We start from the raw sequence: 144179 nt of genomic DNA, 5'->3' as shown, positions 1-144179 counted from the left end.
TGCATACTCTCTCTATGTATGTTTCTGAAACTCTAATTCCATATATTTAAATACTGTTCCATATTTTATCAAATATCTATGAATATGCTTTATCATTTAGGTTATTATGTGTGGATATAAATCTTCACTATAGCTTTTATTATCTTCTCTGTATAGATTTTTCCTAGGTCTCCAAGTATCTCTGTATTATTTCAATTATGTCTTTATAATTGTAGAAGTCCTCTGTAGATGCTTAAACAAATCTCTGTATCATATCTACAGACATTCATTTTAGTGTCTCTATTATCTCCACTAATAACGTAAAAATGATGTATGTGCATTTAAAATGTAAGTTTCTCCAATATATATATATTCTGTAAAATCTGTAGAAATACATCTATAAATCTTTTATCTGTACATAACACATGTATGTACATGTATGAGTAATACTGTATATGATCTATGTATGCATAATTATGTCAATATAAATGTCCATAATATCTGTAGCTTGGAATATTCACTTTACGTATCTTCACCAAACTCTATAATCTTCCTACATTTTTCTACTTCTTTATATCAATTTAGCGCTATAGTTCCATATATTATCTGCAGATATCTCAACATAAAAGTCTCACTTATTCAAAAAGCACTAATACATGTCTTTATTCTCTCTATTTCTGTGTCTCTCTTCCGCTCAGATCATCAACATGTCATTTATATTTAACAGCAAATATGGCTGCCATGAAACACCAAAACACACTAAAGAGGACTCACCAGCAACCAACCACTGCAGGAGGAGGAGGAGGAGGAAGAGTTTACAACCGGACAGATGGACCCTCGTCCAAAAACTGCTGGGTCATTTAGAGAGAGCAAGAGGGAGAGAGAGGGAGGATGACACTGTTATACTGAGAGAAAAGAGAGAGAGAGAGAGAGTCAGTGGGACAGATGCGAGGCAAAGCGGAGCAGTGTTTGTCACTAACGCTATAGATTAGCATGTGGTCTCCAGCACAAAGCTGCAGATCAATACTGCTGCCCTGTACACAGCAGATGGCCTGGAACAGAGAGAGAGAGAGAGAGAGAGAGAGAGAGAGAGAGAGAGAGAGAGAGGACAGGACTGAGGGGAGGAAGCAGGAGGAGGAAACGTCCCTGCAGCTCTGCAGCTTTATTCACATTTTACAACCTGCCACTCGCTTTCAACCACAGCGAATATGACTCACCAGGAAACACAGCAGAGGAACTTGCTCTCTATCACCAACTTCTGCCTTGTTTTCAAGTTTACAAGTTTATATTACAATTGTACTGTAGAATCCAGCATCATTTGTGCCTGTTAAAATGAGTCAATGCTTTGAAGTACATTTAAACATTGAACATCAGCGTGCCAATAATGTGATATTTGTTAAAAATGTTTTTCAGCATCATCCATTTAAAGTCACTGTCTGGGTTTCCTTTATTTAGGTTTTCATTCATTCATTTTGACACACAGCCACAAAACAATACAAACAAGATAATTAACTATATAAGATGCATTAAAAAAAATTAATAACTGTGAGACAAGAATCGATGCAGAAGTTTTAACATTTCTTATTATGTTTTAATAATTCTACTTCAGTAGATATTTAGTAGCAGACTTTAACACTGACACTTTGATGTGCTTCATTATTTATGGTTAAACCTTTTTTGACTTATTTTAACAAGATCTAAAAGGAAATTGGCAACAACACAAAATAAAAAATATTGCAGTTTAAAGCAAATGTAATTCATTCATGTAACAAATGCGCAGTGCTCCTGAGAGATGTATTATAATGCAGATTTAAAATGTATCTGAGACATGCAACTTAAAAATAAACCTAGAACCTGTAACCTGAGAAATGTAAATGTTGTATTTAAATTGTGTCACTACAGCAGGACTCGACACAGAGGGAAGATTAACAGGCTAATCATTATCTCAGCACACAGTCCGTTAATCTGTTACTGTGATGCCACTCAGCTCTGCAAACAACTCAGTGACTTTACTTCCATGTTTGATATATAGTGTGTTCTCTCTCTCCACGTAAATACATTTTATAAATACATCATGTTAAAGAAATCCCAAGCAAGAACATGAGAAGCCAATAACACCAGTCTGAGTCTGTGAAGAAGGAATTCAGTCTAATTACATTCTGCTCACATTGCGCAGTCTGACATGATATTTTCTTATTGTCGACAAATCCCATGTGCAGACCTGAACCTCTAATGAATGCGTCCTGCTAACAAGCATTGTGTGTGTATCAAAGCCTGATATATATCTCCTTTCTCCGTGCCATAGAGCTCCATTGTTGTCCAGAGCTCTTAAAAACACATCAGTGAGCCACACTGTTGCACTGGCTGACATGTTCCTTCATTACCATGAACACACACTGTAGTTTATTTGGACTCAATCACCGTCCTGCTGCACAAAAATTCACTACAGCACCAAATGTGGATTAATCCACTGCTGAAAATAGTCCCCAGCTCATGTGCCCAGCTGTTTTGGGAAATTACTGAGCCTTTTATAAAACAAAATTATGTATTTGTGAGGTGTTTTTAAAGATTTACATATTCAGTGGAGCCAAAGGGATTAGGCCTGCTAACACATTGTTGGTTTTGGTCTTCTCATGGGATCTGTGGACAATAAGAAAAAGGGTAACCTTTATCCTTACTCCAACAAAGCATAAATATTTTACTGATAATTGTGTTTTTTCCAAGATTTGGTAACAATGTAATAAAATAAAACAGAAAGATTCATATTTTCACTAGAAATTCCTGCCTCTCTCTCTCCCACTGCACGTGTGTGTGTGTGTGTGTGTGTGTGTGTGTGTGTGTGTGTGTGTGTGTGTGTGTGTGTGTATTGATTTATTTACACCCTGTCAGTCTCTCAGCCTCTCAGTATTTGCAGCCGTTGGACAGTCAACCTGTTATGACACTGAGGACAGCTACGGTGACTTCATGGGAAGAAATGTTGGGAAACTTTCCGGCCTTGATGGCAGGCTTGTGGCTTGGACTCATGGGAGCTGTGGTTGTTGGATGCTAATAAAAAATGGCCAGGGTTTTATTCTTGCTTAAATGACAAAATGATGAATTTCTTGAAAACAAGGAGCTTGTTTCAGCTTTCTGAAATTATGAAATTAACCTTCTGTGAGGGGGCGGAGCTTTCGTCACTGCCTGGCAGTGATGTCAGCGTTTCATTTACACTGCCATATTGACTCAAACTCTATCACTTCCTCCTCCGCCTCTTCTTCCTCGTCCTCCTCCTCCCCTACAGCTGCTCCTTTACAGTCTCCCTTCCCTGCCTCCTGAACCTCCCCCTCCGCCCTCACTTCCACACCTCTTTATAACTTCAACCCTCTTTTCCTCCACCTTCCAACTCCTCTTTCTTCATCTCCTCCTTCCCCTCCTGTTCTTCACGTTTTTTTTTTAAAAAGGGAGAAGAAGATGAGGAAGATGCCTCTTCCTCATCTTCTTCTCCCTTTTGCTCCTCTCTCACCTTCCGCCTCCTCTCTCTGTAATGTGGAATGTCAGGTGCAACAGAAAATGACAGCAGCCTCACAAATCGGCTTCCCTCAGCAAGACAGCTAAAAGTTTTAAGAAGAAACAGACAGACAGACAGACAGACAGACAGACAGACAGACAGACAGACAGACAGACAGACAGACAGACAGACAGACAGGTCATCTCTAAGCAGACCCCCTGCTTGTCTCTCTGACAGCTGATCAAAAGGAGAAAATGGGTCAGGCTTCTGTTCTTCTGTCCTTAATTACACAACAGTTTTTAAACAAAGCAACATCTGCCCAACTACCCATCATGCTCCTCCTCCGCCTCTCTTCCTTTTCCATCTCCTCCACCTTCTTTTCTCTTTTTTACAACCCTTCATCCTCCTCTTCACCTCGGCTCAGTGATTGTGGACATTTCCTTGAAAGAGCTTTAACATTTGGTATTAGTTAGAGGATAATACAGACAGCACTCAATGGTCTACTTCCAATTAATCAATTCTAAATAACTGCTGGCCTGGTAGCTGAACATTTACAAATGTTGCATATTTGTAGAGGCAAAATTAAATTAAATATATGTGAAGAATAACACTTAATAATATGTAATTAATGGTCTTAAACTGATTTTTCTCATATTACATAATTGTTTCCTGAAAACATCCTTGGAAATCATTATGAAATTACAGACCTATTAAATAAAGCATTGCTGTGACTGGCTTTTAATTCAACTTTAGTATTATTGCTACTGCGGGGCAGCTTTTCCATCAATATCTTGCAATGTTTCCCACAAGGTCTGGAGGAAACTATTGTTTTTTTGAACACTCTATAATCTTAAAACAGTGAAATATTCTGACTGTAAATTCTGAGGATGTTTTGAAGAAAGGAAGTCTTTTTACAGAGTCACAAAATGAGACTGGAGCGTTCTGAGAAGATTTTGCTGCCCACAGAGCAGGTCACAGATGACAGATACAGAGATTCTGTCTTTCCTTCTAAAGTCTGTCAAAATATGCTCACACAGTGATGTTTAAATGCTGAAAAAAAAAAAAATGTTTTAGTAGTTGTGAGGCTGTCCTTGTTGACAGCTTGTTCTTCAGTCAAACAGCTGACCAATCAGAACTTTGCAGGCGGGATCAACAATGAGGATGTCATCTAGCCTACCTACTTAACAGAAAATGGCCAAAAAAAATGACCCCACATGTGGATGAGACTGACGCATCTGTACAGGTTCCATTAAGTCCAGCTCAGGGGTCTGGGGGTAAGCACCTGCCAGACAATAGTTTGGCCATAAAAGCCCAAATTTGTTGACCTCTGTCCCATTCTAATGTCAATATTACATTGTATACACTGATCTTAAATACTGCATATTTCAACGAGTTTTCCTACCCAATTATAAATATGTAGTGAATTACTGTGAAGGAGAATTAGGCCCATACAGACAATAAATAGCTATTGATCTGTAAAACTACTCCTATTCCTGACTAATCAGAGCCTTTTTAATTAAGATTAAATGTATGCTGTAGAAAAATATATATTCTTCATCATATACAATATGTCACTGCAAAACAGAATTTGGGCCATGCAACATTAGTTTGTATAAGTGGTCAATAACAAAAAAATCCCAAAGCATTTTAGGATATTTTAAACTGTAAAACTCATTCATTCAGTCAGCCCATAAACGTCTGTGAGGCATATATGGAAACAATCGCTCTCTGTGCCCAATGCACCCCCAGCTCTGTTTATCAGGCTGAAAAAAAAAAAAAAACAGCCACTGGCCACAAAAAAGACAACCAGAGAAATAACCAAAAACATAATAATACAAATTCGACATGGGCCACCTACTATATTCTGCCTATTACAAAGAATATATTTTGATTGACTAACACATCTGAGGAACATCTATTTGCAGTGTTGTATGGAGGGAGAAGACGGTCTTTAAAATTACAATCAACCCTGATGTCATTGTTATGTTTGTTTGTATCATAATTACAATTGGTCAGAATTTAATACAATCAGGGTGAGAGACGGAGATGGAGAGAAAGAGAGAGAGAGAGACAGAGAGAGAGAGGCAGACAGAGTTATTTAGCAATCATTTGTCCTTGGAAGTGTAATGAATTGTAAAGTGAACGGGCTACAGGCCATAATGCTCTTTCAGTGCAGCTCCCACGCTCATCACTCCACCGTGAGACTGTCGATAACATCCCAACACACACCAATACATCATTTACACTGCAGCAGCCTGCTTTGAACACTTTGAACACAGCTGCAAACATCTGTCCAACACCACACACCAAACCAAACTGTTCTTGCTCATCATATGCTGCTCATCTCATGTGATGTTATATCATGTTATGTTACACACTTTGTGCTGTGTTATGTCATATAGTGACATGCCATATTATGAGTCATGACATCACATAATGCCACTTCACACTTTGTCATAGGGTTGGGTGGTATGTTCAAATTTTCCCAACAGCCACCATCAGCCCAACAACAATGGACTCAGCCAGTATATAGCTGATGTATTTGTCCAGTTATGTATGTTTATCACGTTATGTCATGTCCTGTCATACATGTCATGTCATGCCATGTTATGTTATGTCTTGTCAAATCCAATTATTCTTATGGCTTAAGAATGTATGTTATGTTATGTTAATGTTTGCCAACATTGTGTGAGTTTGCATGACCTTGCAAGGTGGCGCCTACTCAGGAGCGATATCCATTTTGCATGGTTATCGCTCCTGAGTAGGCTGGTTGCGTTTGTTTATTGTTAAGTGAGTTTGGTAGCAGTCTGTGCTGGTGATTTCCAGTCTTCAATGAGATTTTTCTAATTCTAATCTGTGTTTATATACTGGGGGGAAATCAAATTGTCAGGACTTTCAAGATGAACCAGTGTTGCCTACATGTGATATTTTGTGGGGCAGTCAAAGCTTAAAGACAGACAGAAACCTTTGAGGAGGTGCTCGCTGTGTAAGGGAAAAAGAAAAAGGAACATTTCCTCAAAGTTGGGGGAGGTTTTTTTGTCTCTCATGTCAATTCCGGCTTTGTCGTGTGTTTATCGTGTGTTATTTTCCCGTCACTTGACTTTATCTCAACAATCAGAGGCAGTAGGTGATGAGATGAGAGCTGAGATGAGATCAAATTTTAATGATCCCTGTGGGCAAATTGCTTCTTTGCAGCAGCAGCAGTGGAGACAAACCATCATCAGTTTGTTACAAAGATTCACTGATTAAATCATGTTTTTGTTTGTTTCTCTGTTTGTTTTGTTTTTACTGTTTCACATAGATTTAAGCAAATCTGATCACAGTCACGGCTGGATGTACATCACAGCCTTTCTGTATAAAGACTGAATTCATTTCACATTCATTTCCCTGTGGCCCCCAAGGAAGACTAGACTTTTTCATCATGCCTTTGTGCTCAGCCAGACCAGCACACATAGCACTGAAAAAACCCTTTTGATATTTTTTTTATGTGAATACTAGTAATTATTGTGAATTCATGTGAATCATGGTCTGTTTAGTTACTGTTCTGGGGCTTTTGATCAAATCACATGATCTTCATCTGCTGGTGGAGTTCGCTCAGTTGACATGGAACTGTAGAGGTTAAATTTTTTTTTTTTTTTTCCCCTAGAGCACTTTAAGGACTTCTCCTTCATGTCTCCACCACAGTGACAAGGATCATGTGATATAATCGAAATCTCTAGTACAGATACAAAAAAAAAACCCACCTTTACAAAATAATGATTATTATAAATGGACCTTGTGTTATAATTGTAGTAATGTCATTACATTAAATGACTTTAGCCATTTTAGTTTGCATGTCTGAGACTATTAGAATATTGAATAGGGAAAAAATAAATAACCAAAAACAGAGCAGAATATGACACCTTGGTATCACACTTAAATCCTACAGATAAGTCACCGTAGTAATGTTTTCATTTCTTAAGAATACTACATTATAATGATTTTTCGCTCAAACCGTGAGATCAGCTTCAGTCTCCGCACAGCTGCTTCCACCAAAGACAGCGATTGGCCAGCCGGTCGGTGCTCCACGCCCTTTATATCCCTAGAGGCTATCTGATTGGTCCATTGCAACGTCAGTCAGACGTGTGACGGCCCTCCATCGGACAGGCCTCCCCGCCCTCCTCCTCCCGCAGCAGGTTGGGTTGAGCGGTCGGCTAGGGGACCGTGGACAGCTCCCGTCTGAGGAGCAGAGTAACGCAGGAGGAGGAGAGGGCTGGATATGGGGGAGCCACCGCACAGGCCCGTACGGTCGAGATAAAAACACGTTTTTTAATGTGCACATACCGGGGAAAATACACAAAGACACCGAGCTGGAGAGGCCTCAGGAGGACGGGGAAACAACCGAGGAAGTGAAGGAAAAGGGGGAATACGGCTACTGACCCATCCCGGCGCATCAGGGGTGAAGCAGCGAGAGAGAGGAGGAGAAGAAGGAGACATAATTCCGCTCGACCTGATGGACTGAGAGGACAGATGAATGAAGACTGCCTACACTAACGCCTATAGATGCCTGGCCAAGGACCTGGACGCTTACGCCATGAACACGGACATGACAATGGACAGCATTGGCAGCCTGCATGGCGGGGTGGCGGCAAGCTCCGTGGTCCCTGATGCGGAGCTGATGAGCGGCCAGAGCCCGCATCACGGCCGCGGGAGCTCATCGGGGGGACACGGGGCGGCGGCGGCAGCGGCGGCGGCGGCGGCGGCGTCCACCCTGCGGATACACCAGGACCTGGCCGCCGCCGCCGCGTCATCCCGCTCCGCCATGGTCACCGGCATGGCCACGATACTGGACGGCAGCGGGGAGTACCGGCCGGAGCTGTCCCTGCCGCTGCACCACGCCATGAGCGTGCCCTGCGACACGTCCTCTCCCGGGATGGGGATGAGCGGCACCTACACCACCTTAACCCCGCTGCAGCCGCTGCCCCCCATCTCCACCGTGTCGGACAAGTTTCACCACCACCACCATCACCACCACCACCACCAGCGGCTGTCCGGGAACGTGAGTGGGAGCTTCACCCTAATGCGGGACGAGCGGGGGCTGCCGGGTATGAACAACCTGTACAGCCCCTACCACAAGGACCACATGTCCGGGATGGGTCAGAGTCTGTCCCCGGTGCTGGGCAACGGCCTGGGCTCCATACACAACACCCAGCAGGGTCTCCACAATTACGGCACCAATACGCACGGAGGCCACGACAAGATGCTGAACTTCGACGCACACCACACCGCTTCCATGCTAGCCAGAGGGGACCAACACCAGCACCGAGGCCTCGGTGGCCCGGCGGCCGGGATGATGCCGCACCTGAACGGTATGCACCACCCGGGGCACCCGGCCGCATCCTCGGCGGGCCACCACCACCACTCCCACCCCCACCTTCAGTCTCCATCCCACGGGCCCGTGTTGGCTTCCACCAGGGAAAGACCGCCCTCCTCCTCGGGGACGCAGGGGGTGAACAGCTCGGGGCAGCTGGAGGAAATCAACACCAAGGAGGTTGCGCAGAGGATCACGGCGGAGCTGAAGAGGTACAGCATCCCCCAGGCCATCTTCGCCCAGAGGGTGCTGTGCCGCTCCCAGGGGACCCTGTCCGACCTCCTGAGGAACCCCAAACCCTGGAGTAAACTAAAGTCAGGCCGGGAGACCTTCAGGAGGATGTGGAAGTGGCTGCAGGAGCCCGAGTTTCAGAGGATGTCGGCCCTCAGACTGGCAGGTAAGAGCAGAAAAACAACAAACTGCGGTGCCACGCTGGTGTTTTGCTTTGCTTTGTGCGTCGGAACAAGAAGAGGAATTCTTCCCCTTATTTCCCTTCTGTCGCTGGTGCTGCTTCCACTTCTCCTTTCCCGGCTGTGTTTTGGTGTTGCCTCGGCTCTCCTCTCCAGCACAGCGCGCCAGTGTAGATGAATGAAATTTACTTGGAATCACTGGTGTTATGATTACCATTATTGATCAATAACAAACAGGGATCGATACGAAATGACAAGGTCACGGGATTTCCCTCCAGCAGCCCTCTGTCTCTGCGCTGTGCAGTAACCCACATTTCATTTTCCCGTCCCTGCATGTTTAACACCGCACTTTTAATTAATGTCAGTTATTCTGCCCTGGATCTCACAATTTAAGGCTTAAAGATATGATAAAATACGAAGGGGGAAATTGGGAAATAAAGGCAAAAATTAAAAAGAGCAGAATTCTTTATATTTGGAAGTTTTGCATAAAACGCATGGAAATTTTCATCCATGTAATATATTAAAGCTGGCTTGTTTAGGCTTCATTAGTTGAAAGAGGTAAAATGTTTTTCTCTGTGTAATTCAGTGGCATCAAGCTTTTATTTTGGTGACAGGGATTATTTGATTCAGCTGGCGTTGCCATTAGCCTGTTATAGGATTATGGTATTCTTCTGACAGAGGTGTGAGTAAGCATTCAAAGCAGACACAGAGCGCTGGAAGAGGATTTGTGTTTGAGGAGCTTCAAGTGATCAGAGGCTGTGACATAAACATGCAGGTTTGGAGCATCAGTGGGTCTGGTGCCCCCTCTAGTGAGGAACCTGATTTCTGTCCCAACAACAAGCCCCTATTGTCTGCAGGGAACCGCAGCAGGGACCGAGCAAAGCAGACGGGATCTGGTGGATTTTCAGATCAGGTTGAAAGTGGATTCTATTCAGGTTTCTCCGGAGTGTCGCAACATGAGCAGAGGTTCATGTTGCTGTGGGGTTTAGTTTGTCTGTGGTGAGTTCATAGTAAGATTTGATCATATTTAGTGTGTTTAACAGAGGTATTTTTAGGGCACTTCTGAATTCTGTATGTTTAATATTACATTGAGGAACTATACTTACTAGTTGTTTGAATTTCACATGGCAGTGAAAAGTGTGCTAAGTATTTCTTGGCAATTTTAAATGTAAATGTGTCACAGCAGCATAAAGTTGAGTGGAAATCAGTCTGAAGATAACATGTTCAGTTCAGTTTCGCAATTTCATGTCAGTTTTGTTAATCCAGTTATGCCTTCATCTCGTGTTTTTCAGCTATAAGCGCATAAAAAATTCAAAGAAACCAAATATGTGCAGTAAAACAGATGTTATATAGATAGAGATAGAGGCCAAATTAAACTAACGAAGGAGGAGGGGAGCATGCATGCAAGTGTCCAATAGAGAGGAGTGCATGGCTTGTAAAACTTAAAGAAAGGGACAGATGCATGGAATAAGCTCACTGCGCAGGACTCATTTGGGCTTTGGAACCTGCTCGTGTACATAGTCTATTTTCTATGAAAATCATGCATCTGTCAAACTTTTTTTTGTGAGCCAAGGAAAACAGTTTTCAGCTCTGTGACAAAGAGAATGTGTTGCGTTTTTTAGAAGTGGGGGCAGTTTCTCAACACATTAAGAAACACTTCAACCTTTAGTTTATCTTAAAAGAATCACCAATACATGCACCAGGCGAGCTCACTGGACTCAGTCTGTCTCACAAAGTTCCAAAACTTCTCAATCCATGCGTTGTATGTTGAACGCGGGATGTTCTATACATTTTACTGGTTCATGCGCTTCAGAAAAAGACTTCCAGTATTTAACCTTTTGAATTTTGAGTGCCAGTGTACAAAAATCTCAGTACTCTGGCCACACATCACACATGAGAGCAGCTTAAAAATAAAAGTAAAACTGCAGCAGGCTTCATTTTTTTTAGAGTGCCACAACATTGTGTATTTTCAGAATGAACTTTATGTGACTGGTCAGTAGCTCTGGAGATGCATATAGATATGGAACTAAAGTCAACTAAACAAAGGACACAAACATCCAGCTGTGACATACAGATGAAAGGTCTGAAAAAACGATAAATCTATATATGATATGTATAAACAACTAGACCAAAACACACTGTTGTTCATGCAGATTCAGTTATAGCTGAGCGAGTGTGTGGCAGTGCGAGCTGTGCTGGAATACAACTAAATATAATTTAAATCTAATCTGTCAAACAGTAAGTTAGTTGTTATAAAGTATGCGGTTGTCATACTTTTATTATATTTGTTGCTGTGCAGGAATAAAACAATGAATCTCCATATTTGGTGATTTTGAAGTTTTCTGTTAAACTGAAGGATTTAATGCTCCTTTATGGATTGACAAAATTCTCCTTCTTCTTTGGCTGAGAGGGAAAAAAAATCCAGTTATTAATTGATAAATCCTCACAGTCATGAAGCTTAAAATAAGTCTGTTTTTCAGGTCTTCCTATTTCATGAAAAGTACAGGTCAGATATACGTGGCTTTTGTTAGACAGTGTTTTACTGTGAATATAGATAATGTAGTATTAAGATTCACTGTGTGCCATACCCTTCCTAAAGTATATCTAAATGGAGACTAACTATGCCTTTTTTCAAATTACTATAATAACTGTATAATAATCATAGAAATGACCTAATGCATGTTGTCATTCTATTGCACAAAGCTATTAATCATTTTGCTGTAATAAGATATAAAATAGATAAAAATAGAAACTTCCCCAGAATGAAATTTAGCTTTACAACAGCACAAGAAACTGAGAGAAATACATTAAAAAATATATACAAATACTAGTTTTTGTGGTTATGTGAAGTTTTATTTCTACCAATGAGGATAAATTAGGTGTTCCAACAAGAATTGAATACAAAATTTATTCCTGTCAAATAACTAATAATTCTGTAATTATACACGTAATGAACTGCTGGCATCTTTGTTTGTATTCTGTTCAACCAATAAGATCTCATGTGTCACCTTCTCTGCTTCTCTGCAGTATGTTTCATTCCTACATTATTGTTAAAACCTTTTTTTTATTTTAACAGGATCATCACAATAACTTTTAATAAACCTGTCTATAGTCGTACATAATAGCTTTATGTTCTGTGTGTGTTTGCAGCGTTATCATATTGAGTTTATGGAGATCGTATTCTGAAGTCATAGATGGGCCATGGTTTCATCTGACACACCACGAGCAGTTTCTAATATTTAGCAGCTGTATCATGTTACAATCTTTGGTCATAATATCTGTTCAGTATCGTTTCACTTTTGTTCTGAGGTTTATTGTGGTTGTTATTCAAATGCGGCACAAGCAGTATTATTTATGCTTTAAATGTAAAATGGTTTCAAGTCTTTGCTGAAAAGACTCTTATGAAGAGTGAAAATAGGTGGTGTTTTCTTTTCCTTTTTTCAATCAATGGCTATCCAAACATCCCAGCATGGACAGCTGATTCCCAAACATTGATTTGCTAGTTGTATTTAATTAACCTCGATTCAGTCGTTGCTCAGACCCACATATTTTAAATTTGCGCTCATGCTAACATGGATGAGATTATCTCTGCAGGATTTGACTGTTATTTCATTACTGGTATTTGACGATGTAGGTTAATAGAAAATGACATGAGTGACGGTGGATGGAGAGTGGAGCTGAAGGAGAGCAGGGTTTATGTGATCTGTGCTTTGTGCTGTAAAACGTTAGTGTAGAGGTTCGTGCTGAACAGCCTCTGTCTGATGGAGCTGCACTCATCTGCTTTCCCTCTGATAATGAAAATCCCCCGCTGGCTGCTGTATGTCTGATACTGTCCAACACTTAACAAACCTTCACTACAGGAAGGGTTGGTGTGTAGCTTGTTAGCTAACAGGAAACAACAAATAAACATGGTTTTGGTGATCTTGGAGGGCTTGCAGTTACCCCCTGTTTCCTGTCTTTGTGCTAAGCTAAACGTTTCTGCATCATGTAAATCAGGCCATTTTGGAGTCACAATGCCTCCATGTTAAAGATAATTTTAAACAGGAACGGAAATCTCGGTTATTTTCTTTCTTCCAGTTTGACTCTGGATCTGTAATTGCTGTCCTGCAGTTTCTCAGAGAATGGGTCAATATTGTGCAAGTTTTTACATGAGAAACATGGACACACATGCTCATTTCATGCTCGCTGCTCTGTCTTCTCTCCACCGTGACTTTAAAATGACTGTGGAAACGGAGGGAGCATCAATTCCTAGATTAGCAAAGCTACAAACAACCAATAGAGCTGAGGTCAAAGGTCAGAGCTGCAACACTGAGACAATAGATGGAGCAAATATTCCCCAGACCCTGAGAAGAGCAGAGAGGAGAGAGGAGCAGCATGCAGGGGAAGGCAGAAAGGAGAGAGCTGAGAGACGAGATGATCCATGGTCACGTCCCATTCTGGAGTTTTTCTCTTTTTCTTTATAGGATAGTAAATTGAATATTTTGGGTTTTTGGACTGTTGGTCAGCAAAACAAGGCATTTGAAGAGATCTGATCAAATTGAGCTTTAGGAAACCTTATGGCCTGCTTTTTTCTTTTTCTTTTTTTTTTTTTACATTTTATTTCCCAAGTGATTAAGCATTAACGGAAATAATAAGTAGTTGCAGTCGTACTTATACCTCATTCCTCACTGTTCTCATTTATTTTTGCAGTGTTCTAAGTCAGAGTGTGCAAATAAGATTTATTTTAGATTTTTTTATATTTACAACACTTTTCCAAACAAAAATTAGATGCATAGCTGGAGAATATGCTCCCTTTGTTAGGAGTTGTCAACCATCTGAACACATGAAGAACTGCAGGAGGCCTATTCAAGGCATGAAGACGCAGAAGCATGGATGCATTTCCCAGCACTTTAAATGATATATTTAATTTTTGCTTTTGCCTGTAATATTTGAATAATTTACCAGGGACGTTTCCTGGAAAGAAGCATGTGAGTTGGTTCTAATTATAGAAAAGTGCAGACAGTTTTCAACGGGTAAACTTCCAATAGTTTAATTCCAATTTATAGCTGACTTGACCCAGACAATATTGCAGTCAGTGCACAGCAGGTAAAAATGCAGAAATGTGAATTTTGTCTGTAGGCAAGCGTACAATTCTTTGAATTAATACCAATGTTCTTTCTAGTCTTTTTTAGCAGTTTTTGAGCAATGTTTTATCCTCAGTTTGCATTAAAGTGGAATGATTAAACGAAGAATTAAAAGGGGGCCAACAACAGAACCTTGAGGCACTTCTTAGTTCGCAGGGCAGCAAAAGACATGTCATCACAAATGGTCCACGTATGAACATGTTCTTGTTTATTTACTGCCAGGGTTAAGTAAGTCGGCCATGTGGATGACCAGGAAGAGTAAAGTCTGGCGTGTGGGCTCCACAGATCCAGTGCAAGTCCTCCTCACAGATGAATATGCCTATTGTCAAACAATGGACAGTAAGGAGATATTCAGCTGCTTTGGTGAGAGTTTTGTGTACAGTAGTAGAGGCTGGAGGTCTGGTTTTGTGCTGTTGATGAATAAGTGTTCTTGTCCAGTGTTTCTGTCCTCGTTCTTTTTATAGAAATAGATGCCGACATGCAAAATAGTTGATAGTTAAAGTGATTCTTTTAAATCAGGTTTTTTTGCTGTTGAATTCAAGTTTGAAATTTGCTTTATTGGCATGAATACACTACATTGCCAAATATTTGACGCCCCTCTCTGTGTGTTTTTGCATGTTTGGTGTGGGTTTGGCCTCTTTAGTCTGGTTCCAGATCTCTGAATCATCGCCTGCATCTCCATTTTTCAGTGACGCTGTTCATGTGTTTGTCAAAGGCTCCTTCCCCAATTGGAGAAACAATAAACCATCAGATCTTTTTTAGGCTGCATTATAGCATCCCTATAAATGATAGCTAGCTGCATTCAGGAAGCGTAAAAACAAAAAAGTACCACAAAAAATGGTAACAAGCGTGGATGAGATGGATGCAGCAACAACATTTTTCAGTCGCTGTAGTGAACAAGTGAAGTAGACCCAGAAACCACTATCACAGCTTCTGTGCTGACTTATAATGTTGATAATGGGGCAACTTCATCAGTCACTACTGACTGCTTAGGGCAGAACAAGACAACCCTGCAGCCAGGCTCCAAACCTTTGTGCAAAGTCTTCCCTGAGGAGTGGAGGCTGTTACAGCAGCAGATGAATGGTCACGCTTTTGGAATGGCACACTCAGCCATCACATATGGGTGTGACGTTAGGCCTGACAGCATTGTGGAACATTCACTTTCAAAATGTCTATTTTATTACATTAGAAAAGAACATTTTGAGCCCAAATTGCCTCGTGGTTAGGGACAGAGGCGTCTGATTTGCTGTCCACATGCTTTCAGCCATGTAGTCTAAGTAGGGTTTACAATACAAGTGTATGAATTTAGATTTTTTAAGAAAAAGACAATAAATTGTCTGCACATTACTAAGCAAGGTGTTATGATAAAGGAAAAACAAATGTTTGAAAATGTCTAAATGCCTCGTTTTTTTTCTCCGTGCTTCCCTCTCCTCGCCTTCTACCTCATTTTTAATCTTTTCTTTCTCTCGCCATCTCTCTCCTCCCTCGGACCTGCCCGACTCTTTCGGGGGGAGGTATTATGTGATCGTCGGGGGAATTGAACACAGGAGCAGAGGCAGCAGCGGCCCGATGAATTATTGATGGGAATCTCGGCGTGACCCGCCTCGGTCTGCTCACTTCACTTCTTCTTCACCTCGCAGCCGGGTTAACCAGGCAAAATGAAGGGAGGGAGAGAGAGAGAGAGGGAGAGAGGGAGGAGGAGGAGGAGGGGGAGCAGTCCATTGTTTGGTTGGAGGACGCTGCCTGCCCTGGACTCCAAGTGAATTATGGATGAAAAGACAACGATGCTCAAATCAGTGTTAGAACTGAATAGCTCATATAAAAGGTGGAAACAGGCGCTGTGGTGAACACAGATACACAAAAGCAGGTAAAAACATAAAGGCAGGTCAGGGGTGAAATGACCTGGACTCTATAATAGTTTGCATGGTTAATTTAGTATAATACATATTTCCACAGCACTGATTCCATCAGTAAACCAACTGAGTCATGTCGTACTGACTGCACGGCTGCTCTCACTGTCTCTTTTTAACACACTAACGCAAATCGCTTCTATTTTGCTGGGGGGGGGGTTTGGTTGTGTTTTAATGGCTGTCAATAAAACTCAACACTTCTTACAGATGTTTTACATTAAAAGCCTACCAGAGAGGGATTATGCACTTTGAGCTGCTCGACAGCCTCTGTGGTAATGAAGGCAACATGGCTGTATGGCACAGAGGAATTAGATATTACAGGGTTTGGACATGCAGAACACACTCGTCAGAAGAATCCATTCAACGTCAGTTGTGGTCTTTTCGTAAGGGTTGTTGACTGTAAGAAAAAAACGGACTACCTCTGGACTTGTCCTGTAATGTCTTTGATGTCACAGATCAAAATGAGGAGGGTCCACCTCGAGAGGAATTGTGCTGAAAACCTGAATGACTGGAACCTAAATATTTTCCATTTTATGCATCCTGCTGCAAGCAGACACAGTACATAATTTATGAGCCGGAATCTGCTTTATGACACAGATTACCAGCAGTTACTGTGCGTATGTGTGTGAGTGCGCGCGTGTGTGTTTGGGCTTACAGTTTCAGACTGTGGGAATACAGTTTGTGTCCGTTTTCAGGGTTTCTCTCCTGACCTCTTGCATATCCACAGGCTGCTATCGATCTGTAATAATGGATTTCAGGCTGCTGAGAAGAGACTTTTGATGTTTGTTAGTGTTCCAGTGTGAACAGATTTGACATAAATGCTTATCTCTGACCTATATGGACAGCAGCATGGAGGCTGCAAACTGAGACAAGACAAAGTCTGTTTCCAGGTGTCAGGGAGTAATACTGCATATGTGAAAAAACATTATATGATGCCTTTTGTGTCTCCAGGCGAGCTGTGTGAAGTTGGATAAATTGACTCAAGTGATGTCACTTGAGTCAGCGTCGATCAGGACTGAAGACATCTAGCTTGAAAATGAAAAAAGTTCTGGGGGTGTGGAGTTAGAAAGAAGTGAGCTTATCAGACTTCTGCAGCCTGCTCATCATCTCTTCTTCAGGAAAGACCGCTACTCACAGAACACACCTGAAGACTCTGACTGTACTGATGTGTTTTGGAGTTTTGCTGACAAATGTCTTACTGTGTTGGTTAGGTGTGAAAACTGCTTTGTTAGCCCATTAACTACAACATAAAGAACTCAACCTCCACGTAATATTAACACATGGTGTGTATCTGCATCAGGAAAAACACACTGATATGGGTGTAAACATTTATTTTCATTTGCAATGAGAATATGATTTGATCATCCAGGTCATATCTTACCCATACCTCTCATGACCTAAAACGCTGTTGGTGGTCCCTCAGCTGCACCTTCTGAATTTGCACATTGATATCTGATCACAATCCAGACATAATGAAGATAACAAGACCACTTATGAATACTAGCTGTAAATACAAAGGCCTGAGATCAGATGTCATTATCTAGTTAATGGATGCAGATACAGATTGCAGGTGAATACCAGGAAGAGACTAGAGTTTCAAGATTTTGACCCCTAGAAACCCATCTGCATGTTTTTGCCTCTATGACAATCATGTAGAGACTCTTACTGCATCATATTCATTCAACAAAGCACCAACATCTTTATCAAATCTGTGAACTCCAAACATCAGCCTTGTGTGTTCGAGCTATCTGCAACCTTCACTGTAGCCCCCAATTGGAAAATCAGAGGAATAGCATAGTGATTTTTTGTTAAGACTGTCCACACCAATTATGGTGACCCAGCAGTGTTGGATTGGTTGAAGTGTTGCTGGGGCCAACTGAGCGGTTGGGGTTCAGAGGAGAAAATGGTCCTGTCGCCGCTTCATTACTGCGGTCAAATCAAACGTGACACCAGGACTCTGAGCTCATCGAGGTGGAGCGCTCAAAGAATACACACTGCACAATCAGTCGGAGCTGCACAATACTACACACACACAGGTAGGAGGCAGCGGGGAGGACAGCAACACAGCTCTGAATCATACTTAAAGGACCAAATTAGTTTTTTTTCACATAATTTGGCAAATGTATTAGGAAAGCAGTGCATTAGTGGTAATGTCTCATGACAGTGGTATAATTGAAAACTCATCTTTCTCAAATTAAAGACTGCATTTCCCATCAGTCCTGTTGTTTTGTATACCCCCTCCTCGAAGATAACAAACATGCCAGAAGTCATTTTTCTCCCTTCGCCCCCAGCTCTCAGCAGATGCTCTGAACGCTCAGGCTGCTCTTCTGTCATGTGAAGCATGACGTTATAATCACGATGTGAAAATAGTCCCCAACACGTGGTATTATTTACATGTGTTTGAGTAACGTTTGCTAAAAGGAAATGATGGAGCCTTTTAAAGACTCCACTCATTTAATCTCTAAATTCAGTTTACTTGTCATAGTTAATGTGTTGCATTATGGGAAAGTGTTTTTTAAAAACTAAAATTTTGACCATTCTGACTCTCCGCCTTATGAAAGTGACTAAATCACTGCAGTACATCTTTACCTTTAGTGTGTGTGGTAGCCTGCACTTAAAGAGCTCTGAAATCTGCAGCCCTGTGAGGGTGCTAAGCCAGGAGCTAACGTGGCTGATATACAAAATTCAACAGACGTGACCTGTCACAGAATCTTAGCTGCATCGTGATTGGCTTGCTAATGGTTGGCTCTGAATGGTTGAAAAGTAGCTAGTTGTAGGTGTTCTTGCTTTGGTCATTTCACTTCTTTTTTTAAAAAAGTGTGTGAATTAATGTGATGAATTCACATAAAGGCACATGTGGTTTTCTGACATTTCACATATTCAGGATAGTGTCTGAAACGTAATGTTTTCAGGAATCCATTTAATGACAATGCATGTAAACAACAGCATATGTTCAGCCTTGTTCAGCAATCCAGTGTGTGTTTGTGGTGTCAGAGCCTCGGGTCCAATCAATAGCAGGGAGTCATAGCAGGTTAGGTCAGGCCCGACCTCGGACGGAGGGGGAGAAGAAAGTCTGGATTTGAGGCCCTGTTTGGGTCATGCTGGGTTACGAAGGGATGTGTGGCGCAGAGACCGATGATTTGTAAGCAACATGTTTCAAACATCACGCGGGATTGATTCATTGACGCTCATATGAGGCTCATAGAGCAGCTATAAATACACTTAGCCAGCTGAACAGCAATCAGCAACCCCCAATGCTATTAATTGTTCTCTGTCGCTGTTGGACTGTTCTCTCAGGTTTTTATCTCTTCTTTCTTTTGAATTCTCTTTCTCTTGCTCTCTCGTTGTCCCTCCCTCCCTCCCTCCCTCAGGTTCATTAGTATTGGTGTCACAGCACTGCTGAAATAACTCTGTCCGGAGGCGTAATGAACGACGACAGGCGGGACGAACCCGTCAGGCAGCAGGCAGGGTTTATAGTGAAAGACAAACAGTATTAAAGAAGCAAAGCAAAATAAACACAAGGTCTGCTTTGACCTTGTGTCCGACCAAAGCCTGCATTCACCCCTGAGGATGAAAAACAAACAAACATGTCAATAGATGCATTTAAATTCTAGTGTTGTCACTATTAATTATTATTACAATAACTGTAATTATTATGATGATTAGTATTATTACTGATATATATAAACCTATATATGACCTATATATAATAATAAAAAATATTTTGATATCAAATTATAATTTACAATAAATATTGATTCATATTTATTTGAAGATGAAAAAAAATAAATCAGTTAATAAATATCTTTATTATTATTATTGCTGTTAAATTTACTTGTTTATCTTTTTTCACAAATTACATAGATTTTTATATTTATATCTCGTCTGTGATCTCCTTATTTAATGCTTCAGCTGACAGTTTTCTGCATGTAAATGTGCTGATGTGTATCAATAACCGATCAATACTCTGATGGTCTGAGACCGAACACAAACAAGGAAGTGGACACACACTCTGTTTGTTGTCCTGTTGTCCTTCCTGCTCACGTCCCCGCTCATGTTGTTGTTTTCTGTTATTTTGGTTGTCTGGGAGTCGGTGTGCTTTTCTGAAACGTGCGTGTGTGCGTATGTGTGTGTGTGCGTGTGTGTGTGTGTGTGTGTGTGTGTGTGTGTGTGTGTGTGTGTGTGTGTGTGTAAAGCAGAAGTTTTGAGCTTGGCCCTGCGTGCGGATGGATGATGTGGATCGATGGCTGTAATCCCGAGCAGATTAAAAGAGCATTAATACTGGCAACGATAACGTAAACGGTGCGGACCCAGATCTCCATTGATCTGCAGGAACTTGATCCAGACCAGTTCCTGGAAGAGACGGGGAGCTGGAGGGGAAGGGAGGGAGACAGAGAGGGGGGGAGAAAGAGAGCTGACATACAGAAGAGAGCGAGAGAGAGAGACAAGCTTTTTCTGAAGGGCTCATAATAATAATAATAATAATAATAATAATAATAATAATAATAATAATAATAATAACATTGAGAGTTTAATGTGCAATTTTATATTATGCAAATTAATAATGTAGCAATTTAAAGATAATAGTGTGGTCTTGAAAGGATGCAAACTATAAAACCCATAATTCCCCAGAAAAGAACCTTGATATCGGGCAAATCTGCAAAATTCCTGATTCCTATATATCTGCACATGATGGCTGGAAATGATTAAGGTTAAATTGTGATTCGGGGGGGTTTTTTGTTTTGTTTTGTTTTTTTGAAAAAAAGCATACATTAAAATACGTGAAAATGTTATCCACTTTGTGCTTTGTGTGTATGTGTTCAGTTGTAGAACACTGAGCTCTGAAGGCAAACGCACCAATCAGCTTATTGACACGCAGGAGGTTTTAAAAGTGTTCTCATCGGCTTCTCTGCAACCTGGTGACCTACGGTTACTTGTTTCTTTACTTCTTAAGGTGATATGTGGGTGTCTTCATCTCACCTGCTCTGTTTCTTTTGTTGACCTTTTGTCTTATCATTTGTGCTGATTAAGTCCAAACCAAACCAAACGAAGGAAGCACATGTTGAGGGTCAGATTGTTCAGACTTCCCTCTTCCTCACCTCCTGCAGATTTGGTGGTAAAAGCATTAAAAGCAGCCATTTGGTGTGTAATCAGACTGATAGGTTTGAAGGGAATCCTCCTCTATTTGATTGTGCCACATAACTGGATTCATTAAGCTGAATCTGTCTGTTATTGGATTATGTTTCATATTGGATGGATGGGATCCAATTGTAGATATTACAGCCTTTAATGTAGACAGGTTCAGCAGGACAGAGCAGGCACAAAGATGCTGGAGCAAAAATTCAAGATAAAAGAAGGACAGAAAATGAAGAAGGAAAGAAAGAAAGAATTACAGGGAAAACAACAGAAAAGTAAAAGAAAAAGATTAACACAATTTCTGGTGACAATAAAAAAAGCAAAATAATACAACTGTGTAGGAAGAGAGGGTAAGAAAAAGAAAAACACTGTATGGCCAAAAGTGTGTGGACACCGTCCACTTAATTTTGTGTGTGGCTCTCCTCAGTGTTTCTTCTCTGAGCTGCTCTTCATCTCTCAGAGCAGGAAACCCGATCAAGTCATATCGTTTGCCGCTGATCGTTAGGAGACAAACACAGCGGTGAGCGGTTTGCCAGGATGTCCGTTTATAGCTGCCCAACCTCCTTTTGATCAATCACCGATTACAATATAATCTATTGATCAGAAGAGATTATCTTTCTGCCTGTGCTTGTTCTCTGTTGGGCCTGTGTGCTGTGATACTGAGCGGCGATGGCTTCAGGCTGCCAAAAAACATCACTGATAAGAAAGGTACTGAGAGACCAGTTAACTCATCATCCATTAGTCTGTGAGTGTGTGTGTGAGTGTGTGCATGTGTGTGTGTGTGTGTGTGTGTGTGAGAGAGTGTGTGTGTGGTACATGTCCAAACAAAGCTCCCCTCTGACTTATCCGCACTGTCAACATTTAGCAGGTCAAAGGTTAGTCAATGTTTTCCATGTTCTCTCAGAGACATTCACTTTTGACATCAAACTTTTATTTCACTTTTTCTTATGTTGAACCATTTTGAGCTGTTTTTCGCTTGGCCTTTCCTTCCTTGTTAAAGCTTAGCACTGACACCAATGATGTCTTAATGACTTTTTTTTTAACACAGAGGACTATTGTACAGCAACTAAATTTAGTCCATGGCTCCTCGCTCGAAACGCAGGTTAAATTCCTAAGTTCCTCAAAAGATTCTTGGTCCTCTGGGACAATACAAACACCAAAAAACTGTAGTTGGTGCTTTTACGTTATTACAAATGGACAATATTCCTCCTGTTTATGATAACTTATGAGTAACTCTTACATCTTTGTAAATGTATGCACCACTGTAACATGAGCCAAAGTCTGAAAAACACTTGTGTCTGTTTTTAATAGGCTCAATATGTGTGGGCTTTGGCACTGTTGTTCCCATAATACTTTGGGTAACACAAACACAAAGTATAATGTTGCCATGGAGTTAGAGGCTGCTTCCAAAATGACTCCCTATTTGCTACATTGTACTCTATATTGACCATCCTCCATTTCATCGAAACCTGCAGAAACTGATATTTAGTCAGCTTGATGATAGTGGAAACAAGCTTTGAAGACAACACTGACATATCGTGACTTTATAAGTGATACGTAAGTGGTATATAATCTAGTTTGTGTCCACCTGATGAATGTTAGTCCAGTATTCACTCTCTTTGAGCTCTGGTTTTTGGTCTCATCCAACTCTTGAGGGAAGTATTTGGCTGTTTAGCTGCTAATTGCTCTACTGCATTAGCTTCTTGCTAACTGTGTCTGTCTGCTATTTGGTGCTGAGCAGGAAGTGCACAGTGGATTTTTAGAGGTGGTAGTTGCTGGCTGAAAGCAGCTGCCTGTCATCTCTGAGAGTGAACTAAAACAGCAAATTTGTGTGTGATAAAATTTCACTGGGTTCGTCAATATGTAAGCAGTCACATAATCTATTATTAATATAAGAAATACTGATTAAAGCAGCTTCAAGTGTCCAAATTCTAGATGTAAAATATAGGCACTATATGATGCTCTCAAAATTTCCACACAGTGACTTGAAAAAATGCCTTGTACTTTTGGCTAAAAATCCCACCATGCAATGCTGCAGTGTTGAATCTGTGCTTATATGTAATCACGTGTTCATTTTTGTTTAGGGATAAATCTGGGGGCTCACATGATGATTAAAGGGATACGACAGAAAACAGTATTTCTGTCGCAGAAAATCATCTTTATTTCTTTTTGAATTTCTGATATTTACCTCCAAAACCTGTAAGATGAAAGGGGAGGCAGGAAAAATCACTCTTTTGATTGGACTGGTCACAACTCGTGTCCACAGTAAAATTGAATTTTAGAGGTCACAAGCCAAAAAGGTCAGGCAGCACAGCTCCAAGACATTCTCCCAGACCAGCTCCTACATCAATTCAACATAAATAAATTTGAGTGAAAGATCAAATGTGTTCATAAAGGATCTATTATCTACTCAAACAAGAGCAAAAACATGATAAGTGAAGGCCAGCTTCACAACCCACACCATGCAATTTGTAATGTAACATGTAATTTTATTAACAACTGTCAGTAATGTTGTCATTGTTGTGTAAATATCTATTTGTTTAGCAGCCAAAATGAAGAAAAACAGAGCAAATGAAAGAAAATGGAAAATGAGGGAGAGAGAGAGAGAGAGGGAGAGGGAGAGGTGGATGACATCAAATTCCTCTGAGGCCATTTCCTCATCAGCTCAATGACATCACTGAGCCACCAGGAGCTGTGATTGGTCAACCTCTTTCTCCTGGTAAACAACTGAAGATACATTACTCTCTCTCTCTCTCTCTCTCTCTCTCTCTCTCTCTCTCTCTCTCTCTCTCTCTCTCTCTCTCCCTCTCTCTCTCTCTGTGTGTGTGTGTGTGTGTGTGTGTGTGTGTGTGTCTAAGTGGGCAGTGAGACCTTTGTCCGGTGATGTCACCACAGACTGTGTGGACATACAGATTATACACTGATAAAACATCTCTCTGCACACACGCACACACACACACACACACACACACACACACACACACACACACACACACACACACACACACACACACACACACACACACACACACACACACTCTCTCTGACTCAGTGATTACACACTGAATACTCACCTTCCCTCTACCTCTTTGTTCCTCAGTACAATCAGTCATTAAAACAGACCTATCCTCTTGTCTGTATATGTGATGAAGTGCAGGATATACACAGGCTTTCATTTCATTTTTTAAAAGAGGCTCAGCAATTTCCTAATAATTTTCCTATATTGCTATCCTAAAAATACCAGACATCAACAAGTTGCAACATTGCAGCTAAATTAATTAGTTCATTAGAAAATAATAATCATTATGAGGGTAACCTTTGGTGTTTCCTTATTTCTCAGCTGACAGCCACACAGTGCCATCCTGAGAGAGAAAAAGAGACAGAGTGTCTTTAGTCTGTTGTTCCATTTCCGGTTATCTTCTCAAAACGGAAGGAGGAAAGCATTGTGGTGCATTAAGCACAACCACACACACACACACACACACACACACACACACACACACACACACACACTTATACACACTTATAGTGGACTGCTGATTGCTGCAAGGCCGTGTGTTTGTGTATATACATATGTGAGTGTGAGCATAAGTGCTAAGATATGATGCATCAAGTGTGTGTGTCCTAGGCTGCCATGCTGGCATATTGGGAAGCGTGCGGACTGTAATACTGTATTTCCTCACATAAGAAGTAGTCAAATAAAAGCTTAGTCTCAAATAATGGCTGGCAGCACGCTCAACATAAACAAATAAAGGCCGGGTCTCTAAAAGAGGCCTGGGGAGAAAACAATGCTGGATAAACTGTAATAAATGTAACAGTTAAATTATGCTATTTCTACATCTTGTCGTTTTGGATCACTCAGTGATCCAAAGTATTATTGTTTTATTTGACTCACTGCAGGTGTACGTGTGTTAATGCCTCAGCCCAAATATATTTTTAAACAAGCACCACAAGATGGCATTAGCCACATTTTAATCAGAACCTTGCAAGTCATGTCTCTTCCATATTCCTGCAAATGTTTCACAATAAAAACCTACACTGAAATGCTAAAGTGTATTTAATTTGAATCAGTTACAGAAAGTGTTGAATTTGTATGATAAATTATTAATGCAGCAACTTTAACAGGACAGGAACAGATCAAAATGAGGATTCATACTAAAATATTATCAATTATACCTATCAAATAGAGGGAATTAGAAATAAAGGCCTGTCTCTAATATAAGCCTTCAAGCCCCATTACCTTCTGCAACTGAGGCCCCAGTCATCATTTGAGGAAATTCAGTATGCTGCAATGTTCAGATTTTTTACAAACAGGTTTTATTGTTTGGCCCATCATTCTCATGAAATGAATACTTGTGGGTTATCAGCATCAATGTAAACACATGGAGCATTGTAACTCGAGCCACTGGAAAAGTCTTAAACATCTCTAATTTAACCCAAATTGCAGCTGTTTTGGACAGACCTTGAAAGTGCTGTTTTGGTCCCACCTACTGCTCCTACTGCGATTTGCAAGAATCCACAGCGCCCGACATAAAACAACTAATCAGAGCCATAAGAGTGTCTGAGGGAGTGTCTGACATCTGTCAATCACTACTCACACACGCTGCGAACCGCTCCCTCCCTCTGCTCATGCTGCTGGCTGCCGCTCAGTCAAACAGCTCTGTGAGTGAGCTCTGTGCGTCAGGAGGCTAGTGAAAGCTATGGTGGAGCAACAGCCAATCACAAAGGAGAAACTGCCCATACCACCACTGCCAACAACAGCATATTGGGCTAAGACAACAAATAACCATGAAGCTAATATGGTGATTGTTACAGTAAAACTCTGCAGCGCGTACAGTATGTTAGTGACTGTGATGTAGCGGCTGGGCAGAGTTAGCTTGTTTCCGATGCTAAGGCTAACGTTGCCGGTTGTCACGCAGATGCCGCAGGGGCTTGGAGGCAGGGCATGAGTGCAGCAGAGAGGGAGGGGGACGACGTGGAGCTGACGGGTTCAAATTTTCAGGCTAAGTCTGCTCTCTTCTCCATATTACCTACTGCAGCTTTAAGGTTAGGATAAGAGACTAGGGAATGCATTATGTCAGTGAGTGTTCCTGTGAGGATAGAAGTACAGAAATCTGTGTGTGTGTGTGTGTGTGTGTGTGTGTGTGTGTGTGTGTGTGCGTGCGTGCGTGCGTGCGTGTGTGTGTGTGTGTACTGTTGTTTACCGTTTGGTGATACCCACTCATTCTTGAATTTCTTTTGTGCTAAATGCATTCTTCTGTATTGGCATTACATCCTTGTAGCTTGTTTATTCATCCATAGTTGTTTTGACTAACGGACCTAATGTTAAATGGTGCCTGTGACCGTTTTTGGTGGAAGCTCCATCATCAAGGAACACTTACGAATATATGTCACTAAGTAGAGTCTGTGACGTTGAAACTTGTAACAGACCTGGAAACTAAACTTGAAACATGAAGTTAAGATGAAGTCAAGATAGATATTTACAAGGAGAGCATTGTGTAGGCTGATGTGACTTGTAGACATACTCATACACAAGCCAAGAAAGCTAACAAAAACTCACTGACTTGACAGTTGTGGCATCTTTGGAAAATGGAAGTCCTCTACAGAGTGCAGAGATGGGCACGTCTTTTGCTGGCCATTGTGGTCCCCACCCAGACTGTCTTTTATTAATTGGCTAGTATTGCTTTCAATCACATTATTTGTCCTGCAGAGCATTCTTACAATGGCTTATTTAAAGAGAGTGCACCCACCCAATGTACCCGTCAAGAATCAGGCCTCACTGCTTAATCATTATCCAGTTTCAAAAGGAAGTCATTACACCTTTAAAGAATGCTGCAGTGGCACCATTGTACATGCATTATGAAATGAATCGCTTAATTTTTACTGCAAAATTAAGTGGTACCTTTGTTATTATGTAAAGTTTTTTCTCCTTTGTTAATTAAAGACTTTCAAGTGAAATTTTTAAGGGGTTTTGCTTTTGCCTTTTCAAATTAGTGGTGTTTGATGTATGTTTTAGTTGCTTTGCACTAACTGACCATAAACAAACATGCTGCGAAAACCATTTGAGCAGTTGTCAACACTTCTACAGCAGTGTAAAAAGTACTGTTCAAAGCCTGAAGCAGCAGGTAGAATGAAATGACAGTTAATAGTTGTGATTATTTGGGGGGAAAAAGTCACCTGTGACATCACAGTCATATACATTACACACATTTACAATGTAACGATGCACAGCTAATTAATGATTTCATCAAAACATTGCTCAGCCCTGTTGGCTCATGACTGAGTGTCGAAGCGTCCAAATGTGGCGCCACACACAAGCAGTGAAGTGTATGTTGAAGGGCGACTTTAGTACTTACCCTGCACTTATATGCCCTCTGTGTAATGGATACCAAGGCTTAAGTGGTAATGGTGCAATAAAAAAAAAAAAAGATACAGAGAGGGAAGGCAGAGGAGAGACATGGAGAAAGGAGAAAGAGGGAGGGAAGGGAGAGACAGAAAGCCAGTAGGAGGGGCAGGAAGATGAAGGAGAGGAAGGAGACACAGAGGCAAGGAGACAGGAAGGAAGAAAAGAGAAGAGGGAGAAGAAAGAGTTAGGGATGAGGAGAGAAAAGGAAAGACAATGGAGAAGAGAGTCGAAGAGATAATAGAGACAAAGGAGAGAGAATGAAAGGCAAAACAAGGGAGATGCAAAAGACAGATGACAGCTGAGCACAAAGAAGAAAAAAGTGAAGGAGGAAATAACGATTAAAGACAAACAAAAAAGCAACACAGCAATAAAATACTAAATTACTCACACAGAATGTCTGAGACACAGAGAGAGACATACAAGGCGGTGGACAAAGAGAGAGATCGAGCTCTTCAGTTGATAGCAGCCCTTTGTGCTATAAATTCTGTTTTCTTACAGAATGAAACCTGTCTGTCTGTCTCAGTCTGTAGGCTCCTTATATTCAGCTATGTATATTGATCCCCAAACACTCCGCTCTCTGTCTTCTCTTAATATCTCGCTGTGTTTCTCTGTCTTGCCTTCTCAGTCTCTATCCCTTCATCTCAATCTCCCCCTTCTACCTCTGTCTGTGTCTAGTCATCACAGCCACAGACAGAGATGTATGAGCCAGTAAAAATGCTAAAAGAGGAAACCTCCCTGAATGCATAATTAGCTTTCAGCAACTAGTGGATATTGATAAATTGGTGGATAGTTTGGTACAGTATAGAAGCTGGTGAGGAGGAAACACTTATTTTTAGGTAAGATAGCTCTCACTGTTACTGTGTGTTCATGGCTGTTTGCTGAATATTAGAATGCTTTTCAGACTCTACGATCACTGCTTTGATGATCAGGTTGACGTGTGTAATAGTCCATAATTCATAATTTATCTTTTATGCTAATTTTGTGTATAAACTGGGTTAGCACTATCGTTGATGCTAAATGCCCTTTCTCCCCGGAATTCCATGTGTCAATCCCTCTAGATTCAGGCCAACATTGCACATTTTATTGGTTGTTTGTTGTTATTGTTTTTGCTCCATTTCTCTTAGATATTGCATTGTGTTAAATAGCGTCCATCAGCAACAGGACACAAGCATGGCGCTGTGGAGATTGAGGCCATCATGGTAAAGCTGCCAGGCTGTGATCTATCTTTGTGGCGAGGATCAAAACAGTCTCTAATGACTCTGCTGAGCTCCTCTCTCTCTTCTCGCTCTCTCTGTCTGTAAAGTGAAACCAAAGCTTGTCGGCTCTCTCACTTCCTCTCTATACACGTTTTATTTTCAATAAACTTTATTTCTTTAACCAACCCATGACTACATTGCAATGTGACATGTTTCATATAAAAGTCAAGGTTTAAAAAATTTAATATTTGGGGTAAAAAGCAGGGTTGTGTGAAATATGTGACTTTATATTAGATATGTATCTAACATATGTAGGTGAACCAGCAGTTTCTATCTCTTAGACTCCTTGAGCCACAATAAAATTAATAATTTTACCTCAATTTAGCTGTAAGAAGTTCTGTCGACCATAGATTAATATCACAAATTAATGCACTCAAGTTGTTCACAGGAGTCATCTGGACGCATAGAGGCGAACAGCTCAGTGTCGTCTGCGTAGGAATGGACATTGATGTTGGAAGGAATGTGGCCTGAGATAAAGCCCTGAGGGACTCCACGTTTGGACATTCTCATTCTCCTCATGTTTTCTTTGCTTCTGTCGTTCCCACGTCCTGCCATATTGCCTTTTTCTCGTCTTGTTTCCCTCCCTTCTCTCATTCCTCCATCACCCTCCTCCTTTCTTCCTCCATCTCTCACTTTGCTTTCCCAATTTTCTTCTTTCTCACCTCCACTCTCCTCCTCACCCTTCCTCTTTCTCTTTTTCCTTTTCTCCTCTATCCATCTTTTCTTCTCCATTGCTTTTCCCCCTCTGTAAGCTCTCTACTCTGTTTGTTCTCTCTGTTTCTCTGTATTCAACTGAAATGGCTTCTTCAATAAAACATCACCTTGATGTTTCTATTGACGTTTTGCAGTCCTTGACTCTTAAAACCTCTGTATAATACATTGTTTGCTGTGAGTGTTACCAGCTCTTGAGGCTCAGCACTTGACTCAACGTCATTCAAGTGAATGGAGAGGAGGCTTAAAGGTAAAATAATGCCTCTCAGCTGCATATTGGAAGTCTTGACCTTAGGTCAGCTGTTGGTCTTACCAGCCAAATGTGTCTGTAAAATGTATGTCTTGTGTTTCTCAATAGATGTGAAAAGATCTGTTTCTGACTTTCAAAAGATCATTTCGTCACTAATTTAGCCTGGTTCCAGATGTAGGAACTGGCACCTGCATATCAGATTTGGTCAGCAATTTTAAAATGTCTGATGTTTCTCGTGAATGTCCATACATTGCATTCAGGCTATGTGGAATGTCTTCACATTCCCGTCAACTTTGAAGCTGTACTTGGCCCTTACTTTCAGCTCAAATGCAGTTTAGTTGGATAACTGTGGCAGATTTAGCATTCAAAATTATTTAGAAATTTTGGAACAAAGGGCCATTGATTTCAGATAGAGTTAAAGCAGCTTTTCATGTCTAGTGAAACTTAGTGACTTTATCAGCCATGCTAGCATTAAGATTAGCTCTATGAGTTGGTTGAAAACTCCATCTCAGGCTGACTTTTTTTAGCATTTTCAGCTTGCTTCAAACCTTAAATATGGACCCTGTACAGCTAGTTAGTCCTATAATGTTATAAGAATGATAAAGAAATGTGTGAAATCAGTCTGTTATTTTCCCAGACCAGGTAATAAGACTTGGTCCTAAATGATACAGAAGTACATCATTCATGTTAATTAAACCACAATTTAATGGATCTAGTGTTATATTGTCAATGAACAGTATTTTTAGCCTACACATGACCGACTCTGCAAGATAAATAATGTAATGAACAAATATTTCCCATCTCCACCATTCATTCACCCCATATGATATGAACGTGACATATCATACGGGCAAACAAGCAAGCCAATCAGGTACTGTCAACAGTTTTCTGTGATCACTAGAGGTGTTTAGTATCTGAACGACAAACAATTCTTTGACACCAAATCTTCAAGACGAACTGATTATACTAAATCAGTATTTGTGATCAGTATATAATATTAGTAGCTTTTGCATTGCACCCACCCTAACTGCAAGTTGTAATGCAGTGACTGAAAGCACCATTTTCATTTAATTCAGTATTTTATTGCTATCTATGTTTATGTTGCCACATCGTAAAAAGCTTCTGGATAATCATGTTTACGATACTGATGAGGGTGGTTTTGATAATGAAAGTGATTGTGACTGACTGAATGATGGTGATGAAGATCATATGATTATGATGGCGATAAGCACAGCAGCGATAATGATAATGGAGATGATGAGATGACTGATGTACAGAGTATGTTGGTGGATAATTGTGGTAATAAGAATGATTGTGATGAGAATAATTAGCCTTGATGTTAGGATTCTGACGAGGATACTTGGAATGATAATAAAGATGATGATGATGATGAGGAGGAGGAGGAGGAGGAGGAGGAGGAGGAGGAGGAGGAGTAGGAGGAGGAGGAGAGTGACTAACAGTAAAGAGGACTACTGTGATGTGATGAGGATCATTTTGAAGCTGATGATAACAGATTGATAAGAATGATTACACTGTTGATGACTTTGTTTCCAGTGGATTGGAATTAGGAGCATGAAGATGATGATATTAATGAAGATGTTAAAGCAAAAGTTGAATATTTTCAGAACTATGCCTCTTTCCTTTCCTTCTGAGAGTGAGAGGATTGTTATCAATGCCATATTTGTGTGTTAAGTAAAGATGTGGAATAAGTGGAAGTCAAGGGGAAAGCAAGCTTCAAACATGCACCTTTAAAGTTCACAGATTAACTCAATGTTGCAATGTTGTTTGTTTTATCTCCACAAACGTCAAAACGACAGTTTTTTTTTTGTTGGAAGGGGAAGTTATTTGTTGGAAATATTTCTTGACAAAGAACAGTTTAATCCATCCGTTTATTCGATTATTCTGTGCAACACCTCCAGCTACAGCAGAGATAGAAGCGGTCAGCACAGCTTTTGTTGTCTGCACAGCCATGATGGTATCAAACCTCGGCAACCTCACTGTGATGGCAGGACTTCCGAAAGCTGATTTTATTTGCTAAGCTAGGCTAACTGCATCCTGACTCCAGCTTAATACACAAACATGAGCTTGACATTGAACGCCTTATCACACTCTCAGAAAGCATATAAGCATATGTCTTGAAATGTTGCACTATATCTTTATTAAGATGATGATTCTAATGTGATGACCACAGTATCAATCACTGTGGTAAAGATGATTATGATGGTGATGATTTTGTTTATGGTGGTTTTCTCACTGATGATGCTGCCTGGGTATCTTTTGAATTTGTTTTTGATACTAGTGCTGACGCAGTATATAGTTTTATTCTGCATACACAAGGCACAAAACAAGAACTTTGACTTCTATAATAAAACACAGAACTGGCAATATCTGATCAGAGCGTACATGAAAACAATTATCTGTACTGTACCAAAAGAGTATTGCAGATTGACACACAGCCCTAATTAAGAAAGTGATTGTTGTGACCATAATAACTAAAATCCTGATAAATGATGATGCTTACTGTATGTGGTCCTACAGATGATGATGGAATGATGGCTGTGCTTTCAGTGGAATAATTGTGCTGATTGTAGTTTGAATTTCTATGAATATGTAGAAAGATGATTGAGAGGAACACGTGACAGCTGACTCACAGGGAAAGAAAGAATAGAAAGAAATGCTCTGGATTTTCTGCTGATCTCTTTGCAGTTAGAGACGTTTTTAGCAACACACTGATGTCTGTGAGAGACACTGAGAGAGCTGATGAAAGTCAGAGGAACCCTGCTTTATTGATCCTATTGATTCTCCCCTTACCTTTAAAGAAAAGCCACCCCTCCCCCACTCTTCCTCTCACCCCTCCTCAAACCGGTAAACCCCTTTTGAATAATATAATTGCGTATTTCATCCTCACTGTAACCTCGACCAGAGGAAAAAAAGCCTGATTGAATCACTCAAGCGTGCTGTTTCTCCATTGACGGCAGACTGTGTGTGTGTGTGTGTGTGTGTGTGTGTGTGTGTGTGTGTGTGTGTGTGTGTGGGTGGGTGATTTTGATTGCTCCTTTTTTTACACGTAAATGTCTGCACTTTTTTTGTCTGGAGTGAACTGCTGCTGAGCTGCTTTTCACTGAGCTACAGTAAGCAGAAAACAGGAGAGAAGGAAAGGTGTACATCTGAAATGTACTTCAAATATTTGCAATAGCATTACTTTGTTTTCTTATTTACTTGTTGACATTTGTATAAAATTTGGTTGTTTGTGGAAGAGATTCTCAGTCTAAATGTCCCCCACTTGTGAAGCAAAGGAAGTGAAAAAGCATCAGACGAGTGCTGCCTCTCTGCGTCTTATTTCTCATTATGAACATCCAGCAAAATACTTTACATAAGCATGTGAACAAATTCAAGACTTGATGTCTTGTCATTCTCTGCTTGTCCACTGTTGGACATTATTAAACAGGCAGCATTCATGTCTGAATCTAAAGTCACTGCTGAACATTTACATAATGGAGACCTTTATCTAAATGACAAAAAGTCATGACATAGATGAATGTCATGTCTTAAAGGGGCATGTAGTGCCGATACAATACCTAGGTGTTAGTAGAGATGTTAAAATGGTGCTTTTTAAACAATAGAAACATGTTTGTGCTATGATTAGTGTTAAAATTTTTCAATCCTCTTCTATCAGAAATAACTTTGCTGAGCTGCTCTTTAAAATTTAGCAAATGGCATCAACATGTAGTGGTGCTGTGCAGGAAAGCAGGAGATGCGTGTGAAAATAAGAAAACAAAGAGCTGTGTACTCTTTTCTGTCAGATGGAAGTAGCTTCAGTTACTCAGAGCTGGCAGATCTTCATGATGATCAAGTAGTAGTAAGTATTTATTCCTGTAGCCTTCATCATGGAAGTGCAGGTGACTAAACTCTGAAAACCAGAGACACTTCACTGTTTTGAAATATTCTGGATGCTTTTTGGAGCAGCGTTTGTGTGTAGTAATACAACTAAAAGATATACTACCATAAACACAATAAACATGTCAACACAACAGCTGCAGTGTACTTGGTCTGATATGACTGTGTGGAGATTGATCTAGATTCACAGCTTGAATTATTATTCCAGTCCGGTCCTTCTTGGTGCTCCACTCACAGTTCAGTACTGAGGTTCAATACACAGCTAGATCCAAGTTACTATTATTATTATTATCGATGTTATTAAATAATTTCAATCTTTTTAATATGATGTATGCAGGAAAAATAAACAAGCCAGAGTTTGCTGATACTGTCGTACTGACCTTTATTTCAATGAAACTCAGCTCGGATCCTTTTTTATCAGTTGCTTCACCCTATCATTGTTAATGATTAATAAAAATTGTGAGTTATGTGATGGGAACCCATAGGTTGACAGAACATTTGCAAGGTGACTCAAATGGAAACGCTTCAGCCAACAGTACAGATGTTTCATCACAAAAACCATCCAGTAAATAGTCAGGTCCAATGTCCAAGATGGCTTCTAGTTTAGAGTGAATAAACAAAACAAAACTGCCACACAGTTTTGATTGTTTTGATTATGTTGACGTTCAGATATATACTACATAATGTGTCCCTTATGCCACATCTATATGAATATTAATAATACACACAATTAAAAATTAAAACCAGACACAATAATAATGATGATAAATATGATAATCAACCAAAATTTGAGCTAAAAGAGAGCTAAAAAAAATAATAAAAAACAAAACAAAACAATAAAGTGCTGATATGAAACAAGTCAAGGTGCCTTGTGCAAAACAGGCTGATTCTGATGCAATTCTTCTTCTTCTTCTTCTTCTTCTTCTTATTATTATTATTATTATTATTATTATTATTATTATTATTATTATTATTTGTTGGTGTGTTTCATTTACACATTCTTGCCATGTAATATGTGATGGTTCTCTTTTGCTCTCTGTGTCACACACACACACACACACACACACACACACACACACACACACACACACACACACACACACACACACACACACACACACACACACACAGATTTTACACACAGTGTGTTTGCATTCTTCATATTCAGAGATCAATAGTGCCACCTGTCAGTGACAGACTGTATTACAACCACAGCAGTTTGACTCCTTATGGTGTGGAGGATTAACATTATTTCTTCATAACATTTATTCATATTACCCAGAGAACAGCAGAATAACCCTCACCTATATAATAAACAACAGGAACATTGGGACTCATTCTCTTTACTCTCATGGTGTATTTGGTAAATCCATCTTTACAGTTTCATGCTGTACACAGGTGGCTGCCATGAAGACCACAGATCTTTATCGTAGATTCCAGACTTTCCAAAGACACCAAGTATGTCAGGCTGAATTTGGATTGAAATGTGTGTGAAATGATACACAGCACAGGTAGAATATTTCAATTTGATGGAGTGATGCAGCCACAACAAGCCATGGAGTCTCCGGTTTGAATGTTTCACTCAGTGTAAACATCACATGTTTTTATCATGAAGGCTGTAAAATTACTCAACCATCCACCATGACACAGACAGAGAGCAGCAGAGAAACGAAAGCTGTCATCTTTCATCCGCGACTGTCGTCAGGTCGCTAAATGCTGTGATAAGAAACTGAGAGGAGACGGGAGGAGAGGCGTGTGTGTGTGTGTGTGTGTGTGTGTGTGTGTGTGTGTGTGTGTGTGTGTGTGTGTGTGTGTTTACAGCGACGACAGTTTCCCCTTACATAATAGTTTTGTGACTGAATTGAGTCTTTAACCTGATTCGTACTGATCAGCAGGGCTGTGACTCATACGTAATTCAGGGAGGTAATAAAATCAAACACACAAACACCTCCTGACTACTACTGACTGAGACAAAACAGCAGACATATTAGAGGCCCTGTTGTTCCTGTCACTGTTGTTGCTGTTGCATTAGCGATTGTTTTCCTTCGAGTTTGTGATCACAAAAAAGTCTAAAAGTCTCACTGTGAGTTTTACATTTTGGACAGATACTTACAGATCGGATTCTCATGTCATGTTTGAATGGTAGTTAATATATAGAAGCCCTGTTGGCTGCTGATCAGAGAGAGGAGGGCATCACTTCCTACTTGAGAAAGTGAGGCTGCCCTTACCTCAGAGTTTACCTCTCTTCACTGGCACAAAGAGCTCACCAAGAAAGGAAAAAGAAAAGTGAGAATTATTAGTTCAGACAGCAGCAGGACCTTGTATTTCATAAATAATGACAGGATGGAAAAGATGCATGTGGTACTGTCATATTATGGGGGATAGTTGTTGTGTGATTGCTGTGTGTCATTCACATTTTAATGAGGAACTGCTAAGATACACAAAAAACCTCTGTTTCACTCTTCTGGGGGCTTTTTTTGCCTTAATTGGACAGCTGACGGAAGTGAGATGGCTGCAAACAAGGAAGGAGACATGGAAGATAGACAGACAGAAAGACAGACAGACAGCAGGTGAACAGATATCAGGTGTACACAGCAACATGAACTTCTGTCAACAAGATCTTCTGTTTGTGTTTCATTGAAGACATGCTGCCCAGTCCCCCTCCTCTGTTGTTCAAACAGTGCAAACAACACTAACTCTTTTATTTCCTGTCTCTTCTACCCTACCTCCTCTCCTCCGCTTTCCACTCTCGCTGTCTTCTTTCCTCCTCTCTCCGCCTCCTCGCAGCGTGCAAACGGAAGGAGCAGGACACAGCAAAGGAGCGCAACAGCACGCCAAAGAAGTCACGGCTGGTCTTCACCGACCTGCAGCGCCGTACCCTGCTGGCCATCTTCAAGGAGAACAAACGACCATCCAAGGAGATGCAGCTCACCATCTCACAGCAGCTGGGCCTCGAACTCACCACGGTCAGCAACTTCTTCATGAACGCCCGCCGCCGGAGCCTGGACAAATGGACAGACGACGGAGCCAGCCCCAGCGGCCAATCTTCAGCGTCCAGCACTTGTACCAAAGCGTGATGATAGATAGAGGAGGGGGAGGGGAGGGATGCGACAGGGAGGGGTCTTTGGGTGGGGCGGGGTGATGGAGATGCGGGGAGGGATGGAGGGGTGGAGGGTGCGGGTTGAGGTTTCGTCCGGTCGAAGCGAGGAGGAAAACCAAACTTTTTACATTTTTTTGTTTGTTTGTCTGTTTTACTTTTGTCGAGGGTGACAAACTGAGAGAGGGGCTGCTCACTGTGACGACTTGTTTGTAGCCTAACCGCCTTTTGAAAATTCTTCATCAATCCATAAAGAAGCTGAAGGGTAAACTCACCTGATAAAAACAAAGAAACCTCAGTGGGGAAAAAACTTTTGAGTGATAGACTTTCACCGCTCATGTCTCCTTTAGGACAATAAGCTGACACACTAGCCCAAATACCAAAGACTAGAAGACGATGTATGTTTTCTATTATGCAATATAAGCTAGGAACCAACCAAACAAACAAGAAACCAATGAAAGCTTTATGACTTCAGAATGTGCTAGGAGCTCTGGGATGAGATAGAAAAGAATCTCTGGAAATTTTGTGGTATTTCGACCATCAAATGTCCAAAGATTGCAACGACGCATCTGTTAGGGGCAGAGTTGAAGTTGGGTTTTGGAGATTGCACGGTCAAATTTAGGACGCTGTCATAGCTGAATTACATCTTAAAACAACAGGAGGTCAGTTTTTGCAGCTCCTGGTGAAGTTTGACTGTACGTTAAGTTTTTTTTAATTTTTAAACCAAACCAAAGATGAATGGGAAGAAACCCAATGCTGATTCAGCATCACAGTTCTTTCTTGACCTTGGAAATAGTAGTTTGACAAAATCAAAGTCTTCAAAGCACACGGCCCACTCATTGGCTTGGACAGAATGTGCTCAGCATGCTCACAAGAAAAGCTAATGGACTGTATGTTGAGATCATTTCGTCAAACATACTATGATTCCTCCGTCTAAATGAGTAGGTTGAGCATTCACTGTGCTCACTGTTCAAGGAACTGATCAGTTTATATATCTGTTAAATAATGGATGTGATGGGCTGTGCTGTCTCCCATTTTAACCATCAGGTTCACACCAGAAAAACCAAAGTCTGTTTTCCAGAGTTGAAGAGCTGGCTTCCAGAGTGTTCCATATCCCTTTCAAACAGGGAATACCTCTCTGAAGTTGATCTCTACATATATATATGATCCAGGTGATAGAGGGATTTTTATTTTCTTAAATAATGACAAAACTAATCAACTCTCTTTTACAAAATGATGAGATTTCATCAGTTTTTGGACAAAACTCTTCAATTTTACCTAAAAAAAGAGCAACATGTAATGATTAGACTCTTTAAAGGGGGCAGCGGGGATTCTTAAAGCTGAAATGGCTAAATATGCAAGCACAAACACACACACACACACACACACACACACACACACACACACAGACATTCACCAAGGCACATGCAGCCTTCCTCATAATTTGAGCCAACATGTACGGTTTCAAGTATCCTCAGCATACTTGGTGTTCAGTGGTGTTCGTTTATTTTCTATGAATATGTACAATGTATGTGAGCACAATCTTGAAGCACATTTTCTTTGCAATAGAACCGGGGCTCTCCGCCAAGCCGAGTGGTCTTCACATCTTAGAAAACTCAGGATACCATTTTTTCTAAACAGTGGCTGAAATCCATTCGGCGTCTGTCGTTACACACTTTAATGTAAACACACATGTAGACACTCTGTTACAGACCCCCCCCCCCCCCCCCCCCACACACACACACACACACACACACACAACTTTAAAGAGTCATTTCCCAAACGTTCCCCAGAATTCCCACCAAACCATTGTTAGCTAAACCCAAGATAACAGTTTACCCTGGCTTCACCCACCCATCATTTGTGTTACCATGGTAACTCATCCATCAGGGCAGCGGTTTCCACCTAGCATCTTAGCATTAGCACAATTTTCTTTTAATTTAGGACAAAGATGCTGTTGACACTGCTAAAACTGGTGATGTTTGATGATGAGAGCTGTAACTGAAATGCTTAACAGTTTGAGTCAAATCTGTCCAAAGGGTCCAAAAGGTGGTGAAGTGAAGGTGGATTTGAGATTTGAAGCCATCGTGTTTAATGCACGAACTCAAACAAGCATCTTCCCTCCAGGTACAGCTGTCCATCAGAGACAAAACATCAAATCCAGCCTGGATTTACACAAACACTAAATGCTTCCCTGGTTAGATGTAAAATTCCAAAAACTGAAAATGTTCCTGTTTACATAGAAATTTGTGTCAATGCAGAACAACTGCAACATTCAGTCAGCAATACCTAACAAAGCATGAAAAAATGAAGTTAAGCATAGTCCATGTTTAATCAAGAGCTCCTGAGCTTTCAATAAATCAGCAGAAGCCACAAAACACAAACTAGTTTCTTCAACCATTTCTGCCAAGGTTTTGTGAAATTAGCACGAAAGCAGAGCACAAGAGGTAGTTTAAAACTAAAGGCTCCTACATGCTTCAAACATGTCATCTCGACTACATCTGAAGGCAAAAACGTTTATACTTGTTCCAAATGGTCACTTTCACCCCATCATAGAGAGGGACGAGCTCTGACGAATCATAAAAAATGGGGGAAATGGTGCACACATTTTTGGACAATCTATCCTTGAAGGCATTCACACCTCAGCACACCTGACCAATCAGTGGGCAATGGGCCTGATTGCCCAATTGTCTGTTTCAGAGAGCGACCAAAACAGTCAGACTCAGCTCTCCTCTATTCCAGTGGAGGAGAGAGTTTCATTTGAAGTGACAGCCCTTTAGGAAATTTATTTAAGGGCAGTTTTTAGCTAATATGAACAAAACCTAAATCCTTCTTTCCCTAAAACATAATCTGTGAAGATTATCAACATCTTCCATGTTTGTGCATACTTCACAAATTTTGGATTGTATCGGTTTATCATTGCTGAGGAGGTTCTTCACTGAAACATGCTCAGAGCCTTGTGAACCAGATTTTGAAGTAAATCCAGCTGGAGAACTAAGATGTTGTGGAAACGTATCGCTGCCATCACAGATACCCTTAAAAACCACATCAAGTAACAGACAAAACAGCAGAACCAGTGAACCGTCGGAACCTGCGGAGGACGAACTGTCCAGGCGGATCAGGGCCTTTGTAATAGTTAAAGAGGACAATCTATGACGATGCCTGGCAGGTCCGTCTCTTCCAGAGGGTCAGCGGGCTGGAAAACAGAAAGACAGGTATTAACGCTGCAAACAGATCAGTTTAGTAAAGTCATATATTCAGACTTTAAATTGCTTCCTTGTGGATAGTGGAGAAATTTACCACTTACCTGTTTTGGAGATGTTTCTGGAGATGAAGCTTCTGCTAGGATTTGTTTGCAGCTTAGGAGAGTTGGATGCTTGGTAAAAAGGACTGCAGACAGAAAGACAGATGGACTGACACAGAGACAAGACTTCTCTGTCTGTCTTTCTGACTGCCTTTGTGTCCATACAAACTTCACCAAACATCCATCGCTACCAAATCCCACAACAACCATTGGTTTTAGTTGGATACCATCACACTGTACAGCCTTTACACATGATGTATATACTAACGCACCCAAAAACCTCAACCGCCACCACCTCCTACTGTGTGTAGCCTTTACCATCTGCAATCACCTCATCAATCATCTCTCACTCAAGTTATTGAACCAAAAAAAGAAACCAAACCAAAGGAAAGGCGTCAGTCAGCAGCCCCTGCTCATTAGAAACCCAGGCTGAGTACCAGCCTGGTGAGAGGCAAGCCAAAGGCTTTAAGAACGATTTAAAATAAAAAATGGACACTTGAGACTTTTTCTATTTATTGACAAATCGAAACCAAAGAAAACCTTTTTCTGCACCTAACTGTTCCAACAAACGGAGAAAACTAACTGAAGATGGAAGAGAATTATTACCAAAAAAAAAAGAAAAAAAGAGTGGTGGCGACGATGTCGAGGATGGAGGATGATGACGATGAGGATAAGGAGGGAGGGTAGAAGGAAGGATGACATCATAGGAGTGGAGAAGTAGCTTTGTTCTGCCTGATGTTGCATCAGGCCATCTTTAAGGGAAAGCAAGTTGGGGACTGAAAAGGGTAAAACCATACGGGAAGGAGGGAAGGAACCAACGGAGGACGCCGTCGACCATTTTCTTCCCTCCGACCCCCCAAAAAGGCAGAACATTAATGTGTCTCTCACGGTTGAAGAGTGTCTTTAACGTGTGCCTATGCAGTTTTTCAAAGTAAAAAAATGGTTAAAAGAACAACAGAAACCTCATCAGCTAACAAACCAAAGATTCACCGTTAAGTCCAGTAGCAGTTCTTCTCCCCCCGAAAAGGAAAATCTCAACTTTAGCTTACCAGCACGTACGCACCTACAGCATGATGTGCATCCATGCTGGAGTGGTGTGCTGTGGGTTTTGAATTCTTTAAGCTAATTTTTATTTTGTTACATCCACTGTGTGTAACACTTCTGGGTTAGCATGTAGGCTAATCAAGCCTGCTTGTCCTTTAACTTTCACAAACTTAGCCTGGATGTTGAATCTCAGTTTCTTTCAGTAAGGTCAGGATTCTGCTCCTAAGCTAGTGGATATCTAGCCACAGCAGACACTCATGTAGGTCTGGTATTTTGATGTGGGTCACTCCTCTGGCATGGCGTCAACACATGCAGCCATCATAGTAATCAATCTGCCACACCCACCATGGTCATGTTAGAGAGTGAGTTTCTCAGATGGCTGCTGTTCGCCCCACCACCACCACCACCTGTCATTATCTGCTCCACAGGACAAAGTCTACCTCCAACAAACTCCAGCAGTAGTAACAAAAACTGCCAGACAACAGTACAGGAATGGTTTGTTTTCTCCTTGCTTCACCACCAATACGGTGCGACACATTCGAGCTGGAAGCAGCTCAGTGCGTCAGCTTCGAGAAGGACATCAACTAGTTGTTGACTGTTACTCAAATGCTTCCATCTTCCATTTTTGGCTTCCACCCAGTCTGGAGATTCAAACAAGCCACTTTTTCATGTTAAGCTGGCTGTTGTCTGGCGCACTTCCTACTGCGGAGAGAGTGACAATGTAACGCTATGTGAAACGTACAGTGCATACCAAAGATTTTTTGCTGTACTAACAGTAGCACAGTGACACCTTTCCTTTCCCCCATACCTCTTTAAGAGTCTACAAGCGATCTTAGATCTGTGATCTAGAACGATCAGTTTCGTTTACATTAAGTCACTCACAGCGTTGTTTAACTCACAACACTTTTCAACCCAAACCGAGGACAAACCAGCTGAGCCTGCAGTGTTTCACAGGGGTATCACATAGAAAACAGACTTCCTCCAGTTTCTTGATGTCCATGTGTGAGACTTAATGATAAGAATTTGAGGGAAACAGCCCTCCATTTCTTTAGTTTCAATGTCAGAGATGAGGTACCACAACAGTAAATTAATGGACAATCCAAAGAATGAAAGTCTGTTTTGTTGAGTTTGGGATAATGAAGCACGGCTGGCTTGGCTGGAAGGTTTTCAAAGGTGCAGAACATATCTGTCATTACACCACAGTTTGTTCGAGCCTGCACTGCCATGCTGGAGGAGGACCCTCACAGACAGAGTGATGATTGGACATGCTTACTGTCTGTCCCTAACAAACCTATGTTAGCTTGGTCTTTAGGGGGGAGGAACTATGCTGCTGCTCCATATATACCAACAATAAATGAAACCAAACCAAAAATACTACACCCGCTGAGAGAAACTGCTAAAATATCGGTCAAATAGCTTTATCCTTAGTTTTCTCTCTCTCTTTCTGTATGAAAAGCTTCTAGTCCAAAGAAATCATCCGCCCGCCTGACCCTCCCATCTTACGAACCACGCCCAATGGAGGGGCGTGGTTTATGGCTCAGGGCGTGGCGGCCATTTTCCATTCCCACTTGCAGTTCTGTCTGGATGTAATACAGGCTAAACCTGCCAAACCAAAAAAAAAAGAAAAGGAAAAAAAAAAGGGTATGAAACCAAAAACTGTCCCAAAGAGGTTTTCATTGCTTGTTTGTTTTTAAGTACTTAAAAATTATTTGCCAATACTTATATTTCTACTATTACTACTATGTTCCTTCCTAGGTTTTTGCAATATGTGATTTTTTATTTTAATGTAATTTATGTTTTCTTTTTGATTTTGAATTAATTTAAGCGAACAAATTGTGTTGCCAAATCTCCCTCTGAACCCTTTTACCCTTGATGATGATTAGCTTTGCCAAAGTTTACATTGTATGTTCCCTTTTCTTTCTGTTCAATGCTGTATTTATTTATGAGGTGTTTTAGAACACACTAGTTTTGTACTTAATAATAATTTAATGTTATTTAATTAGATGTAATTGTTTTTTGATGAATATTTATGAGTATTTAAGGATGTTAGTTGCATCAAAGATGCAGTGCTTATGCCAGGCCTGTTAATTTATTCTTAGTTAGCTTTACTTTAAAAAGCAAATGAAATGTTGTTTTATGAATGTTTAGACTTAATGACAGAACAATGTAGGAATGTCAGATTAGACTCGCATACTTCTGAATGTCAACACTTGCTCTCACTCTTTAGCCAATCTAGATTTTGTCCTGGTAATGATTTTTCTTTTTCAAAAATGAAAACAATCTCTTCATGACAAATAATAGCCTACCAAATGATGAGCACTGCATCTGTTTTTTTTTCCTCCTTGTGATTTTTATGGCGAATTTATTGGTTGCTTTTGTTTTTGATTTGTTTGCATCCTGCTGACCATTGTTGAACAAGCAATGAATATTCAGACTGATGTTCTCGTGACACTTGATCAGGTGAAGTAAGGGCCACACGCTGATATAAACTGACTCACCAAAGATAACTGGAATCCTTGAGAGGCCAATAAACTGTGTGTGTTTACATCCCCGCAGCTCATACTGTACCGTAATTAAGGTGTTATTCATACATTGACTCTAATTCTAAACAGTATAAACACATTCAAAAAAACCATTTTCCACTCTCAAAAGAAAGATCACTGCCTGTTTACCAAGTTCCCTCTGGCCTTTTCTTGCACATCAGCTCTTAGATTATTTGTTGCATTTTACTTTTTCAGAGCAGACTCTTTAAAGAGTACATTAAGGTTAAATCCACAATCATTTTATCAGTTATTAAATGACACGTCACTTTATTAATGTATCTATTGATTTGATTTGATTTGATTTGATTTTCATTGCAACAGAAGTGTTTTTCCTTTTTCCAGAGGACATCCAGTAATTCTGACAGAGTGTGTCAGGGCTCATATCCTTTTGTGAAGGGGTTGTGCTCAAGCTAAAACAGGGTGTTAATGCTCTTTAAATTTCTCATGCTCAGTCAAGACAGTTTTCTGTCTGCAGCAGCAGTTTCCTGTGTACACTTAGGTGCTCTGTAAACCCAACAAGCTGTCAAAAACATTTTGATGATCACTGAATAATTATGTTGTGATCAAGAAAACAATTCTTTATTACTATTTTGTTATCTCAAAATAAGTGAAAAATCATTCTGCTGTGAAAACGAAACATGTTCTTTAGAATGCCCTCTTCACCACTGAGCTTTAGAGGAACAGCATCAAACAGGATGTCATCTTAATACACACCACATTTATAGTAAAATACCTGCAGTGTTTCACATTTGTTACCTGAATACTGGGATGTATAGCTGCGTGAATGCAAACACACCGACTTGTTTCACTCGTTAAGAAGGAAAACTGAGGAGTCCCTTAAAGCTAGCTGCTTCCAAGACTGACTTTGTGTGTATGTAAAAAGAAAAAAAAACTTTCTATTTCAATAGTGAGAACCAGAGAGGCTACCTCACTGACTTTCCATTTGTCCTTTTAATCGTGTTGATGAAACCAAAGAAACCAAAGATTTTTGTCCTCTTCAGTACGGTCTGCGCTCAGCTTCATGTGTTTTTGCTCTCTACTTAATGATAATACCACATTTTGTCCTCTTCTCCTTTTCTTTCCTCTTTTTCTCTTTTTCCTCCCTGTCTCTTGGCCTTGCATTGTCTCTTCTCCTCAAAAAATTAGTGCGAAGGGGAAAGAGGCAGGTATAGTGCAGGGGTGGGTTGGATGTAGGATATCAGGGGCCAAGCAGAAATACACAATTCCAAATAAATACATAAATAAATATAAAACATTTTTTTCTGGGCAATGAGTATTAGAGCAGAGTAAGTTTTAATTTCAAATTCAGCAATATGACCAAAAAAAGGCTGATGGAAACTTTAAAAAAAAAGAGCCCCAATCTTAGATGAAAAAAGAAATAGCCATTGTTAACTACAAAGATGATCTGCCCAATGGAATGTGACAGGCAAATAATTGTAACTCATAATGATCAAATATGGGCCCAGTGGGGTCAGTGACTCCTCTGCTGCTGAAGAAGGAGTTTTAAGGCCTCAGAATGCTTCAAACAAACTAGGTAACACAACAAAGGCAAAAGTGTTCATGTTTCCATTGGCCAAACTATGGCAAGAAAAGTCTTGTTTGAAGCATAATCATAATCATCAACTATATTTATTTAAAACAACAATGTTGTCCCATTTTTCAGCTTTACCCTGTCTTGCTAACAGTTATTGGATAGCTGACTGTTACCAACTTTGTGGTACTTACTGTAGTTACCACAATGATGCAACACTGCTCTGAGCCTTTGAGCTCAAGGCTGAACTTTCCTGTTTGGTGGGAGACAGATGAATAATCCTGTGGTCCTTAAATAGTAATTGTCAGGTCTGTAGAGTCAAATTGAGAGAGCAACCAATGACATTTTTAAGTCTTACCAGAATCTGCTCTCCTGTTGAGTCAGTATGCTAACATGACAACATCACAGTTCCAATGCTTAAACGCTCGCTGATGTTTGGCAGGTAATGGTTGCCTTGTTATCCATTTCCATTTGCTAATTAGCTCTAAACACAAAGTGCAGGGGAGGCTTATGGGGATTAGTTTAGCAGGTATTTGGTCAGAAACCAAAGTAATGAACAAATAGAGAGATAGATCAGGTAATGGCGCTGCATTAAAAGTAAAACAGCATAATGATAACAATTTCAAATCCTGTGCAGACCTTGAATGTCTGAAGCAAATTTTGAACAGAATTCATGGCAGTCCATCCAATTTTAGAAATTTCAGCCTGGACCAAAGTGATGGACTGACTAGCTAACTGACCAACCGATAATGATGCCCCTGAAAATCCTCCAGCAGTTGTTTTGAGGGTGGAAATTTAAAAGCACACCCAATTTATTCACAAAAAGAATGACTTACATACAGTTTGTCATCACATAGGTTAATCAACACAGAAGAGATCTAGAGACAGGAAGTAATTGAACAGGACATACCAAGCTTAAAATTATCCTCAGCTGTTGTTTCAGTACAAAACATCAACATTGGCTCAAAATGCAAATAACAAACACATCAAGAAATCAAATCTGAGGTGAATTTCTTTGCCCCAGGCTGCCTCCACACGACCAAAAATTACAACCCTCACATAGATGATGATGCTGCAATAGTCCATGGATCTCATACTGATCTCAGATGCCTGGCTGGAAAAGCAAAGCATACGGAAATCATGCGGCAGAGTGAGAAAAAGAACTGCAAGTTGGCATGGAGAATGAAAGCTGAGGAGTTGTGTCAAATGTGTACACAGCCATGCTTCAAAGATTAAAGAGCCATGACATAAAGAAGACATACAGTTGTCTCTGTAATCACTTGATTCAATTGATAACACAGAATTGATTTGTCATAAAAGCAGCAATATGCAAGTAGGATCAGATGCATGGAATCTTTGCATCCAACGGTGCAATTTCGCTTCCCTTCTTACAAGTGTTTGGCTTAAAAATCAACCAGGGAAGCCAAATGGCAGAAAATCCATGGTTTGGTTAGTCAAGGAGTGAGGCAGTTTTCAGTCTCCTGCTGTTGCAGTTTGCTTTTCCAAACAGGGTCTCTGTGAAAACAAGAGAGTGCTGTTGTGGCAAAGAATGCGATGCATAACCTTGGACGAGTGCCTTGCTTGAACCAAAGTGAAGTCTAGACCTCTCTGTTGTGCTCAAAACCTTTTATTCCTGTGGAGAATAAATTACCTCTCTGATTTCCTCTCTGACTTCTGGTACTTTGTAATGCAATCAACTCAAAGAAATCCAGAATGAATACCAAAGGCTTCCTGTTCTGTTTGACTCTCCTCTCTTTTGCTCTGAGCTGGGCTTCCACGGGGGAATTTTTTTTTTTTACTTTTTGTGGCCCAGATCTGATCATCTTCTCACAGCTGTCCAAAGGAGAAACCAAGTCCAACCTGGTTTTGCTTGTGTTTCTACACAGATCTGAGATGATGAAACAGCAGCTACATCGAGTCAAAAGTGTAGAATACCAGAAGTGGAATTAAATATAATTTAAAAATAATTGTGTTTCAAGATTGTCTTACCAGCAGATGAGCAGGACTGAACAAATGGAATAATTCAGGGTGAGGAAATTTTTATTCTTGGCTTTCCATAAATATGGAAAGACATAAAATGGTGTTTTCTCACCATTACTGTTAAATTGTTTTATGATTTCACATAGGAAATTTGTTTTCTTGACCACAAAATAATTTACTTTGTGATTGCAAGAAAACACTGCTGTCTGCTTTGATCTTGACATAATCGATCATTATTTTGTGATCTGTGCCGTCAAACCTGTTTCCGCATGATTTGTTTCTGCATGAACATTTAGACAAACACAAGCTTTGGTGGAAATGCAGCTCATTGCCTTTCACTGTCCTCCTTCTTCTCTCTCTTCAAATGGTTGCAAAGCTTTAAATGATGAAAAAAGTGGAGACAAACATGTGAGAGTTGTGCGCAGACCGTGCTCTCTTTATCAAACTGTTGCAGATATACCTCATAGACACTAGTGTTAGGATGATGTTATAATAGCGTATGTCATAAATTATTCACTTGCTCTTCTTCCTTTTTTTTGGTAACTGTAACTTTAAAATGAAACAAATGTGGGTAAAAAAGCTTTACACATTTTTGAGTTTTTTTTGTTTTTTTTTTATAGTTGAAAAGGTGCGCTAAAACCAAAAATGAAAAATGCTTGTCTTCTTCTATGCTCTCTTTCTTGTCAATGTATTACTGTTTGCTCTCTGTCCCATGTGCCGAGGATTGAGAGGTTTATAATTTAAGATCTTGCTTTATTTTTTTTGGTCTCTGGTTCTTTTCTAGGGGTCATTGTCCCCTCATGTGGATATTTTTGGGATTGGGAACGTTGTTGGAATGATGCCAGAATTTACTTGTTTCAGCCCAGAATAACACCGTTTCTTTTTTGAGCCATCAGTTTAGTTTTGAATCCAGTCACATTTCTGTTTATGTTTTTGCATCAGTTTTTAAAATATTGTTTTGGTGTCCTTTGCCTGTGTTACAATGCTCGTATCACAGTTACACGATCCATACAACAGTGCTATTGCCCAGATTTTATGCATGAGTATATTTACGATTAGCTAGCCGTGTAATGCATTGTGATTCTTATTATTAACCTTATTAGTATCATCCTCTCATTTCCTTTCCAATACTGTATGCTATACAGACAGAACTTTGTGTTGCAACTCGCATTAATATGACCATTGACCTGCTGATAACAAACTTGTTCCCATTTCGGTCAGTTTCAGAAAGCGTTAGCATCTACACTGAGAAGGGAGTGAGGTTTTCGATGACCTACCGATAGTTCATGGGTAAATTTGTTCATGTGGACCCCAGATGTTCCTGTGAAGGAGACAGTTAAAGAGAACATGATGTAGGACATATATAAATGGCTCTTTCTGAAGTGAGAAAAGGAGGAGATTGTTGAGCGATGACTGACAGTAATTTCTCGCGCTCTTCAGCCTCAGCTTGGCTCGGCTCTGATGTGCTTTAATTCATTTTTGTCCATTCAAGTTTCACTCCTGTACATACTGGCTCTCAAACTGAAAATTACAAATAGAAAAGTTTTATTAATTTCTGTTTGGGAAATTCATGTTTTCTAGTGGCTTAGGGAAATAATATCTATTGATTTCAAACCAACTGTTCAATTAACAGAAACACTGAGCCCTCTCCGCTCTTAATACAAGGACTGAGAGGGCAGTTGTTTCCGGGTAGAGTTTAGTTTTAATTGTACAGTATATAGGTTCAATCATGCAGCAGTCTGCAATCCAACAACACAACAAGAGTGAGAGAACAAATGGGCCAACGAACAAAATGAAAGTAAAGACATTTTTTCGTATCTGGATTGAAGTTACTCCAGAATCCAACCAAAAGATAACATGAAAATCCAAAATTTATTTTGTGTTTGTATTAAAGTTCATGCAGTGTTAGTTGGAGGAAAGCCAAAGTTTTAGAGCACTTCCAGTCTTCCTTGTCTTCCATATCAGCTTCAGAGCATCAAACCACATCTGAACCTTTTTTCTAATTGGAATATATTTTGAAAATTGACTAGTTTTTTCTTTTGTTGGCTTTCTCTATCGGATGATGATGACGTTTAGATGTGAGATGAATTTTAGCACAAAGATTAATGCGCTAAATACTGTGAAAAGTTCACTGCCATTACTGATATTGAGGATTTGTCAACATCAGGCAGACATTGTCTAAAATTGTGAACAGTAAGGTTTTTTTATGCTTCATTTAAAGACCTATCAAATTATTATAAAGTCTAAACTTAAGTGTAAGCTAGAACATCCACAGGGCTGCAACTGAAATAAATCTCATGACATCAAAGTTCTGCATAAACATGCTTTTAAAGTTGCTTAACTGACGAACACCCACAGTCCTGTAAGACAGTATTTTTTTTTAATCTGCATGTACACAAATATCTGCATTTCCCTGGTAGACAGAAAACAAAATAGGTTTTGATTCTGACATCAGCAACCACGACAGTGAGGGGTCAAAGGTCAAACAGGCAGATCCATAGCATCAGTTGTTGTTGTTTTTTTTTAACAAAATCACAATCAGTCCATTTTTTTTAAGTTACTGTGGGCTTCTAGTGGCTTCACAGCAGGCTGCTCCAGAGCTAAACATGTGACTGTATCTGATGAAGCATTCAAGCAATTTCCCCCCCCGGTGTCAAGTCTGACCAAATTGTACAATCACACACTCTGCCACTAAAACCTCACCAAACCCCAAACAATATCTCATTCCTTTCTGTTTACTGATCCATTTTTCTCTTTTCTTTCCCTTTTTTCTCTTTTACCATTTCCTTTCATGGCTTTCATACAGTAATCAAAATCAAATGAAGCGTTTTTATTTTCTACATTTGGTTGGAACAGAAAAGAGAAGTGACTGAAAACTTGTGGTGTGGAATAAAACGATGATCAAACATGAAGGAGATATTTGAAGAATTAATGTTGTTCCACTCTATGTATAAAAGAAGAAAAAAAATCAATAAAGAAATCACAATGGTCTTATCCATGTACAACCTATCCTCCTGTTTGTCTGTTAAAAACACAATCACAGGTTCATATTCTTAGATTGCATATTTGAGGATTTTAATGGAGTAAAAAATATATCTGAAATGTAGTAGAGAAGAACTATAAAACAATATACAATGAAAACAAGCAAAGTACAAGCACCTTGAAACTGCTCTTACTGAGGCTCACCTGGTGGAGTGCACGTCGAGTGTTGGGGCTTGGTCCTTCCTGCAGTCTTTGGCTTCAGCTTCGGCCTGGGGGCCCTTGGCTTCACATCATGCACTCACTCTCATACTCTACATTTACATATACTTTGCTACATTCCACCACTGCTTACCTCCAAGATCACAACTTCACATCATTAAAATAAGTGTGTTTTTTCATCTTTCTATTGTAATCCACATACCCCATGAAAGTATGGAACCCCAAAATGTTCAAAATTCATAGGGCAAATACTAAAATGGGCATCGCTATCTTCCACAGGTCTTCTTCTTCTGCTGAGTTTTATGCCCATTGGCATCCATTTGACCTACACTGCCACCTGCTAGATTGGAGCAGCTTCATGGTGAAAACTATGGACAGCATCCACCCAAAGTGATCCCATTCAGAACATTGTTCATTCTAAAACATGTTAAATCCTACCTAGATATTCTCCAGGCAGCAGCCACCACCATCTCAATCCTCTCTGACTTCCCCAGTATTTCAACAGCACTTTCAACAACAATGGTATTAAATGCCATAAATCCTTTGTTGTGCATGCAGATATTCCACCATTTCATTCCACTCTATAGCTTCAGCACTTGGCAAATCCTTTTCTGCTGTGATCTTAATCAGTTTTTTTCACTGAACATGTTTGGACACTTTGCTGACCCTTCATGGTAATTTCTCTCACAGCACAGCCACTTCGCTTGCTGTTTGCCTTCTTTGTACTCCTCATGATACCAATTTTCCTTTCCACATCTCCCACATTTGACTCCTCTACACACTGCAGCAACATGTCCATATTCTGACTAGGCTCACTTGAATTATTTTCTTCCTTGTATTTTCAGATCCTCCAGTGTCCTCACTTTCAGTTTCAATTCCAGCTCCAACACCATTTCTGGCATCATCCTCCAAGCTCTTAACGATCAAATGTTCACAGGACAGTGAAGATACAAACATGTGATCATTGTATAGAATATGATGCATTGTTGTATGGTGGGGGAGGGGACACTTGTATCACACCAATGTCAGATGGCAGTGATGATGGTGCTACTCACAGCTGGTTTTCCAGGTTTGGGTCAGTCAGTCTTTAGCAGAACTGAGTCTTTGCAAGAGTCCATTTGGAAAGAGCTGCTCACAGTCGTTGTCTGTTCCAAACAGAGATAAAAACTTCAGTGCATGTCTCCTCAGGATGGGAAAATCGTACATAAAGTTTACAAAAGTTGAGCAGGGGAGGTTGTTGTGCTAAGTGTTGAGCTTGTTTCTTTGCAGCTCAATGAATTCATGTTCTAGGTTGTCAGGAACATCAGCTGATTCCACATTGACGGGCGTAGAAAATATAATCAGTCCCTTCTGTTTACTTTTCATGTCCTGAAACCTCTCACCAAATTTCTGAAGCAGTTTTGCACAATTTTACTGTCCGGTCAGCTCTGCGGCTGCAACAAGGCTCTTCATCTCAAATTCTCCTTCTGAATGAGGTTTCAGCTTCTTAGCTATTAGCTCACTCACCACAAAACTTGCCTGTGTAACGCTGTCTCTGTCAGAATGTGGTCTTGTGGAAGCAGCTTGTTGTTGTTTCCCAAACTCCATCAAAAAGCATTCAAGTGCATTTGTCCTCACATCATCCAGTTTAACATGTTTCAAGCTGTAGTAGCACTCAAGACACACTTACTTACTTACTTACTTACTTACTTACTTACTTACTTACAAACGCACTGTCTTGCCTTTTACTTCAACCGAAATAATTGTTTGTCCTCTTCTCTTGGAAAGGGTAATAGTCGTCATGATAATATAGCCTAATAATAAAACACTTGTTAGGGACTATTTTTCTTATTTTATTTTTCATATTTTAACTACATTTTGCTGATAATAGTTAAATACTTAAGTACTTTTACTTAAGTAAAGGATCTTAATACTTCATCCATCTCTGAAATAAACACAGTACACAGACACATAAACTAATATTTGTTATTTAGTTAACTTGACAAGGCTGCACATGCTACTAACCTAACAAGCTAACTAGCTAGTAAGGGTTGGGAGCTTTATTACTTAGCATCAGTGAATAGACAGTGCAACCAGCAGCAGCTAATGCTAACAAAAGCTGTCAAAATGTAGGTGTACTTTCTACTAGCAATCCCACAATGCAATGCTCTGTGTTGTATAGATGTTGTGCGACCTTGACAACACCACTGTCATGAAAGTGAGATTATAAAATCAAATGTGTCATTGTGAGAAGTGACATGATGAAATAAAAGCATGGCATGAAATACAAAATTCATACAGGAAAATGACAATATGAAATAAAAACAGACAATATGAAGTAGAAATTTCTAATATGAAATAAAAACATTATCGATTGAATTATTATGCAAATGCTGAAATAATATTGAGTTATAATGTTGACTTTTAAAACAACAAATTGGTAGTTCAATTATGTATTTTTACACAATGTATTCATAAGATTATTTCATCATTTTATTTTATTTTTTCATTTAATATATCTATAATAATATTACTTTGGGGCTCCATATAAGAGAAAAATCTGCACTTAGTTTTGCCCACAAACATAGTCTAAGCCTGATATACACTAGTTCATTTTTATTTTAAAACTTAAATGATATCGTGCTTCCTGAATTTTATCATCTTCTTTTACAACTTTGACAACTGGAGCTGTTAAACATGTTCTGTTTTTTCTCTTACAAATGATATCAATATGCACCCCATCAACAGCAAATACATTTTGAGAAGATGTCATGCTGCGTTTCCTGAACAGAATGAGGAAACTTCGTTAATGAACAGATCTCGCAAGCTGGAAAAATGTTGATACTAAACATGTCAGTAAAATGTTCTCTGACTACACATTATATTTTCTTTCCGCTAAAATAACCAATCTTGCACTACAATGCCTGCTCCATTATTCAGCTATTTCATGGTTATGTTGGGGCACTGGCAGCAGTTGGTTAATTTAAGGGAAAGACTGCTGTCTGGTTTAAAGAAGAAGACTTAGGACGCATCTCTCCTTAACCTTAATCATAGTGCTCTCGTTGCCTTATTCTAACCAGATTCCAGAACCAGATCCAAGAAGATCCAGAAGGTTCCAAGGCTGTCGCTTGGCACCTCGAAGTTTCAGCTCCCTCCACACATTTTCTATGGGATTAAGGTCTGGAGACTGGCTAGGCCACTCCATGACCTCAATGTTCTTCTTTAGCCACTCCTTTGTTGCCTTGGCCATATGTTTTGGGTCATTGTCATGCTGGAAGACCCATCCATGATCCATCTTCAGTGTTCTTGCTGAGGGAAGATGGCCCCGTTCATTGGCCACTCAATGCGGTGAAGTCTTCCTGTACCCTTATCAGAGAAACAGCTCCAAAGCATGAAGTTACCCCCTCTATGCTTGACAGTGGGGATGGTGTTCTTGTGGTCATGGTCAGCATTTCTCTGCCTCCAAACAAGGCGAGTCGAGTTGATGCCAAAGACCTCAATTTTTGTCTCATCTGACCACAGCATATTCTCCCAAGCCTTATCTGAATAATTCAAGTATTCATTGGCAAACTTTAGATGGGCCTGTACATGTGCCTTCTTCAGCAGTGGGAACTTGTGGGCACTGCATCCATTACCGCAACGTGTGTTGCCAATAGTTTTCTTGGCGACTGTGGTCCCAGCTGCCTTGGGATCATTTACAAGCTCCTCCCGTGTAGTTCTGGGCTGATCCCTCACCTTTCTCATGATCATCCTTACCCCACGAGGTGAGATCTTGCATGGAGCTCCAGAGCGAGGGCAATTGATGGTTATTTTGTATTTCCTCCATTTTTGAATATCGCACCAACAGTGGTCTCTTTCTCACCAAGCTTCTTGCTGATGGTCTTGCAGCCCATTCCAGCCTTGTGCAGGTCTACAGTCTTGTCCCTGATATCCTTCAACAGCTTTTAGGTCTTGTCCATGGTGGTGAAGAGGTTTGAATGGAAGAAATTGATTCTGTGACAGGTGTCTTTTATACTTATAATGAGTTGAGATTCTGAGAACTTTCTTAAAGTGACAGCACTGATTTTTGTGCCCCATGGGCACTTCACTGGTCTGTGGGGGTCAGAATTCTTGCTGGTTGGTAGGGGATCAAATCAGCAAATGCAAATCAATATCTAATCTTTATATTATGTGTTTTTTCAGGATTTTTTGTTGATATTCTCACTCTGTTAAAATACACTTTCCATAAAAATTATACACCGTTCATTTCTTTGTAGGGGGGCAAACTTACAAAATCAGCAAGGGATCAAATAATCATTTCCCCCACTGTATATAACACTGAGGATAGAGGAGAGGATCACCACACAGCGGACCATTCATATGGACTTTCCTCATCATCACAATAAACATTTGAGGGTAATGGGTTTGTTTATTCTCGCTTTTCCTTGATTTTTTTTTTCTCAATTTGCTACTGCCACCTAATTTCCCTACAGAGATGTTTAAAGGTTCATCATCTGATTCAAACTTTTCTTCAAGTCATGTCAGTCTTTTCCCTCAGCTGCTCGTTTTCTCTCCCTTCTCCTTACCCACTCCATCATCAGTCCATCTTTTTTTTCTGTCTGCCTTTAATGACTCTATCTTCTTCTCTGTCTCCTCTACTTCTCTCGTCCCTTCACTTTTCTTCTCTCTCTGTCACTCTTCTCTCTCTACTCTGTTTTCTCTGTGTGTAATCATCCCAGCATCCATCTCCTCTCATCAATCCACCTCGTCACTTCTCCCCTTTAAACCACCCCCCTCCTCCCCCTCTCCCCTTTTAATCACTCCATCCCATCCTCCTGCTCCTCTGCCTCTCTTTGTTGCCAGGGAAACAGCAGTCCATTCTGTAGCTGTTAATCTTTTGACATTGTCTTTCTATTACCTGTGGGTCAGATGCCTGATAAGGAGGACAAAGGGTGGGAAACCACAGAGCAACTCACTTTAAACGTTTGTAAAATGTTGATCTTCATTAACACCAGTGAATTCTGCAATGACAGAACAGCTAGCGGGGAAAAACAGTGACTGTATTTGTACACAAATATTATTCTCACTGCAGGGATATAAACACGCTAATCCAGTTCAGCAGACCTGCAACAAATCCTGTCTTGAAGCTTGTAATGTTCAGGTTTTGTTGACACCATCTGACAAGAGTTGATGCAACCCTGTGGTCATTTTGGAGACTGTGCATCAGATTTCCCTTTAAATTAAACATCCTGGAATCCTTTACGCCCCAACCACACATGCAGAGTCGTTGGTAGGCGATGCAGCAGGATACCTTTCATTTTGAATTCATTCATTGTGAACCTTGAAGAAAAAAAATGCTGGCTCTACCCGTCCCCACTCAAAGACTCAAAAGCCACCCAGAGGCACAATGTGGGGAACCTGGCAACAACAAATCACTTTCATTTGATTCCCTGTGAAACAGAAGCATAGAGCTGTTTTGTACTCCACACAACTGCGTAAAAGACATTCAAACAAAACAGAGGACAACCTGATTGTCTCAGGCAACAGCTGCACAGTTCTCTATGATGGTGCTTTAACAGGATACCAGGACTTGAATGAAAGAAACAATGCATGGAATTTTAACACTCTGGAGAATAAACTCCTTTGCTGTGGGCTAATATAGTGACAGCACAGACGAATAACTGCCCAATCGAAGGTGAGTATGCAAATGATGTGTTCAACACTACACAACAGAGGCAAAGATCTGTTAAATTCATAAATAAGAAGGCTGACTGGTCTCAAAGTTAGCCGACTTCCTGCATTTGGGTGTGTTCGCATTTATTTGTTATTATTCTATTAGACTTGAACATTCTACAATAAAACATGTCAACAGTTTCTAATGTTTTAATGACAGGCACATTTTTTTGTGTTTATGTGAAAAAAAAATCAAATACATTGAAGAATGTTTGCAAGTTCACAAACCACCAGACATAAAATGATCCAATTCAGACACTCTTTCATAAGACAATGTGCAGCCTGGTCCCCTCAGTCGAGGGGATCCAGTCACCTCGATGTCTTAACAAACTAACGCTAGACTAGTTGTATATTATCAGAAGGCAGTTTAAAATCTGTGAATTTATTATCTGTTTCCTTGTCTCATGCATGTTGACATTCAACCATTTCCTTGTTTGAGGCCCAACTTCAGCCTCATCCCTCAACACTTCCAATACTTCCTCCTCCTCATGCTCCTGAAAGTTTTCTCTCCACTCTCTGTCCCTTTCTTTCTTTTTCTTTTTGCTGAGTTAGCACAGAGGCCTATGCCCTTCCTTTCCTGCCTTTCTCTCCATCTTTCCTTCACTTTTTCTTTTCTCTCCATAATTTCATTTTCCTTATTTCAGCTGTTTCACTGTATCCTTTCATCCATCTCCCTGCTTCCTCATTCCTTCTTGTACCTTTTTCTCCTCCTGATAATTCATTCATTTTTTTGTATTGTTCTCCCTTTCTCCCTTCTTCTGTTTGTCTGCTTCCTTCATTTCCTCCTTTGTCTCCATCCTTCTTTCCCTCTCCTCCATCCCTCCCAGTTTACCTCTATGGTTTTCCTTTAGTTTTATCCAACTATAATTCTGTCTTTCATCTCCTCTTGCCTTCCACTGTTCTTCCTTGATCTCCCAAATTTATTTTCAAATTCCTCCTTTACTTTACTCCTCCCACCCTCTCTCTCTCTCTCTCTCTCTCTCTCTCTCTCTCTCTCTCTCTCTCCCTATAGAAATCGATGGTTGTTTTCTCAATAGGAGGTCACGGGGGTTGCAGGCGCTGCCGTTCCAGCTTTTCAATTACTAGCAGCCTGCAGTCACCACAACACACACACACACACGCACGCACACACACAAACCTTCGTCCTGAACAGTCCCCCCCCCCAACCCCCACCCCCCACCCCACTGGCCAATAGACAGACAGAGCAGTCAAAATAAAAGATTTCAAAATGAGAGAGAACAGTCTGGATGCTGAATAGAGAGAAATGAGTGTAAATACATGAAATGAATTAATAGACAGTATCATGTAGGATATTAAGTGTCATTTTATTCTAAATATATGACAGTGAGAACAACAGGTGTATCCATTGACCCTATCTCACAGTCAGTGTGGATAACAAGTAAGGGGACCTTGAAGTTGAGATTATTTACCACACAACAATGTGCAGGTGTATAACAGGGGAGCATTTATAGAGAGGAGAAAAGAGCAGGAAAGCAGACAAGAGGAGGTCTGGGGGAGTGTAAGGAAAGGTGGGAGGTAAAAAGAGATGATGGGAAAAAGGAGGAGGAGAGATGAAAGGAAAGAAGGTCAGAGGAGAGAGGAAGAGAAGGAGACTGGTCAGAGGAAATGAGAGAGGAGAGGAAACAAGAACAGAACCAACAAGGAGACAAGGGGACAGTGAGAGAGGAGATGACAGGAGATCTGAAGGAGGAGAAAACAGACGACGAGACGAGGAAAAGGAGGAAAGGGGAGAGGTAAGAGAAGACTATTTTGGGTTAAAGAGAAAACAAGCAGAGGAAAGAGGAGAAAACAAGGAGAGAAAAGGCAAAGAAGGAAGGGAAGAGATGAAAGGAGAAAAGGAGGTCAGGGAAGTGGACAGGAGGAAAGAGAAGGTGAGGAGAAAAAAGAAAGTAAAATGAAAGCAGAGACTGTAGCTGGCTCAGATGCAGTTGGGTGGAGGAGGGGGAGAGAAAGGGAGGAGGCACCCAGCCCGGCGCCCTCAGGGGTTATTGGGTCGTGGACAGCCAATCTCTCTCAGCTTAATCAACAGCAGCAGAGGTGATTGCAACACCGCAGGGGACTGCTGGGAAAAAAATGGAGGGAGGGGGAGGAGGAACGATGGAGGGGGCGAGAATGAGATAGGAATGAATGGGAAGGTGCAGAGGGGAGGAGGGACGTAGCTGGAAGATGAGGAAAAGATTGGAAAAGGAGGAAAAATGGTGGTGAGGGTGGAGGGGGGGAGGTGGGGAGGTGGAAAGATGGGTGGGAGGAAGGAGGAGGACAGAAGATTGGAAAAGATGGAGAAAAGGGAGAAGATGCTGATGGGGAGAAAAAAAGAGATGCAGGAGGAGTGAGAGGAGGAGAGGTAAAAGGAAGAGGCCGAAAAACGGATGGGGAATAAAGGAGTGAGGTATGAAGAGGAGAGAAACCGCTGGGAGGGGAGCTATGGGAAACGTCGGGGAATCTCTAAAGTGATTACAGTTTATCTTGTGGAGGACGTGAATATCTCGTCCTCTGTTCCATCAAGAGTTGAGATGTTTCACTCAAAACCTCAAACTTCAGCCTCAGTGTGGCGCCAGTTGCCTACGTACAACCACACCTTCACTGTAGTTTAGTTATGTTAAGGCCATGGTCAGTGAACAGAATCCAAGTTTCTGTGGGTTCACCCAATATGAATGTTCTATCTGGTGGAAGGGTTGATGGACACATAGGTCAGTGGTTGGTTTTAAGAGTCACATTGTGAGAATCCGGTCTCCAAAGCTCAGTCGTGGATGGATTCAAGACAGAAGATTTCACCACATTTCGTGAGTGTACTTAAGTGTCTATAGGCCTTACATGAAGAAAACACACAAACACTTGTTTTTACAGCAGTCGACAGTTGTTTTTTTATTGTATTGTATTTTGAAGGAAGACTCGTCATTAGATGTAATCGCACTGTTAACACCATGTCTCCTAAATATTAAAAATAAAAGTTAAAACAGCGGGAGACAAATAGTTTGTGTGGTCTGAACATATACAAAACCCCAAAATAAATAAATCCAAACATCAACAAAGAAAGTATGCTGGAGCTGCAGCAAAGCTGTCTTTGTCATATGTACAACACAAACTCTGCGCAATGCATTTTCAGCTACAAACGCACACACACAGCAAAATTATTATAAATACTGAGTTGTTAAAACTGACACAGAGAGGAGAAACCCACCCATCACAGACACTGGCATGTCTTCCTGCTGTGACGTAACCAGTTCACCATTTCTGCACAAAATTGGACTTTTTCCAAGTGATAACTGTATTAAAGTGATAATTTAATTTTCTAGAGGAATTTTACTTTTGGATTTATTTTTTTATTTTTCCGTCAGATTAGCATTTTGAAGGTATCATATAACAGCAAGATTACTTTAGTTTAGCACAATTGCTGATAATCTGTGCGATCAACTAGCAGCTCTGCACAAAAGCTGAGCTGCCACTTGAACCCACTGAGCTCAGTGACTGGGCTAAGCTATGCTAATGTCACCATTTAATCTGTCTTTAAATTGGCATTCCTCAAAAAAAAAACAAAAAAAAACCTATCCTTTTCAAAAGTGTGGAAGAGCACTGAAAGCACAAAGTAATGCTGTTTGTATTGAATGAGAATAGTGTTGTGTAATGCTGTATGCATTACACAGTGGAAGCAGACTGACGTACAGACTGAAACAAGTGTACAATTCATGCAAGCATTGTTGGTGGTTACCAGTGATTACAACATAGTGCCACGTCCAAAGAGTAAAATATACTGTTGGACATTTCAAGTGCTGGTAGGAGGTCCAATGAAGCTACAAAAGAAGAGAAAAAGACTTCATCGTTCTGTATTTTAACATCGCTCTAGCAACACAGTGACTTGTCACGTGTAATCAATGGCAACCACGTCCAAAAGCACCGAGCTGTGTGTACTGTGGAGTGAGTGGAAAAGGACTGATCTGAGTTAGCAACGAGCTCCTCCCAAAGTGAAACGCTAAAGGCCTTAAATGTCTGCAAGCAGCTCCACGGGCAGACAGAAAATGGGACTATCAGAGACATTACAGGTCTGGAGATCGCCTTTTCTTACTTGGATATCAGACTGTTGAAAAGTCAGCCCCCATCCTGTAACGACTTCATCTTTTCTCTTCTGTCACATTATCTTCAGAATGGCTGCACTTACACAACATAATGAGCTAGTGAACTAACTAGCTAGTGAGGAAACTATGATGCACAAGTTAGTTTGCAACCTAGCAAGCGAGTCAACAAGCTAGCAAGCAAGCACTATGCTGTAAGAGAGCATAAGTGGAGGGAAAATCTCCTGATACTCTGACTTGGGAGAGTTCATGCATTATTGCGTCATGGCTGCCCCCACTGTTCGTTTGCTCACAGCACATATTCTTTCTGTCAGCAAAGTTGTGGCATGCAGCCTGCCAGTTTCATGAACCACAATGTTGCGCACTGAGTGGCTGAAATGTAAGTGCTACTTAGCTTGCTAGCTCCCCCACTATCTCCTCATCTTGCCGTTAGTGGATTAAATTGCTTGTACAGTTCAGAGTTCATTTACGCAGTTTCAAAGAAACACCTCAGTGAGTCTTTGTCCAGATTTCAACATGGGGAGAGAGCTGTTGATGGCCCAGATCACAGCAGGCACATGTAAATTCAGATTTCAGGGAGGTTTTTTCCTGTCAGCATTTTGGTTGAGTACATGTAAAATTTACATAAAGCACAAGTCCAGTATTTCTAGTTAGCCAGTGTAAAAGGCACATTATCATGGCATAACAGGTCGGAAACAGTAGACGGGGGACAGGGTCAGAGGTCAAAGGTCAAGTTACTACCCATAAAAAGTGTACGTACTTTGATATTTACACATTATTCGGGAATCTCATCCCAACAAATGAGACAGCGGATGGTATCAAACCTGTGACCTTCAGGGCATTTTGTGGAGCTGTAGCACCTGACAGAAACGAAGCTTTCTTTCAGTCACCCCACTGACTAACAGTGAGGCTATTCACATTGAGTTACTGGGCTGTGATCGGGGGGCTGTGAGTGGATGAAAAAAAGAACAAACTGCATTGAAGTCAAAGCAAACCTACACTGAAATTAAACTAATTCTACACTTAACGGATGTCATTTCTGACATATCTGTGCTACTTCTCTACGTGGTGTTTTTTGAAAGAACACATACTGCATCTCACTGCTGGAGGACGGTTACAGCATCACTGTCGTTTTATGCTCTTATGCTTCTTGTGCAGTGCCTCTAACGTGACTTTATTCTCTGCTCTCATCACACCTACGAGGCTGTGATATTACATGAATTAAATGTCAAAGTATTTTGTCTGCTGGCCTCAACCTGAAACTGTATGTATACAGTGCACTCACACAATGGAACAAAAGGCCTCCGCTAGTCGCTAAACATGTTATAAAATCAACATCTGTTCGGATATTTATGAATCAAAGCATTTGATCAGTATTGGTAAAGAGAAGTAGCATCTGTACAGAATTATATCAGTGGCTCAAAATGACTTTCATTGACTTATTATTATGAGGGGACGTCACCACAGGGCTGTCAGCAGGGAAAACAAAACATGTATGAGGAAACTCATGTGGGCAGGTTTGAAGGTGTACAACCTGAGAACTAAAAATGAAATGATGGCAAAATGAGTGTGCTCACTTGCACCAAACTTCATCTTGAGGACATTCCAGATGGGGGACATATGTGCTGAATCAGCATCTAAGCCTCAAACCTCTGAGCGGGCGTTTCAAACAGCATCAGCTGACACTGTGTGACACACCCTCAATGGACTCATGTATATGATTTCTGTAAACATTACAAATTTTACTGGGAACTTCCCTCCACGTCTGGAACAACTACCTCTCAGGCTGCACATGTCAAGAGGTGACCAGCTACATTTTCCCTTTTCAGCGGAGGCTGAGAGGCTCAAGTGGTCACAACAAAAAGCAAAAAACGAGATTATAAAAATAAACACGTCAGCCATCTCGCAACCCTCCCGCAAATTATTTCATGACACCCTGAGAGGTTCTGACCCCAGACACTGGACTACAGCTGTACTCTGGTTAATTTAGCCAACCAACAGGATCCCCTGTGTGCGGTGACGTCATCATGGTCAAATGTTACTCAAGTAGCATCAGCCAAAAAAAAGACACAGGGTCTCTGATGGGAGTTTGCAGGGGCTAAGTGAACGGAATGTAAGGATGGGAATTTTAATAAAAAACAAACAAACAAACAAACAAAATAATGCGAGGCTTTTTTCCTGTAGCTGTGATGTGAGCAGTTTCTGCAGAGTGTCAGTTCTCTTATCTGCACACTGTGACCAAATGGAATTTGCAAACCCTTAAACAGACGTTTGTTTTAATCTGTGAGGTGTGTCAGTTCAGGAATATTTGCCAAATCAAGAACATCCAAATAATCTGAGGTTAAGAGCAGGTATCAGTGCCAGCAGGTTCTCTCTAAATTTGATCAGCACTTTGCATTTTTTCTGCGCTGAAGTGTATTTTTCCCATACAGTGAAGTACTTGTGGTTAAACTTCCTGTCCGACACGCAGGTACGGTAAAACAAATGCCAAAATGTGTTCACAGAGACCATCTGGCCAGTCCTTCATGTTATGCTCTCCAAGGAACCGACACTCTTGCTGGAGGGACAGTGTGTGTGTTCTGTTTATTGAAGAAGGCCTAAGTCTCTTCAGGGGTAGCACTGCTGCAGGAAGGGCACCAGAGTGGGTTTCTATCAGAGCGTCTGGCTGGCGAAGAAGGCCTTGGCCTCTCCACAGGTGGGGTTGGTGCACAGCGGGCAGCGGAGGGTCAGCTGGCGGGAACAGGGCCTGTTGGACTTCAGGTGGGACTGGACCAGGTCTGCCAGAGCCTGGACAGGATGAATGACATACATTCATTAATGAGACAAGGAGAGACGCTCCCTTCTTCAGCAGCTGCATGTGTTTCTGTCAGACAAAGGGTTAATTCAGCCCTTCAGTTTAAAGCCAGCAGCTATCTCCTTCATGCATTTTCAACTTTAAAAGCCTTCCACTGGCTCAGTGCGCATCGTGCCTGTGATTCTGGTAGGCTTTTAATTTGAAATATCTGAAGAAAGTGTTGGGTTTTCTTTACAGAAATTTAACAGCGCTCAGAAAAACTGGTGGGGAAATGCTGGTGGAAATAACGAACGGATAGAAACAGAACTTGTGTACAGTTAAACAGAACAGTTAAACATTTTGGGAAATACGCTTCTTTATCAATCCTCTCATCTACCTGCCAGGAAACGGTTATCTTTTACCGTTGAACAGGGCTGGATTGCAGTTCCTGCTGTGGAAATATGCATAACTTGAGGTTTGTTTTTTGAACATGTATCTGTGACACAATATGCTTCTGTTGCTCTCCACAATAGAGAGAAAAGGCATTCTGAGAGAACGACAGCAGCAATTTGAAGGTAAGAATGTTTCAATGAGGAGTGACATGCATAAGCTGATTATACAAGACAGTAATTTGAGGGAGGGTCTATCAAACAATGGACCTGACACCAGCCAGGCTCTGCAGTAAAACTTCTGATAAATGCATTTTTCTTTATTTTCCAGCAGCTGCTGCTTGCAGGCGGCAGCGGACTGATGCAGTTCACTGAGAAACTAAAACTACACCAAGGAAACCATCCTTCAGTAACTACCAACTAATCATCCTCTGGATATTGATTTATACACTCAACCACACACACACACACACACACACACACACACACACACACACACACACACACACACACACACACACACACACACACACACACACACACACACACACACACACTAACACACTCAGAGACTTGGCGAGGAGTCTCTGAGCACGGCGGGTTTGACCAGCCAGCCAGCCGGGCGGTTCAGTTCTACTGTAGTCAGCTCTAAAGGTTCCCATTGATCTGCCCCCTTCCTTTAATAAACCCTGCGCACGCACACACGCACGCACGCACGCGCACACACACACACTAACACACACACAGAACTGTTACAGCTGGAGGAGTTGCCTGTTGTGAGAAAGGTTGTGAGGTTGAGGATGAAAGGAAGGAAGGAGGTGAGATGGAAGGAAGAAAGGAGACAAAGGAGAGAAAGAGGGAAGGAAGGAAAGAAGGAATCCAGATATTGACCATCTCCTGCCTGGAGTTCACTTCCTTCACAGAACCTCTGCTGCTGTCTCCTTTCTATTATTAGAGTCCTGCCTGTTTTCCTACAGTCTTCCCTCCTTTTTCTTTCCATCCTTTATGCATTTCTCATTATTTGCTTTACTTTCTCTGCGTGTCTTTTGTCATCTCTTCATAATGTTTGCAGACAGGCGTCAGCTCAGTGTGTGTGAAGTGTACCTTTATAAAGAGAGGGTTCCCATTCAATGACTCTGCTCTCCTGATGTTTTCCACGCCACACTGAAAGCAGAGAGAAACACACGTTTATACTATCGAAGCCAACATGCAAACGCACCACAGTTCATCAAATCAAACAGGTTAGGTGTGAAAAGCACCCCGGAGACAGAAATCCCATTCAATGAAATTCAACATTCAAGATAATGATGTGAAGAAGTGATTTCTTTCTGTCAGTCGAGGACCTCAAGGAATAAAAGCATTTTGTTCTGAGTGTCCAGTTATCTTGAACAGGTTTTTGGAGTGAGACTCCTCTTGAAGGACACACTGAAATGGTTCAGACAGAGAGGTGGTGGGGTGTGTGTGTGGCTTGGTATCTCTATCTTTGCGAGGACCAGTTTGAGTCTAAGACCTTGGGTGAGGACATGTTTGGACAGTGAGGACATGTTTGGACAAAGGTTAGGATTTGAGAATGAGTTGCAGGATTCTCACAAGTGTAGATGTACAAACAGCTGTGTGTGTCTTTGTGGCACATTGATTGGTGGTCACCTCACTGTTGGTGCATTCAGGGTCGCTCCAACATCAGAATTTGAGAGTCTGTTTAATGCAAGAAAGAACCAAATTTCCTTTTCCAAAATATATTTTGCTTATTTGATTTTCACTCATTTCCAAATTCTCCTCTTCTTTGCTCTTTTTTTTTGTGAAAATCATTGCTAATCTGCTCTCAATGACAGCCATAACTTCTTCCACATGTTTCATGTGAACCCACCAGAGGTTCATTTGTCCACAGCTATTAGTTGAAAACAGACTTTTTCTTGAGACTTTAAAGTACCTGAAATTATAGCAGATGTTTTTTTCCTCTCCTCTGCTTCTTTTAAAATTTACATGTCGATGAAGTGAAACCAATGCCTTCCGGGAAAGAACAAAATTCAATCTAAAAGCTAATGGATGATTTGGAAAATGCTCAAATAAGCACAATTTATAACCACTTTTATGGTCCTTCACCCAATAAACTTTTCTATCTGCAGCATTTAAGGGAATATTCAGCCTCTCCTTACCTCCAGACTGCCATGTGACGCTTTGTACTCTAAACTGAGCAGACAGAAGCTGCTGGGAAAAGGAATGTGGGCCTTTTCTCTTCCTTACCTCCTCCCCCAGCACCTGTCCATACTCGATGTCTAGCTCATGTAAAGTCTCTATGTGGTCGGAGGTGAAGGCGATGGGCACCAGCAGGATGTTCTTCTTCCCTCGTTCACACAGACCTTTTATCACCTCATCCGTCTGGGGGCCGAGCCACGGCATGGGCCCCACCTGAATGACACAGGACATGACAACAGTTTCATTCCAGCAGGGTGAGAGATACAGGCGCTGCTTTTTGTGTCGGCAGATGGTGGCAGTTCATCCATCTGCTTCATCCCTTTGATACAGACCAAAAAAAACCCTGCTGCTCAGATTTCTATGATAATGCCTGTTCATGTGGATGTTCATGGTCCCAAGATCACATGACCTCATGACCTTCTCTCTGCCGCCACCCTCAGTACAAACTTTACAACTTTAGCTCCACTGCTGGTTGGGCAACAACATCTTAACATTCCAGTTTGTTTGTTCTGTCCAATACTGTCATACTGTGGCTCGGTCGTCAGAAAATGAAATGTATGCCTTACATATAAAATGACTGATGCTATCATCACATAAGTATTCACACAGGAATTCCACTTCTGTATCTGGTGTTGTGTCCAACATTGTGTAAGTGTAGCAGCTGCACTATTTGACAGACGAGTGGCTCCCTCTTGTGGTCACAAAAAAGTAACAATTCTGAGAGACTGACCCACAGAGTTGAGATAAATAGAAAACTGTACATTGTTCAATTAGCATTAGCAGCAGATTTGCCACAGTAATAAACCTAATAATGATTAATCCCAGAGAGGTTTCAGTGAACTTTTTTGGTTTGTAAATATTAACACAAATATGAATACTTGGCTACAAACACATGAATGTAAAATCCTTTCAAGCCCTGCTGATACCAGCAAATTTACTTTAAAAGACCAGATGTGGACTGAGAGACTGCTCACAGAATTAGGAACACGAGTAAAATGGTTTTAAAAAAAGTCAAAGGCTGAAAAATGCTAAAAGAATGAAAAAAAATATAATGGTAAGACTTTCTAACAACCTGCAATTTGCTCATATTGTGGGGACATAAATCTGTTTTAACAGTCACTCGCTTTCCTTATGGGGGACAAAACACAAGTTTCCATAATGTAAATCATCAAATTTTAGGGATAAGACTTGAGTTAAGGTTAGGGTAAGGTTGTGTGTGTGTGTGTGTGTGTGTGTGTGTGTGTGTGTGTGTGTGTGTGTGTGTGTGTGTGTGTGTGTGTGCGCGCGTGCTCACCTTGGACTGCCACACCAGTCTGTAAGGGTTACAGTGTCCCAGTCTCTCCATGACTCTCTGAACTGTGGCTCCAACTTCCTGAGGATATGGGTCGCCTCGGTTTACAACCTGCACATGGTACACAGCAGCAGCACAGTCAGTTAGTCACACTAATAGTAGTAATAGTATCTATAGAAGTAGTTAAGCAAGTAGAAGTAACAGAAGGAATAGATGTAGTACTAACAGTACTACAGCAGCAGCAAGCAGCAGCAGTACCAGTGGTGGTGGTAGTAGCATTAACACCATCATCAGCAGAAGTAGGTGTCTTTACATATTAGTAGTAGTATAAATAGCAGTAGTAGCACCAGTAATACTGCCAGCTGGGGCTGCATATCGAAGTTGAGTATGTTTAGGGTACAAAGTGACATGCTTCAAAAAATGCACTCATTCAGAACCACAAATCAATACTTAAGGACTGCCCCAAACCTGCTTCTGAGTGGTAAAAACCTCAAATTAAAGCTGCGGTAGGTAACTTATATAAAATTAATTTTTGGTCATATTTGCTAAAACTGTCCCTATGTGCAGACAGCAGTACATGAAACATGTAATCTGTGGGAAAAAACAGCTCCATTGGTCTCACCTACTGCTCCAACTGCGATTTGCAAGAATCCACCGCGCCCAACACAAAACAACCAATCAGAGCCAGAGGAGCGTCTGAGGGTGTGTCTGACATCTGTCAATCACTACTCATACACAGCTCTGTGAGCGGCGTCAGGAGGCTAGTGAAAGCAAAGGCGGAGCAACAGCCAATCACAAAGGAGAAACTGCCCATACCGCCGCTGCCAACAACAGCATATACGGCTAAGACAACAAATAACCATGAAGCTAATATGGTGATTGTTACAGTAACACTCCGCAGCGCGTACGGTATGTTAGCAACTGTGATGTAGCGGCTGGGCAGAGTTAGCTTGTTTCTGATGCTAAGGCTAACGTTACCGGTTGTCACGGCAGCTGCGCAAACGCCGCAAGGAGGAGGGGCTTGGGGCAGGGCATGAGTGCAGCGGAGAGGGAGGGGGAGTGACGTGGAACTTGAAAGCCATTCTTTAATTCATTCGTCAAAAGAGACTTGAATGAAGGTGAATGGGAGGCAGAGGGAACATTTGCAGGGCCTGGTGCTGGTGTACCTGCACCTAGCTGCATTAGCAGAATGTGCACTAACAGGACTACCAGCATCAAACAGTGTCGGCAGAGGCAGCAGGCAGGAGTATTAGTACTAGTACTTCATGGTACTTACAGCCATAGGGAGCGAGTGTGCTGAGAACAGGATGACCACGTCGTCTCGCTTCTCTTCTGGAAACTTCTGCAGCTCGTTATTGACGTGTTCTGCAAAACACTACGCACACACATTTGTTGTTTTCTGATTTTCTGTTTTCCTGAAATGCCAAAATTATATTTTCCTCTCAAGTGCTAAAAAAAAGTCTCACTGCAACATGCTGAAATATAAAAATACACTCACGCTTGCTAGTTGCTATGACTACCAACCACAGCTACTTTCAGCTCATTAGCCACTACGACGACTTCTCGCAGTGGTCAATGTATTTTCCAGTATTTTTTTATTTTTTTATGTTCTCTCTCAGGTAAGGAGGAGGCTGACGGGCCCTTTGGTTAACTGTGTGTGTGTGTGTGTGTGTGTGCATGTGTGTGTGCGTGTCTAACCTCCACCAGCAGAGGGTGTGTGGGCCAGCGGTCGATGACACTCCAACTCATTTTTGGCCTTTCGCCTCTGTTTCTGTAGTAACGGTAGATGGCGTTCAGACTGCTGCCTGTTTCCACAACAAACAAACACATTAATACGATCAGTGGGCTCCATTACACAACAAACACAGCCCTCTGTCGACCCCTGAGCGGCTCCGCTCCGGGGCTGGAGGCGAGGTGCCTTGCTCATAGGCAGGACAGAAGTGAAGCAGATATTCCATTGGATGTTTGAACTTGTAGGGTTTCAAAATAATGTACAGCCAGTCTGTTATTGTGCTGATCAGTGCCAGTGTTGACGGCACAACCCAAAAGTAATCACCCCTAACCTCCAATAAAAACAGGGATCTTAAGATTTTAACTTTAGTTTCCTGTTGTGGATTCAAAGGAAGTTAAATGGCCCCTTGTAAGCAACATGAAGCGTCATATTTGGCTCTGCCAGCTGCGGTGTGTGCAGGCGGATTAACGAAACACGCTCACATTTTCCCACAACTTCAGTTCGCTTTCTGTATTGATTCAGCCTCCAAGCTACCTGTGTGTTTAGACCTCAGGAGCAGCAGTTGTGTACTGCATTTCCCAAGAGTAAGTTGTACACACACACACACACACACACACACACACACACACATACACACACAAAAACACACACGAATACAAATTGTGTTTGTGTGTGTACAAACTTACTCTATTAGATGTCATTAAAAGGCCTGAGGTTACCTTTTGTTGACTTTTTTTGCAAAAGATTTGATGTTTTTGTCGCTGAAGTGCAGCGCTCCTGTCCCACCTTCCACTAAAACACAGCAGACTGTAACTGGTCAACAGTGTTATGTGATGTCACATGGTTTAGGAAGTTTTCTATACCTTCATTAACATTAACATTAGTACAAATCTATGGCTGAAAGTACTCCCACAAACCTCAAAGACTCATCTGGTTGAAAATGAAACTTGCAGCTGCTGCATGACATGACAGATTTGTAACACGTTTCCTAACTTGAGACTCTAATCCCTTAACCAAACTGTAGGAGCTTGGTCAATCTACTGAGGCGTTTGACTACCAGGAGTGACCTGGAGTGACCTGGCTGACATGTTACCTTCACCTTAATGTCTGCTGTATTGTTCAATAAAGAGTCTGCGGCTCGTCTTGTCTGTGCCGCATAATACAATCCAATTATTTTCCGTGTGCACATTGAATACATAGTCCCAACATCTTCAAGTGAACAAACAGCAATCATACGGTTCCTCAAAAGCTTCCACATCCAGCAGGACACTGACGGAACAGACCTGCAGACTTCACTGATATTTCCTGAGAGCAGACGCTAACAGGGTGGACAGCAGTCTGGGTGTGGTGACACTAACGGCCACTAACGTCTTTTTATCTTTACCTATTTTTCCTTCATCTTTTTTTATTGCTCAATTAATTCAACACATGATCTTTGGACACGGTGTTACTGACTGCTGAACAGCCTCAGTGTAAAGCTGCAGTACTGAGGACATTGAGTGTGACAGTCACCTGTGGTGGAGCAGCTGTACTGAGGATACTGTGTGAAGGCCACAGCTCGCTCCACTCCATCTTTCTCCATCTCCTCGATGGCGTTCTCCGTCAGCGGATGAACGTACCGGAAGCCGATGTAGAACTTGTGAGGGGCTGAGAAGAGAGAGAGAGAGAGAGAGAGAGTCAGTAACTGACAAGCAGGTGAAATAAATTCATTAGTCATTAACAGCGTGACAGTTTCTTCTGCAATCTGCATTTCTATACTGACTGACATCACTGAACGATCACATGAAGACAGTCAGGAACATGAAGGGGAGCTGTCATGGATTCTATTGTCACAGTGGTGCTCCTCCTCTGAATCGTGTTTGTATGCCACTTGATATGATCAGTTTTCAGACCGTTGCTGGTTATCAGTGAGGTGTGTGCAGGCGTGTGAAGAGACACTCCTTCACTGTGTCACTATCTGCACCCCACACACACGCTTCACTGCCAGCCAGTGAGCTCACAGCAGGAAACACAGCAGCTCTGCTGGATCACGCTAAGATGATGCCATGTCTTCCCTGACATCATCTCTATTCTTGTCTAAAGCCTACAAGACACTCGAAGCCTCCGTCTCCATCAGAGCTCTGACAGGCGGGATGAGCGTCCAGGAGCAGATTCGTCTCACCCGTCTCAGGACTCATCTCGTCCAGCAGCTTCACCATGCCCTCCCCCTGCATGGACGTCCAGTGTTTGATGGGCGAGCCCCCTCCGATCTTACTGTACTGCTCCTGGATCTTTGGCGTGCGACGCTTAGCGATGAACGGGCCGAGCTTACTGCAGAGCAAATGACGTAGATTAATACATACATAAAACACCAGAAGTAAAAGACGTATTGACATGTGGCTGCGCTTTGTGTTGGACTGGCATCATGTTGGGAATTTAAACCACAGCTCCGCTAGAGCCATAATCTGTGATGTTGGGTCACAAGACAATACTGCTTCATTTGTGGAGTCACAAGCCTTTTTACAGAATCTGTGTTGTTCATAATAAAATGAAAAATGAAGAGCAGAGGTTTTTTTTTTCTCAGCAGTAACAAGAAACGCTTTGTGGGTTCACCGACAGTTATTATGAAACAGACAGAGGTGCAGCAGAGCACCGTGACACAACAACGCTTCCCTATTTGTTTGTGTGTGTGTGTGTGTGTGTGTGTGTGTGTGTGTGCATGTGTGTGTACCCTATGATTTTTTAGAAGCTATCAGCTGTGCTTTCTAGACTGCATATGCAATGTTATTTTCTGCGAGCATAAGTCCCAGACCAGTGGCTAAAAAACTGCTTTTACTCAGAAAAAGACATTATAGGTGACTCTGTGTGTGTGTGTGTGTGTGTGTGTGTGTGTGTGTGTGTGTGTGTGTGTGTGTGTGTGTGCATACTTCTGCACAGGCAATTTCATCAGGTCTGTGTCCATGAAGAGCCGCAGCAGGAAGCCGTGAACATCTTCTAATTTCTCGGGTCCTCCCATGTTCATCATCAGGATGCCTGTCTTCGGCTTCCTGCAGACACAAGAGATTCATGATCAGTAATTCATATCGAACGCCCACAAAAAAGGGGCTGAGGTTATTGATTATTAACAATGGTTAATTAATGGGTCTTTCTACAATGAAATCTCACAGTGTACTGATTGTGATGTGTTTGATCATGTCTGCTAATGTCTTAGTCTTTGTTCACAGATGAATTGTAGATTATTGATTGTTGATGCCTTGATCGTTACGCTAATGGACCAAATTTTTTTTGTTGAAGTAAAAGAAAAGCCAGTGAAACTTAAGTTTGTGGGATGTGCTCAGTGATGAAAAAAGCCAATTTCAAGAGTCATAGCAGCTACAAACACGCTAAACTGGATGAGCTGCAAGGACAAACAAACACTCTTTGGTGGAGTTTGAGCGACAAGCAAACAGCTTTCACGAGACCACAGTCTGACAGAGACGGTGTTACGCAAGCAGGTTTCATGGTGAGCGAGTTAATAGCCAAGAAGCTGAAACCTCTTTCAGAAGGAGAATTTGTGAAGGGGAGCCTGGTTGCTGCAGCAGAGCTGACCAGTGTCAGTGTGGAATAATTCACAGAGATGAAGCAAAACCTGATGTGGAACTCAGTGACAGTAAGTGTCTGTGTGGTGGACATTACCAGGAACCTCTCTGAGCTGAACCTCAAGCTCCAGCAGCCTCTCAGCTCTCTGCTTTCACATGTGAAATCATGTGAGGTGAAATTAAAGTTGTGACAACTGGAAAGAGGAAACACTGTATGTTCCTACTCTGCAGGAACAAAAGCTGCTGCGACATCTGATAATTCTGCTGAGTGTGAAAACTCCTTCAGGCATTTAGTGAGACGTTTCAGGACATGACAAGTAAACAAAAAGGAGCTTAACATATTTGCTCCATCAGTTAATGTGGAGCCAGCTGATGTGTCTGACAACATACACACCAAATCATTGAGCTGCAAAGCAAATAACCTCTTGATAAGGTGAGCAGCTGACTCTTGTGAAGACTAAGTACTAAATTAAACAGGATTATGGCCACTCACTCATCCTTCACATATACTCAGTTGACAAGGACAATATATTTAATGTTCAGCGCTGGCTTCTGCTTCTTTACACACTTTTAGAGCCTCGGACGATCTTTGAAGAATCCGCTGTCTCATTCATAATCATTGTTCGGCTGTCATCTTCAAAGGACAGATGAGAGGCACGCGGACAGAGATGAGAGGGATCAGACGCAAAAAGATACGAACAGAGAGCAGCGGTCGCCGACAGACGGCTGGCAAGGCTCCACCGGTTCATTTCTGATGAAAAGCAAGAGGTTGAGGACAAACTGGCGTCTGTCCACCTGCTCTGCTGTGTGCGCTCCACTCACAGCTCATTCACACCATGTCATGCAAAGTCAAGGATGTTGAGACCTGAAAGGTGATCGCCGGTTACTCATCTAGCTGAAATATCAGCTGGCTGCAGCGTCTCAGATTTGTGCTTCTGTATGTTTCAGAACTCTGTTTATTGAATCACTGTTCAGACTGTTCTGACACAGACTGACACTGTTCAGGCCACCATCAGAGAGTTACTGAGTTTAACACTTCAAATGTCTACATCACTTTCAGTCATTCTGTCTGCGAGTCCCACTCCTTGTTCTAAGCATGGTGTGTGTCACGATGTTGGTCGGGGGCTTTTGATTTGCCAAGGGTGCGTGTTCACGATGAAATACGGTGTTACGGGTGAATATGTGGAGGTTTTGACCTCTGGTAGTGTTATGGAGAATTTGAAACATGGATGTAAAGCAATGCTGCTTTCAGACTTTTACAATAAATCGTCTTTACAAGTGTGTTTGGAAGAAGTCACTCACCACAATATTATTATTATTATTATTATTAATAATAATAATAATAATAATAATAATAGACTTTGGATTTGCTTCAACAGAGTGTTTACATCCACTTAATATAAAACTGCAACCACAGTGTGTTGCCACACAGTTTGTGAGTGTGTGTGTGTGTGTGTGTGTGTGTGTGTGTGTGTGTGTGTGTGTGTGTGTGTGTGTGTGTGTGTGTGTCACCTGTTCTCCTGTGTTTCTAGACTTGCGGTCTGGGCTAAAGCAGCAGCAGTGGAGCGTCTCCTTACATTCAAACTGACGCTGCTCCTGGCAACTAAAGCAGAAAAGGAAAACAGGTTACACATCATATTTGTCCAGGCGAGTAAATATCACAGCCACACATACGTATATTTTCACCACCTACAAGTCAAACGTTTCCTTTCTCCACAACAGACTCTTTGTGTTTCGTGGTCCTTTTGTTGTTGTTGTTAATACCAAACTGTCCTGCTGAAGGTACATCTGATTGTGTTGAACTCTTGACTTTCTCTTAAATTTGACTCCAATTTGTTTCAAGCAAAATGAAGAAATCCTCACAGATACCACCACATGTCATAATGTTCATGTTTTCATTGAAACTTTGTGATGTTTATGTGGAGTGAAATACTAGAACCCCAATTTTTATTCCCCAATGTGCTCCTGGAGCTTTCTCATCATCAATAATCATTAGTATGGCTTTCCAGCTGTGATCAGCAGCTTCATCTTCTATATGCACTGCATTGCAGGACAATCGTGCACACAGCCCACTCAAAGGTTTTTTACATGCATGCGGACTGATTTGAGTATACTTTATTCTTGCATCAACACCCTGCACCATTTCATGAAATGATAATATTGTAAATATCACCTTAAACCAAAATTAATCCTGGTACATTTGACATCTTTGGTAACTTTCGAATCTCCGCCAGAATTTCATATGAAGTTCTGCTATTGTGAACAATATCTGGTCAATTAACATGAGTTTATAAAGAAAATCATGCACCACTGGCTCCATAACGACTTCTTCTAGGAGGTCACAGTGAGTGTCCCTTAACGCACTTTAATCGTTAGAACCACAGCATCACAAAGAATGTGTGAAATAACAAAGACATGTGCTACAAGCTGAAGAGGACACACAGAGACCAGTATCTTCGGATTTGTCCATACGCAGTCTGTTAGTGAAAGGCAGCTTTACTTTCATAATCCGGGCTGCAGTACCCTGAAGCGACACCAGGAGGCCCACTGTGATTATGCAAGTTCACAACGCTGGAATTGTGTAACTCCATGTGAATGTTTCTTTTCTTCTTACTCGCCGTAGAAACATGGGCCGTTAACGGGTGCCTGGTGTATTTACAGATCACCAGACTGTTACTAAATACAGCACACGTACAGGATAAGTCCATTATCTAACGTTAACATTAAACAGTAACCTACAGTAACGTTGGGCTGCGTCAAAACAACGACGGTTAGTCACACGAGAGTTACGGAAACACCGCCATCGGTCGGCAAAATAAAAGAAAATCAACGGTCACCTTCCAGCAAATGTTCAGATATCGAATTTACCAAAAGACAAACATGGGTTAGAAACACAATACGAAATTTGCCAAAGTACCCAGAAAGAAATGCAGGTGTTTTAAAAGTCAATAATACAAGAGATTTCGTGTTAAGGTTCCAACAAGGGTTATATTGTAAAAGTCCTGACAGGAAGTTCGACTTCCAAATGCCTGCTAGCTGAACGCCAGCTTTCCAAATGATTCCAATGTCAGCGGCGTGTTCTTGAGTTTACGCCGCTTTGCACCAAACAGTGCCGCTGCAATGCTCCGAACTGTCTTTAAACTGCACCAAAGAAACACAGCAGCTGTAATATTAAATTCTGAGCTAAAGCATGAAACTTGAAGGTTCTCGTGTACATCTGTCATCAGGCTAACTTAGCTGCACAGTCACACTCACATTGGATCAAGCGACCGGCGCTGCCCAGCACTGCCATCATAGTAATATCCTGTTTTCACTGCCGATAAAAGTGTCTGCTCCTCCTGAAATGAAGGCTGGATACTTGTGCTCTCCGCAGCTGGATGTTGCCTCTCACTAGTTGGCCAGTCCTGCTTGTCAGCCAGATTCCTTCAGCTACCACCGGCTGACTGTGCAGACTCCAGTCAAGTGTGTCACCGATAACTTGAAAACTTCCGGTTTGCAGATTCAAAATAAAATCATTGATTACGAACCATGACGAGGATAGGATGATGCAATAATTTAGGTAAGATTTTGATCTGTTGTAATTCTGGGGATTCATTACGTGTTTTTATTTATCCTTTATTCACCTCTTTTCTCATAACAATATGTAATTATTGATTTCCTATTTCAAGTTGTCATTGTTATTTACAATTGTTATTTTTATTTAAAAGTAGGCTACTCTTGCGATTTTAAGTCACTGTTGCAAAAAAAATTATATATATTTTGTCTGTTTCAATTGAAAAAAACAAGTAAAAATAAAACATAACGTGATAATAAAGAAATTGAAAACCAAATAGACAGGAAAAAACAAAACAAAACAACTGTTTTCATAGTAGAAAGTAGTTAAGTAGAAAGTATTTGGGATTTAAATATGTGCATAAAACCATTTATTAAGCAAACTTGACTATCAGCGCTAAAGTGAAATATATCCTTTGATTTCTTATCATAATTTTACAGGACTGAAAGTCTATGAAGTTATATGTAGAATGGGTTGTACATGGTAATGCACTTTAGTTACAATCAGGCTGTTAAAACATATTCACGGTTACAGTTTTACAACATTTTTAATGTAATGATTGTGATTAATTTCTTTTAGCGTATTTATTTTTATACTATTTCATTGGAGATTTTATGCACTTATTGTGGAAACAATTGTGGTGTATTTCCGGTCTAAAGCTTGGTGATTGTGGTTCCTTGATGCAGAGCCCTTATCTTATTATGGCGTCACATCTACGTTTGTCTAAATTACAAATTAATCCCGCCCCCGCTCGTGCCGGTCACACCCACATCAGAGACCGTCCGTCTGTCCGTGTGTGTGTCCGTGTGTGTGTGTGTGTGTGTGTGTGTGTGTGTGTGTGTGTGTGTGTGTGTGTGTGTGTGTACTCAGATATAGTTTATCTGTCATAACAGTCACTTTAACCCTGTTTCTAGTCCCAGAAAGAAGAGAGGAAGGAAGGATGGCGTGAGAGAAGAGCACGAGGGAGGAGGACTGATACAATTATGTCATTAGTACATACCACACTACTAACCCTAACCCACATGCTGTACTTTTCTGGGTCTGTATTTTCACGTACTTTTGGCCATACGGTGCACCTTCTTTCCTAAAATCTGTAAGTAACGACTTGCAAGTAATTAGGATACATTCATGAAGAGCAGCCAATCAGGTGGATTAGATTTGATAAGAATACAAAAAGTGCACAGGAACATGTTTCATGTAGATCAGAGGGATGTACCCAAATACGTTATTCAGGAAAGTACTAATAATACTTCTGGCTGAAGCTGCTCGTTAGAGAGAGGATCACAAGACTGGTCAAAGTGGGACAAAGAGGCTGAGTGGACTGGTTATAGTGGGATAGAGAGGCTGAGTGACTGGTTATAGTGGGACAGAGAGCCTGAGAGGACTGGGTTATAGTGGGACAGAGAGGCTGAGTGAACTGGTTTTACTAGGACAGAGAGGCTGAGTGAACGGGTGAGAATATAAAGTAAGAAAGGTCAGGCAACAATTTTTTGTATGCACATGCTTCAAAATCTGTCTGTACAGATGGGTTTTATTGTGGGTTGGACATCAGGGCTCGGTGGCGTGCTGTTCCAGTAGTGTCATCCATATTCATTGAGTATGATAGTCTAGTACTCTTCCATTTGCACATTTCCCTTGCAAACTGTTGTAATGTTAACACATCAAGTAACATGAACCACCATTGGAGCTAAATATTGCTCCCTTTGAGACATTTTTCTATCTTTACCGTTTCTATTTTCAATGTTGAGGTCATAAAATGTATTTTGATAAGAAATAAATAAACAGCGAGTGAGATGACAATTACAGAATGAGGATGTGGAAATATATATCATAAATATACTGCGTTATTAATTATATTGCACAAACAATGAATCACAGAAAATACATTAGCCTGATTTAATGTTTTCTGGTAGAGAACACATTGTTTTCAGCCTTCTGTCTGAATACAGGTACAGATTATTTTGTTGGGTGAACACTTACAGACACTGACACCTCTGTGCAGCTGTACTAGCTAACACAGTCTGTCACTGAATACAGACCGCTTTATGAAAATTAACTTTTAAGAAAATAAAAGCAGCACCAGCTGGATTTTCAATCCGTCTGTGTAACTGTCAGCCACAAACAGTTGGCAAATAGAGATTGTTTGTCTTCCTGGAGAGCATTTCTTTGAGCAGGTTTGTCCTAAAGGAACTTAACGGCTCAGCTTTCTTTCAAATGAGACCAGTTTTTCTAGAACTGACATCTGAAGCTGTGAATGGAGCAGGTTGGAAAGTCAACGAGGAAACAGGAAGTGTGTTTAAACTAATATACACACAAAGCATGAAAACACAAGCTCCAAAAGAAGGAAGTCCTCACATACACACGTCTGTCTGTCTGTCTGTCTGTCTGTCATCATCAGAGCCAACGTCGCTCCACTGTCAGAAATTATTTCTTTTATTTGTATTTCTAGAGGTTCAGGGCGGCACGGTGGCGCAGCAGGTAGCGTGCTTGCCTCATAGCAAGAAGGTCTCTGGTTCGATCCCCGGGTCCGGTAGGGCCTTTCTGTGTGAAGTTTGCATGTTCTTCCTGTGCATGCGTGGGATCTCTCCGGGCACTCTGGCTTCCTCCCACAGACCAAAAACATGCTCATTAGGTTAATAAGTGTGAGTGTGAGCGTGAATGGTTGTTTGTCGGTATATGTTGTTCTGCGATCAGCTGGCGACCGGTTCAGGGTGTACCCCGCCTCTCGCCCGTTGACAGCTGGGATAGGCTCCAGCCCCCCTGCAACCCTGGAAAGGGATAGTTGGGTATAGACAATGGATGGATGGATAGAGAGGTTCAATGTGTCTCCATTTATGTCGTACTCGTAACAGGAAGTTTCATTGGATCACCATCTAGTGGCCATTAGAAAAACTGCAGCATCAGTCATTTCAACAATCAGCTGCTGATTGGTTGCTGCTTGCAAGCTAACAGCTGGCTGTGGATCATTGCTCTTAAAGGAAAATGTCAATAATGCTGATTTAGGGGAAAAAAATGATAGAACTAGAAGTTAAGCTAATATCTCTGTTTCATTTCATTGTTTTTAGTTGTAATTAAGTGTCCTTTTACCTGTTTAATGCCTTTTGTACTTTGAACGTCTATATTTGAAGGGTACTATATAAATGAACTTGGTTTGCTGTAAGATAAAGAAAAATAAAATAGAAAATTAAATAGTCAGTAGGTGAGTGATATATTTTGCCATTAGCCACCACTTAAAGTCAAGGGTGAAGTCTGGTGTGGAAGGAAAACCTAATGATCAAAACAAGTATGTAATAAATCCCATCTGAAGGAAAAACTCTCAAACGAGTTTAAATCATTTTATTAGCTGCAGTTATTGAGTAGTATTTTCATATGAAGAGGCAGACAGAGAACTGGAGACATCAATCACAATCATTTGATGGACAGGCTGCTGCTCTCCCTTCATTTCCAAGCCCGACTCTGTTCTGTCAAGAACTGAAATGCTCCCAAATACACGAGAAGTGCACAAAAGCTTTTTTCTTTTCTTTTCTGTTTTTTCTTTTTGAAGTTTTACCCAACCAGTGACAGTATAACCATCAGCCACCCACCAACAGGAGTCAGGGCGGTGGTTGCTCAGTACAATAATGGGACCAATAGTGTGTGTGGCAGCGCTGCATTATTCACGACTGGGATGGATCATATCTTCACTGTTTTAACATCAAAACTAACATACAGATATCACCAAGGCAGGATGTTGGTCCACAGACTCATCTGCTTACACTCTCCTTTCTGCACATCTTGAATACGTAAATACTTTGTAATGATAACTGAAACTTCTTGTAAATTTGATAAGTTTTCTACAGAAGTGCATTGAATTCATCTAAGAATATCTGGTTATTATGAGAACGCATCTCCTACTGGTGAGAAAGACATCAAGTTTGCCAGAAAAAGTGTCTCTTTTGTCTCTGATGAACATAGTTTCTTAGTTACTACTGGTTAAATAATTGGCCAACAAGAACAGAGGCAGAAAGGTTTCGAGTCATAGCGAACGAGGAGGAAGCAGTTACAGAGCTGTCTGTAGTGAGACATCATGCGGTTTACTGTTCAGAATTATCGTGGTTACAGAAGGTAAAACAGCAAAAGGGACAAAACTGAATTCTTTGTTATATGATTAATTTTGAAGTGACACATTTTATGGCTAACAGAGCGCTGCTACATGCCAGGTCCGAATGTGTGTGATTAAGTGTGTGTGTGTGTGTGTGTGTGTGCGCGTAGGAGAGTGAGTCAGTGTTCAGGGGCGGCAGCGCTGGATGAATCGTGGGTACAGGCAGACGTCTCGGATATGGTGTCTGTTCAGCAGCCAGGTGAGGAAACGCTCCAGACCCAGACCGTAACCCCCGTGTGGACATGTGCCGTACTTCCTCTGAAACACACACACACACACACACACACACACACACACACACACACACACACACACACACACACACACACACACACACACACACACACACACACACACACACACACACACACACACACACACACACACACACACACACACACACACACACACACACACAGTGATGCAGTGAGGCAAGGGGCGTCATATAAACTCACTTAAATGATGAATCCTTTATCAAAATCCTTTCAGTTCTAATACAGTTGAACAAAATGTTCCTTTCTGCACCAAAGAGCCAACCAAACAGAAAAGAAGCCCTCAGTTTTCGGTTACCTGGTCAGTGTACCAGTAGTAGGGGGTCGGGTCGATTCCCTCCCTCTGGTATCCCTCCAGCAGCTCCTCAGCATCCCAGATACGCATCGAGCCTCCGACAATCTCGCCAACGTTTGGCATCAACACATCGACCTGCAGCACAGACCAAACACACACAGACACACACACACCAGCTCATCAGTTAGAAAATAACTTCAAGGCTTCCTGCACAGCTTTAATGTGACACCCAAAATCTGTCTTCAGGTGGAGTTTCACTTCAAGGCCCCAGGGTCTGAGCTCCACACATCAGCTCCAAGGGTTACCATTCCATTTCAGTTAGAGCGAAGTCAGCAGGTTGCTTGTTCAACCAATTTCAGTCAAGACTGAAATGTCTCAACTGTTGGATGGATGAAATTTGGCCAAATACCTTCAAACTAATGACATCAGCCAAACATGATGAACTAAGGTGGTGAACATAGTAAACATTACACTTGTAAAACATCAGCATGTTAGCATTGTGCAGAGTCACTAACATGGCTGCAGACTCTATGTCTCATTCATGCGTTCAATGGAGTCATTGTGTATATTAAGATGTCCAAACGCAGACACACCTCCATGGTCTGTGCCCAAAGTTCATACAGATTCAAGCGGTTCGTACCGACTCAGTGAGGCGCCTGTCTTCAGCACAGCGCTGCATGTAGAAGGATTTGATCTCAGCAGGGAAACGACAGAGCAGGATGGTCTCGTTGATGCTGTCTGTCATCAGCCTCTCTGGAGCCTCAGGGATGTCCTGAGAGTGAGACAAGTATAAAACACAGTTTGAGGGACAGTTTCCTCAACCTTTGAAAAAAAACAATCCAATGGAAGTGTTGGTCACATGTTTCAGACATTCAGCAGGGCTGCACTTCACAGCCATGGCTCCTACAGGTGCGCCTGAACACTGCTGAGAGCTTCATGACTGACTGGATCTGATGACCTGCAGCTCCACAGACGCTCAGGAAATAAAACAACTGAACTGCTCAACTGTGAGCTCTTTAACTACCTGCTACACAACTAAATCACATTCAGCCTCAATCAATAACCACGTGGACGCCAATTTACTTGTCAAAAACTAACAACACACTCGCAAGAGAATGCTGACAAGGGAGTGTGTCATGATGAGTGCTGCTGACAAAAACTTGTTTGGGGAACAATGAGTGTGTTAGATATTCTGATGGGGGTGTGTATGTGTGTGTGTGTGTGTGTGTGTGTACGTGCGTGCGTGTGTTGTGTTCAGTTGTCACCTCTCCAAACTCGTAGTAGGAGCCGTCATCCTTCTTGATGTCGTGTTCTCTGAGCCACTCGATGGCTTCAGAGTAGTTCATCCTCTTGAACGGCCTCTTGGGGGGTTTGAAGTTCTGGGGAAAGAAAAAAAAAAAAAAAAACATTAAAGAAAATATCAACACTGCTGTCAAGATATCAACTCCATCTGCTTATGAAGATCATGTGATCAAAAGCTCCAGATCAGCTACATAACGGACCTTGAAGTGAGATTTTTTACAACCACTGCTCTTGTTTGCTACTCTGTCAGTCATCAACATGTATAAGCGATGAATGTTCTATCAATCATTAATTTTTTTTAAAGGAGTAATTAACTGTTAACACACCCCGTTATAGCTTGAACACACACAAACAAGTATATTGGACAAAACATGACATACGGGGTTGATGTCATAGAGCAGCTCTGCAGCAGGGGATTTGAGCACTCGGTCCACCACATCACACACCAGATCCTCCAGTCTGTTCAGCAGATCCTCAAATGAGATGAAGGGACACTCGGCCTCGATGTGAGTGTACCTGAACACGGAAAATAAATGAATAATCAGCGAGAAAGGCTTAGAAGCTTACAAGACTGAAATGAGTTTCATCGATGCACAGGGATGAGTCTAACTGAAATCCAGAGAGTGGCTCTCATGTAATCAATATTACTCATTTATAATAATTTTGCAATCTGATTTACTGTGCTGTGCAGTAGCTGTGCTAATGCATGTCCCACTCTGTTGTGAGAATGCCACACTGCACTTGTGCTGCTCCCTATAGTGTGTTATCAGCAGACAGCGCTCAGCGTTCACACAGCTGTGAGCAGGTGAACCCACTATTGTGACGTGGCTGAAGCCTAGAGGGCTTCAGAAAGGAAGTGACGCTACATTCAGGCTGCTGAGGGATTAATCCACCGTTGGACTCGGACTTAGATTGGACAGTTTTTTAAAAAAGGATGTGTAAAAGGCCAAAATGTAATTTTATTATATATTAAAATGGAAACGATTAAAAGAAGATTAAGCAAATGTGGGCAGTATTAATTGTAAACATTTCTGTGAATTATTGATTTCTGTATATGTTTGACTTGGGCTGCAAATATTTAAGTTGCCCAGAACTGACTGCCGCCATGATGACGTAATACATCCAGTTGTAATTACAGCTGTCAAGGCGGCTGCAGCTGACTCGGCGTTGCATGAGCCGGGTTAGATTATTTCTTTGGTATTTTGGATTTTTGTATTATTTCGTGTTTTCTTTGGGTTCAGATGTGTGATGAACGCGGACTTAGTGCCGCGCGACTGTTATAGACGCCTGCTTGTTTGATGATCACTCGCGGAGCATATCTCAATCATGGATTTTTAAATTACGCATTCCTTGGAGAGCGCAGCGAGGTACGCGTTGTGTGTGAATTGTTTTATTGTTATCATGTAGATATTTTTGATGCATTGTGAAATATTTATCTTACATGTTTATTTGCATGCATGTTTTTAAAACAGTTTCACGGTGCCGTAAGGAGTTCAACAAGATTAATAAAGGACCTTATGCATCAGTCGACTCTCATGAATCGTCATTCCAAGGGCTGCTATAGGATGAAAATAGATGCAGCAGAACCAGACATATCGTCTTTTTAATTCCACACATTCTTCTTCCTCGTCTAAACGGTGCCCATGCGTTACCCACAATGCAACTAGACCTCTTACAGTTTGGTCAAAGATTTGAAGTGTTATGCTAGTAGCAGCTAACGTAAGAATAAGATCATACTCACTCAGACAGGTGTCTGCGGGTGCGGGACTGCTCGGCCCGGAACGACTGGGCGATACAGAAGGTGTCGCCCAGGGCGGGTATGCAGGTCTCCAGGTAGAGCTGGGAGGACTGTGTCAGGTATGCCTGCTCACCAAAGTAGTTGAGGTTGAACAGTGTGGAGCCGCCCTCCACCTGAGTCTGCACAAAGGTCGGAGGAGTGATCTAGAGCCAGAAAACATACAGAGGTTCAAGAGCCTGTGATCCGGTGGTCATTCTGTCTGAAACCGAACGCGTCTATCTTCTGTCAGACTCGACAGGGAAGGCAGCTGGATTTGTTTAGATCTCAGGGTGATCCATCTCTCATGGAATCTTTTGTGTGCGGCTTGAAACCACATCACACCTGTACTTACCATTGACGGACTTCTTAATCAAATCCACATGAGTTTGTCTGGCTGCACTGTAAACAGATACAACTGCACTTCTCTTGACACAGTAGCTGCTCATGGAGTGTTTACTGTAGTATTGAACCACACTTGAGTCTGACTGAAATCTTAAGGATTACAACTTCAAGATAACTCCATACAGTCAACAAAGGATTTGAAAGGATTTGGATTAGATAAACAGATCTGGTACTACATTCATGTTTGATAATACGCTACCAAAGCCAAAACTTACTGTTCACGCCATCAAATAAATTAGATAAGGAAATCAGTGAAAGACTACAAACCTAAGCTCCATGCAGACATTTGCAGATCAAACATGTTGCCAACTCAAACAAAGTAGAAAAAAGGCAACCTGCCTCAAATTGGTTCACTCTAGGAAAACCGCACTGCAGCAAATAAAAAGATTTTAGGACACATTTGGAATTCCCAAATAGGCAAAATAGCTTTTTAGGAAGGTGTTTTTCAGCTACACAGAACCCAAAAGAGGATCAGAAGAAAAAGCTGCACACCACTGAGGCGAAGGCCAACACTTGGGAAAGCCGTCTGACTGAATGTTTTATGCATTGCTCTTTGTCATACGTAAAGACTTTGGTCATTTCAGTTGGTGTGCTTCACCTCGTAGTAACCACGGCTGAAGAAGTGGTCCCTGAAGCACTGTGTGACGGTGGATCGGACCCTCAGGATCTTGGAGACGTTCTCCCCTCTGATCAGCATGTGCCGGTTGTTCAGCTGGACGTCCACGTCAGACTCTTCGTTCAGCAGGTTGTCGGCCCCGCCTGCCGGAGCTAGGCCAACCAGCTCCCAGAAGTCACAGTGCAGCTCATGGCCTCCAGGCGCCTGGGAGCAGAAGACAAAAACTCACTGAAAACGTCCTTACACTGCCCCCATCCTGCACTGTTACAGCATGTACGTCCTTGTGAATCTTGCAGAATTTCATTATTTCACCCCATGACGTTAGAAAAAGATGATAAACTGTTAAGTCTTAACAGAAACAGAACCAAGTCTATCTCTTCAGTTCATTATCCATTAATCTGTCTTTTAAATCAAACAGTACATTGTCTGTCTATTCTCTACTGTTGCAATATTTTTGGACATTTCCTGACTTTCTCAGTCAAGAAATAGTTAAAAAAGCTCATCAAAAAGCCCAACGTGACCTCTTCAAATGTCTTGTTCTGTCTGACTAACATTCAATTTCCAATCATATGTGACAGATATGTTATGTTTCCATAATCACGGTAGGGAATTTTCTTGTGGAGAACGCTGGTTTCTAATCAGCTTTATCCATGTGAGCGTGTCCAGGACAGAGGCTTCACGGAGGGACAGCAGAGCTTTGGGTTGACAAGAGAGACCCTCACACAGGGATCAATCCCTGAATTCAAAGGAACTGCATTCAAGGAAACGAAGTAGCTTCTAGAAATAAAAAACAAAATCAGTTTCCCCAGCTGCATGTTTGACTCTTCGGGTAAGTTTGTGCTGTCAGAAAAAGCTCTGTATTGTGATACAGTGATCCCAAATAGTCAGGTTACTACAGCACATGCAAACGTGTCTCACTTCCTGACTGACCTGGCACTGCGGGTTTTGATTGTTGTGTAGCAAGTGTGTTTACCTGTTTCCCCTCAGGAACTGCAGTGACGGTCCCGTACAGAGCTACAGTACTCTCTGTAGACAACAGCACGCCATTATAGCACTGGCACTGAAGACCAAAACAAGAAAACAAGTCAGTGTTAGTTAGCCATCATGTGGAGGACTTAAACTATGTTTTCTTTTGGCTAAACTTTATTCTCTGTGTCACATTACTCATTTAAAAGTGATGCACGGTGATGTAGCTCATTGTAAAAAGCGTCAAATGGTCATTTATTAAGTTGTACCAGTTTATCAGTCAGGACACACTGGAGGAAACCGGTTCCATCTCTCAGCACAATGAACATCAGGTTCTTGCCTGTTTGAAGGAAAAAACACAGAGTGAAGGACCATCTTCACACTCAGCAGTGTGATTCAGTAAAAAGAGGTTTCTGAACATGTGGACCTATTTGTGTTTTCATGTGTCAGGCTCCTCACCCTGTCTCCTGAGGCGATGAACCCATCCAAACACTTTGACTCTCTGGTCTCTCTTGGCCTCCAGTAGATGGATCTTGACCTGCAAAACACAGTTAACACTCATCTTTAACCCATTAACCCAATGAATGAAACTCCAGTAAAGGTGCTAGTATAGAAAAATGTACTCAGCTCTAACCGTATTCAGAAAAATCTAACGCTGGCCTTTTCAAAACAGATAAAATTAATTTCAAAAGATGATGCACAGAAATGAACAGTAAAAGCAAGAGAGGAAGATTAAAAACAATCCCATGATGGTGACGCTTTATTGAAACCCCCCTATTTAGTTATTATTAGTGGATAACTGCTTAGAGGAGCAGTTTGAAAGTACACTTATTGCTTTCTGGCAGAGAATAAGAAGAGAAGATTGACACCTCCCTCATATCTGTCCATTAAATGTAATCTCAGCACAAAGACTGGAATCTCTGCTCCCAGCTAAGAAACCCTGCAGCAGCATATATATTTTTTGTTTTTTGTACAGATTAAATAGACAAAATACATCATGTCCATTAGTGAGCTTTATGGCTGCTAACAGGAAGATTTGTTATGAGCATTCGAGCCAGGCGAGCTGCTTGTTGAACGACTCCATTCACAAACTGCTTGTCATACATTTTAACACAGATTTTTTAAGAATGTTTGAAATGGTAATATAGCACAATGATAACATCTTAATGAGTTATGCACACATGTAGGAACAAAGTTCATGTGGTTACGTGCACCAACACTCATCAAGTGCATTACGACTAATATGAAACGTGAATGACTGACGGTTTCAGGCTCAGGCAGACTCGAGTCCTTCTCAATGACGATCTTCTTGGCTTCTTCCAGGTTCTTCTCTCTCCTCTCGAAGTCCTCTGCCTGCACAACAAACATGGAGTAAAAAACAAACAAAATGGTAAAAACATGAAGTTCCTCAGAAACCAAACCGTCTGTTTTGCGCTGCTCTAACAGGAGCTGCTGTGATGAGAAAGGAAGAGCACGCACCTCCTTCTTGTCTTTGGCATCACACTTCATCTGCTCACGGTTAAAGGCCTTCTTTGCATTCTTCATCTGTGTCTTAGAGATCACTGCCCAACGCTGACAAGAAGAGACAAGAATCTCAATCATGAAGAGACAAATTCAAGATCAATTCAATGAATTAATGTTAAATAAGAGCGGCAAGTATGTTGGTTTCTTCTGAGGCACACAGTGTCGGTGGGTTACATGTTATGTTTAATCATCTTCTTCTTTCATTACTTTTTTTTGTCTACTTCAGGTGATCTATTGATTATCTACTGTGTCATGACCTGATTGTGCAGGTTTTTATTGCACTGCAGCAGCTGACCACAGTGACAAAGTCATTCAAGTGAAAGATGAAGAGGGTAGACTAAACAGTGAAAATGAACGCTGCAGCTCTGGCTGGAATAAACCTGCATAGGAAACAGTGAAGAGAGGCTTTCTTTCCTATCTAAAACAAGGCAGTCTTCTCCTGTGTATGCAGCAGGGCGACACGATGAGGACTAACATGAAAACTAAGAGATGAGAAAAAGATGTTCTTAAACCAACCTCTTCCTCCTTTTGCGAGTCTACGTAGATGGTCGGGAACGGCTCCTTCCCAGCAAACAGCAGAGCCTGTGAGGATTTGTTCATTAGAAACAATGAGATGCAATGAGACAATGACATCTTAGTGCAACTGGATCAACCAGTGGAACAATTATCAATTCATTATCTTCTTCTTTTAAACAACACCTGCCTGCATACAACTAAATTACCTTGAGAGGAGTTTTGAAGGGTTTTTGCTCTGTGCCATCTCCATCCTGGTCGCTGCCACATTTGTCCGACACATACACCTCACCTGTAAAACAGAGGCAGGGTGAGAAACAGCACTCTCTCCCGGTCATATATAGTACTTGTGTAAGATTTATTGCACGTGTTTTAGGAAATTATTATAGATTATAGATTTGCATCTTCTTCACTGACTTGCCTACTGCTGGTATTGACTTTCCATGGTATGTGCTGAAATATAGAATATGACCACATTTATCAATGTTCAAAATAAAATGGCATGTCGGGCTACTCATAAGGATTAACACACACACAGTTGAACTTGTGAAATTTCTAGCTGATTACTGGTTTTGCTGAAATGACCACTGTCATCAGCATCACAGCTGATGTCAGGTCAGTGTGCTTTCTGAATGGTTCAGCATCAAGTCCAGAGTCCGTCCCCCCCCACACTGCTCAAAGTGTGAAGTTCAATGAAAGAAAAGTGAAAGTGAACGGATTCTCAGAAAAAGTCCGTTTCCAGTAAAACTGCCACCCCCTTGGTGAGGGGTGAGTCAGGATGTGAACAATATCGAAACTGGAACAAACATGTTTAGCCGCGTAGACATCTGCAGCTTAACCAGACTGGACAGAGCCAGGCGACAACATTATCATCCTGAAACAGAATTTGGCCAAAAGGTTGAAGCACACCTGGTACCTCGTACGTTACCTCCGCAAGATTTCCACGAAAATCCACACTTTACCACACTTTTATTTATATCATCAGAAATTATTTTATCGACCCAGCAAATCTGAAGTTGTGTAGATCAGCAGGCTTTAACTCTTTGCTTGGGACAGACATTGCAAACGTAGGTATCTCTGGGTGGACACCGACTATCTTGACACTGTACGTGGTACCACGCAGAGAATTGAGAGTAAATGTGACTAGTTTCTTGTAAATTGCTCAAATACGTTACAGGCCGCGATCGTGCTGATTGTATTACATCAGCCGTTGACTAAAAAAACAACAACAATATAATTACAAAGCGAGGTCGGTTTCATACACCGAGTGAAGTGAGTGGCGCAGCCTTAACTGCAGCATTGCAAACTGACAGCTGTCATAGCTAAAGGTTAGCCTACAATACTCTGTGTCTGGCTCTGACTTTAAACTGAGACTGGCACGCATTCGGGTGACTGTGTAAACATACTCTATTACAAAAAGATACCCAAAAGAGACCTTCAGAAACAGATACCAGCGTGTATCAACATGCTAACTGCTAAAATCACAGCAACTGATGCAATATGAAAGACACACGTCTCTGAGAGCTAGCTCACGAGCTGGCTAGCTTTGGGTAAACTAATTTTCTTCCTTACCAACTGAGATTTGATCCACACCTGTAATTATCTCCGTCGCCATGTCAGCCCAGGTACTATGACAGTCCGCTGAGGAGGGGAGCGAATAAAATTCTATTGAAAAAATGGAAATTAAACCCCAGAAGCGGCCGGCGGCGATATCCCCTGTGCAGCGGAAGTGCAACTTTGCATCAGCCCAGCCGAAACACGCTGTATGACAGAGAAGGGCAGGAAGAGGCGTGCATGCTACTTCCTCTCTGTGCAGTTCACCGGTGCTGATTGGGTTACGTGAAAACGTCACTTCCACAAAGTCAAATCTGATTGGTGCTTGCTCTGATTTTACATGAATATTGTACGAATTCCCCTCTTCGGTTGCGCCTGTGGCGATGAAACATTTACTCAAATCTCAAGATTTTGGCCCATTCCTAATTAAGAATGTCCTGTAATTTATCTCTGATCTCTCGTACAGCTGCAATCACATTTCCAGTGTACAGCAGAGAACAGATTTTGATGCTAGTTAAGTCTGTAGCTTCACTGAGATGTGACAGCAAGGTGTAATTGTGTCGAAACCTTGATCCCCTGTGTGTGAGAGCTGCTCCAGTTCAGCATTTCTCCTAAGCTCAATGATCTACTGCACCATCTTGAAGCTCACTGATGCCAGAAGATCTGATAAAATGTGATCTGCAACGCCATGTCTGTGAATAAGGATTAAGCACATTGTGGGGTCACCCCGTCAGGATGTGAGCAATATCAAAACTGGAACAAACATGTTTAAGCGCTTGGACATCTGCAGCTTTACCAGACTGGACAGAGACAGACGACAACATTATCATCCTGAAACAGAAAAGGGCCAAAAGGTTGAAGCACACCTGGCACCTCGTATGTTACCTCTGCAAGGTTTTCACGAAAATGTTATCAGATCTTGCTGTTTTTCAGTTTTATTAGCACAGTGGTTGATAGTCTCAACCTCCTGCTGAAGCAGCTTCACATCTTCCTCTCTGTCCTGGTTTCTCTCCCCTCCTCTCGGTTCATTCTGCTCAGACTAAGACTGTCTTCATGCTCATCCATAGAGCAGAGGTAACAAATACACTGCTGATCAGTGCAGCAGAAGATCTTCATCACTTTCCCATGACGAGAGCAGATGTTCTCCTGAAGTGTCTTGTGGGGATTGACCAGTTTGTGTTTTTCAAAGGCAGGGGAGTCTTAGTTTGGCTGGAAGTGCAGCTCACAATAAGAAACCAGACACTGCAGACAGGACTTAGGAGCTTTCAGCTTTCTCCCAGTGCAGAGATCACAGGCCACATCTTCAGGTCTGGCATAGCAGTGAGCTGCCTGGAGTCCTGTCTTCTTTAGGTCCTCAACTAAATTTGCTAACATGACAAGAAGCTAAAGCACAAAGAGCTTAAAAATCGTTCACAAAAACCAAGTATTAAAAAAGTCCTCACTCAGGACTAAGAGTGCAGTGGAAACTTCTTTCATGTTTTCATTAGCTGTGGCCCTTGACTCCAAAGTGCACCTTAGTTCATTGAGTGTGACTGAAAATACAAACAAAACAAACTTTTTACCCAATATTTCAAATGCACAGATTTTCTCTTTTGTTGAAAATCTAAAACTAAAATATTATTCCACTCCTACTTCTTCAGCCAAATAATGCTTGAATTTCTGCTGAATGTGCTGCTTTTGATGTAGACAGTTATCCATTTCCACACAGACTTCTAGACTACTGGATGTTGTCTTCAGTTGGTTCATATGTGGACAGCTGGGCCTATGTTAATATCAATAGAAATGATTAACTGAGAGCATTGTAATATACTGTGACCATGATGATTGTGTTGACACTGAAAGAGATCTCCTGGACCAGGGACTTTTTCTGATGTACAAAATATACAGAATGGAACTGAAGTTCATGTCTGTCTCTTTTCCAGCCAACGCCTTCAGCTCCAGCGGTGTGAGGGAGTGTTGGAAACAAGCTGTGACCACATCACTGACACATCTTAACTGAGGGTCTAACGACTGATGGTGTCATATGCTGTACACAATGTAAAGCCCCTTGTTGTGAATGTGTGATATTGGGCTATATCAAAAAATAAATAATCACATTTTAAGTTGATGTGGCAAACTGTCGCTTACACTTGCACATCCAAATATTATAGAGCAGCATTATCATTTGTTTGGAGCCATGTTTTAGTCCACCTGATGAATTTACTGGAAGTCCAATATTCACTTTTTCTCTGGTTTTTCGTTTCTATCAACTCCTGAGGGAAATATGTGGCTCTTAAACTACTAAATATTGCATTCTGTCCACCAGCTGAAACTTACTATGAAGCTCTTTAGGTTCATCACAAAGAACGACCTCTTTCACATGATTTTCAGATATTACCAAAATATAAATTGCATCTTCTTTAATGTGCTGTTGCCAGTTTATTAAGAACTTAATGACTCAGTGCCAGTTTTGATATGCTTTAATATAAAGACAGCGGCTCCTTCTGATCTTTAGCTACTACCCACAGAAATCATCTCAACTTACTTTCAAATTGTCTTCATTCAGTTGGGGATTAATAATTTCATTGGTTTGATTTTGTAATATGAACTCTGGTGCCCTCTTGGTGAATGGATTTTATCATATTGGGTTTTTACTGTGTGTATAGTACATACAGGGTCGTACACATTTTTCCTTCCTCGTCAGGCGCTGTGAACATCGCGAGCAGCCATGAACTGCTGCCAGCGCCGCACTCACTGGTTCCCACAGAGAGCAGTCATGACGCACATCCCTTTGAAAAAGGATTGTGTTTTATTTACAGTGATTTTTATCAGAATTACAATACAAACGATTTATAGACCAACTCTCCACAGATGGAGAATTCATTCAGAGACTGAGGAGGTCAGCTGGAGCCTGTGTGTGTGTGTGTGTGTGTGTGTGTGTGTGTGTGTGTGTGTGTGTGTGACAACAGAGTTATGCGGCAGCTTTGGCAGAGGGAAAGTCCTGGATGGATCTGCAGCCTCCTCTTCCTCTTCTTTTCATCCTCCCATTGGTTCTCCTGCTCAGTGACTCTCTCCTTTCTTTCCCACAACCTACACGGCAACAAAATAGAACGATCACGCATGAGAACAACACACTTACAGACAAACCTGAATGGACATGAATGGAGTTTGTTGTGACTGCTCGTACTCTTTTGAAGTCGTTCATGTTGGTCGCCTGTACTGGAGTGCCTATGAATGTCAGGTAGTTGATTTTTGTTGTCTCCTCATCTCCTTGGTTTGACTTGACAAACAACTGGCGAGAAAAAACAAAAACAAAATACCATCAAGAAACATGTCAAACTTATTTTTTTTAGACTTTTTTAAGCACCAATGGCTTCGCTGTCACCATGTTTGCCTGGTAGACGTGCAGTGGTGGACGATCAGGGCCCACTGCATCACGCCTCTCAGAATCCCCGGTAGAAAGTTAACCTGGGATTTGTCAAATAATCGCACCAAAATATTCTGAAAGCATCAACAGCAAAAGTACTGCAGAATGACCTCTGCTATACTAACATATGTCTGGATCGTTATTATTTATATAAGCAGTGAGCAGTACTTTAATGTAAAGCTTGAGGTGGAGCTAGTTTAAGATATATACTGGTGAGTAATCTACAACAAACCATCAAAGTTTATAAGCTGATCAAATGTTCATATATAAAACTGGAGTGGAGTACTGCACTGAGTATCTTCAGTGCAAACATTTATTTTTAGATGAATTTATTTTGATCTTATCTCATTTTCAGTTTGTAACATTAATATGCACCAGGCAGCAGTGCCAGGTAAATACTGGATTGGACTCAGCATCAGCAGATATTGAATATGTAAAGACTCTGGGATTGGGGTCATCTCCATCCAATTTACGTATCCTTACAGGTGAGCAAACTAAATTACTTCTGTAGTGTTACCCAGTGTTGAGAAATACACTGTAACTGTTTGAACATATCTCTTACATGCAGCTGTGCCATCAATATTTCCAAATGAATGAATGAATGATCAAATAAACAAACCTGCAGTTTGACTGAACGCACCTCATTTCTCCATGACCTCTTGCTGAGCATGGGAAATGAATGATTCTATACATTATCTGAGCACATCTCAATTATTACTGCACAAAATGTGGGTGGAACTGGCCCAAATGACGACTGTTGTGCAAAGCTGCTTGTGAGGACCTCGGCTTATGTGGACAGAGTATGCGCTCTTCTTTGCTTTCTGCACAAGGTCCTTTTAAAATAAATGTCAATATGTATACCACATAGTTGGCCATGTTTCAGCAGTAATGTTGCTACTCCGGTCCTTACCGTAACACTCTGTACGTTCTGAAACTTGACGTAGCGCAGAGGAATCAAACCATCATCTTTGTAGTCTTCCTCTGCCAAATCCAGAGTCTGAGTGGCTTCACTCCGCTCGGCGTCGTCGAAGCCCATCGACCGGGGGAGATTGATGAACACCTTCAACACCTTAGGGGCTTGGGCTGAGACAGTGAAGGATGGAAAAATGAGGCAGGGGAAGGAGGAAGGGGGAGGAGGAAGGGAGGACGGAGCAAAGGACATGATGTTAGTTATAAGGAAACTTACATTTATGTTTACTGCAATACATCCAGATGAGAGACTGAAATTAATGACTGAAGCGCAGAACTGCATGAACAACTCACCAAAGTCTGAGGACTGTAGCTTCATAGAGAAGAGCTTCACAGGCTGGTTGAAGGCGATAGTTATCAGCAACTAGACAAGATTAAAGGATTGAAACATGTTAGACAGATTACCATCAAATTAAACGTATCCCCACGCAAACTGAGAAAGCACAATCAGCTGCCATGGGGCCGAAATGGAAAGCTTGTCCTGAAGTGACGGGGAGGAAAAGTTCACCCTCTGACATGGAGCTGGATATCAAGCCTGTCAAGTGCTGAAAGTTGGCATCAACTTGTGTTGAAAACATGTTTGTATTTTCTCAAAGCAAGATTTAAGGTCTAATACGAAGATGTCATTTTGAGTGATATGCTGCATTTTTAGGTCGTTTCCACACCAATAGTTTGTTTGCTGTGGTTCAAGTCAGTTTATAAGTTGGTGAATTTAGTGTATTTTGCCCTCGGTTGGGTTTCTGTTCACACAGAAAATCTGTTCACATTCGCTTCACTTGGCCAGGTGTGTTTCTGGTGCGAGCGGCCTTGAAAGATAAATACAACATACTCCATTGCACAAGTCCACAGCACCCTCGATTCATTCTCCTGCTTGTTAATAGAACTGTTAAATTTGCTCCCACTATATGAAGCACAGCTGGCTATGTGAGCATTTTGCAGAGTGCGCCGGGTAGTTTGGACTATGTTCCCACCACAAATGAAGTCACAGACTGAAGACTGAATCCCTGCCCTGATTTGGATGGACTTGATAAATTCATAAAGTTGAGGTACTATACTTTGAGGGAGAGGGAGTGCTTTCAGAAATGTATGAAAAGATGTGGGTTGGTACAGTTTGTTTGAGTGAACAGCTCGTACCTGTTCGTCACAGTCAGACTCCAGGTAGGAGGAGTCTTTGATTAAGCAGTTATCGAAGCCACAGTCGTCGCTCTCGTTGAGGCACTCGCAGCCGGCTTTGTTGACAAATGGCATGAGGTCCATCTGAAAAGAAAGCAAACAAGACAAAATCAGCTTCCATACTGCCTTCTCTGTTTCCAACTTCATGACACAGACTATGTGTGTTCTCCTCTTTTTCTGTCAGATAGCGCAGAGTAATGCAAAACAAATGCAAGAGCAGTGGGGACTATTTTAGAAATGCTGATGACTAACTTATGAAGCTTAATTTTAAATCCTGGACACACACAACTGAGAGCCATCAACAGAGAGCTGTCAGGAACACCGTCCACTTACGTATCCCTTTGGAATGTCGGAGTCCTCACTGTTCCCCGGGTCGTTCTCTGTGTGCTGTTTGATCTTCTCCTCCAGACCTGCAGCGTCCGCCCCCTGATACTGTTCCACCCGAACCCGGTTCCTGAAGAACAAGAATGTTGGTGTGGCTGAGATGTTGTTGGCTGCTGCTGTGGCCTGAGAAAAGGAGAAAAAGTTTTGTAAAATTAGCTTTGGATCACTGAAGCCTTCTTTACACTTAGTAATAGAAATGGGGATTAATCTGCTGCTGAAAGCAGTCCAAATCAAGGCTTTCCCTGGATTTCTTTGAGACAAAGTTGGCAAAGACTAGTGAACCTGCATGGCAGGTGCAACCCACAGTTTGTGTGCCCACCTTAAAAGTGTTGTATGCTTAAGTGACAAGAAAAAAAAACACCATTTAACAGTCCATGGGGATGATATTAGAATAGGAGGGTATTTAAGAAACTGCAATGATTTTCAATTCAAATATATATGTAAGATAAGACAATTTACACATTAACATTCAAAAGAGGTGTGCTTCATGAGACCATCCATTCATTTTCTATGCCACTTATCCCTTTTTGGGGTCGCGGGGGGGCCGGAGCCTATCTCGGCTGTCAACGGGCGAGAGGCGGGGTACACCCTGGACCGGTCGCCAGCCGATCGCAGGGCACATACACACACCATTCACACTCACACTCACACCTAGGGGCAATTTAGAGTCACCAATCAACCTAATGAGCATGGTTTTGGTCTGTGGGAGGAAGCCGGAGTGCCCGGAGAGAAACCACGCATGCACGGGAAGAACATGCAAACTTCACACAGAAAGGCCCAACCCAGGACCCCGCGACCTTCTTGCTGTGAGGCACGCACACTACCTGCTGCGCCACTGTGCAGCCCTTCATGAGACCAATTTAGTACAATTGTTTCATGATAATTTTCACTCATTTGGGCAAGTCAGCACGTATTACAAATAACGTTTTTCTGTCATTCAAACAATAAGTTTAAAAATAATAACAAGACTACATGTGGGCTTTCAGAGAAAAGAGGCTCAACAGCGACTGTTATTCCTGAATCGTTTCTCCAGCTGTGTCGGGACTGCTGGATGAAAACCAGGCGGTGGATGTTGCAGATTAGACTTACCTGACAGACATGAACATCTACTTCAAGGAAGACGACCTGTGGGTACTTGTTACTCAACATGTTGAAAGCTGGAGCTATTCTGGCACAGGGCTGACACCTGAGGAGGTAGAGGAGAGCATATCAGTGATCAGTGAATTCATCAGCAAGTCTATTAATTTACAGAAATTGACAACGATTGAAGCGTTATTGATCAAGTAAAAAGAGTTTCAAGCTCTCAGATGTGAGGATCTTCTGTCCATCTGTTGTGCATCATAGTAAAGCGAACATTTCGAGGTTCCTGCACTGTTGCTGTGACTGACAGTGTTTCAGGTAAAAAATATGAAACATAACTAAGAATCTGACCATGTCTATAATGTCATTACAGTTTTCAGTCTTTGATAGGCTCTGCACTATGGACACAAATTAGTTACAGTGCAAAAAGCACTGCCACACTTTTAAACAATCTGACTGACTGACTGACTCATTCTTTTTTTAAATAACCAGACCAAGATATATACTGGGCAAGACATCACACTGAGGAAAATAAACGTTACAGTGCTCTCTGGTGGAGAGACTATGTAATTAAAAAATTGTTTCTAAATTAAAGATAGCTATGGCTCTCCTTTGCTGAGTTTATCAGCAGATGTGTTGGTTAATATATATACACACATACACATATATATCACTTCTTACTACAATTTAAAACTAGATGTTGAAATTGGATAATTTCTCTGCCTAACTCTCATAAATCCCACAAGACATTGAATCTATTAACATTATTACCTGCTACCATAGAAATTCAGCAAAATTTAAAATTTAAAAAGTTGGAAAGAGAATAGTATTTTCCACCTGTACTCAAAACTGTCACCGATTTGCTTTCATTTCATGTAACTCATCATCCCCACAGACTCACATCTGAGCCTCGCATCAAGTACAATCGAAGAGTTAACAGTTCAGGTATAGCGGTACAAGAGCTGGCTACAGTGGGGAGTCAAATATAACGGATTTCTGCTATATTGGTAATATCGCTGGTATTTTTTTCCCGGTGACGATAGCAGACTAGTAGTGTTGGCCCATATTCCGTTTGATTAAGCAACACATCAACACCTCAGCAGCCAAGTTACTGTAATACTGCTATGTCATTGTAAGCGACACAGCTAGTTAGCTGACGCCTGCTAACGATAGCATGTTAGCTTAGCATTTCGAGCAATTAAATCTACTCCTGTCACATTACTTTAATTTTAATTTCATGTCAGCTTCCCAAAACAGCTGAACGAAGAGCTCAGAAATACGTTTTTTCCTGTCTTACATTGAAAAGAGAGACTAGCTCTGCCCAGCTAGCCCCGCGGCCTCGAAACCGATTTGGCAAGCTTACCCAGCCATTGTGAACTTTACCACGGCGAGCCTGGAGCCGGCGGCCGCTAGCTCCGGCTGGAAGTCCGGGTCGCTCCCGATCACTTTAACACCGACCATGGTATAGTTTGCGACTGTGGTCCGAGCTGGTTACCCTGGTGATGCTCACGACAGGAAACTGGGAAACCTAACAGATAAAAAGTGTTGTGTTTTTAGCTTTCTGTCAGTGTATTAGCTAACCAGCTGTCCTATTTTCGAGCCACACTGCAGGTACAGTGAGCCGCTTCAGGACGTGGACTCCTGATTGGCCAACAGACAACAGGAAAGGCGGGGTTTGTCTTTCTTCTTCTGTGGTTTTTGGCCGTTTAGACGCTTCTACACGTTTTACTGCCCTCCACAGTATAAAGAAAAAACTGAAATCAATATCTAAAACTGGAAACTCCTGTTTTTGACGTTTGCTACATCCCAAATCTCTACGTTTCCCTAATTTGCGTTTTTTCCTTGTGTCTTAGTTCCTCCCATCGAGGATACATGGTGAGAGGCACCGGGCTCTTCTCACTTCTCTACTTTGTGCCTCCTCGTCTCCTCTTTCATCAGTCCTCCTGCCTGTGACCATCCTCGCCTGTGACCGGGAAATCCATAGACATATACACGTAGACGCCGCATTGAGCGCTGGAGTCATACGTCAACGTCGCCGCCATATTGAATGTGGCAAGAGCGACCAGAGAAGATGCCGCATTCTTGTGCAGCGTGGAACTGTACCAACCGGTTTACACTCGAAACTCGTTCGCGAGGTATTACCTTTCACAGGTAAAAATCAAATAAACAACTTTTGATTGTATGTGGCCATTACAACATAACTTTACGTACAGAATATGCTGACTTTGTGGCTATAACATGAAGTCCCGCATAGAAATACTATACTATACGCGCCTCCGAACAACAAGTCTTTCCTGACTAAAGTGGCCCGATGTAACTACGCTGATTGTTGTTTGTTGGTTAACTTTTCATATACTCTGTAGGTTTCCCAAAAATAAAGAACTGAGAAAGAAGTGGGAAACAGCTGTCAGGCGGGACGGGTTTTCTGCTAGTCAGTCATCCGTGCTCTGCAGTGAACACTTCAGGCCAGAGGATTTTGACAGGACAGGTCAGACAGTCAGGATCAGAGACGGGGCTTTTCCTTCTGTCTTCAGCTTCCCAGCTCATCTCCACAGGGTAGGTGAGTAGGCTGTAAGGATTAGATCATTCAGTGCCACACTATGCTAACAATGTTTTCCCTTTCTGAATGTGAAGGAGTCCGTGATGTATTTAGTTTTACACTGTGAGACCATTTCTATATTTCATCCTTCACTTTAGGCCTTGGCTACCAGGACGTCTCGGACCTCAAAGAAGGCACAGGAGACCTTGTCACTGGACTGTTCCCAGCTTGTCCAGGAGACCAAACCCCTGCCTGTGCCCAGTGTTGTGAGTAATAAGTGCTAGCTATGCTTCAAACAGCTGAGGCTGGTTATATTCAAACTTCTTGTCACTCCCCTCTGCTCTTACAACACCTACTACTCTCTCTCACTCTTTCAGACAGACTCACATACACATATGCACATACATTGAAACATGCCAGTATTGAATCGCAATATCGAATCGAATTGCAATTGAACCTTCACACACACACAAACACACATGCACACACACACACACACACACACACACACACACACACACACACACACACACACACACACACACACACACACACACACACACACACACACTGCTGGCAGTACAGTTGAGCAGAGCTAAAACTAAGAATGTAAGAATGTGGAACATTGGACAGCACATTGTACTAGTAAAGATGTTACAGACTGTCACTGAGTGATGTAATGAGGTACCATTTTCATCCTTGTTTGTGCTAGGACCACACCTATGCTCTGCCTTCATCATATGATGATCTGAGAGCCAGACTCAGGGCAGCCATGAACAGGGTGGAGAGTCTGGAAAAAGAAAGGAGGAATGCAAAGGACAGAGAGAGGAGGGCAAAGAACACTGTGAGTGGTCTTCTGGAGGATCTCAGGGTGAAGAATGTGATAAATGAAGAGTTGAAAGAGCAGCTCGATACATACTCAGGTGAAATGAAAATACAAAATTTGGAGATAATTTGAACTTAAGAGTATAATACTTTACCTTCTTTGTTAAGACCTGCCAGTGCTAATTGTGTTTCAGATCTTCCAGTACACCTCCTATCTTCAGTTGCAGAAAGGCAACACACGGAAAAAGCTTTGCAATACCATTCTTTTCCAAGGCTTTTAGTTTACGCACACACACACGCAGTACACACACAGGGACTAGTTGTATAAATGTATAGATTGATAGATATAGATATATGTATGTATATATGTTCATTAATGCCACCCTGTATAGATATATGTATGTATATATGTTCATCAGTGCCACCCCTGTATAGATATATGTATGTATATATGTTCAGCAATCATTGAATACAATTTAAAAAACATACCCTGGTTTGGTACTTTTGTACTCTAATGAAAAAAGGTCTATAGGAATCCTATAAGATCTCTTTAGTATGTATAATCAAGGTTTAAGGTCCATAATAGTTATTTAATACCTCTATGGTGTTCTATGGTACTGCTACCATCCCTGTACAATACTTCAAGGCTATAATTTGTTTCCTCCCGAGTGTTCCTGTGGTACAATCTTATATCGCTATAGTAAAATGTCGCAAAATACTATGAGATTATAACCACTATCACATCACATTAAAGGTTAGATGTGATGTTTTTGATGTCTATTTGTTTCCCAAATATATTAATGTGTGTGTGTGAATGGGTGAATACAAGGCATCACGTTAAATCAGTTTGTAGAAAGGCGCTTTATGAAGTTCGGTCCATTTCCTTGCATTAGTTTACGGGGCAGATCTGCCACATCCAATATGGCGGACACGCTGACGTGTGCAGCAACAGCCCAACCAGCTCAATGTGGCGTCTATGTGTATATGTCTATGTTCCTACCCCTCTTGACATTTCTATTTCAACATCCTGGATTCCTTTCCTCGCCTCCTGTCCTCATGCCCCTGTCCCTCCCACCCGAGATGCGAGCGGAGGAGGCAAGGAAGGAAACGAGGAGAGAGGAGTCAAGGCAACGGACATTCAGCAAAATGAGACATCCATGCTGCCATCAGTTTAATGCGATGTCAATTAAATATGACTTCATCATCTGTCTCCTTGTGTCGTTTTGTATGATCTCTGACAGATGAATAATAAATAGTACTATACAGAGCAGCAGCAAACACATTCATGTCTATACAAAATGTGTGTGTGTGTGTGTGTGTGTGTGTGTGTGTGTGTGTGTGTGTGTGTGTGTGTGTGTGTGTGTGTGTGTGTGTGTATAGGGAGTGATGATGAATTGCTCATCTTTATCCTACAGTTAACACAGATTTGTAACTAGATGGTGAAAACATAAAATAAAAAACTTGCTAGTGACACGTTCACTCACTGATTTGAAGTGAGCATCGAGGTAGAATGGTATTAAAAATATTAATATATGTAATTATTTCTGATAATATATATCAACATTTTTCCTATTGCTTAGAAAAAACAGTCTCAGAGCTACTAGCAGCGCCACCCATATGCATATCATGGTGCTGTCACAGTCCTGTCTGACTGTGTTGTTTTCTGGGGTTTTGTTGTCTGTACAGTGTTTCCTTTCTGTTTTCCATTCATACTTTCTCCTCACACGTGCCCTGCATCAGCCTTGTTAGCCTTCCCTCTTACAGCGTTTTTGCCAGCCAATCAGCTCCCTCCCTGTTCTCCCATTTCATTCTCCTTGTTCTCCCACCCCTCACTTCTCCTGTTTTGAGTTTTATTTCAATCCAGTATTCAGTTCAGTCTTTGCTGAGTCATTGCTCTGTTTTTTTTATGCCTATCGTCTTCAGCTTTGTGTCCACCTGCTCCACTCTGAGTGATGCTGAGCAACACAAAAGCGACACCGTCCTTTTCTCCTGCCACTCCCTGTCAATGACCTCCACGAGTCTGCTTTTAAATTCCACTTCAATAAGAGCGATTAATATCTACCGCTCCTTTCTGTTCAGCAATAGCTTCAGGTCTTTCATTCCCCTGAATCCGAGCCAGCATATCCAAGAACCTCACAGCTCATCTCAGAAGGAATCAGTGAAAATCTCCTTAATATATTCCAGCTGCACTTTGAATCTGCCCTCCTGGAGTATCATCTTTTAGTCACTGTAGAAATGAGTAATGTTGTTATGCCTGAACTTAAAGGGGTGCTCCTGTGATTTAATACCACAGTAGTTTGGGGACTCACAAAAGATTAATGAAATGAAGCAGATGATGCTGAGACAGCTTGATGTTTGAGCTTCAAGCTCCAAAAACACATTTGATGCAACTTTCAGTAGACCCCCCCCCCCCCCCCCCCCCGGGTGGTAAATGGCCATGTTGTTGAACCTCCAGTTTGTAATGCAGGGTTTCTGTTAAAAGAAAAGTCTCAAAGGTCCAGTGTGTTAGATTTAGTGGCATCCACTGCAGTGGTGAGGTTGAGATACAGATTGCAGATCCAACTAAATACCCATCCCTCACCCCTCCTCTTCCAAGCACATAGGCACACCGCCAGTGGCCCTCAGGTGATGTAAAAATGAGAATGACCCATAGAGCCAGTGTTTGGTTTTAGGTTTAGGCTCCTGAAACATGGCAGTGCAACGTGCACTCAGAATAATAATAATACTAATTCTAGATCATAGACATTCAATTACATGCCAGTTTTCCAGCTAAATTCAATTCAAAGGGTCACATTTAATTCAGTGTTTTTCTATCATGTTCAGTCAGTGAATAAATTATGTAACTTAGTCAGATTTGATTAAATTAAGTTGCAAACCTACTCATAAACTTTATGAGTTTAGTCAATTATTATGATTAAATTTAAGGGGAACTCATAAACACTAATTAGTTACTTTATCTCTTTTAATAAATTACAATACATACATGCACAGTTCTGAAATCTTAATTGCAACATCCAACATCTACACAAACATGGACAGGCCAAAATGTCACAGTGGCAGAAAAGTTTCACTCACCTCAAAACTAACTCAAAACTAGGGAACTTGTTGAACAGGTTTCTCTTTGGGTGGCACTGCTGGTCAACAAATGGAACTGAACTCTAATGACTTTCTGAGAGAGCGGAGAGCAGAAAGCTCCCATCCAGACGACATCAAATCACTTCTTACAACATCTTGTCCTCTAAGAGTATATATATACTGTATATATTTTTGATTTTGACCTCTTTCTGCCACTGTGCTTGCTTTTTGTAATACTTGCTGGCTGTAATGACTAAATTTCTCCAGTGTGAGATCAATAACATCTTATCTAATCTTATCTTATCATGAATGTTTTGACATAATTGACACGAATATAGGCAAAAAAAATCTTGGATTTTTGAAGAACTGAACTTCACTCGTTTTCCGTCCTGAAATTGTTGCCATATTTGAAATAAAAGTTTGTATTGTAATACATACACAATATTCCTATATTGGCAATAGTAGTTTTTATGGCATTTAGTATTTTTACACTCTGTACAAATGTACATATACATAGTTGTTTTTCTATTCTGTGTCCAGTACACTTTTTTTTATCGTGACTCTTTTATGCCACTATGCTTGCTCTTTATAATACTTGCTGACTGTAACGACAGAATTATCCGGCATGGGATCAATAAAGTCTTATCTTATCTCATCTCATCTCATCTTATCCTAATATTTGAAATAAAAGTGGACCTTTTGGACAGTACCAGCAGTCAGGCAGCCTTCACACCACCTGGTTTAATTAAGAATTCAATTACCCATCTTTACCTGTGCGTCACCTGTCCACGGCGCATATGCGTCTACTTCCGCAGCGCCGGCCTCCTTGAATGCCACGCGTTGTTTTTAATGGGCTGTCTTTTTATGTTTTGTTTTGTTTTTTTTTAATTTTAAGCGTTTGACGTGTCGGACCGGTCCGGCAGGTTTGTGCGGGCCAGAGCAGGTGAGGCAGTGGGGAAGAAGGGCGGGGAGCCGCCGCCGGAGCTCTCTACAAGCAGGAAGAAGAGGAAAACATGGTGCGGTGACAAAACGACCAGACACCGACCGAGAACAGGAGCCAGCTTTTCCATTCGGTGTGCTCAGGACACGGAGTAAGTCCAGTTCAGTGTAAAATGTATGTGTGTGTGGTTCGCTGGGAGGTTGTGGGCTGAATATTATTTGAATTACACCGATGTGTTTGATTACACTGATGAGTGTTTCACCTGGGCGGCTGCAGCGCAACTCACCTTTCCTTTCTCAACAGACTCTCAACAGACTTTGTTTGGAGGCTTCAATATGAGCCCGAAGTGTTCACTTTATAACTTGGGGTGAAGGTTATTTATAGAGGGTAATTTTTCTGACTTTTTGACTATTTCTTGTAGTCAGAAAGTTCTGACTGATCTTCAGGTGTTACTTCAGATCCCTCAGAACGACTAAAACCCTCTGCAGTGGCTTCTGTCCCGCGTACAGAGAGGTCACTACAGTCACACACAGTTATGCCTTACAGACAATCTAAAAGGAATGTTGTAAGAATAATGCAGGAATAGCTTATTATTGAAAATACAGACATCACATATGAAGAAAGCACTTTACAAACTGGGTACTTTATGGTCATTTTGTTTGGAAACCGTGTGTTCAGTGGCCTACTACTATTTAGAAGCTTCTAGTATTTTGTCCTTTCCTTTTTAGATCAATGACAGTAGACTGCATATTAGAAACACCTCTTCCCTACTAGAATCCAATAGTAGCACCAGCTACATCCTCTTACATGATCATACAGTTGAATCAACACGTCTCTTAAACACAACGTTCACAACCTTCATTAAAGAGGGCTTCACTGCAAACTGCATTAGTTTTAGCATGTTGGACCTAATACACTCGCAACTGAGTGTGAATGCATGCAGGAATGTGTTGACAATAGTAGTGATATGCACTAATTACACAGCTAATGTGTGATGTTTTTCTCCACCCACACACTCACTTCTTACCACTGTCTGAATCGTAGTTGAGTAATTGGATAAAGTGTCTTACCGTGATGACTCAGGAAAAGAAATCATGTGTCAAAAAACAAACATCTGTGTGTTGGCATTATTTTGAAAGGTAGGACAACACTTTAAGTTGAATGCTGACTTACTGATTTTAGGAAAACCTCCCTCACTTTCTTTCTGTGTGTGTGTGTGTGTGTGTGTGTGTGTGTGTGTGTGTGTGTGTGTGTGTGTGTGTGTGTGTGTGTGTGTGTGTGTGTGTGTGTGTGTGTGTGTGTGTGTGTGTGTGTGTGTGTGTGTGTGTGTGTGTGTGTGTGGAGGCTCGCAAAGGAAATGGAGGAAAATGTTTCAGATGGGAAGAAAATATCTGTTGCTTTCTCTCCCAAAACATCTCACCTAAATCCTTCAGAATAAAAGTTTAATCCTCATGAAATTTAACTGTTTAGAATACTTGATTGAAAAAGAATTATTAGAATTATTATTAATTAGAATGATCCTCAAACAGTGATTTAATCTTTGCTTTAATAATTGCATTTTTAATGCAATGATGTAGTGGATAACTTCCCTCTTCAGGACTGTAAAGATGAAAATTGTTTGGTTAAAATGTTAAAACTGTATATACTGTACGCCTGGTTTGGAAGTAGCTTTGTTTTGAGGATTCACAGGCCAAAAAGGTTAGGAACCACTGCCATCAGCGACAGTGGTGACATTTGTAGATTAGAGTTTCCATGATGTAAGTCCTGTTTGACTAGTAATGCACAAATGAACAACACAAATTCATTTTAATGAATGTGTATATTATCTCCATGTCCCTTCTGCGGCAGCATACTTTTATAATTTTTGTTAAGTAGTAGAATTTTATTGGTCTTTTATTGGTTTTCTCTACTATGAAAACTTAACTTAATGAATCAACTGACCCCAGACTACAGATGAAAACAAATAGCAAATGCCAAAGAATCCCACTGCCATAAAAAAGTAGTAATCTTATGAGAAAACCAATTGCCGACATGACATGTATTGTATTGCACCTGAGAAAATACAATTTCACTTGAGAAATACCCAGTCTATGTATATGCACATTATATACAGTTTCTAAAAATACAGTTGCCAATATGGATAATAAATAGTGTTATTGCAAAGTTGAGAGAAATATACAATTTAGAAATTGCTGATGAAGTTTTATAGCCGCCTCATGGTCTATAGTTCTGTGCTTGTAAAAGGAGAGATTTTGCGACATCACTTTACCGACTTGCAACATACATATCTGACAGAAAACAGAAGCCTGTAAGACTGTCAGGTAGGATGTGAAACACACCTACTTTGTGCGCTCCCATTGCAGCCGGTGTTGTGTCTGAACACAGTGACAACTCGTGGACGCATGGGTCCAGCCAGCCTGAATGTTTTTCCATAAACAAGCAGTGGAGCTCTTCTTCTGCAGAAGCAACAAGTTTGAGTGCTTTGATTAGGGAAATGTTCGCCTCCTCATGGAAATTGTTGACCTTGAAAGCAGGGACTGAGAATTTGAATTATGACTCGAGAGACAAATAGGTTGAAAGTTTCGCTGACAGGCATGGTGACAGCTGTTTGACATCTCCTGCATCTCTTCCATACAGACGGCCCAACAGGTCCAGGTACCATATCTGTTTGGCACTGAAGCTTTTTGTTGACCTGTCAGTTTGTCTTGTTTGACATGTTAGTTTCTTGTCTTGTGTTGTTAAAAGATTGCAGTCTCTATTAATGATTGGTTTTTGAATAGGCACTGATTCTTGGCACATTACCACCAACAAGTGTTTAACAGTGTGAAACAAAGAATTGCTTTCAAGGCTAATCTTAGTCACTTGATATGAAGTCCTGATCAGATGTTTCCTGCTGAGGTAAGATCCTAAATATAACAGCACATGTAAACACAAACCAAATTGGAGAGAGGCTGGATTGCATGCTCAAACTTAGTGATCAGTCCGTCTGATTGACTGGATGTAGGCCCTGGGTATAGCCCCTCTGCCATCGGTGCTTTACCATGCTGAAAATGGCAACACTATTTAACAAGGGCAAGGTCCCCATACCAGAATAATAATGGCTGCAGACTCCAGCGTTGTTACACTGCTGTGGAGATCTAGCTATGTGACACTGGTGATTAGTTAAATCTTCATAAATAATGCAGTCTCATCATTTTGTAACTCTATTCTGGTCACTCTGCAATTGGCAGGAATGCTGCCTGGGTCCAGACTCAGAGTGTAACGAGTGGAGAGGTCCGATATCAGGCAAACAGGAATGTGTGTTCCAGCCCAGTGTTAGGTGTATAGCTACTACACGCTCTGCTGCGTGGCGTTGGCTCCAGAGCACCAGACCAGGGGAAGCTCGATTTAGGCTTGTTTTTCATTGGAACGTTCATCCATGGCGACACCAGTGGCACCTTTAATCAGCCACAACCCCTTCTGTCAGAAATGTTTTTCACCTGAGGCTTGAGCTCTGCTGAGGGTTCAGTCATCACTCTCATGTGCTCAGAGTACAACATAGACAAATTAGGAGTCAAATACAATTTGACTACATAGGGGATGATGTTAGTGTGTGTGCGTGTGTGTTTGTTGTTGGAGGATGCCATGATTTCACTTTGCAAATGAAGGTGTCATTTATCACGATTTCTGCTGAGGTGAAACGTAACGAGAGCGGCTTCAGACTGACGCGACAAGTCATGAACAAAGGCAAAGGAAAATATCAACTCCAGAGAAGAGCTGAACCTCTATCTCTGGCCTTGCTCAGGGGCTCTGACAGTGTGGGGTCACATGTTGCAGCAGCAGCTGGTGTCTCTGTGGACTGACTGCTTTGGATTCATTATCTGGACTCCAGCTGTGAGTAAAACACCGAAGAATCTCAATTTAGACTCAACTCATTAACTCTCATTAACTCACACAGCACTTGACTGAGTATGAAGATGCTTTTATATTTACTGCTTCTGAGACCATTAGTGTATTAATTGATTAGTCAAAAGACATAAAATGATGTTGTTTAGCAGACATCCAACTTGTCCAGTGTGAGGCTTTGCTGCTATTGCTGCTTTTATTTCTATAATCAGCCTTGTAATTTGATAGCTTTGATATTTAATCTGTGTCCAGCTCTGGGTGACTCTGGGTGTTTATACCCCTAGAAGACCCGGTCTGCTCTCAGCAACATTATGATGAAGCTTTAAACTATTTGGTGCAGCCCCAACGCCACCAGAAGTGCACTGCTTATATGCTCACTGTAAGCTGCTGTTGTAGGAGTGTTGTGATGGAAAAGCTGATACTTTAACAAGCTAACTAAGCTAACCACTGGCTCCTACTCATCCAACAGAAAACAAGCCAACTCCTCTTCTCTCTTCATCCCCATCCTCTCCTTCGGTGCTCACCAATGGGTGACAGTAAATCCTAGATTCACTCTCATTTTGGAATGAGCTTTGTCGTCTAAGTATTTCACCTAACCATATTAGCATTTTATTCGGTACTGTCTCAATTTTCATAGCTGCCTCTTGGATGCATGCTCTTTTGGCCTGGCACCTGGTGCCTAGCTTTTTATTGTAGTGTCATGACCTCACCTGTGTGCGGTTGTTGGCCGGACCGCCCAAAGGTTGCAGCCCAGAAACACCCTAAACACAGCAAAATAGGAGGTAAAGGTGATTGAACAAAAGTCGGTGTGTATGTTCAGGAGATGGCACAACCTTTAAAAATATAGCCGTCATGAGTGGCACAGGCTCTCATTGGCGATGGTAAAATGAAAGTTTTTAATACTACAGGTCTGCAGTCTAGTAGTATGTCTTGTGCAGCTTTCACAGCAGCTATATAACCATATTTTACTGCAATAGAATCCCAAGTATTTAGCTCTTACACCAATGATATCATTTGTTTAGGCAGGGTGACTGTGCACTAACATATCTACATAGAACAACTAAGTCACTGTTTAACTATGTTGACAATCGATAAATGAATAGGGTGATGCTTTTAGGCCAAACTGAGACTGGAATCAGCCGTGCCTTAAAACAATCAAGGGGCTGTGTCGTGTGTCACCTGTGTATTTTGTTTCTTTTTGCCGTTGCCTGTGCATGTGGAACTCTCATTGAAATGAATGTATCAAACTGAGCACGGCCTTACACCGAAGCGTTTACACTTACTTAAATGTTGGTGATGATCACCTGAGTGAACTGATGTAAATAAGAGCATACTGTAGAATGGTGGATAGTTTGTGGTTTGTGCTGCTCTACATGCAGCTTGGCTGTATTAAGGGGCAATCCAGCAGAGAACAGGCAGCGATTGTTCCTCTTTATTCTCCACCTGTTTGTTCCAAACATTAGCTTCAACAGATTCCCCTCAGGTGCTGCAGAAACCCGACTCTGCATTAATCTGACTGATAGCATCAGGTCTCGCCCGGCCGGGACGCTCAGTAACAGACACAAATACTTGTCATTCCCTCCACTGTAGTCCGGACGTGTCTTACATGTGGAACTCATCCTGAAAAAAGCAAAATTTCATTCACTTTTCTGAAATGTAGCAGCCTTTGTATGATCACTTCAGTGTTAGGTTTTGTTTTCCGTTTCATTTCTTTCATTTCTCTTCTTCATTTAGTTTGCGGATCTTAAAAGCTCTCTCAGATTAGTCTTACAGAAATTCAGCCACAGATGAAGAAACAGGTGATATAACTGGGGCAATTGGACCGCCATGTGACTTTTCAGGAAGTCAAGCAAAAGCAAAAATGTTTTTGTCCTGGGTTAATCTGCCCATGTAACCTATGCTGTTGTCTTATGAAACATATTATTATTACTTTTTGTTCATCTGCAAATGCCATCTGATTTGGTGCAGAGCATATTTGGCTGAAAGGTCTGAGGACAAGGAATTTTCCAGATGATTTTCCAATATCTTCTACCATGTCTCTGGGAACCCTGGGATTTTGTGTGTCTGGTGCCTTTGTGTTTATGATACTATGTATTGAAAGAAAGGTGCGTTCTCCAAAAGCCATATATCATGCAAATGTCATGGATGAATATTAAGTTATCCTTTATTGAACCCCATAGGGCGGACACGTCTGCATTTAACCCATCCTAAGTATTAGTAGTAGGAGCAGCAGAGTGCCACTGGGTGACGCCTGGGTGGCATATTAATGTAATTGCTTAATGAGGTTTGGGACTTTGACCTGGCCCTTCTTGCTGTGAGGTGGCAGTCTTCACCACTGAGCCACCATGCTGCCCTGTATTCTTTATTTGCTAAGTCCTTAAGAGTTCCATTGTATGAATCTGAAGTTTTGATACTGTTAACTGTTTCTGCATTTGCCATGCAGTTTATTTGCATTCAGTAATTACCTCTCTATGTATGTGTTTATATTGCTGCTGATGGAGTCTGACATTCCCACGAAGGATTCACATTTCATACTCAGGCACAAGAGATTCATAGGAAATGATGTGTCCGCTTTGCAATGCTGCAAAATTTACAAAAAATAATTTTATATTTCAATAAAATGCCCTCAAATAATACTCAAACTACACATTTTCAATGAATTTTGTGTTAAATAGAAACAAGTAACTAGAGAAAAGATCAATTCTGCTGGTGTGTGTGTGTGGTGCGTATTGGCTTTGTTAGCAAATATATTTCTTCAATGATGGTTGCTTTCATAGGAAAGAAGAAGTGCATGAAGTATGATCACAGACATAAAATATTCTTTAAATCATTTCTGGACAACAGACCTGTTGAAAGGATTCAGAGCTTTAGAAGAGGAAGAAACAGTAGAAACAGAAATGTCTACAGAACCTCAAAGTGTATTGGTCACAGAAACAAAGTCTCTGGTTACGTTTTGTTGTGCTTACGTGAAGCATCCTCCTCACCTCCGTGAGAGCTGAGCCTCCTCCCTCCTCTCAGGTTGCACTGTCGTCGCTCAGGTATGTTCTCCTCTGTCCCAGTCTGTGAATCCCTCCCCCTCCTCCCTCCCTGCTCTTTGTTGTTGACACCAAAACCGGTTTTCTGAGATGTGCAATCCTCACAGCCCTGCTGCTGCTACTGAGCCTCTGATTGGTCGCTTTTCGTGAGGTGGGCAGAGCAGTGAGTATCAAGCTCTCAAGGGGAAAGCGGATGAATTTGTCTTTTTTTAATGAGGCCGCTTTCAGGCTTGGTAGATATCTCAGGCAATGTGGCAGAAATTTCCTGTCAAACTACTTAATTTACTTACATAAACATACTTTCCCACTGAGATTGCCTCTTCAGGCTCTGTTCATTCAAGGCTGCAGTTTTTTCCTCTTCTTTCTTCACTCCTGAAAATGATAAAGGCCGTCATTGTTTATAGCACTGGCCCTCAAGCATGTCCTTTCATGTACTCCAATAGAAGCCGAAAAAAAAAAGAATCCTGCACCACCCCCATGTAAATGGGTTTAATTCATTATCCTTCAGGTACTGGACTGAAAGTCGAGGTATCAGTACTGGTATTGAAAATGTTTGAATGATACCCAGCCAGCTGTTTGGGGCACCCCTGCTTCCAAAAGTACAAGTTCATTCATTTTCTCTGAGACAATGTTATGTGACTCACAGCTGGAGAACTCCTGTGGTTTGGATAAAGTCTTCTGGTAGAATCGTAGTTTCAGAAGATAACCAACCACACCACAGTCTGGCTCCCTGATAAAAAGGTGAAGGTACAAGGCTGTTACATAAAACTTCAGGGTAGAAGTTAACTACAAATCCCAAGATCCTTTGGCAAGAAACCCCCATTAAGGTTAAAGATCATCTAAACACATGTATTAAGGCATACATAAAACTCTCTAATGTGTGTCTGACATGGTTTTTGCAGGAAAAGCAAAATGCTGAATATACCATTTGATGTCATAAGTCCTGCTCACCTCTTACAGTCAGATTTTCAGTGAGCACAGAGAAAACTCTGCACATATGTCATTCTGCACGGTGAAGCTCTAACATCCAACTATAGGAACCAGAAGAACACATTTTTGACAGGAGGGTGACTTTGATATTCTTGGATACGCATTGCTAACTGTGGGTGGAAGCTGAAGATTAGATTGCCTGGCAATGTGCCTGTTCAGATTAAAGAAACGAGAGCTAACCTGTTAATTAGTGAGCTTTAGAGGTGCCGGTGGGTGGGTTTTGTTGCCTTTGGACAGAGCCAGACTAGATGCTTCCAGTCTTTGCACTAAGATAAGTGGCTGCTGGCTGTAATATTCAGAAAACTATTTAAAAAAAAATCTTAAATTTAATAAACCAACAATGTTTTGAAGATGAGCAATGCTTTTCTTTTCACACATGCTGCACCACTGATAGATTCGTATTATGGATTTGACTGAACAGCCTGCTTGATAATCATCTATTTCTCTTTTCTTGTGAAAAATCTCAACATCTTGCTTTTCACATCCGTTTCACCCCCCTCCAACCCCCGCCCACAGGTGATTCACCTCCCCCCTCTCCTCAACCCCCTGCTGTTACTTCACACCCTCTAGGCAGGGTGCGGTGCCTATACCCTGTATCCTATAGATCCCATTTAGTTTCTGTTAATATGGGGGTTATACAGTAAAAAGCAGAGACAGACATGAGCTCTCTCTCACTCTGTCCATATATATTTGATAGTAACTCCTCTATGATTCTCTAAAATCTATGCGGACCCAGTTTTATCAAACAGCAAGTGAATTAGGAGTTAACCTGACTTAATACTTCCTGCCACAGTTTCACAGTAAAATCTTCCCCAGTGGTTTGCAGGTGGAAAGTTTTCAATAAGAAGCAGCAGCAAGACGTTTTTGGAAACTATGTATTGTCAGTCATGTGTTCAATGCTCTAGTTCAGAATGTGTGTTCCTTTGGAGTGGCATGTTGTTTGACAAGATGTTTTCAAAGTCAAAAACACACACTATATTATTTATCTTCATCAGATGAAGACATCTCATGTTGAGGTGTTTCCTTTAGTGACAGAGACACTCAGAAAACTGATTGTAGACTCCCATCAAGACAACTATTGGTCATCTTGAAGTTTGGACAGATTCTTCCTCTGGGAAGGAAATGATTTGTTTTTGTCTTATGTTTGCCTCATTGTTCAATAGATAATCTAGCCTGTAAGGACAGTTTCATTCCATCTCAGCTATTGCCAGCAAGATCAAAATCTATAGAGTCATTTCTGTTTTAGAATTGTAATTTTAAAGACCCCTTCCAAAATCAATGTTTAACCTTGTTAATATGTCCATATGGTGCTTTTTATATGCTACAACACATATAAGCAGTCGACACCATGCCTGAGCATTTCTACGTTGGAGCTGCAGGGGACCAGTGAAACACAGATTGAGATAGAAAGAACCAATCCCGTCATCTTGTGGGGTGGGGCTACAGTGAAATGAGGGGTCTCACAGGTGAAGCCAGGTGTAGCAACATATAGCTGTTTTGCAAGTTTCACTTTTTTCAAAACAATGGCAGAGATGTGTTCTGTTTTCGGTTGCAAAGTTGCAAAAGGAGAGCTGCTGAGCCTTCAGGATTTACCAAAGGATCTGAAGATCCAAGAGCCAAACTGTAGCCTGCAGTAGCCTTTTCCAGAGCACTCCAGAGCTCATGGTGTAGCCTGACGTTGTTCCATCCATTTATCCTGGAGACACAGCCAGCACGAGCCAACACGTTGGGCAAACATTAAGTTTTCTCCTGTTTTATCCATTCGCTGTGTCCAAACAAATCTGCAGCGTGCTAGACACTGTTAGCCAACATTAGCCTGCCAAGCTATGTGATGACTCATTTCAAATGCTGACACAAATTTCATCTGGCCCCGGGGTGTTGATGAGGAAAGTTACAGAAAACAATACTCAAAAGAATTTGTCGGACAGCTAAGCTGCTGGTGTGTGTGTGTGTGTGTGTGTGTGTGTGTGTGTGTGTGTGTGTGTGTGTGTGTGTGTGTGTGTGTGTGTGTGTGTGTGTGTGTGTGTGTGTGTGTGTGTGTTTGATGAACAGAGTCAAAGCTGCAGGCGGGCGATGGAGGGGTGGGTGGAGACAGAGGTGGGGACTACTTATTCACACATACTACATGAAGGTTTTTTTCATGGAAAATCTTAAATATGTAATTTTGTTGAGCAGAGATGGTTTTTAGGGGTTTGAACAATGGGGGCCTTTAAGAGACTGTGCTGTATTTATTATTTAAAATAACTGCTGAAAGTTCAGCTGGCATTTTATCTTTTCACCACTTTAGGTTTCCTGTACCATCTCCCCCCATAGTCTTAATAATTCTTTGTTTTCCTCCCCTTCCTCAGACATCTTCATGTGCAGACTTGTGTCACCAGCCAGAACTTGTTCAGTCAAACCACAGCTTCTTGAAACGAGGTGTATGCATTGAGGAACAGTTACAGGGGTGTCCTCTGGCTTGGTTTTATTAGTTCTGCTTAAATTTGATCGGAACTTTGGGAGACTCTGACTGCAGTGTTCAGTTAGAGCACAAATAGTGAACTAGTAATGTTTTGCCACACGTCTCGTTTCTGAAACGGCTTTTCTGAAGGAGTTTGGGTGATTTTGCAATATTTAGCATCAGATGTTGTCATGTTTCTTATTCTTTGGTCAGATTTTCCCTAGTTTTCCTACAGTTGCTTTGTATTGAGACAAAATCAACACTAATATATTTGGGTTCATTTATGCCTGAACCTGCCTTACTGACATCTTTCCCTTAGCAGGAACTTAACAGAATGCAAACACGATGTATCGTGGAAGTTTACACATGTACTGCTTTTTTTTCAACTGCGAACTGGAACTACATTATGGTTCTGCTCAGGATGCGAGGCTGTTTGTGAGTTCCAGATACTTTCAGAGGTTGCTGGCAGTGCTGTCAATCATGTCAAACATGTCTGGTAGAAATGAGGAAACAGCACACTCCAAAAATATAAAACATCATAGGAGATTATAGAAAAATAAAGGATCACATCGTCTGCAGTAAAGGAAACCCCAAAACTCTGAAATTCTTTGACGCACTGGAGATTGTTTTGGGTCAGCAGCCAGCTTGTGCTGGCCACAGCAAAGTCTTGGATCCTCTGTTCAAAAAAGAAAATCAATGAAAATATCACCATGAGTTCTTCTGCGGTTGTCTGTCCTAAATTGCTTACATCTAATACTACATAACAAAAGTTTACAGCCATACTAACCTGCTCACATTGACAATGCTAATATGAGAATGTGTAGCAGGTACAGTGTTCACCATGTTTGGTGTCTTACAGTAGTTTAGCTTGTTGGCATGCTAATATTTGCTAATTAGCACTAAACAAAAACAGCTCAGGTTGATGGGAATGTCAGTTGTGCAGGTGTTTGGTCATCAACCAAATCATTGGACAAATTATCATTTTCACTTGTTGGTGGCGCTATATGGCAAAGTCAGGATGCTGATCATGGAAAATGACAAGAATCTAGAGATGTAAAATGCTCTTTTGTACTATTTTAAACCTCTGGCAGTTTTTTAGTGTAAGATTTGAACTCATAGATGTATTGCTCAAACTGGACTCGTATGTCATCATTTCACTGGTAAAGCAACACACCCATGCCAACACAAATGATTTGTGTTGCTTTCCACACCATCTGAAGGCCCGCTAGTGCTTAATGTTTCCTTAATGGTTTAAGAACATGCAAGAGCCTACAACAGCTTCAGAACTTTTTTCATTTTAGTTCACTATTTTCACATCAAACAAGTGGATAGGGATTTATCTCTTATATATAGGAACATAGGAAAAGGTGGCATACACTATGCAACATTACACTGCTCACAGTGCAGATCCCAGTTTGTGCTGTACAGACACTCATTTGTTATTAGGTACACCTAGTTAAATCTGTTGCAGTCTAATACAGCAGTCCTGCACTTCATGAACATTCTAATGTTCGTGTTGAAACTTTTTAAGAGCTGTTGGTTCAACATCAGTTTGGAGAACATTATTACATTATTTAGAAAGGTGTTGCTATTGCAGCCTGCCTTCATTGATATATAAACATTTAAAAATTAAATCAGCTTGCAGTTAAATTACCTGATGGCTTCTCTAAACAGGCTATAAACACCTCTGTTTCTAGGTGATTAACTTGTCATTTTGGCCTCATTTATGGTTATGATCAATTTGATCTTAAGTATGACTTAAGCAGAAAACCACATGTCAGGTGTTATTTTCTAAAATTATAAAAGCTCACTTTGACATGGAAATGATATTATGAGCTGACCTCTAGTCATTATTTTTGGACATACCGCATCAATTGAGTAATTACATTTTTCTCCCTTGTAGTTTAAGGTCAGACCATTTCTTTTCAGCCACCTTGTTCATTACAGCAGTGACACATTCCCAATCTGCATGTTTGTCTACCCATTGTTAAGTTCACCGGATAGTATGTGTTGCCTGTCTTCAAGCTCCTCTACTGTCGCTGTTATCTTCCATAAAGTTTGATTTTCTCTTTTGGTCCATATTCCTGAATAAACACTCATGTGTGCTGACATCATAGAGTGGCACACGCAAGGCAGGTGCTGTCAATTGAAGCTGATTTGAGATTTATGGGTGACAGGTTAAGTTAAGTTACAAATAGGATTCTTAGAACCTGTATCAGCAAGTTTTTTCTTTAGAAATGATCTTAAGAAGAAGTTCTAGTATAAACATTTTTAGAAATGAGGCCCCTGGCATTTTTCAAGATAAAATATGAAGTCCTACCAACAAAGAAATGATTACGTTAATGAAATAGACTGATCCACAGGGGGGAAAAAATTGGTTAATGTAGAGTCCAGACATAGAAACATCTGTCTGGACAATAAACTATCCCCTCTGTCCATTCAGCTCCTCCGTTCACAGGTTTGATGCTGTCGTGGTCCCTGTCTAGCCCTGTTGAGCCCTTTTTCAGTTGTGTTCTTTCTTGGAAACCAGACTAATGAACCCAATCAGCTGTGCTATTGGAAACCTCCGCATCATTCAACATTAAGTAGATGGGAAGTGCCAACCTACACTTGGTACACTGAGCAGGAGCTGTTGGAGGGACGTTGTAGGGATTTCCAGTGGGACACCAGATTTGTTACATTGTAGTAGTAGTAGTAGTTTATTCAGTCATGACAACACCAAATATTGTACACAGTATTGACATATCACACAAAATCACAAAATCAAGAATCATGTGTTGAATAATGACTGAAAAGGCATAGGCAGAAGCAGACTGCTTATAAAAGCCTATCCTATATTATCAGCTTTTTAGGCTACCAACCTCCAGAAAAGCAAAGAAACAACAACAGAAAATTAATCACGCTTATAAGCTTCAAAAATAGCTTTACAAACCATTTTATTAAAAACCAAAAAAGAAAGATATGTTTTTAAATTTATTTTGGCATCATTCCACAATTCAACTCCAATGACGGAGATACATCTCCTTTTCATACCTTTTTAAGCTTTTTGTACAGTAAATTTGCAAACACCTCTGAGATTATATGGACTCTCCTGAATTGAAAAGAACCTCTGTATTGAGTCAGGGAGCGTTTTTGATTTTGCTCTGAACATAATTTGCATTACTTTATAATAAAACAAATCATAAAATTTCATAACATGAGAATTTAGAAAAAGTGGCTCCGAGTGAGCATAATAATCGACCTTATTAATAATACGTATAGCTCGTTTTTGCAGTTTTATTATTGAATTTATGGTGGTTTTAAACGTGGATCCCCACAATTCCACACAGTAAGATATATAGGGAACAATCAATGAGTAGTAGCATGAGGATGGTGTCAAAAATGATCATCCATTCAGTCTGACAGGAAGTCTCACTCAGTCTGAAACCTATTGGTTCCTACTGAAACAACAGATATATAATTTAATCTTAACAATGGGTTTAGTAATTTCTTTAAACAGCTGGGCACTATAGGCTTTATCAAACATTACTCAAACAGGAGGAAGTAGTGCATTTGTTGGACTATTTTAAATGGCGGATTAATACACTTCCTTGTACTCTAGTGAGTATTTCTGGGAGCAGCACTGTCTATATGGGATTGATAAACTGTACAGTGTGTTCATGATAATGAAGGAACATGTATGCCAGTGTGGCTCGTGCATTTTTAATTCTTTTTGGACTACAGTGTTGCTGTAGGACACACAGGAAGAAGCTATATCAGTCTTAGGATACATTCATAAGATTTTCTGCTTATTTGTCACTCATAGGACTTTAGAGGTCAGAATTTGCATTTGTGCCAGATTTTGTTATGAATGATGACTTTATCAATAAAAAAATCTTAACGATCTGCTGTTGGAGGTTTCTTCAGCTTCTCCAGTCATGCCATCCCAGAATCCAAAAACTTGATCAAAGGTTTACATGATGAGGTTTCGGGCATCGCGAATGAAGCACTGTGAACGGAGTTTCTCTCAGTGCTTTAATCTGAAACAGGACTCCAAGTTCTGACATTACTGTCAGGTGACTGCTAAAAACAGGCAGTAAATCAGATGAATAGCTCATCTAAAGGCATTGAGCCGTAAGGAGTTATGAACAGAGGGTGAAGGGTGTTGCCGCATTCCTCAGTCACATATAAATATTCATCCACGCCATGACACTTTGGCACACAAACACACACTGCAACGTCATCACACGCATCATATCAGTGGGTTTGGCATAAACCCGCCTGTCAGATTCAACAGCAAACCTGAATTGCCACTTTTTATTTCCTTATCTGTTCTCTTAGTATCACAGATTGTTGGAATGTAGATCAGGGTTGAAGCTCAGTTTTTACACCGTGAATCCTTTTCATTAAACACCTACTGAGACTGAGTGTAAGTGGTCCATGAGCTGTAGCCAGACACATGAGATCAACTTTGTGACTTAAATGAATCAGAAATCAGTCACTGAAGTCATCTAAATGTATATTCTAAATAGTCATCCTTCTGCCCTGCGTTATCTGCGCCCTTCTCCTTGTGCTCTTTCTTAGCAGTCTGCTCTTTCAGCATACATTTTGTTTTCAAGCATAAAGGCATAATGTGTCAAATCTCATCCATCAGCTGACTCTGTTATATCTCTTCATCAGCATTTCTTTATTTTCCTCTATCTCCTTTGAGCATTTGATGCCTGAGAATTCAGTAATCTCTCGCCACTGTTTACTCTAACTGTACAGGCATTTGTTTTTTGGTCAGTCTTTCGTATGACAGCGTTGGTGAGTTTGTTTGACTGTACATTTGTCCTGCTTATAAAAACGTGATCACGCTGTTGGTTTCTGACGGGGTGTTCCCAGCCCTGGACTTTAGGTTTACTGTATGCTCAACATTATCTTACTGAAACTGCAAAATCCTGAAGGCCTCGGTATGCTTCAGTCGAACTAGATCATATAACATGTGGTCCTATGTGTTAGCATGCTAACTTACCACTAAACACAAAGGCAAGTTGAGGCTAACGTGAATAACAGTATTACAAGTATTTAGCAAACAAAATGTAAACACAGTTCCATTTTTACCTGATGACCCTAATGCAAGAGGAAGAGTTATGACATCACCAATGTAGGGAAATTATCATTTATTTATTTAACAGTAGTTTGAGGCACCACCTGCGAAGAGAAAAATTAATAACCAAATTCATTCAGTTAATCCACTCAATCAGTCTTATATCAAAAGTTGTGACTTGATTCAATTGATGGCCATCTGTACTTCAAATCAAACACAGGACAACAATTTGGTCAAAATGAGAATTTATTAACCACCTATTAACACAGGATAAATGAAATGACTGACAATCACTCACAGAGAATAATTGTTTAATGTGGAGTTTATGTTCAAAAATTGCATATCAGTCCGTGATGACCCATTTAAAAACACTGAAAGCTGAAAATCAGAGTCTTTAGGATACACCCTCTGGGAATGATGGGAACCCGACAGACTGACATCCCATCCCTAGAACCATAAAATAAGTATTTCACTCAATAAGTAAAATAGCTGACGTGGGTGCGACTGTCAGATTATTGGTTTTGGAAAGTCACACTTTCTACACCTTGCAGCCCCTTCACCCCCCCGTGTGTGCTGTGCTGTATGTATCAATTATTTCATGTTGCATTTACTGATCAACTGAAACTCTTCTTTCTCAGAGATACCTGAGGTGCTAAGATGAGTCGGAGGCGCGCAGACTCCCAGGGTTCCCTGGGGCCTGATGATGAGGTCATGCCGTACAGTGATGATGAGACGGATGACGAATTAGAAGCGAGCTCTGAAGGGGAACAAGAAGAGCCGCCAGGAGCCCCACAACCTGAGGTGGAAGCTAGACCCAGCGGTTAGTCACAAGACGTACTCATGATGACTTCCAGAATGTGTTCTTAGCTTAGCACAAAGACAGTTAGCTTAGCAACCATGAAAAACATTATTATATAATATATTCTGCAGTTGACGCATTACATTTAAGTAATGTTAGTTTACAGTTAAGGAAACCATTCTGAATAACATTTCCTTTTTCAGAGATGCCATGGAAGGTGAAAGCCAATGACCGACCTTATCATCACCTGCCAGAGTTTCAGAAAAAAGTCTTCCTGTGTATCAAGAAGAGCAGATACTCTGTAAGTTCAACTGTTTACTTGGACTTGCCCAAAGGTGCATTTGTCTTCCCTCCTTGTTGGCCCTGCCACAAACTAATCCTGAGCATATAGAGAACAGCTATGCATAGGTGACACACGCCCTGGGCAAAGAGCAGGATGTTTGAAATGAGCTATGCCACATGCTTATTAGTTTTAGAATCATCCAACATTAGATTGATTTCTTCCTTCAAGGCTGTCATTGGTTTTAGAGAAAAAACAAAGTCATGTTTAAGATGGGTATTAGTACGCAATAATTAGCCTCATACTGTACATGTCTGTGAGGTTTAGCCAGGTTTAGTACCTCATTTGATGTAATTTCCCCCAGAAAAGTGAGTAGGTTAATGGGTAGGTTAATGGATGAATATGATATACAACACCAGTAAGGAAGCCTGCTGTGTTTGTTTCTGTGTGTCTTATGGTCTCATCCACATATTCCCCTTTGTGTTTCTGCTGAGTCATTTCTGACTCCATCAGGGCTCCCTGAGCTGCTGAAAGGTCATGTTTGAAATATGCTTGGAAGAGCTGTTTATACTTCCTCAGCACGGTCTGTTGTACACTGCTTGTTTTGAATGAAGATGTAGATGAAAGGTAAAACAAGGTGAACGCATGTGAATGAATTTGACAACTGGGTGTGTCATACTCATATTTGATCATGGTTTTCCTTAATTTCTGTCCATTTTTGAGTTCTCGTTCAGCTCTTTTGTTATCACATGTTGTTCCACGTCCATCCTGCACGTGGAACAACATGTGATTTGAATTACATTTTCTATAGTTTGGCCCTCTGATTGGTCAAATACAGAGACTCGCTGGCATGACATTGTTTGTTAGCAGCCAGCGAGCAGAGGAATGTTTTTGTGACTGAAGCTTTGTGTCATCCGTCTTCGTGGAGGCTGAAACCTGATAGTCCAGCTGAGCAGACCTGTATCTGACGAGCAGACACATTCGACACAGCACAGAGACTCCGTGCGACAGGAGCAGAACATGTTACAAATAACTTACACAGTAATCTTCTGTATATTAGAGTCCTCACAGGAAGCTCACACTACTATCTGTTTTTGTGCATTACGTTGATAAGAGGGAAAACCAATACAACAGACATACTAATATATTATTTAAACATAGACGTCTTTTAAAAGATCTGCATACTGGCACATTACAAAATAAATGAATAACCTGTCCTCTACTGTGTTATTGAATTTTGCTTTCGTTTTAGCTTGACCTGCATGATAGTTTCAATCCAGGAAAGCGACTTTGTGTGTGCAGTGTTTCCAGCTGGTGACAGTCTCCACATGCCCTGGAAGATTTCAGTGTTCTGGACAAACAGGAGGAATTCTGCTCTAATATCTGATTATAGACCTTATTCCCCAAATATTTTAATGTTTTGACATCTACATTTACACATCTACATTGACTTAAATCCTGATTTTCCAAGTTTAAAAAAACAACAAAAAACAGTAATTACTGGACAGAAACTGGTTTTGTGACTCCAGTCCATCATGCAGTGCTTTCAGTTCGAATATAAATTTGAATTTAGAATATTGGTCATGTACAGATGAAGTTATTCTGCGACCTGGAGTTGACAGTGCTTCAGTGTCAGCGACACTGTGGCTGAAGGCTGTAAGGGACAGAGTTCAGATGGTTATCCTCTGCTGAAACACAGCACCGTCTCAGTACTGACACCATGATACTGTAACTGGACTGATACCCGCTGATTTAGGACAAACTGCTGTTTCTGAGGACAGCTTGTCTCCCAAGTTCAGGATTATTTAAACTTTTCATCCCAGGATACTTTGATTTCTGTACATTTTTTTTTTTTTTGAAAGTGGTTGTCACACATTGGACTGGCATGTTGTTGTCAAACAATACCTGGGTGCTAAGAATTGATTAGACCTGAAGTAGATTTACAGTATTTAAAAAGTAGTCAAATACTAAATACAGTACTGAATTCAGGTTACATAAATTCAAATTTTCAGTGCAGGGAGAAGTGAATTTCATTTTTTGTAAACCGTGAATAACTTCAGAGTACTCCAGTGGTTTAGGCCTGCACTTCATAAAATTGGAGTGCTCACAAGAGACCAATTTGCAAAGAATGATGGACATCCAGGCAGCCCAGGTTGTTAGCATGGACAAAGGGTGTTGGATCCTACATTTCCTATAATGCAACTCTATCGTCATTTCATTAGACCCTCTCTGCCTGGTGTGCGCCTGACTTTCAGACAGTCTTGTAACATGAACTGTCTGTTATAAATTTGTGGTCTCTGAGTCCAAACTGAGATGACCTGGATTACATCACTATGACGTCATCCGAGTTATTTTGAGAAGCTCCTCCAGTGCCACTGGTGACCTTTCGTAGCTGTATTCACAGTTGAAGAGGCCTACTAATGATTAGCAGAGTGCTGTCCAGTTTAACAGCACAGGACTAGCTGATTGTCCTGTGTCCTCCTCTCATCAATGGCTGCTATGTGTTTCTCATCTGCAGGGGAATGCCATCAAGACATACAAGTACAACGTCCTCACCTTCATCCCCCTGAACCTGTACGAGCAGTTAAAGAGAGCTGCCAACCTCTATTTCCTGGCTCTGCTCATCCTACAGGTACATCTGAAAACACCCTACCTGTCATCTGATTTGTGTACATAATTGTCTTTTCTTTGCCTTTTATTTGTTTAGCTCTGTTGTCCTTGTTCTTGGCTGTTATGTCTATTCTTGTCTAAGTGCTAAGTGAGCGCAAAGGAAAAAATGGAGTCAACTTCCTTGTATGTGCACACCATGAAGCCAATAAAGCAGATTCTGATTTCCAGTGTTGCAAAAAAAGAAGGACCATTAAGTGGCATCAAATGTTTTTTAGATTATTCCAGACATTTCCACTCTGCCCTGGTACACCACATTGATTCCTCTGGTCGTGGTGCTGGGAATCACTGCCATCAAAGATCTGGTGGACGACCTGGTAAGACATGCAGGCACAAACACACACATGCGCACACACACACGCGCACACACACACACACACACACACACACACACACACACACACACACACACACACACACACACACACACACACACACACACACAGGTGTATGCCTACCTTGAATATGTGGTGATTTAAGTTGATGCAAAGAAGGAAAACAACAACAATAAAAACCTTTTAAACAAAGATTAATTGACTTACAAAGTTATCACATATTAAGTATTGTACTACCTTGTTAGCCCAGACCTGTTTTATTTTATTTTATTTTTTTCATCCAGGCACGTCACAGGATGGACAAGGAGATCAACAACAGGAAGTGTGAGGTGCTGCTGGAGGGCAGGTCAGAATGAAGTTGATTTTCTATTAGCTTTGATTTATCAAAGAAGATATCCGCCATCTTATGAACAGATAAATATTTCTCACATTTTATACAGCATTTTGAAATATGATCTGCTTTAACGCCTGGTGCGTATCAAAGCAGATTTTGTGTTGTATGTGAGGTTTGTTCCTGTACAATGTGTGACAGTAAGTGAATGCCACCCAAATTCTTGTGTTTGTATGGCATGAAAAAGCAATGACAGCAATACTGTATATGTATAAACACTGTGATCGGTCCTCTGCGCTTCAGGTTTCAAGAGTCAAAGTGGAGGAACATCGAGGTTGGAGATGTGGTTCGTCTGAAGAAGAACGACTTTATTCCGGTGTGATCACTTTGCCTTAACTTGAGTATTTGCTGGACTGTTTGACGGTTACTTGACTGACTGACTGACTGACTGAGAAACGACCTCTCAAGCAGCTACAAAATAGATGAGGGGTGTCCTGATGTAGCATAGCAAGATAGCAATTAGATCTGTTCACAGTTTAGAATCAGTAAGATCATCTTAAATCAGCATGGATTACTATTGATATTAATGAATCAATTAACTAATATTAAGCGAGCTGACAATTAAATATTGAAGTACATTTTTAATATACAAGCCCAAATTAAATTAAACAGGACAGAAATACAACAGAAACAGATGTGAGGTCAGATTTTGGAATTTTTTTGACGTGTATATTTTTTATTCTCTTCAGGCCGACATCATGCTGCTATCCAGCTCCAACCCAAACAGCCTGTGCTACGTAGAAACAGCCGAGCTTGACGGGTAAGACTCGACAGCCTTTGAACTAACTTTCTGCCTCTAAGATAAAAAACTAAAACAAAAAAAACCTTGAACTGCATATCTGTGTTGATTGCTATGTTGAAATTGAATTATGGACTGTATTTTGTGTAGAGACTGCTGGAGCAACACTGTTTGCTCTGAGTTTTCTCAAGAGTTCAGTCAACAGATTACTCACTGACACGAGGAGCCTTAATGTCTAAAGAGCTTTTGCCAAGAGCTAAACACCTTCTGCTGAACTCTGCCATGTGACCAGTGTGACTGTATGTTCTGTGATTAAGTGAGAAACGCCTTTAAATCAAACAAGCAGGCCTGCGTGGTGTCCCTAATGGAACTCTTTTTCAGTAAATGGCTGATAAAGTGAAACAGACTCCAGCATTCTTTTATTTTCTCAGAGCTTTGAGGCACGAAACTTGCATCAGAGAATTCATTTCTTTTCAAAAAGAAGTTTTATTTATCCACACTGGCCAAATGATCAGATAATAAAAATCCTTTTTTTAATCCAAAACATTTTAACTTGAATGTATTTAGTATTTGTATTTCTGTTTTCTTCACAGCTTGGTTTTCAGTCTTTTGTGTGTGTTATTTTCCCTTCACAGAGAAACCAACCTGAAGTTTAAGATGGGACTCAGAGTGACTGATGAGAGACTGCAGGAGGAACGTCAGCTGGCCCAGTTTAATGGTGAGCGTCATTCACAACTACCAGCCAGGTTTGTTTGCATAAACCTGAATCAGGTTTATTCACTCAAACACACTCACCTCAGAATAAAACCTGATTTTTCAATTTTAAAGTGAAACTCTAAAATATCGATGAGTAATCAAAGAAGTAAGTTAAAAAACTTTTTTCATCGACACCAACATGAAAAAGGAATGACATTACATTTTTCTTAGACGACAGTATTTTTCATTTTCATTACAAATGGTTAGAACAGGTACATTTCACGAAATTCTTAGTTAAAATTTGCCATGTTTCACTCTTCTTTCTGCTGCGGAAAACGTGAACATGTGATATCAGCGATACAAGCCACTGGAGCTGAAGGGACTTGAGGGCGCTGTGGCAGAGTGGTCAGATAGAGAGTACTTCAGGTTAGAGGGCCAGGAAAGTTACTGAGATAATTCATGGTGCCTACGGATGAATCTGAGTAGTCTTTTCCTCTTGACTGGAAATGAAGCCCTCCTCATGTCCTTTTGTCTCCCCTGAAGCTCTGATTGAGTGCGAGGAGCCGAACAACCGCCTGGACAAGTTCACAGGGACGATGCTGTGGCAGAGGGAGCGCTACCCTGTGAACCTGGACAACATGCTGCTCCGAGGCTGCAAGATCAGGAACACTGAGGAGTGTCACGGACTGGTCATCTTCGCAGGTGTGAAACCTCGACCGCGTCGCCGCTTCAACTGAGCGGGCATCACTACATGACTCGAAGCTAGGGAAAAGAGAATTTTAGTACTGATGGTGCATACATGCATGCATGATGATGTGGATGAACGACATCCTCTTTGATGTCCCTAGAAGTGGTTGAGATGAATGCGAGGTTAACACCTTCAGCAGACATTTACAAATTTGTTTTACAGAATAATTTTGGTTGTCCCTAGCACATGGATCAGATGATGCCAACTAATGCAAGATAAATCCATATCAGAGCTGAAATGATGAGTTGATTCATGTTGAATCGACTGAAATCGATTGGGGGGAAAAAAAAAGAATCAGGAACAATTTGATAATTGATTAATTATTTAAATAGTTTTTCAAGCAGAAATGGTTTCAGCTTCTCCAGAGGGAAGTCATTTATCACATCATTGATGAGTGTTGATTAGTAAGCAGTGGCTAGCATTCATCATTTGAATATATGATGTTGTAGGAGCCGACACCAAAATAATGAGGAACGGCGGGAAGACGAGGTTCAAGAGGACCAAAATTGACGAGCTGATGAACTACATGGTTTACACAGTGAGTCTGAGTCACAAGCAGCAAAATGAAAGCCTGCATGCTGTCTAGCCACGCATGAAGGAGCCTCCCTGTCAGACTTTTTATTCTCTTTTTTTAAATAACAGATGACGTGTAAGTTGTTGATATCAGTGGGGCTTTTTCTTAGTCACCCAGTGTATAACTGCTCCCCCTCCCGGTAGATCTTCGCGCTGCTGATCCTGGTGGCGGCAGGTCTGGCCATCGGGCACACCTTCTGGTACGAGGAGATCGGCTCTAAGGCCTGGTATCTGTACGATGGCCTAGACCGCAACGCCTCCTACAGAGGCTTCCTCAGCTTCTGGGGATACATCATTGTCCTCAACACCATGGTGCCCATTTCACTATATGTCAGGTCAGTATAACCATCTGCACATATTTGGGTTCATTTAAAATGTTAAAAAAAACACTTATTAGGTCTTGTTGAATGTTAAAAAACGCATGAGGTCTTTGAGAACTGTTCGATGTGAAGGGAAAGATGTCATCTACACAATTTACAGAATGTAACGTTGCTTTCTTCTGGCTATTTGGAAAAACATCTTTAAGGATTCTGCACCATGCAACTTTTAAGTCTTAAGCCAACCAACTCAAACACAGAGCAGTATTACCTGCCACAGGTTGGGTTTTAGGCCTCACTCTGAAGAAAATTAAATAATAGTGGCACACTCTGGAGCGTGGAGCTTAAAAATGACCATTCATCGGCTCTGCAGACTCCTGCAACCGTCAAGACCAGTTGTTACGTCAGCAGCAGTAATTCTTTGTAGTGTTGGTTTAGTCCTCTCTGCCATGTCCCTTCACTCAGCTTCAGTCTGATGTCACAGTTTTTGCACTCTGTAGTCAAAGAGCAGCTCTTCCTCCTAGAAATAACTGTCAAAATAAGACTTGTGCTCGTCGTCTCCTGTTTGTCTGCTTGGTGTTCAGTGTGGAGGTCATTCGTCTGGGCCAGAGTAAGTTCATCAACTGGGACCTGCAGATGTATTTCTCAGAGAAAGACACACCAGCTAAGGTACATTGTTTTTCTCATTCTTTTTACCTTTATGACTTTATGACCTTTATTCCAAATGTGACACATCACACCCCGGGCCCTTAGGTTTTATTACTTTTCCCCTAGTAGCAGTGTTTGAGTCTTTAGACCGTCATCAGGTGAATTCATCGTGTACAAACCGAACTGAGTACAAATGACCACAGGAAGACACGTGTTAGAACAGCAGATGAATTATCGCCCTGAAACATACGCAGGTTCATTGGCATGCAGTCATTCGTGGAGAGTAAAAACCTGATCTTTAAAATATTGAAAAGCTTTTTAAATATATTGTGACTCCAAACTGATACATATACATAACACAATAACATGATTATTGATGATCTTTTACATCAGAAGTTTTATGCTATATTTTTTTGAAATCTGTTAAAAGCCTGCAATTTGTGAGTGTTGCTTCACAGTGGAAAGATATTTAAATCATTTAAAATACAACAAAAACTAGCAAGTGCTGTATGTGCTCTCAATGTATTTAGGCAGTAGAGAATACCCTCAGTCATTATTGTAAAAGTTCAAGTTATTCAATATTCGTTTTACACCTTACACTAATGGTAGAGACAGTATGTCCTTCTTAAAATGTTATATTGTATTACCAAAGTCAGTAATGAAGTAAGAAAGTAATCAACAACCTTTTCAGCTTATTAATGATGTAACTTTACAGAAAAGCTTTTTAACTCTTTTCTGTCAAAATATTCCACTAATTGGCTATCTGCAGAGCGTTCAACTGAACCTCACAGCCTTCAGTCACTTGTAATTCTGCGAGTTTAATATTGATGTTATGTAATGACAACTGAGCCTTCTGGGCTGCATTTGCTATTAAGGATAGTAGGATGTGGATTAAGTAAAAGCAGGTAAGTGGCCCAGCAACTTGCAGAAAAAAGTAGGACTTGATATCTTTTGCCTGTGCATCATTTTGCACTTTTCATTAAATCTGTTCTTGCCCCTCTTCAGGCTCGAACCACCACCCTGAACGAGCAGCTTGGTCAGATTGAATACATCTTCTCCGACAAGACGGGAACTCTGACACAGAACATCATGCAGTTCAAGAAGTGCACCATCGCCGGACGCAACTACGGTACTGATCTGCTTTATTTTACTCAGACGTACAAATACTGTTTGACATTTTAGTGTGTTTGTTTAAAGGTCAAGAGTGAAGGACTTTGTGGCATCTAGAGGTCAGGTTACAGATTGCAACCAACTGAATACCTCTCACATCACCCTCCCCTGTGGTGGCCACTAAAAACATGAAAAATGTGGAAGGCCCTCCGTAGAGCCGGTGTTTGGTTTGTCCATCTGGGCTGCTGTAGAAACATGGTGGTGCAACATGGCAGACTTTATGTTGCACTGACATCAGTCTTTTTGATAGCAAAAACATTGACAACGCACAGGAATATGTAGGATTTTAACATGAAGTGACATGTACAACCAGAAAAAAAAAGAGCCTTTAATAATCCCTTTGGGGGAAATTGGTTCACTGCAGCAAGAATTTAAAAGTGAGTAGAACAAACATACAAAGACGAAGTTTGCAAATGGTGTTGCAGTCTGTGAGATGGTTATAAAGTTCTTTACAAAGGAAAGAAAAAATGAAACGCAGGATGGAACAGAGACCCGCTGGTTGGTTAGGGCAGGAATGAAAAAGCATGTATGACTTCATATAAATCAGCAGGAGAGATTTTCAAGTTTTGCTCTCCTTCCCACAGGTGAACCAACCACTGCTGAGGGAGTGACACTGGACCGAGGAAGGGTAAAATCTCAAATACACTGACTTGAGAGGACATAAGATGATTGACATGTAAAATATGACAATGTAACTGTTCATTCATTTATTGATGGTTTCATTTGAAGGAGAAAATATGACCTAGTCAAGTAATAGTTAGTGACACCTACTCTAAAATATAAGTTGCTCAACAAAGCTTTTTAGACATTGTTCGAAAGTATGAACTGCAAAATACTGAAGCAAATGAAGGATGACAATCTGCAGTTGTAGTCTGAAATATCATATCAGCAATGTCATTAGAGTAATTACAGATTCATTCTGCTATAGTCTAAGGCCTTTTTCCCGTTTCCTTATTAGCCGGTGGACTGGAGCTGGAACCGGCACGCTGACAGAAAGTTCCAGTTCATGGATCATTCCCTGGTTGCCTGCATCCGATCCAGGAAGGATAAAGATGTGACAGAGTTCTTCAAACTGCTCTCCCTCTGCCACACTGTCATGGTGGATAACAAAGATGGTAATCATAAAATCCTAGTTTGGGCAAAGGGAAAGAAGCCTGAGTGGAGCTAAGGTGTGATGTATGAAGAGCAACCACCACAACTGACTGTGATAAGCTGCAGCACCTGTCAGTCAACCCAGACATATCCTAAAGAGGATGTGTTCTGAAAGCTGTGTTCAGCAATATTGGATACTGTCACTGAATCCAATGTGCAGTACAGCTGTGAAGGAAACAATGCACTGAACATGGCCTCCTCATGTACGGCTTCATATCGTTCTCCCAGGTGACCTGGTGTACCAGGCGGCGTCTCCTGATGAGGGCGCTCTGGTGACAGCAGCCAGGAACTTTGGCTACGTGTTTCTGTCCCGTACGCAGGACACCATCACCATCTCTGAGATGGACCAGGAGACAACCTATGAAATGCTGGCCCTGCTCGACTTCAACTCCGACCGCAAGCGCATGTCTATCATCTGTACGAGTGCACAGACACACACATACATACACACACACACATGTCAATTCTGGTTTTGCTGTTGTACTGTAGCTATAACAGCACATGGAACACATATTTGAGTAAGACACCAAGTTGAGTGGTTGACAATAAGTCTGGTAATTAATTGATTGTCCCACCTCTAAACCCTCTATCCTGCTGCCTCTTCTCTCTCTTTCAGTGAAGTTTCCTGATGGTCGTATTCGTCTCTACTGTAAAGGAGCTGACACTGTCATCTATGAGCGACTTTCTCCCAACTCCAGACACAAAGAAAGCACCCAGACAGCTCTGGATGTGAGTTTGCATGGCTTTATTTCCATTTGCACCACACACAGTCTGTCTGGGCATGGCAGACATACTATATTGTAGAAACGATGATATACATGAATGTTGCTGTTTCTTTTGTTTCTGTGGAAGGAAACATGGTTTGTGTTTTGTGCTTCAGGAGTTTGCCAATGCGACCTTGCGGACGCTGTGCTTGTGTTACAAAGATATCAGCGCAGACGAGTACAATGCCTGGTCGAGGAAACACAAAGATGCCCAGGTGGCCCCGGTCGACAGAGACGCTGCCCTCGACCGTGTGTATGAGCAGATCGAGAACAACCTGTTGGTGAGCGGATAACCAAAACTTTTTTCATTCTTAACAGAACTTGAGTTGCCAAAAGAAAACTGAGCCCTCACAGCACTGATGTACAGGATTCAGTAGGAAGAGCATAAGCACACAACTCCAAAAATCAACAGTTTGAAGCCCTTTCCTCGGCACAGTCTGCATTTCTTCTGCTGACAATCTGTAACCCTCAGCCACATCTAAGCAGCTGTCTCCCTCTGTCCAGCTGATTGGGGCAACAGCCATTGAGGACAAATTGCAGGACGGAGTGCCGGAGACCATCGCCACACTGGCCAAAGCCGACATCAAGATCTGGGTCCTGACTGGAGATAAGAAAGGTACTCACCTACTGCTTTTAGCTATTAGATAAGCACAGGCTGCTATTCAGCCTGTGCTTATCTACCAGTGAGCCCATAAGAAGTACTGGTGTATAGATATATATAGTATATACCAGTATAAAAACACCAAGTTTTAAAACTGTATTTCTGGATTTAAGAATGAACCTGTCTCTGTCCTTGTCTTAAATAAAACCCAAAACTGGATTCACACCAACACCAGTTTAAAGTGTTTCATCTGCTCCCCAGAAACGGCAGAGAACATTGGATATTCTTGTTCGCTTTTGACAGACGACATGCACATCCACTACGGAGAAGACGTCAAGTGAGTTGATTAAAATGCGACAGCCTACAAGATAATATTATGAAAAGGCCTTAAGTTCAACTAGTGTTCATGTTGTGTGTCAGAGTTTACTTTCCATGTATGTGACGTCCACGATGAAGAATGAGCACATTCTTTCTCCTACAAATGAAATGTTAAATGAATCCATGTGAAGTTTGGATTTATTTAAGTCTATTTTGGGAAATCATAAGAAAAGATGAATGCAATCATTAAACAGATTCATATTCATCACTGGTCGAATCAACCTGCCTCCCTCCCTAACTCGTCCACCAATCCCTCACTGTTTAGTTTCTCACCTCAGCGTCTTGGTTTCAATAAGGGGATCTGAGTCTGTCTTGTTGTGTTATATAAGAGATGGTCTGTTGTTTCCGTGTCTCCAGTGAGAAGCTGAGGATTCGTCAGGCCAACAGGAGAAACGAGCCCCCGACTGCCCGTCGAGGCAGGAAGAGACCTGTCCAGCCTTTCTTTCCTCAGCTGGGTAAAAACGCTCTGATCATCACCGGAGGATGGCTGGTGGGTTCCATCCAATATCAGCACTGTTTTAAAATGAAGACGGATGTTTTGTTTTAGTATTTAACTTGTATAGTATTTACAGATGCAGCCATGGGATGAAATGTTATCCTAAATTCTCATTTTTACCAGCTAACTTGATGGATTGTGCTGATTCTTGGTTCATCTTCTCAGAACGAGATTCTGTATGAAAAGAAGAAGAAACGGCGTCGCCTGCGTTTGCGTCGTCTGGGAAAGCGACCGCCTCCCAGCAGCCCTCAGGACGGACAGCCGATGGACGACTGGGAGAAGGAAATGAGACAGGTACCACAAAATAAGTGAAACAGGCTTAGATAAGTATGGAAGTGAGATGTGATTGCGTGCTGGTTTATGTGATAACAAACATGAGAAATGTCTCTGTAGATTGACTTTGTGGACATGGCCTGTGAGTGCGAGGCGGTCATCTGCTGCCGTGTCACACCCAAACAGAAGGCTAACGTGGTGAGTTTGGTGAAGAAGTACAAGAAAGCCGTGACACTGTCCATCGGAGATGGAGCCAACGATGTCAACATGATCAAGAGTAAGGACATGAGTGATGTCTGCTCGTGTTGAAGGCCAGATTTTGTTCGGCGTGTGATATCTATTCCAGTGAATCTCCTCTAATCTCTCCCCTGTCTGCTGTCCCTCTAGCTGCAGACATTGGTGTAGGCATCAGTGGTCAGGAGGGGATGCAGGCCGTCATGTCCAGTGACTACGCCTTTGCCCAGTTCCGTTACCTAGAGCGCCTCCTGCTGGTGCACGGACGCTGGTCTTACATCCGAATGTGCAAGTTCCTGCGTTTCTTCTTCTTCAAGAACTTCGCCTTCACATTGGTCCACTTCTGGTACTCCTTCTTCAGCGGATACTCCTCACAGGTCAGCAACACCCACTGCATACCCACAGTTAATTTTATAGCAATTTGGCAAAGCAATCTTAATCCCACACCCACTTACTTTTTCTGGAGCATTCAGCTGCATCTGAGTCTCCATTAGCAGAGCAAATGATTTGCTCACTTTGGAGTTGGCTTCGCTGAGATTATTTTAAGAAACACTGAAGAAGATGTGAGGTGTCCCTGATACTGCCCTGGTTGTCTTCCAGTATAACAATAGTTGCACCTGATGCTCAGTTTTGTGTCTCGTGCCCCACATCTGTCTGGTATCATGTATCCTCATCCCAGCATGTCCGTTCACACTGAAGACAAGTGACTGAATACTTGTTTTCCTGCCTGCAGGTCGCCTATGAAGACTGGTTCATCACTCTCTACAATCTGTGCTACAGCAGCTTACCTGTTCTACTAGTTGGGCTTCTTGACCAGGTAAAACAGACTTTGTTATAGACACAGTGGTACAGAAAAACCTCTTTGCCAGGTCCATTATTGGTTTTAGATTTATATCTTTTGCCTAAATCTCACTCCAGAATATTAAAGTTTTCTTGAACAAATGCTTTATAGATTCAGTAACTATGACTGGAACTGTTACTTTATACTTAACATTAGTCAATGAAAATGATAAATCAGATTGAAATAAAATAATAATAATAAACGAAAAATCCATTCCTTTCTCTCTGCTCATTAAGAGAAAAACAGAAGCCATTATGATCTCTTAACTGATTCCTCTGCTTCTTCTTCCCACTTCAGGATGTTAATGACAAACTGAGCTTGAAGTTTCCCAAACTGTACCTGCCCGGCCAGCAGGGGACCCTGTTCAACTACAAGAACTTCTTCATTAGCTTGTTCCACGGCATCTTCGTCTCCCTCATCATCTTCTTTATCCCGTACGGAGCCTTCCTTCAGACCATGGGGCAGGATGGCGAAGCTCCCTCTGACTACCAGTCTTTTGCTGTAGTCACTTCCTCGTCGCTCATTTTCACTGTCAACCTGCAGGTTAGTCACACATTAGTGTTTAGTTGTTGGATGAAGAGGAAACCTGGATTTGAAGAAGTTTCAGAAGATGTGCATGTAATGAATTATTTTTATGTGAATGGGCTGCTGACTTCTGTCCACCTCATGTTTGTCAGATCTCTCTGGATACCTCCTACTGGACCTTTGTCAACTGCTTTGCGGTTTTGGGTAGCATAGCCATCTACTTCGGCATCATGTTTGACATCCACAGCGCTGGGATCCACGTCCTCTTCCCCTCAGCATTCACCTTCACTGGTTAGTCAGCAGTCACCCCGCAGCGTGACACAGTTAGCTGGCTTTATGGTCCCTGCTCCAGTTAGCCAACATTGTCTGTGTGGAACATGTCTGTCTTTGTGGAACTGGAAAGACCACATCAAACCCCATCCTTTTCATGACTGTATTGTTGTTTATTTTGTGTTTATAGGTGCAGCATCGAATGCTCTGCGTCAGCCCTACCTGTGGTTAACCATCATCCTGACTGTGGGCATCAGCCTGCTGCCCGTCATCTGCATTCAGTTCCTCCATAAAACCATCTGGCCCTCTGTAGGAGACAAGGTGAGACCTCTACCAGTAAACCTACAGCCCTGCTGCTCGGCCTGCCTGAATAAGATAGGACTTTGACAAGGGATGGGAACAATAATCACCATAAGTCCATGCTGTATATCTAATGAAAAACAAAATGTTTAAGGTTAGGCTTTTACGGTAGTAACAGCAGTCTCTGATAAATTCACATTAATCACAGAGGAGGTTGGTGAAGGCAGTGCATCGAGAATAAATTGTACAAGATTTTATGCAAGATAATAACACACTTATGGAAGCCGCTTTCCACTGCTTGAGGAAAAAAAATCCACAACCTAAGTTTTTTTAATCAGAAAAATGCTTAATGAAAGGGGTGGAAATGGGCCTCTATGCAAGTTTTGTTTGGGTTGATGTTTTTTCCTTATTATTTAGCTAGTTTAGCACAAATGCTGCTTTTCAGCAGTTATCAAATCCAACAACACCCTAAGGCTGGGAGCTTCCAGAGTCTCAACATTACATTTAATTCGCTCATAATTTGTGGTGAAATGGAACAATATATTTATGTTTATGACTTTGAGAAGTCCACAGTATTAACATTTGTGGGCCACTATATACCCACAGTAATATAACTGAACATTTTTACTATCGTCAGTCAGAGCTAAGTCCCAAATAGTTATAGTGCCTGGGGTGAACTGATAATATATTTATATTATTACATTTTATGGAATTAGAATGATCAAACCAAATGTAATCATGGACAGGATGAGAATATAAATCACACAAATCTTAAATGAAAAAATAGCAAAGCACTGCATCTCTAATGTTACCTGCTTATCTCCCATCATGCCCCAGGTCCACAGAAACAGGAAGAAGTACGAGATGGAGATGCAACAGGAGGAGAAGAAAAAGCCAGCATTCCAGCGTGGCCGACGTTCCCGCCGCTCAGCCTATGCCTTCTCTCACTCCCGTGGCTACGCTGACCTCATCTCGTCTGGTCGGAGCATTCGGCGGCGCCCGCCGACCCGTGCCGGTCCCCAGGACAGCATCAGGGAGGTACCCGTGAGAGAGGCAGAAAACATCTGAGGGGGGCTGAGCGGAGATGGAGCAGAACTGTTGCCGGGGGGGGGGGGGATGATTGGGAAAGTGGAAGGAGCGCTTGGTTTACCTTCACTGTCATCTGTGGAGCTGCTGCTGAAATGGCCAACATCGGAGCTTTGCACAGACACGGAAGTCTGGCTGCAGTTTAAGGGGACCTCTGCCTTTGGACTGTTTAAGTGCCTTAAAAGGTGATAAAAGAAAAGAAGCTCTCACAAAGCCACTCAGCTTTTAAAATGAAACCACCAACGTGTTAACCTGCAGAAGTGAAGCGCTACTGAATATATTTCTGCTCCAGTCTGATCTGACTCCACTTCCTCCTCTGTGCACAAACAAAAAAAAAGCTCACCGAAGAGGCGACCTCCGTTACTGGGGTTCCAGGTCACACAGCAACTGTGTGACTGAAAATGTTGTTTAACTCAGGATTTTTAAAATGAAAGCTTTATTTTTAGTCAGTTGGTCCCTGCTCACCACTGCTGTGGCTGGATATGAAGCCGTCATGTTGTTATCATGATACTTTTTGACCTTTTAGCCCGGTATCTGTGGAGCACTTGATATGCTAAGTGTTTTATTAAAATTAAAGAATATATATTCCAGTCAGTTGTCTGTTGGCTAAATGAAATTTATTTCTTCATAAATTTTATTTCTGTCCGTTGAGATGCAAATCTAAACATTTTCCTTCACACTGAAACATGCCAGAGTATGCTCTTTTAATGTTTTATTAGAAATAATGGTGGGATGTTACTATGCCACAATATGCAAAGTGGTTGATGTTATAAAATGTGTCTTAATTTAAAAATACGTTGTGAATAGTGATCTTTTCTCTTCTGCTGTATCAAATGTTCCAAGTGTCCTTGCAGATGGGTGTTGTAGTGACAGATCTGACGACTTTGTTTCAGTCTTCAGATCTTTTAAATATGTCTTTCAAAGCCGGATACTAACGTTATGTGTTCTATATCTCACCTTTTGTTCTGTTTTATTTTCCTAAGGTGCCGTAAACACACTCGCACAGTCTTCCTTCAACAGCAGTGTCACAGTTTCTTTTCAATTTTTTGAATTTATAGAATGAATCTAATCAGGAAAGAAATGCAGAAAGAGGTCTTGGTTTATCGTCATTTTATGATGTCTTAGTAGTTTGTTCTTTCTACTTTTTTAACTTCTTGGAAGTTAAATCGCACATTCCTTAAGCTGCAAAAAGACTAATACTGAGGATTTTCTGTCTGCATCACTGGTTGTTTACAACAAACCCAAAGATGATGTGTGTGTTGTCCAAGTCCTATAATGAAATTTAGGACATTCACTAAACATTGGTAAGCCAAAGCTGACACATTGCTGTACTATTATGCATCCTCTTCATGTTAGTGTTACTGTATGCAGATAATGTCTTTTTATTACTGGATGAATGGAGACAGATGAGAATTGTACCAGCAACAGTCTGGTCTCGGTCATGTGATGCTGTTTTATCATGTGTTTGTTAATAAAAGACAAGGGCACATCTGAAACAAGTGTTTATTTTATTGTGGTGACTCTTGTTTTATGTATGAATGTGATGATTCTAATTCAACGTGACATGCAATATTAAAAAGCACCTGAATGTCACTCCTGTCACCTAAATGGTACTTTTTTAATCACTTTGACTTGTATGAGATGCCATTCCACAAGAACATTTTTCATTGAGCAAACTAAGCCAAAGTGTATCAGTGTTTGATGTTCTCTGAACACGAGTGCACATACAAAATCTTTGTAGAAATATATCTTATATATAGCTGTCAATCTGCAATGTCTGTAAATATCTTTGTTTTTCAAGATGTTTTCCCCAAAAGCATGCAAAAAGGGTTACAGATATATATAAATAGTATGAGTGTAGCCACAAGCATTAATTGTGGGATCAAACCCTTTTATCCTCAACAGAATGAATTAAAATTAAAGCTGCGACGAGGAAGAAGTGTGTTTCAGGCTTCCCAAAGGCAAGCAAAGTCACTTCAGCTAGTTTAAATGTTGTTTAAACCAGGAGTGAGGCCAATCACACTCGTTTCATCATCACAAAGCCTGCAGTATTTCAATAATTGGGCGCTCAAAGTTATGCCATTTGTCCCATCTTTGATCCGATTAGAATGAAACTCAGTGTGTATCTTCAGGGGATGGTGCAGGATGTCCCCACTGAGTTACATCAGGATCACACCAATCAATACGTCACTTCAGTTTTTGCTTAATTGTTGACTGCAGAGCATGCATACTGAACCTGGAGAAATTCTGTCCCCTGCGTTTGGAGGTACAGAGGCTTTTTTTGTAGAGCACGTTGAGCTGAACTTGTGTGTCAAATTTCAAGTCAGTCAGACCTGTGGTGTGAGGGACGTGGCCTTTGTGAAATTGCATTTCTGGCCCTAAATTACAGCACCACTGTCTGATTGATAGGGCTCGTATTTCATGGGAAGCACTTGCTCGTGATTTACAGTTCTTGGGCCAAGTTTTGTGACTCTAGCTTGTTCTAGCTCACAGCAATTTGAGCCATGGCAGCAGAAAACTAATTAGAATAATGATAATAAACCATCACAAACACAACAGGTTTCTTAAACTCTAATGATCCCATGGTCAAACTCGCCTCATGGAGTGTAAAAACTTGTTCAAATGTACTTTGAGGATTTAGCAGCACAAGGAGGGAACGAGATTTTTTTTTTTTTTTGTCGCCACGTTCGTTCATTTTCATAGCTTAGGTTAGGACGAGGTGTTAAACTTTTTTACTAACTTGGCAGTTTTAACTGTCTTGTTAATACTGTTTAGTTAACAATGCAAAATGTTTTACACTTGGAATAGTTCAGGTGAGGATGAAGCTTAATGTGCAACAGATGAGAGCTTTCAGCTTGCTGCCCTTTACTGTATGATTCATGTTCCTGGGTGGAAGTCAGTTAAAGAGTAAACTGATATAGCTCTTATTAAAAGTAGCCTAGCTTCATGAATATGCCGGTCATCCATTGTCATTGTCATTCTGTCCTTTCTGTATCAAACCTGCTGCACACAAGCAAGTGGCAAATGACATACAAAGCATAAATAAATAATAAAACTGAGAAAATACAGACCCTGAAAACAGACCATCTGGGAAGATGAAAAGGTTGATGATGACAGAAACTGACAGAACAATTTTGTGAACAAATTGCTGAATTCATTTTTGTGTCTTTATTTTCTAATTTAAACATTTTCAATAATTTTACTTCAAACGACACTTTAAAAAAAAAATCACTGTTGATGCTGGACACTGATGATGATAATACATACTTAAACAGAAACAATAAAAAGTGAAGTAAAATATACTTTCTTGTTCCTTCTGCAGCCTCCACAGATTCTTAAGCTACTCTCAGCCTTCCATAAGTGTGTGATAATCTCTTACACATTTCAGTTAAATGGCTTCCAGGAGAAGTGACGAACTTAATGAATTAAGGAAATTAAACAGGTCTAAACAGGTGAGAACCTACTTGTCACAGTAGGAAAGCACAGGTGTAACTAATACAATGAATGATGGCTGAATTCCATGCTGTTGCATCAGCAGGCTCCTTGTATTGCGCATGCTGTCTCACTGTCACGTTACCGTGACTTACTGGAACATGAGTCATGTTGTGACACCTGGGCTTTCCCTTTCCCATGTTAAAATGCCTGCTCTGAAAAATGTCTGTCAGAAAGAAAACTGAGCCAAAGAGGACACCTGGTGGTGAACAAAATGCTGTATAAAACAAATCAAAAAAACAGCAATGAAAACAGATATGTGAGCAACTGTTTGATTTGCTCATTCCCTGACATTTAAAGGAAAACATTAACAGGAAATAGGGTCATTTTGCTTTCATAGTACTTTGGAAAATAAACCACCACAGAAAAGTTGTAATGTTTAGTGTGTGTTTTCAAAAACTGCCTGTTTCAAAGTCTGTGTTTATTGATCAGACTGGTCTCTCTAGTGATCAGGATCAGTATGGTGTACTATAGGCTCTGCATATCACTTGTTTTACCAGTGAAAAAGAATAACTGCTATACTTTGAATATGTCATTCCACTGATACCGATCCACAAATCTCTGGCTCAGTTCTCTGTGCTCCCTGTCCGTCCCATCTGTGATGAGGCAAATGTCTGCAGAGTCGTATTTGGCTGGTGGCAGTTAGCTGATTCATGCCTGAAGTCTGCAGTAGTTTCATGCTGATGTCAGCGTTGTCCACCTGATGCCAGGTAGGTGAATTGGGTGGGTTCACTAGGGGGTGGTCATGGACAAGGACCATCCTCTTTAGGATCGTCATCAGCTGTGATGTCAGTGCCACTGTAGCTGTTGAGGTCCTTGTGGTGCAGTCTTTGTCACTGTTACCAAGCAGGATGTTTTCCACAGCTGTCAAACTCTCCCCAGCTTCAGGCTGAAGTTGAAAATATACTCAACTATTCAGTGCCACACTCATCAGCTTCTTACCTGGCGCCACTCTCAGACCCCGTTTACACTTAGGGAAAACGCATATGTTTGGCCTAAGTGTTTTTTCTTTTCATGGAAAACGATCATTTCTAAAAACTAGAAAAATTGGAGATTTCTGAAAACGCCGGCTATTTGTCGGCGTGTAAACTGGGTTAAACAGCGTTTTAGGTTCCGAAACGTCACAACATGCGACTGAATACTTAACGTCATGTGAGCAACCTATGTTTACACTCGCACCCATAGGTTTGGCATAGTTACGATGCGCTCGACGGCGTATTTATCCGGGTTCATGTAAACGACAACATTTTTGAAAACGATGTTGTGTGCACGATATTATTTTTGAAAACGGAGGAGCCAAAATATTGGTTTTCCAAAATATCCTGCTACGTGTAAACGTAGGCTCACTCTCATCTGCTCATCTCTTCAGCCAGTGCCACTGTCACACAGCTGGGACTCATCACCAATCAAGTGCTGTACTCAAGCAGCTCTCGCTCCCCCACTCATTGCCAGATTGTTCTTTGTCCCATTCAAGACTCTCCAGCATTCCTATTCGGATTGATCTCCCAGTATCAACCTTTCCTGTCCCTGATCTTGTCTGTTCTCCGCACCCCGGGTAACTACCAACACCTTCTGTCTGTCTGACCACATCTCAAGCCTCACCGCCGTTGAACAACAACTGTTAGTCGATTGGTTCCCCAAACATCTCCTGGCTCTGTTGTTTGCTCCTCACCAAGCGCCCAGTATGCAGTAATATGCAGTACAGTCACCCAGGGACTCCCAGGTTCAATTAGCGCTGCTCTTGGTTCCTAAGCTGATTCGTTACATTCAGCTTTTGCCATCTAGACGTCCAGCACTATCTTGCCTTGATCCTCCTGAGTTCTTCACTCATCTTTTTTGTTGTGTGGGACAGATTGGGCCGGGGGCTGCGTGCTGAAGGTTGTGGGTGGGGGTTTGGCCATTGGGCAGGAAATGCAGTGGATGTACGGGCTGGCTGTGAGCTAAATGTTGTGGGAAGGGGGATGTAGATGGAGGTGGGGCAGTACACAGGGGCTACAGATTTGAAGCAGCAGATCAGATCCCAGCAGAAAGGTGAAGCAAATTGAATCAAAGACCTTCAGTAGAAGCTGCAGCAGGAGATCACTGATCTGAAGTGGAAAGATGCTGAGATGGAGCAGCTCTCACACGTAGAGGACCACATCCAATTTCTAGACAATTACCCCTCACTGTCATGTCTTAGTGAAGCTACTGATCCACTCAACATCAATACCTGCCCTCTGCAGTACTTTGAGCATGCGACTGCAGGTGTGGCAGAGGTCAGAGATCAGATACAGGACATTGTTAGTGATGTATGGGTCAAAATCTCACACAGAAACTGGAGTGGATGTTTTACTGCCACAAGCAGAGCCAAAGACCAGAGCTGAAGTCTGACAATATTCATGTCAATTCACACTGGATCCAAACACAGCAAACCAGCAGCTGCTATTATCTGATGGGAACAGGAGAGCAACAGTGGCGAGTGATAAACAGGTATATTCAAATCATCATGACAGATTTTGTGACATGTTTCAGATCCTGAGTTGAGAGTCCAAGTGGACGTCACTGCTGGGAGGTGGAGAGGAGCAGATATGAAGTTTCAGTATCAGCAGATTTGGAAATGATCATTAGCCATTAGAGTATTTCAGCAACAGTTATGGATTCAGACAGAACAGTATTAGTACATCTCTGAAACCATGACTTTCACTCGGTCACTCTATGCTGGATATTGGGTTGATTATGGATCCACAGCTGATCTCAAGTACACAGAAATTAATGGGTACATGGGGTGAGATTCTTTTTTTTATTAGATTTTTCAGCTTTGCCTTTAATGTTTCTGCACTTCCCACTCTCCCTGCTAAACAGTGTTGGCTCTGTAGACTTTCCTGTCTTCTATCTTTGTTCTTCTGTTGATATTGCATTAAGACCCCCCTCCACACATGTACTAAGGCATATATAGACGTTGTCTTGTGTGTCTCTGATATGTTTTTTGCAGAAAAATGTAGAATCATCACATTAAAGTCCTTCTTCCTAATTTAAGATTCCAGAGTATGTGAACATGCAAACATTTTTCATTTCACAAGTTAAACTGCTGGACGCAAGATGTTTCCTACTTCACTGAAGAGTCCATTTTCATTGTATGTGCACTGGAGGCTTCAGGTTTCCACAGCACACTTGTGCATGCTGAATATTGGACCACCTCTTAAAATCAGATTTTCATTTAGCATAGAGATAATTTACACTTGGAGCAATTAACGTGAGAACAGCCTTCTGGTGTCAACCTCTGCACACACATCATTCTACACAGTGAAGCTCAAACATTCAACGGCAGGAAGAAGAAGAAAAGTAAAGTTTTGGTTGACTCAATAAACATTTTTATTTTAAACATAGTGTTTAATACAATATGTTGTAGCCATTTGTGTGGATTTGTGTGTGTGTTTGTGTGGGTGAATGAATGTGGGTGTGTCATTGGTGAGGCACTTTGGTTGCCAGGGGTTACCTGCACACCTGTGGGCATGGGTGGTTAATCAGGCACCCTAAGGTAAGAGGAGGGAGACAATCAGGAGAGGGAATCAGGATCAGGGAAGCCACACAGTTTTTCAACTGTGCCTGTGTGTGTGAGACGTCTGAATGGATTTTGTGTCACATTTTTAGTATTTTTGTCCTTTTGTACGAGCTCATTTTTAAGTCTTTAGCACCTGGCCTTTTGTAGGTGTTTTTTTGTCTTAGAGTTGTGAGTAATAAAGTGTGGAACTCATATCCATGGAGGACTTCATTTTTACACACCACAAGTTGGAAATTACTTCAGATTCCCTCAAGTGGCTTTTTTGAAGCTAGATTGCCACAACACAATATATTGACAATATTTTCTGTTCTGTTGAAAATATGTTGTTGAAACTTTTTTTGGGACATGCACAAATAACCAAACACTGACCTTTTCAAGAATGTCGCTGAACTAATGAAAGAGGGAGGCTGCGGTTGTTAATTGCAGTATACACAGCTGCATTTAAATGTGAATATTACTGCAATATTCCTTTTCATTAGCCTTGTAAACAGCTTAGGAGGAATATCGCACAAGAAACTCAATTCTGTTCATCTCTGTTCTATGAGGGTGGTGGCAGAAATCACAAAATCCAGACATATAAAACCAAATCTTTCTGCATGCCCTGTAGAGCTGTGAGTTTTCCAAAGGTCAAAATAAAAGTATTATCCCTTACAAATTACATTTGTTTATTTGGGTGAACAGACCCTCAAATAAGTTACAGATTGTATAAAGGATATTAATACATGGACTCAGGAGCACTTCATTGCACTCATTTGACTGCCTTCTATATTTATTTATGTTTCACGCAGCATCCCAACTTTTTACAATTGTATATCAGGTGACTTGACAAGGCTGATGCTGTTAGGATGCCTCTGCCTCCTCCTCCCCCCGTTCCTTGTGTCCCCATGTTTTCCCCCTGTCCCTTTGTGTCTTGTGGGTCCTCTCCTTGTGTTTATCATTGTGTGTGTGTGTGTGTGGACTGGGCAGTTCCTCCTCAATCATGGCTCACCTCACTTACACCTGATTCTTGTGCCAATCAGCCACCACCACACAGCTGCAGGCAATCCTCTAATCACAAGCCACAGGAAAAATATCTGGCTCTCTTCACCAGTCTTCACTAGATTGTTGTGCTCACTAACTTGGTAACACGTCTTGGCCATTTAGCTCTCCTTTTTGCGTCTTGCAATCTAAATTGTGTTCTCCTTACATCTCAGGATCATCTTCCTTGTCTGCTCAGTTCCAGTCCCCCTCCTGACTCACCTCACCTCACCTGCCTGCCCGCTCCTTCCTGGATCTGCACAGATTGTCTCCCAGTGATCATTAACCTTTTGGCGGCAATAAATCCTTTTTCTTAAACATAACCATTTGAATCTTTGTCCTGCATTTAGAGTCAAGCCTTGACAGACATGCCAAAGCAAAAACAAGCATCGAATGCAAACTGAAAAGAAAACAAAAGAAAAGGTTAAAATTGAATATGAACTTACACTGATTTGTCCAAGGTGTGGCGTGTGTCTTAAAGAGGGTACAGAGCAGTCTACTGTGTAGAATTCCAAGTATGTGTGTTGTTATGAGGGTGTATGTAAGTGTAGAGGAACAGTGGTCGGAGTAATAAATGAATAATGGAAAAATAATTAATAGATAAAATCTAAAAAATAAATAACAAAAAGCAAGTTTCCCTGGGAGAGGTGGCCAGTGTTGGTTGGTTAAATACCACCAATAACTAGCCAAGACTAAGTATTTTTGATAAACCAAGAGAAAGCGTACCTTTACAAAAAGAAAGATGTAAACAAATCCACTGGCTCCTTCTTCTTTGTGTGTTATGGCA

At 41.3% G+C, this 144179-nt stretch overlaps 6 protein-coding genes across 7 annotated transcripts; 3 read left to right on the top strand and 3 right to left on the bottom strand.

Moving 5' to 3' along the window:
- Window positions 1-7717: 7717 nt before the first annotated feature.
- On the top strand, window positions 7718-36992 carry onecut2 (one cut homeobox 2). The gene is made up of 2 exons (XM_070989141.1): window positions 7718-9213; window positions 36703-36992. The coding sequence occupies exons 1-2, from the start codon at window positions 7980-7982 to the stop codon at window positions 36990-36992; spliced, it is 1524 nt and encodes a 507-aa protein (XP_070845242.1). The 5' UTR covers window positions 7718-7979.
- A 22191-nt stretch (window positions 36993-59183) lies between these two features.
- Window positions 59184-75810, bottom strand: fech (ferrochelatase). The gene is made up of 11 exons (XM_070988579.1): window positions 75591-75810; window positions 73848-73938; window positions 71685-71804; window positions 70940-71088; window positions 70291-70425; window positions 68745-68851; window positions 68323-68421; window positions 67050-67157; window positions 65804-65968; window positions 64664-64723; window positions 59184-63184 (listed from the first exon to the last, which is right to left on the bottom strand). Exons 1-11 carry the CDS (start codon window positions 75628-75630, stop codon window positions 63050-63052), a joined length of 1209 nt encoding a protein of 402 aa, XP_070844680.1. The 5' UTR covers window positions 75631-75810; the 3' UTR covers window positions 59184-63049.
- A 3402-nt stretch (window positions 75811-79212) lies between these two features.
- Window positions 79213-89460, bottom strand: nars1 (asparaginyl-tRNA synthetase 1). 2 transcript variants are annotated; one of them, XM_070988919.1, is made up of 15 exons: window positions 89269-89460; window positions 87906-87988; window positions 87700-87765; window positions 87139-87231; window positions 86923-87012; window positions 86119-86197; window positions 85929-85999; window positions 85667-85753; window positions 84676-84897; window positions 83640-83839; window positions 82279-82414; window positions 81862-81975; window positions 81237-81368; window positions 80600-80731; window positions 79213-80287 (listed from the first exon to the last, which is right to left on the bottom strand). In XM_070988919.1, the coding sequence occupies exons 1-15, from the start codon at window positions 89309-89311 to the stop codon at window positions 80156-80158; spliced, it is 1680 nt and encodes a 559-aa protein (XP_070845020.1). In that variant the 5' UTR covers window positions 89312-89460; the 3' UTR covers window positions 79213-80155. The 2 variants fall into 2 exon arrangements, with proteins under 2 accessions (XP_070845020.1, XP_070845021.1); XM_070988920.1 differs by having other exon boundaries at window positions 89290-89460.
- A 2557-nt stretch (window positions 89461-92017) lies between these two features.
- On the bottom strand, window positions 92018-98248 carry txnl1 (thioredoxin-like 1). The gene is made up of 8 exons (XM_070988724.1): window positions 97626-98248; window positions 96272-96368; window positions 95132-95305; window positions 94760-94882; window positions 93920-93989; window positions 93567-93739; window positions 92417-92521; window positions 92018-92319 (listed from the first exon to the last, which is right to left on the bottom strand). Exons 1-8 carry the CDS (start codon window positions 97721-97723, stop codon window positions 92290-92292), a joined length of 870 nt encoding a protein of 289 aa, XP_070844825.1. The 5' UTR covers window positions 97724-98248; the 3' UTR covers window positions 92018-92289.
- LOC139348528 (THAP domain-containing protein 6-like) lies at window positions 97212-100834 on the top strand. Its single transcript, XM_070988725.1, has 6 exons — window positions 97212-97935; window positions 98116-98413; window positions 98626-98818; window positions 98960-99067; window positions 99514-99724; window positions 99821-100834. Exons 2-6 carry the CDS (start codon window positions 98310-98312, stop codon window positions 99952-99954), a joined length of 750 nt encoding a protein of 249 aa, XP_070844826.1. The 5' UTR covers window positions 97212-97935; window positions 98116-98309; the 3' UTR covers window positions 99955-100834.
- Window positions 100835-103688: 2854 nt separating this feature from the next.
- atp8b1 (ATPase phospholipid transporting 8B1) lies at window positions 103689-136023 on the top strand. Its single transcript, XM_070989219.1, has 30 exons — window positions 103689-103792; window positions 119698-119879; window positions 120062-120159; window positions 122657-122770; window positions 123024-123122; window positions 123425-123486; window positions 123775-123847; window positions 124221-124291; window positions 124906-124988; window positions 125510-125668; window positions 126164-126252; window positions 126432-126622; window positions 127189-127273; window positions 128258-128381; window positions 129007-129050; window positions 129381-129537; window positions 129803-129991; window positions 130191-130303; window positions 130455-130619; window positions 130843-130954; window positions 131201-131276; window positions 131675-131807; window positions 131979-132107; window positions 132207-132363; window positions 132474-132697; window positions 133054-133137; window positions 133459-133704; window positions 133839-133977; window positions 134147-134277; window positions 135094-136023. The coding sequence occupies exons 2-30, from the start codon at window positions 119717-119719 to the stop codon at window positions 135322-135324; spliced, it is 3741 nt and encodes a 1246-aa protein (XP_070845320.1). The 5' UTR covers window positions 103689-103792; window positions 119698-119716; the 3' UTR covers window positions 135325-136023.
- The last annotated feature ends 8156 nt before the right edge of the window (window positions 136024-144179 follow it).

Source organism: Chaetodon trifascialis, chromosome 20, assembly GCF_039877785.1.
Source record: "Chaetodon trifascialis isolate fChaTrf1 chromosome 20, fChaTrf1.hap1, whole genome shotgun sequence".
NCBI lineage: Eukaryota > Metazoa > Chordata > Actinopteri > Chaetodontiformes > Chaetodontidae > Chaetodon > Chaetodon trifascialis.
The sequence above is the reverse complement of the archived record's forward strand: the minus strand, read 5'-3'. Positions and strand labels throughout refer to the sequence as shown.

Coding starts and splice junctions, on each gene's coding strand:
- atp8b1 (XM_070989219.1), top strand. CDS start 119,717: ATGAGTCGGAGGCGCGCAGACTCCCAGGGTTCCCTGGGGCCTGATGAT. Junction 124,292..124,905: donor GAAACAGCCGAGCTTGACGG/GTAAGACTCGAC, acceptor TTCCCTTCACAG/AGAAACCAACCTGAAGTTTA. Junction 124,989..125,509: donor TCAGCTGGCCCAGTTTAATG/GTGAGCGTCATT, acceptor TCTCCCCTGAAG/CTCTGATTGAGTGCGAGGAG.
- LOC139348528 (XM_070988725.1), top strand. CDS start 98,310: ATGTGGCAAGAGCGACCAGAGAAGATGCCGCATTCTTGTGCAGCGTGG. Junction 98,414..98,625: donor CGAGGTATTACCTTTCACAG/GTAAAAATCAAA, acceptor TATACTCTGTAG/GTTTCCCAAAAATAAAGAAC. Junction 99,725..99,820: donor GCAGCTCGATACATACTCAG/GTGAAATGAAAA, acceptor ATTGTGTTTCAG/ATCTTCCAGTACACCTCCTA.
- onecut2 (XM_070989141.1), top strand. CDS start 7,980: ATGAAGACTGCCTACACTAACGCCTATAGATGCCTGGCCAAGGACCTG. Junction 9,214..36,702: donor GTCGGCCCTCAGACTGGCAG/GTAAGAGCAGAA, acceptor GCCTCCTCGCAG/CGTGCAAACGGAAGGAGCAG.
- fech (XM_070988579.1), bottom strand. CDS start 75,630: ATGATGGCAGTGCTGGGCAGCGCCGGTCGCTTGATCCAAT. Junction 71,089..71,684: donor ATGAAATTGCCTGTGCAGAA/GTATGCACACAC, acceptor TTTGCTCTGCAG/TAAGCTCGGCCCGTTCATCG. Junction 63,185..64,663: donor GGAACCCTCTCTTTATAAAG/GTACACTTCACA, acceptor CATCCTGTCCAG/GCTCTGGCAGACCTGGTCCA.
- nars1 (XM_070988919.1), bottom strand. CDS start 89,311: ATGGCGACGGAGATAATTACAGGTGTGGATCAAATCTCAGTTG. Junction 86,198..86,922: donor GTCTGCCTGAGCCTGAAACC/GTCAGTCATTCA, acceptor TGTGTTTTGCAG/GTCAAGATCCATCTACTGGA. Junction 81,369..81,861: donor CCTACTACGAGTTTGGAGAG/GTGACAACTGAA, acceptor TCTCACTCTCAG/GACATCCCTGAGGCTCCAGA.
- txnl1 (XM_070988724.1), bottom strand. CDS start 97,723: ATGGTCGGTGTTAAAGTGATCGGGAGCGACCCGGACTTCCAGCCGGAG. Junction 96,369..97,625: donor GTAAAGTTCACAATGGCTGG/GTAAGCTTGCCA, acceptor CTACCTCCTCAG/GTGTCAGCCCTGTGCCAGAA. Junction 93,740..93,919: donor GCTACAGTCCTCAGACTTTG/GTGAGTTGTTCA, acceptor TCACTGTCTCAG/CCCAAGCCCCTAAGGTGTTG.